The sequence below is a fragment of the Somniosus microcephalus genome, chromosome 29, assembly GCF_052327205.1.
Source record: "Somniosus microcephalus isolate GS21.2 chromosome 29, FLI_Smic_1.0, whole genome shotgun sequence".
NCBI lineage: Eukaryota > Metazoa > Chordata > Chondrichthyes > Squaliformes > Somniosidae > Somniosus > Somniosus microcephalus.
Window position 1 is genome coordinate 37594551 of NC_141015.1, and position 144179 is coordinate 37738729.

Here is a 144179-nt window from a genome sequence, read left to right on the forward strand (position 1 = left end):
CAAACTTGTCGCACGGTAATTACACTCTCATGGTGGAGGTGTAACGGTACCACCAGTGGGGGAGGATTAACTTTTAAGAATTTTGAAAATTTCCAGCACAGGTCTGGGATTAATAAGAGAACTAACTAATGAGGGAGATACATCCTGTAAACTTGAGGTCATCCAAAACTCTGCTGCCCGTGTCCTAACTCGCACCAAGTCCCCTTCACCCATCACCCCTGTGCTCGCTGACCTACATTGGCTCCCGGTTAAGCTACGCCTCGATTTTAAAACTCTCATCTTTGTTTTCAAATCCCTCCATGGCATCACCCCTCCCCATCACTGCAACCCTCCCCCACCCTCACCCACCACCCCCCCACCCCCCACCACCCCCCGAGATCTCTGCGCTCCTCTAATTCTGGCCTCTTGAGCATCCCCGATTTTAATCGCTCTACCATTGGTGGCCATGCCTTCAGCTGCCTGGGCCCTAAGCTCTGGAATTCCCTCCTTAAACCTCTCCACCTCTCTTTCCTCTTTTAAGACGCTCCTTAAAACCTACCTCTTTGGCCAAGCTTTTGGTCACCTCTCCTAATGTCTCCTTATGTGGCTCGGTGTCAAGTTTTGTTTGATAACACTCCTGTGAAGCGCCTTGGGACGCTTTACTACGTTAAAAGCGCCATATAAATGCAAGTTGTTGTTATCGTCGTCTAATGTGCGTGAAAAACAATTGAAACATGTCGAATAAAATTACAATGATTGCTTAGGATAAAACAAAGCTCCTTTAAGAAGGAAGTTTGGGATTTCAAAGCAAAACCTCAATGTTGTTGAGAAATCATTTTGCTCTGACAACACTTAGTCCAACAGTAATAAAAAAACAAGCCCAGTAAACAAACATCAAGTGTATAAATTATTTTGTTCTCATTATATTTCCACAGGGTGCAATGCTTGGATATCAGCCAGCTAGCTAAGTTCCTGGAAAGATTTCATGGCGTCTGGGACCAATCGCTAAAGAGCAGCTAACTGGGCAAACTGATTCAAAACAGGTACAAGTACATAGAAACATAGAAGATAGGAGCAGGAGTAGGCCAATCGGCCCCTCGAGCCTGCTCCGCCATTCAATGAGATCATGGCTGATCATCCAAATTCAGTACCCTGTCCCTGCTTTCTCCCCATACCCCTTGATCCCTTTAGCCTTAAGAAATATATCCAACTCTTTCTTGAATATATTTAATGAATTGGCCTCTACTGCCTTCTGTGGTAGAGAATTCCACAGGTTCACCACTCTCTGGGTGAAGAAATTCCTCCTCATCTCTGTCCTAAATGGCTTACCCCTTATCCTTAGACTGTGACCCCTGGTTCTGGACTCCCCGACCATTAGGAACATCCTTCCTGCATCTAGTCTGTCCAGTCCTGTCAGAATTTTATAAGTTTCAATGAGATCCCCTCTCATTCTTCTAAACTCCAACGAGTATAAGCCCAATCGACCCAATCTCTCCTCATACGTCATTCCTGCCATCCCAGGTATCAGCCTGGTGAATCTTCGCTGCACTCCCTCCATGGCAAGAACATCCTTCCTCAGATAAGGCGACCAAAACTGCACATAATACTCAAGATGTGGTCTCACCAAGGCCCTGTACAACTGCAGCAAGACATCCTTGTTCCTGTACAGCAAGGGGCATCAATATTTCACACTGGAGGATGCGGTGGAAGGAGGAGACTACATGAGGTAAGAACTTTCAGGTAGTCAGGTTTTACAGTGAGACGTTAAACCCAGGCCCTGTCTGCCTGGTCGGGTCATTAATAAAGTTGTTAGAAAGATGTTAGGGCTAGTATTCTGGAAACATGAGGAAATTTGGGCCAAAGGGTCTTCTACATTTAAACCCATCTTGTGATTTTGTGGTTAAAACCTATCTTTCCGACATAGACTTCAGGTACCTCTCCTAACCCCTCTCTCATGGCTTGACATCCGTTTCTCTTATATGTCTTGCATGTTACAGTGCTACATAAATTCAAGTTATTATTATGGCTTATGGCATACTACATCAAGCATTGACCTGGAAGTGTTCAATGGAGCAATGGAAAGGGAGATTTATAGTGCATCTGTTCCATGCTACACCTATCCTATGCCAGCAGCCCTGTGTGGAATTTCTGTTGTTCTGGTGCATGATTCTCCTTCCCTCTGGATTCCCCGTTACTGCTGGGTCGTCCTGAATCCTATGTGGTGATGGAGGAAACAATAAACTGCAGTTTTCTGCAATGATTGCATTTTTTTTTGTTTGGGGACGATGGCACTGTTTTTTGGAAGCTAGAACAGGGAGTCTGTGGAATTGGGCAATATGGGGTCTTCCCACACAGAACAGTTTGAAAACCAAGGAGATAGGGGCTAAGGGGGCACTGCACTGGACGTAATCAGACATGACTCACACATACACAGATAAATCACACTTAGACAGATATATACACACAAACACACACACAAATTAAATATAGAATCATAGAATCTTTCAGCACAGAAGGAGGCCATTCGGCCCATCGTGCCTGTGCCGGCTCTTTGAAAGAGCTGTCCAATTTACATAGAAACATAGAAGATAGGAGCAGGATTAGGCCATTCGGCCCCTTGAGCCTGCTCCGCCATTCAATGCGATCATGGCTGATCATCCAAGTTCAGTACCCGGTCCCTGCTTTCTCCCCATACCCCTTGATCCCTTTAGCCTTAAGAAATATATCCAACTCCTTCTTGAATATATTTAATTTATTGGCCTCTACTGCCTTCTGTGGTAGAGACTTCCACAGGTTCACCACTCTCTGGGTGAAGAAATTCCTCCTCATTTCTGTCCTAAAAGGCCTACTACCCCTTATCCTTAGACTGTGACCCCTGGTTCTGGACTCCCCGACCATCGGGAACATCCTCCCTGCATCTAGTCTGTCCAGTCCTGTCAGAATTTTATAAGTTTCAATGAGATAGTCCCACTCCCCAGCTTTTCCCCTATAACCCTGCACATTAGTCAGGGGACTCTATACATACAGTTGAAATTCAGCTTTGGGTGGCTGTGCAGAACGGGGAAAGAAAATTGAGCGGCGAGTAAAAGGGGCTGCCGATTCGCTATCACCCGCTTTGCGCTAGCCCAATATGTTTATATACCAGCTGTGATTAGCAGTCCAGTTGTTGGGAGGTGGGGGGGGAGAGGGGGCAGGGGGAGGGGAGGAGGAGGTACTCAAAAAAAAAAAAAACTCGGCCAGAGGATCAGACTGAAGAGATGAAGATGTGGAGGACTTTGCGGCAATGACATGGGAAAGTATTTTTTTGTTCAGATTGACGTCCAAAGCTCAGAAAATTACTTTTAAATTCGTGTCTACACATTCACGCTCTTTGCAAATGCATTCTGTAGCCTCTGGGGATTTTATATTGAAAGAGAGAAAAAAAAAGATCATAAAGAAAATTCTAGATTAAATGTGGCACACCTCTGGGCTGAACAGCCTTGAAGATGGATGCCCTCTCATTCTGCCCACCCTATTGTGTGTGACAGGATATGATTATCTAATATCCCTTAGCAAGCTCTGTAATATGAGGCAATAAATCATAAGGAACAGCTCATCGAGTATACAGAGTTCCCACAGCAGTTGAGTGAGGCTTGCGAGACCTGACCATCCGAAATTCCTGGCACGCGGAAAGAAATGACACAGGAAAGGTAGTGAGACAGGCCCGAGAACATTGGCTTGTGTGGCCGTATAAATCACGCAAGGCAGCATCTGTTTGACTAGTTGCCTCATTACTGTGACCGATTTCTATTATTTAGGAGATGCACAGCCATTTTCTAGGCCCCATGTGTGACAATTTCAATATTGCAGGAGTGTCCTCTCCCAGAATCGAGTGTGAAACACCCGGGAGAAAGTCCTGAATTTAAAATCCTCATCCCTGCCTTAGATCCCTCCATGGTCTTGCCCACCCTATCTCTGCAACTTCCTCTAGCTTTCTATCCCCTCCCGCACCCTTTCGTCCTCTGATGTTTTGTGCACTTCCCTCTTCTCACCACCCCCCCCCCCACACCCCGCCGCTCCCACCCCTTTTACACACCCTTCAGTCGCCTCGGCCTTGCTCTCTGGAACTCCTCCCTTAAACCCTCCGCCTCAGCATTTCTCTCTCTACCGTTGAAAATCTTCTCAAAACCCCTAAGCCAAACTTTCGGTCACCCCTACTAAATCTGGCAATTCAAAGTGCAATGTCAGAATGGGTGAATGTTCTGTATTCCGATCTAACACTTTACAACAGAAGAGGCAAACAAACAAACACACTGGGCTGGATTTTCATTGTGCCGTGGAGTCGGGATTGGAGGCGTGTGGGGGGTTTAAAATCCTGAAATCGGGGGTCCCGACCCCATCCCACCCCCAACCCGCCTCCATGCCAGTTTCAAAGGAGGCGGGTACCTGCCCCGCACTGGGACCCGCCTCCCCGAGGCGGGAAGGGAATTAGTGCCAATTTACTGCCTGTTAACTGGTAGTTAACAGGCAGTTTTTAGCCTAATCCCTATTTTCATTGCTGAAATGTAGGATTCCCGACGGCTCCAAACCATGCCAAGTTAGCAAGGCGGGCCGGCGGGATGAAGGGCTTGGAGGGGTCGAGATGTCCGGTGTTCAGGTGAGCGATGGGTGCATGAGTGCAGAGGTAAGTGTGTTTGGTCTGTGTAAAGTGTTTAAAGAAGTTCTACTAACCTTTACTTATCTTTACAGCCTTCCTTCCTTCAGTTCTCGGGAGTCCCTCATCTCACCGGCACAGAAAACAGAATGGCTGCCAGCTGTCAAAATCTGCAGCATTCAGCTTTCTGTTCTGGGGAGATCTCTAAATCATCCTGAGAGGAAGGAATTAACCTGGAGTACAGATTGTCAGTGTTTGACAGCTTCAAAGAGCTGTGAAACGCTGATATTTCATCTGTCAAAAGGTCTTGACAGATGAAATTTCAATCTGTGACGTCACCTGTTGCCGGGTGGCCCTTAATTGGCCTGCTGAGCCCACTGGGCAGGCTCAACAAGGTCAATCAAGTCAAAATCACGTGGGTTGGCTAGGACTCGATGGAGGCGGGACTACAACCCCAAAAGTTGTAGTCCCACCTCCTACCCGACTCCTCAATGAAAATCCAGCCCATCGGGTGTGTGCCAGTGTTTTGAATTGGCTCAGCAAATAACACAGGTGGGTGTCAGCTTGGCCCAGCAGTAGCATTTGTGCCTCTAGATCAGAAGGATGTGAGTTCAGGCCCATCTCTTGAGCACATAATCCAGGCTGACACCTCAGTGAGTACTGAGGCAGTGCTACAGTTTTGGTGCTTCTGTCTTTCAGACATTAAGTGAAGGCCTCTTGCACCATTCAGTTCAGCCTGCCTGTTGGATAAACATCATATCCAATGCGTATCTTATATGCTCTAATCGAAGCTGGTTAACCCATCCCAGACTCCTTGTTCAGGTGGAAGTAAAAGATCCCATGGCAATACGTGAAGAGCAGCGAGTTCTCCCAGTGACCTGGCCAACTTTTATCCCTCAATCAACAACTCCAAAACAGATTAACAGGTTGTCCCATTGCTGTGTGTGAGATCTTGCTGTGCACAAATAGGCTGGCACATTTGCCCACAAAAACAATAGTAACTACACTTCAAAGTAATTAAATGGCTGTGAAGCACTTTGATATGCTGAAAGGTGCTATATAAATGCAAGATCATTCATTCAACTGTCCTGTTGGCTAGGTGTAATAGCTTGGTAAATGCATTTGTCAAGAGTTTGCTATTTCTAGCAAAATCATAAAGATCTATTTCTATTTATATATTAAAAGTTTTCTTTCTGTGCGCACTTCCTGGTTTGCAAATTTTTATTTCCAGTAACGCATTTTTTGTCACGTTTTTCTGTCACAGATACACGTCCCTCTGATTGAGTCCTGCACACTTAGCCGACTAGATAGGTTCTGTAGAAGGGTTTCAACCCGAAACGTTGACTCTATTTCTCTCTCCACGGATGTTGCCTGGCCTGTTGAGTTTTTCCAGCATTTTCTGTTATTATTTTAGATAGGTGCTGTTGTTGCCCACTAAACGCTGAGACTACCCAGGTCCATCTCGAGCTTGGGTGGCACTGTCAAGAGCAGCTTCAGGCTCCGGGCAGCTTCAGGCTCCTATTTCCATTGCCGTCGCCACCGTGGCGCGTAGCCACACCACGCCTGTGGCTTCTTCCTGCTGCTTCCCACTCCTCCCCATGTTTCAACACCGCCTCAGGCCTCAACTGCTGCTCTCGGGCCTAGTCCTTGCTGCCTTCAACCTCGGGGCTCAGCCCCTGTACTTCCCGCCTCGTAGGCCTCAGCCTTTGAGTTATTAAAACGAATGAATGGAAAATCACAGACAGCGTGCCCACAAATTCTTGATATGAGTGGCTGGTGGGGGAGGCTCTTGGCCCTTAAAGCAGGCATTTGGCCCTTTTGTGTCTAATACTTAAAGTTAGTGAGGTGTGCTGACTGGATAAACATCATATCCGGTGGGTATCTTATATATTCAAAGCAAAGTTGGTTACCCCATTCCAGACTGCACTTACCTGGGGCATCCTGGGACAGGTAGGATAAAGGTGAGGCACATTAAGAACATAAGAAATAGGAGCAGGAATAGGCCACTTGGCCCCTCGAGCCTGCTCTGCCATTCAATAAGATCATGGCTGATCTTGGGCTCAAAGCCAGAGCGTTTCCAGTAAGACCATAAATATCCTGGGATGGCAGGACTGTCGTATGAGGAGAGATTGGGTCGACTAGGCCTGTGTTCACTAGAGTTTAGAAGAATGAGAGGTGAACTCATTGAAACATACAGTGAGTGTAGAGAATCCATAGCATAGATGCTTAGAAGGAGGCAAAGATGGAGTGAGGTCCCAAGGCCAAGGGCCCTCCCTGTGTGTTGTTAGTTGTTGTCATTGCATAACAGTGATAGGGAGTGTGAGGGCAGCATAGTCGGATAGTGAAGTGGTTGTGTACATAGAGAGGGATGGTTAAGGGTACAAGGGATGTAAGGGTAAAGTGGGATGTGTAGGAGTAGGTTGGCAATGCAGAGTGCTGGTGTGAGAGGAGATGGGAGCAGAATGAGGGTAAAGGTGATGGTATACTCACTTTTCCTGTGCGGACAAGGTCATTGAACCTCTTTCGGCACTGCAGCCAGGTTCTGCTGCACATTGATCTGGAGCTGACCTCCTGAGCCAGTTGCAGCCACACAGCTTTGGTTTGCTGGGGAGGTTTTTTCCTCCCAGAGGAAGGAAAGAGCACCTCCTTTTGAACTCTGGCTCCCTCCACCAGTGCATCATCGAATCGTGGTGAAGCCTTGGCCCTTGAGCTCGACATTTCAGCAGTAGCACAGGCTTCAGGCAGTTGTCACTGTGGAAGAACATTGGCACAAAATGAACCAAAGCTGCTTGCAGGCCTTAAATGCAGCTGGAGAGATGACGTCACCAGAGGCGAGTTTCAGCCCCAAAAGACTAATTGGGCCAGGGGAGCACACACGCAGGGAATCAATTGCCCAGTTAGGGCAAAATCGCAATTTTTCCCGCCCGACAGCGGAGACGGGATCGGGACCCGCTGACCACCTGACCCTCACCCAATGGCATGTTGGCCTTTATTGCAAGGGGGTTAGAGTATAAGAGTAAGGAAGTCTTGCTACAATTGTACAGGGCCTTGGTGAGACCACACCTGGAGTACTGGGCACAGTTTTGGTCTCCTTATCCAAGGAAGGATATACTTGCGATAGCAAAATACTGCGGATGCTGGAAATCCGAAGTAACAACAGAAAACGCTGGAAAAACTCAGCAGGCCCGGCAACATCCGTGGAGAGAGAAACAGAATCAACGTTTCAGGTCGAAGACCCTTCGTCAGGACTGAGAAAAAACACAGGAAATGAAACAGATTAAAAGGCTATACTTGCCTTGGAGTCAGTTCAACGAAGGTTCACTAGATTGATTCCTGGGATGAGAGGGCTGTCCTATGAGGAGAGATTGTGTAGAATGGGCCGATACTCTCTGGAGTTTAGAAGAATGAGAGGTGATCTCATTGAAACATACAAGATTCTGAAGGGGATTGACAGGGTAGATGTTGAGATGTTGTTTCTCCTGGTTGGAGAGTCTAGAACTAGGGGGCACAGTCTCAGAATAAGGGGTAGGTCATTTACGACCGAGATGAGAAGGAATTTCTTCACTCAGAGTGTTGTGAATCTTTGGAATTCTCTCCCCCAGAAGGCTGTGAATGCTGAGTCTTTGAGTATATTCAAGGCGGAGGTGGATAGATTTTTGGACTCTAGGGGAATCAAGGGATATGGAGATCGGGCGGGAAAGTGGAGTTGAGGTCGATGATCAGCCATGATCTTATTGAATGGCGGAGCAGGCTCGAGGGGCTGTATGGCCTACTCCTGCTCCTATTTCTTATGTTCATATATTCTTATATAAGACTAGCGCAGGAATGATGGTCATTTGGGCAAGGTACCAGAGGTCACCCTGAAACCATGAAAAAAATGTCATGTTTGTAAGAGGGTTACAGGGCTATTAGTTCTAGAATCATGGTAAGGAATGTGATTGGGGGTTTGTAAGTGTAGGCTAGAAGCACGAATTCTCTTCTGCTCAAAACTGTGTCTGTTACTAAGCAGATGGAAAGTCTTCTTGGAGCTACGCTTAGTCTGAGGCCTGTCCAAGGTAAAGCCTACCAGGAGCTTAAACCCCCAACAGCAAAGCTCTCAGGTTCCTTGTGATCTGCAAGCCTCTCCACCGCTCACAAGCTAGCAGCTGCACAGAGAGGATTAAGCACTGTGCAGGCCTTGACCCAGCCTCCTCCCTCTCAGCTCAAGTTAAGAGAGGTTTGTGGCTGTTTTTGTTTTAAATGCACTGGGAGTAAAAGCACGAAAGCGCATTGGGGGAGGAAATGGGGAGGAGGGAAAACCAAGCCAACAAACTGCCAGAATGAACAATTAGCCTCCTAGGTAAAAGTCGGTTTTGTGGCCACAACATAGAGGACATAACATTAACACTAGTGCTAATGTAACTTAGTAACTGTCATTTACACAAAACAAAGCCAGGGATGGTCACAACCAGAGTTGATTTTAATAAAGTATTTCATAAGAACATAAGAAATAGGAGCAGGAGTTGGCCATACGGCCCCTCGAGCCTGCTCCGCCATTCAATAAGATCTTGGCTGATCTTTGACCTCAACTCCACTTTCCCGCCCGATCCCCATATCCATGGTTGTGCCAAAACCAGCAACTCACTAAAAGCCTTCCGAGTGGATGGAGTAGTCGGCACTCGAAGTAATATGATGATTTAATTTATTAAGTTTCCTTTCTTTTGTGTGATTTGGGTTTTATTAGTTCTGCCCTTCTAAAAAGGGGGCACTTTTGTTAGATTTTTTGGGTTGATGACACTGGGGCAAGCCAGTGCCTCCTTACAGGTGGATTAAAAGAGGCAACCCACAGGAACCAAAGCAAAATGCTGCAGATGCTAGAAATCTGGGAATACTCAGCAGGTCAGGCAGCATCTGTGGAGAAACATAGAAACATAGAAGATAGGAGCAGGAGTAGGCCATTCGGCCCCTCGAGCCTGCTCCGCCATTCAATGAGATCATGGCTGATCAGAGAGAGAAACAGGGTCAACGTTTCAGGTCGGTGACCTTTCAACAGAATTGGAAGAGGTTAGAGATTTAACAGTTTATAAGCAAGTACAGAGGCAGGGAAAGTGGGGGGTGTAATGTATATACCTTTAAGGGGGGGGAACTACTTTTTACAGCTCATGTATACTGTAGTACCGGCAGTGACCACACCTGTATATAGCACTGAGTAGTAATCTGTACAGTCAGTTAAACTGTGAGCCACGTTGAGTAAACACCTGTTGTACCGTTTCTGCTGCAGTCTGTGTCTTATTATACACGGACGTAACATTGGCGACGAGGCAGGTTCGAACCTACCGGCAACTCTGCATCATCTCCCGGGGATTCGTTCCTGGAGATCAGTGGATTGGAGGTCAAGGCCAGAGACTCAGGCGTCGACCACGGGCAACCGCCCAGTCATCCAGCAGAGACTCGAGAATTGCGGGGGAGGCTGTCGAGAGCCAGGCTTGGCTTTCCAGTCGAGGTGGTCCAGCGAAACAGGCTGGCAACAGGTAGTGCGCAGACCCTTCCCGGGCAGCGGCGGGCTAGAGCCCGACCGAGCAGCACAGCAAAGGGGCCGAGCAGCGTCGACGGGGGGGGAGAGAGAGAGAGAGGGCAGAGCGCACAGGGCGCAGCCGGTGTTCAGGGGCCGAGCAGCGTCGGAGAGAGGGAGAGAGATGCGCCGAAACCCGCGAGGCGCCGCCATTGCCACGAGGACCGCCGAGAGCGGCGTTGGCAGCAGCGCAGGAGAAGCGCGTGAAACCTACAGGGCGCCGCCATTGCCACGAGAACCGCCGGGAGCAGGGGAGGAAGGAAAGCGCGGTAGACGCCATTTTAAGCCATTGGGAGACGCCATTTTAAACAACACCCAAAATGCCGAAGAGTGGCAGTATCACCGCATTTGACAATGAAGTCGAAGATTGGACTACATATGTCGAACGAATAGAGGTGTACTGCAAGGCAAATGAGGTGTCAGATGACAAGAAAGCGTCGGTATTGTTAAATTTAATGGGTGCAAAGACGTATGGTTTATTACGAAATCTAGTAACCCCAACGAAGCCAATGGAAAAGAGTTTTGAAGACATAGTAACGATACTACAGGAACATTTCAACCCCACACCGCTGCTGATAGCAGAAAGATTCAAGTTTCACAAACGGAACCAGCATAAGGATGAAAGCAATGCTGATTATTTAACAGAACTGCGCAAACTATCGAAACACTGCCAGTTTGGAGCGGGACTGGCAGATACCTTAAGGGACAAGTTTGTGTGTGGGCTTCAAAGTGAAGGAACCCAGAAACGGCTTTTATCTGAAAAGGACCTTACGCTGGAAAAGGCTTTCAGCATTGCGGTATCATATGAAGCAGCAGCACGGGGCGCTGCAGAGATACAACAGAGACCGCAAGAATATGGCACAAACGAAATGTCATATGGAACAGAGAAGTGCTATCGCTGCGGCAGAACAACACATGACCAGAATGATTGCTGGTTCAAAGACAAAGTGTGCAGACAGTGTGGAAAAGTAGGACACATAGCACGAGTTTGCAGGTCGGGAAAGAAAACCAGCAATAAGAAACCTACCAAAGGAAAGTACAAGAAGGTACATAAGATGATGGAGAATAGTTCAGATGAACAAAAGAGTGATAACGACTCCGAAAGCAGGGAACTGAGTTGTCTGAAACTACATAATGTGATCACAACGGAGGATCACTGAACCATTTGGGTCACTCTCAAGATAGCAGGAGTCCAGGTAAAGATGGAATTGGACACAGGATCAGCCCTAACAGTCATAAACCGACGGGACTACAAGCGGCTATTCTCACACATACCCTTGAGAGACACAAAAATTATTTTGAAGACGTACACGGGGCAAACAGTCTACCCCAAAGGAAAAATAAGGGTGACCGTTATATATAACGGTAAGGAAACACCAAAACTAGACCTGTATGTATTGCAAGATAGAGGACCACCATTACTGGGACGTGAATGGATCCGGAAAATACAACTGGATTGGCATTCCATACAGGCACTGACTGTGGCTGACAAAAAGGATGACGATGTCACACCTGGGCGACTGTCAAAGATCCTAACTGACGCGAAGGAAGTGTTCCAGCAAGGACTCGGAACACTAAAAGGCATGACAGTGACGATTAAAATTGAAGAAAACGCAAGCCCAAAATTTTTTAAGGCCTTATGCACTCCGCCCAGCCGTCGAAGCAGAGCTGGAGAGTCTGGAACGTTCAGGTGTACTGTCCAAGATAGACTGGAGCGAGTGGGCTACACCCATTGTCCCTGTGACGAAAAAGTCGTTGAGCAGCACGCCTGGGGAACCAAGGAAGGTTCGCATCCGTGGGGACTTTAAGGTAACAGTGAACCCGGTCCTTCACACCGTACAATATCCACTTCCGCGGATTGAAGGTATTTTCACCTCGCTATCTGGAGGGAAACGCTTCACTAAGATTGATTTGGCCCAGGCGTATCTGCAAATGGAGGTAGAAGAAGCATCAAAAAAATACCTCACAATCAACACCCATAAAGGTCTCTACCAATACAACCGGCTGGTATTCGGGGTAGCATCAGCTCCGGCTATTTGACAGAGGGCAATGGAACAAGTCCTGCAAGGGATCCCAGGGACCCAGTGTTATTTGGACGACATCCTGGTCACGGGCGAAAATGACAGTGATCACCTTGCCAACCTGGAGCAGGTGCTCACTAGATTGCTGGAATATGGGCTCCGAGCTAACTTCCCCAAATGCGAGTTTTTTAGAAAACAGATCTCGTATTGCGGCCACGTTATCGATAAAGAGGGTTTACATAAGTCCCCAGAGAAGATTGAGGCAGTAGTCAAGGCTCCAGCACTGGAAAATGTGTCACAACTAAGGTCGTTCCTCGGGCTGGTAAACTACTACCATAAGTTCTTGCCAAATTTGTCCACAATACTACACCCACTGAACACCCTACTGCAAACTGGGGTGCCATGGAAGTGGAGTGACGAATGTAGACGAGCTTTCCAGAAGAGCAAAACACTAATCACATCGAAAGAGGTATTGGCCCATTACAGCCCAGCATTACCAATTCGGTTGGCATGTGATGCGTCACCCTATGGCATTGGAGCGGTGCTGTCGCACAAATTCTCGGATGGCTCAGAGAGGCCAATAGCTTTTGCGTCACGATCACTAACCTCAGCCGAGCGTAGCTACGCCCAGATTGACAGGGAGGCCCTCAGCCTAGTGTGGGGAGTGAAAAAGTTCAACCACTATCTGCACGGGCAGAAATTCACCTTGCTGACTGATCACCAGCCTCTTGTCTCCATTTTTAATCCGAAGAAGGGCGTTCCGGTGATGACTGCGCAACGACTACAAAGATAGTCACTTTTTCTAGGGGCGCACCACTATGAGATTGAATATAAGGGCACGAAACAGCATGGAAATGCTGATGGGCTATCACGCTTGCCACTGCCTACTGCGGAGGAAGCACCAGCAGTGGATCCTGTCGAAATATTCCATTCGACTATAGTTGACTACCTACCGGTAACTAACGCTTGTATCGAAAAGGAAACCCGAAATGACCCGACACTGTCTCGGGTATATGATTTGACGGTGAAGGGATGGCCAGCACATGGCGACTCACTGTTGCCAGCATTCTCGACAAGGAGAGAACAGCTGTCAGTGTGCCGGGGGACCTTGATGTGTGGATCCCGAGTGGTAATTCCACCCAAGTTAAGGGATAGAGTGCTCAATGAGCTTCATGAGGGTCATCTGGGAGGGGTAAAAATGAAAAGCCTAGCCAGGGCTTATGTGTGGTGGCCGGGAATCGATAAACAAATCGAGGACCTGACCAAGAGCTGCTCAGGATGCCAGAAAGTCCAAAATGCACCACCACAGGCCCCTCTACACCCATGGGAATGGCTCTCATCTCCATGGCAACGGGTGCATATTGATTTTGCTGGTCCATTCATGGACTCAATGTTTTTAATAGCCATGGATGCGCACGCGAAATGGCCTGAGGTCATCAAAATGTCCTCCACCACCACGGAGAAAACTATTGCAGTCCTACGGACCATTTTTGCCAGGAATGGCTTGCCAGAACAGATTTGCTCCGACAACGGACCACAGTTTGTGTCCGAAGAGTTCCGGAGGTTCTTGAAAAAGAATGGGGTAAGGCATTACACATCCACCCCGTATCATCCAGCCACAAATGGATTGGCTGAGAGGTTCGTACAAACCTTTAAGAAGGCAATAAAGGCTATGTACAATGACAACATTCCGCTGCAGCACAAGGTGGACAATTTCCTGTTCGCCTACCGGAATGCGACACATGCAGTCACCAACCAGGCCCCAGCCATGATATTCTTTAACCGAAGGTTAAGATCTCGCCTGGATTTGCTCAGACCAAACGTATGAAGAGATGTTGAGAGTAAGCAATTCCAGCACATCCATGAGAAGCCAACAAGGAGCTTCAATGTAGGGCAACCAGTCTTGGTCCGCGACTACCGAACAGAAAAATGGCAGCCAGGAACGATATGCACACGGCAGGGCCCACTAATGTACACAGTGGATGTTGGGGAGAGCATCGTGAGACGCCATGCTGACCAGATCCTAGAGTCACAGGAACAATTCAACCCCATGCCTCGCCCATACGTACCTGGTGATGAACCCGACGTACAGGTCGCATCTACCCCAGAAACAGTAGCATCGGAAGCTGATGAACCAACCGATGACAGGGGGCCAGAATCGCCTCCGCACCAAGAGCAAGACACTCGGGAAAGGCGCTATCCAGAAAGGATCAGGAGGCCTCCCCAAAGACTGAATATATAAATAGACTATTTTCAGCTAATGTTGCATGTTAAAAGTGTTCATTGTAATTAGTTTGATATTTAATTGTTAAATGAGTGTTATGGTACTGTTAATCTAAAAGGGGAGGAATTGTAATGTATATATCTTTAAGGGGGGGAACTACTTTTTACAGCTCATGTATACTGTAGTACCGGCAGTGACCACACCTGTATATAGCACTGAGTAGTAATCTGTACAGTCAATTCAACTGTGAGCCACGTTGAGTAAACACCTGTTGTACCGTTTCTGCTGCAGTCTGTATCTTATTATACACGGACGTAACAGGGGGGTCGGTGGAAGATCGATAGGGCGGAAGGCAGGAGTGATTAAATGATAAAAGGGATGATGGTGCAAGGCAGAAGAGGTGGGATAATGGGACAAGAAAAGAATCAAAAGAGGGGTCCAGTGTAGGTGTAAAATGGTTACAGCAGAATCATTGCTGTCCGAGAAAATGGGAGCGGTGGTTATGATCTAAAACTGTTGAACTCAATGTTGAAGCCGGAAGGCAACCCACTGTTCACTCTTGTGCCTTGGGGCTACGGAAAGCAATGGAGATCCAATGCAACTGTGAACAAAAAATGTAAGATGTAGGTTTGTATGTCTGCAATTCACACTTGGTAAGTTACTGGTTGCAACAGCGGCACTCTAATCTACACTACAGCTTTAATATCATGACTTTAATTGTTTACGGTAGGGTTATTCTGTTTCTGATGATTGTTTTCTAAGTATGCTTCACACTACCTCCTTGATACACAAAGGCCACGAATTACACTGCGTGAATATCAGTGCACAAATCAGCTTCATCGCTTCATTTACAATTCCTTTTCCCACTATTTTAAATGGGTTCGAGACCCCTTTGAATTAGCGGGCGTGATATTCTTACAGTGCAATTTCAAGGCAACTACATTCTGCAACTACGCCTGTTTTTATACAAAAACCAGTGGCCTTGTCACCAGAATCACCAACTGCGACATTACTGCTGTTTTATCGACACTGAACAATACATTTAATTGCTGGGAAACTCTGCCTGCTAATGTATCCTAGACAGTCATTTCTTTGTGTGACCATTGCATTCCACTGGACCTCCTTCACGATGAGCGTTATCGATCAGAATTGGACACAGATATACACAGAGAGCTGCGTTGGAAAAACAAGGCCTTTAAAGCATCACCGATAATTTTAAAACAACACAAAGGAAAAATGCATAAATGAAACAGCTCGTGTGATTAAGTGCGGTCAGCACTCTGTATGTGACAGAACAAGCACATCAGCAGCGTATAAATCATTACTCGGATAGAGAATTAACCCTGGGCTTGGATGCACTCTCGGCAAGAGATTTATTAAAATCAGCTCATTACTTAATTAAAAACCATCTTTACTGGGAGATGTGCACTAAATCGCACCCTCCATAACATTTACAGATGCAATTTCTGTCAGATGAGTTAAGGGGAGGAAAAGAATGTTGATTTGAAAAAAGTGCAACAGCTATTCAACGCCAATTAATTCAGCCTGGTCACACTTCTGTCCGGTTCCAATAAACATAGCATGGTTCCTAAGCGCATCGCTGAGTGTACAATGTTTGATCAGTTTATCAGAGGTGCACATATAAAGGTGTTTGTGGGTAGCCAGACTGTACCAATCTTCCATCGCCTCTCTGCCCCATTTCGTTTTACACCAATGCTATTCTTCACTGAGCATCAGTTATGTGAAGCAGACAAATCCAGTGTAGCTCTAAAGGCCTAAACGAAACTACATCCCCATTGCTGCCGACAACCAGCACTGGGAGACATGAGCATCTGCCTTCTGCTGCACTTGTACAATGTAGCTGCACCTTAAAGTTATACAGTACAGGGATAATGACGTAACCTCCCACTCCCGGCAGGGAGCCGCACTCACAGGCAATGCAGATCGGAGATAGGTAGGTCTACAACATAACTATAGTTCTCCATCCCTGGCATCATCCTGGTAGCTCTAGCTCCACATTAAAACAGAGGGCGCTGCCAAGCACCATGCCACCCCCCTCCTGATCTCCACCCCTCCCAATCTCCGCTCCTTGATCTCTGCCCCTCGATCTCTGCCCCCTCCTGATTCCACCCCCTCCCAATTTCCACCCCCTCCCAATCTCCGCCCCTTGATCTCTGCCCTTCGATCTCGGCCCCTCGATTTCTGTCCCCTCCCGATTCCACCCCCCCCCGATCTCCTGCCCCCTCATGATCCCTGGCCCCCTGATCTCTGCCCACTCCCGATCTCCTGCTCCCTCATGATCCCTGGCCCCCTAATCTCTGCCCACTCCCGATCTCTGCCCCCTCCCGATTCCTCCCCCCCCGATCATCTGCCCCCTCATGATCCCTGGCCTCCTGATCTCTGCCCACTCCCGATCTCTGCCCCCTCACGATTCCTCCCCCCGATCTCCTGCCCCCTCACGATCCCTGGCCCCCTGATCTCTGCCCCCTCCCGATCTCTGCCCCCTCCCGATTCCTCCCCCCCCCGATCACCTGCCTCCTCACGATCCCTGGCCTCCTGATCTCTGCCCCCTCACGATTCCTCCCCCCGATCTCCTGCCCCCTCACGATCCCTGGCCCCCTGATCTCTGCCCCCTCCCGATCTCTGCCCCCTCCCGATTCCTCCCCCCCCGATCACCTGCCTCCTCACGATCCCTGGCCCACTGATCTCTGCCCCCTCCCGATCTCTGCCCCCTCCCGATTCCTCCCCCCCCCGATCACCTGCCTCCTCATGATCTCTGGCCTCCTGATCTCTGCCCCCTCACGATTCCTCCCCCCGATCTCCTGCCCCCTCACGATCCCTGGCCCCCTGATCTCTGCCCACTCCCGATCTCTGTCCTCTCCCAATCTCCGCCCCCTCCCAAATCCCGCCGCCTCCCGATCTCCGCCCCCTCCCTCCGGAACTGACGGTAGGTCCTGTGCCTTTGTCCCCACCGACCAATCTTTGCGTTCTTCGCGACCAATGCACTGCCTCTTGGGGTGTGACTGGCGTCCCCAGCACGCCGGTCGCGTCATGATGACGCAAGAGAACGGATTTCGCCTGGGGCTCTTGCGCATCAGTTTCGGCGTGGACGTATATGGTTGCCGCTGGGTTCTCACCCAAATTCGGGAGTTAACCAATCTCTAGGCCAAATGGTTTTATGATACCAGAGGAGGAGATGATGGCCTTTAAAAGGAATATGCTTTACTGCAAGAATGTACTGCTGCCCTTGGGACTGACATTAAATCACATGACTGTCTGGTATCAAATAGTTGGAGTGATTTGATCATAATTCACAAGAATTCTCTGAATCAGATTATTGCTAGTAATATTTTTTGTAAACTGGATTACTGAGCTATCTTTTCCGCAGAGTGAGGTACAATAATGGCACGTTAATGTGCAGTGCTGCAGGCCAAAGTATCCACTTTGGAATGTCTGACATTGATAACACGATGTTGGTCTGGACAAACCCAGCCAGCAAAATCTTTAGTCTTTCAGTGATGCTGAGCGACAGTTAGTCTGGAACAGAAAGCTTCCTGGCTAACAAGAAGTGATAACCCCAGCCTGTGTGCTTCTGTGCCTGATGCCTCTCACAGGTGGCAAACCCTTCAAAAACATAACGGGGTCATTTTCACCATCACAGCTCGGGCAGTAAACAGGCGGAGCCACCGCGCACCTATAATCGGGCGGGTTCTTTAAGGGCTGGGCAATCCGCTCCGCCAGTTACCCCCCTTTCAAGGAACAAAGTTAAAAAATGACCCCAATGTTCCAAAATTATTCGCCTTTTTTCCTCATCTTACAAGTCAGTCGCTAACACCCATTGTCCGTCCAAGCAAGTGAAATGTTAAGCCGAGGTCCATCTGCCTGTTCGGATGGAGGTTAAGGATCCCATGGTTTCTATGTGAAGAAGAACAAGCGGTCCTCCCAGTGTCCTGATCAACATTCCTCCTTCCACCAAAAAAACAAATTTACTGGGCATTTGTCTTGGCGTTGTTTGTAGAACATTTCGGGCAAAATGGTTACCGTGTTTTCCAACATGACAACAGTCACTGCACTCGAAAAGTAATTGACCATATGAGCGCAGTGAGATGTTTCAATATAATAAGGAACTACGTGTCATGAATCTTATCATGACTCATGAAGTAACACTGGGCGGTCAGCTGGTGGCGCCGTCCAAGGAGTATAAATACTCGGGCGTGGGCCCAGCTTGCTCAGGATGTTTCTGTAACCAGGAACTAGTGATGTAACTAGAATCTCATGGTTGTGAAACAGTTGATTAAAGCCTTGTTTTATACTCAAACCAAGCACTTAGTAGTATTTTTACAACACTACGTAAATGCAAGTATTATAGTATAATAATGGCAAAAATAAATTCACAGAGGGAGTTACTGTGGCACCATTGTACACATTACCTATACATAAGGAAATAAAAACTGCAATGATCTGAAGCAAGTAACCCAAGGATAAGTCTTGGAGATCAGGATAGCAATGCATGCAATAATAAAACTCACTACTCGCCCAGACTGTGCAGTCGCAACAACATTCTACTACTCAACACCATCCAGGAAAGGGCAGTCTGCTTGATTGGCACCTCTGTTACTTGTCCCAATATCCACCCCGTTCACCACCAGCGCACTGTGGCTACAGTACATTCTGCTGCAATTCACCAAGGTTGCTTCCCCTGCGAACCCTACCACCAAAGACAGGAACACCAATGTCGTGGGAACCATTACCTCCAAGTTCCCCTTCAAGTCACATCTCATTCAGACTTGGACACAAATCACCATTCCTTCATTGTTGTGAAGTCAATGGCCCAGAAATTCCGTTCGCAGGCCTCCTGCGGGCAGAGGGCTGCAATCTGGAAAAATCTGCGCCTGGACCGGAGGGCTCCCAGGAGGCGCAGAGTTCCGTTGCTGGACCTCTCCAAACTGCCGGTGCGCAGGGCCCACGTATCCCAGAGGCGCAAGCGGTTCGCAGCATCCCTGAGATCACATGGGCCATGGGGAGCCAATCAAAGAAGGGAATCTCCCTTCATACATTTGACAGGAAGACCTGTCAAATATATGAATAGAGATCACCCCCAAAACATAGTAAAACTTCAAATAAATTTTTTAAAAACATCACATTTTTAAAATGACTTTAAAAATAGTTAAAGTTTTTAACTGGGCTAAAAATAAACTTACCTTTCTTTAAAGTATTTTTAAATGAGAAATCAGTGGAATTTTTTTTTTTACTTTTCTCAACTCTTATCCTGGTAAAAGCAGGCCTTACGCTGCTTTTACCAGGCGCAAGAATTGTAAGTGTTTTCTGCGGGCGGAGGGTCTCCAAAACACGGAACTCTCCCCCCGCAGAGGCCCTTCTCCCAGGCAGGCGGAGGATCTGTCAAGAGCTTTCTTGCCTGTTTCCAGCGCATGCGCAGTGCATGCCTAAAACCTGCATTTCCGTTGGCCCTACGGGTGAGCACACAGCACGTACACACCCATAGGGAACGGAATTTCTGCCTCAATATCTTGGAATTCCCTACCTAGTACCGTTGTGAGAGCGCTATCAGAAAAAGGACCGCACAGTTCAAGGAGAAGGCTCACCAGCACCGTCTCAGGGCAAATGGTGATGGGCAATAAATGTGACCTTGCCATCGGCATCCGCGAACCTCATGAGGTACAGAATTATACGCTTATTTTATTTGACATTCTTGCATCACAAGAGTAGAAAATACAAGAAAGAAAAAAAGAAAGACTTGCATTTATATAGCGCCTTTCACGGCCACTGGACGTCCCAAAGCGCTTTACAGCCAATGAAGTACTTTTTGAAGTGTAGTCACTGTTGTAATGTGGGAAACGCGGCAGCCAATTTGCGCACAGCAAGCTCCCACAAACAGCAATGTGATAATGACCGGATTATCTGTTTTTGTTATGTTGGTTGCGGGATAAATATTGGCCCAGGACACCGGGGAGAACTCCCCCTGCTCTTCTTCGAAATAGTGTCGTGGGATCTTTTACCTCAGAGAGCAGACGGGGCCTTGGTTTAACGTCTCAGCCGAAAGACAACACCTCCGACAGTGCAGCACTCCCTCAGCACTGCACTGGAGTGCCATCCTAGATTTTTGTGTTCAAGTCTCTGGAGTGGGACGTGAATCCACAATCTTCTGACTCAGAGGCGAGGATGCTACCCACTGAGTGATGGTTGACCCTTTCTTCTTTCTTTGACGTATCAAAAGCACAGGAGTGTTCAGTCCAGTTTGAACAACACAGCCACACAACAGAGGATTGGGCTTGTGTAATTACGAGGATCAACGGCTGCGCCATAGTTGATATAAAAAGCTCCAATCAGTAGCAGGATGATGGTTCTCCAGGTTAGCTTTCGCTGCAACTGCAATCGGTGAATGCCTCAGCGTAGCATGGCGCTGAAGGACAGGGCCACAGACGTACCAATGATGAAAACAAACCTAAGTACAGATCACAAACCACTCGATGCCGCATACGCTTTTGATTGTACACATTCCAGTGCGAAAGGCCCAAGCTGATGGACAGTATGCCTGGCGTAGCCAACTGGCGGGCCTGTGCCCATTGACAAGCTCTTGAATGCCACCAACTTGTGTTCAAGGCACTGAGTACAAGTCAAGTGCTTCCCCGAGGACAGAGAGGGAAGGCAAAGTGCTACTCACCCTTGGACACGGACTAGCTATAAATCAGGATGGGAGCAACCTCCACTATCCAGGAATGGTGTGTGGCACAGGGGGACTTTAACAGAGAAAAGGAAAGGGGGGGCAATAAAATAGAGAAGAAAAACTTGCTTGACAACACAATACTGTGAGAGTACAGTGCCAGTCATGTGTCACTGGATCATAGTATTTGTTGAGAGTCTGTCTGTATAGAGCCTTAGCTAGCACCATTTCCTAAAAATGATTACCAACAACCCTACAGTATGGCACCTGGTTTTTATCTAATAGTCCATATTGACCAATTGAAGGACAGCTCCACTCGTGTGAGACAAATGGCAACTGTGAGTTCATCAGCTTGATAAAACCACCACAGCCCGTTAAATGTATTCACAAAATATTCACACTGCACTAAGAACATTTAAAAAAATCAGACTGACTAAACCAACATTTCTGGCTCAGGAAGAGATTGGCCTAGAAATTGAGTTGGCGCCGCGCCAGGGCTTTAGCGCCGGAAATTTAGCGCCGGCGCTAAGTCCCCCTGCGTGCGCCAAAAATTCAGTAGCGCCGCGCCCAGAGGGCTGCCGGCGCTACTGGAGGGTGTCAGCGCCTCGCAATGGGCGCTGACTGCCGCATTGCGGCGCTAATCCGCCGCTGCGGCACCCGATGCGGTGCGGCAGGCTGGGGAAGTGCAGGCCTCCTCCTTCCGTTAAGGAGGAGCTGCCTGCACCCGACCGCTGGCCGTTGATCTGTGGAGAAAAATGAGCCCGGCACCTCGGAGAAGTGCCGGGCTCGCGGCCCACACGCATCTGTGCCGCGGGGGGGTGTTGGAGGAGTCCGGGGAGGGAGGTGCGGGCAGGCGGCCGCCGGGAAAGCGGCCGGCCGCCGCGCGACCTTAATGCGCCGGCGCTAAGACCCGTAGCGAACTTTTGAAAAATCGTTGGTTGCGGCTGCCACGGGCGAGGCGGCCGCAACTCAATTTCGGCGTTCGGGCGCGTTGCCACAGCAACCGGGACGCTGCGCACACCGATGACGTCATCGGTGCCGGTGCAGCGCAACCGGCTAACGCCGATGGCAGCGCCCAAGTGAATTTCTCAATCGGCTGTACTTGCGGCGCTAGGCCCTCTAGCGCCTCAAAATGGGCACTAACCCCACTCAATTTCTAGGCCATTATGTTTCATTAATAATAGACTGTTTACATCAATTTCCATTATCCTCCATTGCAAACCCATGTGGAGCTAGGCACATTAGAGTGTAGCAGGAGTCAAATGGAAATGTCTGTGAATCGGGTTTTGTGCTGAATTGTTAGTTGGAGATTTGGGCCCAGAAATTCGTCTTCAGATATCAGGCGCTGCGTACAATGGGCGGCCAATCCGATACCGCCAGTTTTACCGCCCGAGACGAATTTCTAGGCCTATATGCTTAAAAAAAGGTTCATTTTGTCTGTGTCAAAAATTGTCAGCTATTTCTAACGCTTTTGATATCAATCTTATTTTACATTAGTTGTTAATAAGAATATGCATAGAGAGTGATGTTCAGGAGGTTTATTAAAGGGTTGGTTGTGTTTGGAGGGAGTATCACTCAGGAAGCTCAGTGAAGGGTTGGTTTTCTGAGAGACAGCATCATTCAGGAGGCTCAATGAAAGCTTGAAAGGCAAAGGTATTGGAAATCGGAAACAGAAACAGAAACTGCTCCAAACGCTCAGCCACTCAGTCAGCTTTGAATTATTAGTTCTGATGAAAGATTGTACCTGAAACATTAACTGGTCTGTTCACTCCACAGATGCTGACTGACCGGCTGATTGAAACAAAAACAGACTATGTTGGACACAATGAAAGGTTGGCTTGTTTCAGAAGATCATTAAACATTTGGTTTATTTAAAGAGTGTGTTATTCAGGAGGTCCACTAAAGGACAGGCTTATTCACAGGGATGGTCAGTCAGGAGGACGGGCTTATTCACAGGGAGTTCAGTCAGGAGGGCGGGCCTATTCACAGGGAGTTCAGTCAGGAGGGCGGGCCTATTCACAGGGAGTTCAGTCAGGAGGACGGGCTTATTCACAGGGATGGTCAGTCAGGAGGGTGGGCTTATTCAGAGCAATGGTCAGTCAGGAGGATGGGCTTATTCAGAGCGATGGTCAGTCAGGAGGGTGGGTTTAGTCAGAGCGATGGTCAGTCAGGAGGACGGGCTTATTCACAGGGATGGTCAGTCAGGAGGACAGGCTTATTCACAGGGATGGTCAGTCAGGAGGGCGGGCCTATTCAGAGCGATGGTCAGTCAGGAGGATGGGCTTATTCAGAGCGATGGTCAGTCAGGAGGACGGGCCTATTCAGAGGGATGGTCAGTCAGGAGGATGGGCTTATTCAGAGCGATGGTCAGTCAGGAGGATGGGCCTATTCAGAGCGATGGTCAGTCAGGAGGGTGGGCTTATTCACAGGGATGGTCAGTCAGGAGGACGGGCCTATTCAGAGGGATGGTCAGTCAGGAGGATGGGCTTATTCACAGGGATGGTCAGTCAGGAGGGCGGGCCTATTCAGAGGGATGGTCAGTCAGGAGGATGGGCTTATTCACAGGGATGGTCAGTCAGGAGGATGGGCTTATTCACAGGGATGGTCAGTCAGGAGGGCGGGCTTATTCACAGGGATGGTCAATCAGGAGGGCGGGCTTATTCAGAGGGATGGTCAGTCAGGAGGGCGGGCTTATTCACAGGGATGGTCAGTCAGGAGGATGGGCTTATTCAGAGCGATGGTCAGTCAGGAGGGTGGGTTTAGTCAGAGCGATGGTCAGTCAGGAGGACGGGCTTATTCACAGGGATGGTCAGTCAGGAGGACAGGCTTATTCACAGGGATGGTCAGTCAGGAGGGCGGGCCTATTCAGAGCGATGGTCAGTCAGGAGGATGGGCTTATTCAGAGCGATGGTCAGTCAGGAGGACGGGCCTCTTCAGAGGGATGGTCAGTCAGGAGGATGGGCTTATTCAGAGCGATGGTCAGTCAGGAGGATGGGCCTATTCAGAGCGATGGTCAGTCAGGAGGGTGGGCTTATTCACAGGGATGGTCAGTCAGGAGGACGGGCCTATTCAGAGGGATGGTCAGTCAGGAGGATGGGCTTATTCACAGGGATGGTCAGTCAGGAGGGCGGGCCTATTCAGAGGGATGGTCAGTCAGGAGGATGGGCTTATTCACAGGGATGGTCAGTCAGGAGGATGGGCTTATTCACAGGGATGGTCAGTCAGGAGGGCGGGCTTATTCACAGGGATGGTCAATCAGGAGGGCGGGCTTATTCAGAGGGATGGTCAGTCAGGAGGGCGGGCTTATTCACAGGGATGGTCAGTCAGGAGGCTATCCAAAGGAATGGTTTGTTTAAGAGAAGGAACCATTCCAGAGACTCATTAAATGTTTGGTTTATTCAGAGGGAGCGTCATTCAGGAAGCTTATTAAAGGACTAGCTTGTTCAGAAGGGGCATCGCTCAGGAAGCTCAAAGGGTTAGGCTGTTTCAGGGAAGGCGTCATTCTGAAGACTCATTCAATGTTTGGTTTGTTGAAAGGTTGGGTCACTCAGCAGGATCACTGAAGGAATGGCTTGAAGATAAGCCATCAATCCTCTGTTAAAATAGTGGACAAAGGAATTCTTTATGAGCACGTTAAAAATTCATGTGTTAATATTCAGACGGCCTAAATTTAAGACCGAAAACTTTCTTGTGGAATCTAACTCGTTCCAGCAAAAGAAACTGCAGTAACTAAAGGTTCAAGACTATAGAGAGCAAGCGTCCAAACTACATGTTTGGAATGAGTCTGTAGACTGAGGAAAAAATCTGTATCAATTGATTCTTTTGCAATAATAATACAAGTAATAGCCCTTTGTTAAATAAACACTGGCGCTGATCTTTACAACAACAGCTTAAGGCTTCGCTCATTGTTGATTGACGTAATGAGTATTCAGAGAATTCTGTTCCTAGCTGGATCAGGAATTATGTTTAATGGGAGCAGTTAAGCTTAGGAGCAGGAAATGAAGAATGATACGCTTGGACCGGTATTTTGTTTTTCTAATTGTTGTATGTTATTGGCCGAGAGGTGAATGCAGTTGTGTGTTTGTGTCAGTTGGCAGCGGTTATCTCTGGGTCAGAGGTTGTGGCTTTGACCCCCGCTCCAGGAATACGAGTACAAAAGAACCAGAGGCGACATGAGGACAAACTTTTTTACGCAGCGAGTGGTTAGGATTTGGAATGCGCTGCCTGAAACGGCGGTAGAGGCAGATTCAATAGCAGCCTTCAGGAATTGGATAAATACTTGAAGGAGAAAAAATTGCAGGGATATGGGGAAAGAGCGGGGGAGTGGGACTAACTGGATTGCCCTTCGAAAGGGCAACTAGGGATGGGCAATAAATGCTGGTCTTGCCAGCGACGCCCAGATTCCATAAACGAATTTTAAAAAAGCCGGCGCAGACTCGATGGGCCGAATGGCCTCCTTCAAAGTTCCACGCATGCGCAGTTTTTCTATTTAAAAGCCGGCTCACAGGCTGCGTGGGACCTGCGGAGCGCTGCACGGCCGCGCAACTGAAAGGGAACGCTGGCTGACGCTGCAGTGCAGTTGAGGGAGTGCTGCAGTGTCAGAACTGCCTCCTTCAGATGCGATATTAAACCAAAAAGCAGGGCGTTCTCCGGGTGTCCTGGCCAACATTTCCCCGTCAACTAGCACCACCCACAAAAAACAGATTAACCGGTTTGTCATCTCATTGCTGTTTGCAGGATCTTGCTGTGCAAAGAAACTGGCTAGTGCTCTTCACCTACACAATAACAGTCACTGCACTTCAAAGTAATTCACTGCATGTGAATCACTTGAAGACAGTGTTGAAAGATGTGATGAGGTGCTTTATAAATGCAAGTCTTTCTTTCTTGTTCTGGATTGTGTTTATCTTGAGTCAACTCTCAACAGTACCACACAGTGACGTCCACAATCCCTAGGTAAATCAACTATTGTGGAGCTGGTTAAGCTCCATCTCCACAATGTATGCCATTAATGTTAATGGTTTGTGAAGTGGATAATAATTCTCTGCAGTGACTGTCTCAATCTTTTTAAAGTGCTTTATTGACCACCAGACTGTATCATAACCACAATCGTACTGAGACAGGACCCTGATTGTCCTTCGCTCTGTTATCTAACTTTTTGACATCATACTCAGCAATAGATTAGCTACTATGATTTGTTGTTTACACTGCTCTGGTCCAGCTGAGCACCACTGCCCGTGGCTAGCTACAATGGACATAATACAGCACCGTGTGGAATACTTCATCCACACAAGTCAAGTCACTCTTCATAATTACAGTGTTCCATCCCAGTCATCTTCCTGGTGGATCTCTTGAGGTACGTTCTCTATTCCACATAATCTATGCTAACACATCAGTGCAATATTGAGTGTGCACTGCATTGTTGGAGATGAGATATTAAACCGAGGTGCAATGTTCCCTCTAATTTTTATTTGTACTGGGCAGGTGACAAACAGCAACAACGCCCTACCCAACAACAGCAAGTTCAGACCTTTCATTATTTTTGTTCATTGCGCAAATTAATTTACTAGAATTTTACCAGGGATGAGGGTCTTCAGTTATCTGGAGAGATTAAAGAAGCTGGGGTTGTTCTCCTTAGAGCAGAGAAGGTTAAGAGGAGATTTAATAGCGGTGTTCAAAATTTTGAGGGGTTTCAATAGAGTAAATAAGGAGAAACTGTTTCCACTGGCAGGAGGGTCGGTAACCAGAGGTGAGAAGAATTATTTTTTTATGCAGCGAGTTGTTGTGATCTGGAATGCGCTACCTGAAAGGGCGGTGGAAGCAGATTCAATATAACTTTCAAAAGGGAATTGGATAAATGTTTGAAAAGGAAAAATTTGAAGGGTTATGGCGAAAGAGCAGGGGAGTGGAACTAATTGGATAGCTCTACCAAAGAGCTGGTGCAGGCATAATGGGCCAAATGGCCTCCTCCTATGCTGTATGATTCAATCTGACGATATCTTTTATCAAGCCCAAAGGCAGGTTGAGGGCAGGTTCAGGTATGGCGGGGGTTCCAGGCCCAGGATGCTGGGCAGGGGGAGTTGGGGAACTTTTTAAGAATTGCATTAAGGCAAATTATTCCTTTTTATTTTCTTATGTTTTCATTTATTATTGTCTCTAAATCCCACTCAAACTTGCACAAGAAGTGAAAAGTAACACCAGACTTAGATCATACAAACTTAAATGGAATGGACATCATAAAAAGAATATTGTATCCAACATTTTTAACCATATAAATTTTGATTTAGCACTTGCTTTGTTTTTGATTTATTTTGCTTTTTTGATGTTTTTATCTTGTTTTTGACTGTTTTTATTTTGTTTTTGCTTTTTTCCCTCCATTTTCAATGGGTTTATTTTGTCTTTTGATTAATTTTAATCTTGTTTCCAACTGATTTTATTTTGCTTTTCTAAATTTTGATTGGTTTATTTTGTACAACTTTTTTGTTGGGGTGTTTGGGAGTTGGGGGAAGGTGAAGCAATGCACATTTCCACATTGATTGCACTGAAGCCCCATCGAATCACATCACCAATTCTAGACCTGGTTATAACAGTCCAATTTGATTGTTGCATCCACTCTGAACTAGGTATTTACATCCAGTGCCAATCAGACTCAAGAGAATCAAAAGGCAGATGAACCACAGCATGTTGAGATTGACTATCCGTGCGCCGCTTACCTCGCTCTCAATTTTCAGAAACTTTGGCCCGTAATTTCCGATCGGAGGCTTCCTGCGTGCGGAGGCCTCCTATCGGAAAAAAAATCTACGCTCTTACCTGAGGGCTCCCGAGGTGCGGACACTTCCGATCCTGAGCCTCTCCACAGTTGAAATGCGCAGGGCCCACGTATCCCCGGGGGCGCAGGCGGTTCGCAAGCGTCCCTGGGATCACGTGGGCCAGGCCAGCCAATGAAAGAAGGGATTCTCCCTTCATACTTTTCACAGATAGACCCGTCAAAAGTATGAATGGAGATCACCCCAAAAACACATCAAAACATTAGAGGGCTAAAAATAAGCTTACCTTTTTTAAAAGTATTTTCATAGAAACATAGAAGATAGGAGCAGGAGTAGGCCATTCGGCCCCTCGAGCCTGCTCCGTCATTTAATGAGATCATGGCTGATCATCCAAATTCAGTACCCTGTCCCTGCCTTCTCCCCATACCCCTTGATCCCTTTAGCCTTAAGAAATATATCCAACTCCTTCTTGAATATATTTAATGAATTGGCCTCAACTGCCTTCTGTGGTAGTGAATTCCACAGGTTCACCACTCTCTGGGTGAAGAAATTCCTCCTCATCTCTGTCCTAAATGGCTTACCCCTTATCCTTAGGCTGTGACCCCTGGTTCTGGACTCCCCGGCCATTGGGAACATCCTTCCTGCATCTAGTCTGTCTAATCCTGTTAGAATTTTATAAGTTTCAATGAGATCCCCTCTCATTCTTCTAAACTCCAGTGAGTATAAGCCCAATCGACCCAATCTCTCCTCATATGTCATTCCTGCCATCCCAGGTATCAATCTGGTGAATCTTCGCTGCACTCCTTCCATGGCAAGAATATCCTTCCTCAGATAAGGCGACCAAAACTGCACACAATATTATAAATGAGCTATAAATGAGTTTCAAGTTATAAATGAGTGAAAACAATTTTTTTTACTTTTTTCAACTCTTATGCTGGCAAAAGCGGGCCTTACCAGGCGTAAGATTTCTAAGGGATTTCAGCGGGCAGAGGTTCTGCAGAAAGCGCAACTCTTCCCCTGCAGAAGCCCTTCTCCAGGGCAGGCCGAGGATCTGTCAAAAGAGCATTCTGAAACTGGCATTTCGGATGTCCCTACAGGTGGGAACACACCTCCTACACACCTGTAGGGATTGGAAAATACGGGCTTTTGTTTCTTTTCTTTCCAGCGGTTTACTAAATGAAACCAATTAGATAATGCGTTTTTTTTTTAAATCACGGTTGTCAGGCTGGTGGAGAAAGGCGATAATAATTCGTGACAGGCGAACCCTTAATTGTACTGGCTTTTTTTCCCTCTCTTCTGTGAAATGCAACACACTCCAGCAGCATAACAAAGTGCTGCTTTATTTGAAAGCCGGCGCTAGCGGTACAAAGGTCTAAGGAGAGCAGCGATACTCATGAATTTTGGAGAGAGGGGGGAATGTAATTTAACTAACCTTTGCGTTTAAGCAGAGTTTAATGGTCAGCCGCTGCCGTTCTGTGTTTGGCCCAGGATTTATTCCAGTAGCGTTTTAATGCAGATTTTGTGCACATTAAACTTTGTGATAAAATTTTGTTCGGTGCAAAAAGTATTTTTTTTTTTAAAAACTGTGCTTTACTATCAATCAATCAATGCCGAAGTAAGAGGTGGGAGGGAGCGTTGCAGAGAAAGCGAATGTCCCGCAGCACTGCAAGGGAAGCACTCACTGACTGTGCAGGTTGCAGTCAGTCCCACTTGCCCTGGGGAACACCTTCCCCCTACTGCTCCGGCCCGGCCGGTCAAACAGCTTCTATCACACAATGGGACCCACAGACCGAGAGCGGGTTCAGTAGAGCAGGTGGGGCAGGTAAGTCACCCAGCACCCGCCCTCTCTCCTGCTATTGGCTAGTCCTCAAGACCCGCCCTCGCTATTGGTTAGAGTCGACGCCAGTCACAGAAGGTTGGGCGTTGATTGGTGGAGCGGGCTGTCAGTCAGGGCGGGTTTTGGCTGTGTTATTAAAGAAAGACTTGCCTTTCACGACCACCAGACGTCTCAAAGTGCTTTACAGCCAAAGAAATACTTTTGAAGTGTAGTTGTAGTGTGGGAAACGCGGCAGCCAATTTGCTCCCACAACCAGCAATGTGATAATGACCAGATAATCTGTTTTTAGTGATGTTGGTTGAGGGATAAGCATTGACCAGGACACCAGGGAGAACTCCCCTGCTCTTTTTCGAAATAGTGCCATGGGATCTTTTACGTCTACCTCAGAGAGCAGACGGGGCCTCGGTTTAACGTCTCATCCAAAAGACGGCACCTCCAACAGTGCAGCACTCCCTTGAAGGGATATTTACATCTTATCCGAAAGACGGCACCTCTGACAGTGCGGCACTCCCTCATCACTGGTCTGGAGTGTCAGCCTAGCTTTATGTGCTCAAGTCCCTGGATCGGGGCTTGAACCCACAACCTTGTGACTCAAAGGCGAGTGTGATACCCACTGAGCCACAGCTGACACCGCTGTGAGTTTGAGCAGAGTGCGCTGATGGTTTCTTTGATTGCGCAGCACAGTGAAGCTTGCTGCGTGGCCATAGCTTAGAAGAAACATAGCCGAGGTGCTGTCTGACTGATCAGGTGGATGTTGATGATCCCATGGCAGCACTTGGGCATGAGCGGGCCGATTTTCCAATTGCCTGGGCAACATTCCTCCCTCAACCAACCAACCAACACTATCAGAAAAACAGACTAATTGTTCATTCATCTTATATGCTGTTTGTGTGACTTTGCTGTACACAATTGGCTACCGTGTTTGTCCAAATAACACTTCAAACATAGTTCATTGGATATGAAATGCTTTCAGATGTCCTGAGGACGTAATCAGACCTTATGTCAGTAGAAGTTCGTTCTTTCGTTCTTGATCGTTATTTCTTCTATATTGCTGCAAAATCAGAATTACAGTTTTACCCTAGAAGGACCTTCAACCTGAAATTCCAGCTGAACAAGGTTCTCCATCTTGTTTATTTGCATCCTTCCAGAATAGTAACCCTACCGTCAACCCATCATCACATCTAGCTTCTTCTTCAATGAGCCAAGCCAACCATCTTTCCTGGCAAGATGATCCATCTGCTGATCGTCCTTTGTGTCACATCATCTATCACAGCACACACATCAACCATAGTACTGTACATTGTTGCTGACAACACATTCCATTAAAGGGCTGCTCCCACCTCACTTAGGAGTTTGCAGTTCTTGTTGAAGCCAGATACATAAATGTACAATAAAAACATTATGTAACTGGGCTGCAACCATGGACAAAGCAGTGAGAATTGTTGGTACAAATACATCGGCAGTTCTATATTCCATTATTGCTTACCAAAGCATCACAAGGTCAGCAACCGTCAATCCTGTAAGAGATGAAATAAAGGCTTTCAAAAAAGTACACACAAAGTGACAGACATGCATCTAACTCCTAGACAATTCAGACAATGCAGCACTCCCTCAGTCCTGCACCGAATTGTCAGTTAGCTCTTTTCTCAAGATTCCATAATTTTCGTTAGGGTCAAGAATATGTAAAATCTTTGTTCGGCTTTAATGCCATATCACCACCCACCCGCCGCACCACATCTCTCCCCATCTTCAAAAGCCTCCCATCTCTTCACCCATGCCTTCAGTCTTCTAACTCTTCCCCTGACTGGAAGCACCTGGCCTCCACTCATAGGACCCGATTTTCCCCCAGCCGTCAGGCGGGGTTTCAGGCGTGTGGGGGGGGGAAATCCCGAATTTAGGGGTCCCGCCACCATCCCACCCAAAACCCCGCCCCACGTAAGTTTCAGGGGCGGCGGGTACCCGCTCCGCACTGGGACCCGCCGAAACCAGGCGGGAAGGGATTAGTGCCAATTAACTGCCTGTTAACAGGTAGTTAACAGGCAGTTTTTAGCCTAATCCCTATTTTGAGGGGTTTCGTGTGGGTTTCCCGATGGCTCCAAACCACGCCAGGTTAAAGCAGGCGGGCCGTCGGGCTGAAGGAGTTGTAGGGGTCGCGATGTCGGCGCTCAGGTGAGTGATGGGTGCATGAGTGCAAAGGTAAGTGTGTTTGGTGTGTCTAAAGTGTGAAAAGAACTTTTACTTACCTGTACTTACCTTTACAGCCTTTCTTCCTGTAGGCGTCGGGAGCCCATCACTCAGCCGGCACTTAAAGCTGAACGGCTGTGATCTGTCAAAAGTGACAGCCTTCAGCTTTGAGTGCCGGTGTGAGTTCTAACTGAGTCTGTGCAGAATGACTCCGTTTAGAACTCAGACTGTCAGTGTTTGACAGCTTCAAACAGCTGTGAAACACTGATATTTCATCTGTCAAGAACTCTTGACAGATGAAATTGCAGTCTGTGACATCACCTGTTGCCGGGTGGCCCTTAATTGGCCTGCTGAGCCCGCTAGGCGTATTGGCCGGACGTCGAAGTAGGCGGGTCAAAAACCCGAAAGGGGAAGTCTCGCCTTCTTCCCGACAGGTTCGGCAAAATCTACCCCATAGTCTCCCTCCAGTGGCACTACCGAGATTAGCAACTGAGGGGGGGCAGGGTGTATTGTTTCATGAACATTCAGCTTCTGCTCTGCAACAATTACACATTTATTCCAGTGTCCATTTTGACATCAGAACATGTAACCCCGCCCATCCCTGCAAAGGAAGATTTATTAAGCTTCCTATGGAGTACTGTATGTAGTAAATGGATGTTTAGCGTACGGCCCTGCAGGATTATGCTTCCTGCAAAATTGACTTGAGATCTAAAACCTTCAGGAATATGAGAATCAATAACATCAGAGACTCAGGTTGCAGACCTCTGATGAATATTAATTCTTGAATAATTTTTGATGTATTGCTTTTATGAGAGAATTACTTTGATTCAATGGACAGGGTTTTGTACTTTCAGTGCTGTGCGTGCAATTTTCATTGTATCAGACATCAGAAAGTCTCCAGCCCTGTACTGCTGCACAGCATTCGGCTAGTATTTGGAGAGCTGAAAATTCCAGCCTTTCCCAGGCACCAAACTTGACTTGTCTTCAATATGCGATTTTTTTTGACAGTTCTTGGCTAAGGCCCAGGGTGATGTGCCCTGCTGTGACATCAGCAGGTTCCATTTGGCAAGGGAGAAACAGACTGATACCTGGGATGGCAGGAATGACGTACGAAGAGAGATTGGGTCGATTAGGCTTATATTCGCTAGAGTTTAGAAGAATGAGAGGGGATCTCATTGAAACTTATAAAATTCTAACAGGGCTAGATGCAGGAAGGCTGTTCCCGATGGCGGGGGAGTCCAGAACCAGGGGTCACAGTCTAAGGATAAGGGGTAAGTCATTTAGGGCAGAGATGAGGAGGTATTTCTTCACCCAGAGAGTGGTGAACCTGTGGAATTCTCTACCACACAAGGCAGTTGAGGCCAATTCATTAAATATATTCAAGAAGGAGTTGGATATATTTCTTAAGGCTAAAGGGATCAAGGGATATGGGGAGAAGGCAGGGACAGGGAACTGAATTTGGATGATCAGCCATGATCGCATTGAATGGCGGAGCAGGCTCGAGGGGCCGAATGGCCTACTCCTGCTCCTATCTTCTATGTTTCTATGTTTCTAATCAGTCGCGATAACTGGGCCAGCTGAATGGATCTCCTGCCAGCCTGAAACAGAGCAGCATTGCTGCAGCTGTGGAGACGGCCATCATCCACTTCATCCTCTCTCCTGTCAGGAGGATAACGTGGAGGCAGCAGCAAGAAAAGGAGAGGTGGTGAGGGAAGGGTTAAAACAAAATTAAATCAAGCTGGACACGTCAGTTAACAGATGACTCCTGTCACTGGGTGTCCATTTCTATCTCCATCTCTTTGCTTGTCTCTCCCGCTCTGATTGGATCTCTGCTTTGCCTAAACAACAGTCGCTGCACTTCATTGTGTGTGAAGTGCTTTGAGACATTGCTGAGACATGATAAGCTGCCGTGCAAATACATCTCTTGCTTTCGACATCTCTCTTCTGATCTCAGCTTTGACTCTCTGTCCCTTACTTCTTGTGTCTCTGACTTCCTCTGTTCCTAGACGCCAGCAAAAAAAATGTGGCAGTCAAAAAACATATGTAAATATATTCTCTGATATTTGGGGGCTGGGGTGGGGGGCTGTCAATGGTTGTATGAAAATCAAAGAAATAGCTAAGCCCCAATTCTGTAAGAGGCTAAACAAAACCTTTTTTACTAAAAGTCTCCGCAATCTCCCAGTCTCAAAGTTAGCAATGAGCTTAGAATTAAAAGTCAGTAACAATACTGATTACTAATTGCACTATACGCAGAGCTCCTCGACTATCTGTCTAACACAGCACTGAATATCAATAATATTTTATGCAGTCTGAATTTTTTGTACGGTAATGCAAACCAAAAGTAACATTTTTACTATACCATTCCATGGGGCATGTTCAAAGAACCAGTAGCCACCACCTCCATAGTTGGCAAAGACTATGACAGTTAGTGCCAAACTGTAAACACACACAGATGGGGAGATATGTTTAACCAGCATTTCTAATATGAACCCATTCACTCTACACATATTCCCGCAACTGAGAGTTCACCAACAATTTGCAACTTGTGTGTCAGTTGTTAATATTCTCACCTCTGAAAGAAAAAGTTGTGGGTTCAAGATCTAATCCAGGTCTTCAGCACTTAATCCAAGGTGACAATTCAGTGTACTTTTTTGATAGGTACATAAACAAATTGACTGTAAATTAATAAAACTTTAAATAAAACTTAACAAATCAAATTATAATTTTGTTGTCTGAATTGATAACGCACTCCAGTCCCCGCGGCGCCCACCGGTCGCGGAAGGACTCAAGCGTGCCGGCGGATACCGCGTGCTCCATCTCCAGGGCGACAATTCAGTGTAGGACTGATGGAGTGCTGCATTGTCTGAATTATCATCTGAGACACTGAACTGAGGCCCTGTCTGTCTGTTCAGGTGGACAGTAAAGATCCCATTCAAGGAAGAGTAGGGAGCTCTTATACTGTCCTGGCCAACATTCCATCTTCAACCAGAAACAAATTAGGTGGTCACCCATCTCACCGCTGTTTGTGGGACTGTCTTGTTCACCAAACAGTGTGACGTAAGAAAACTACTGAGCCCTTGGTTTGAGTATAAAACAAGGCTTTAATCAACTGTTTCACAGCCATGAGTTCTAGTTACATCACTAGTTCCTGGTTACAAACACGTCCTGAGCAAGCTGGGCCCACGCCCGAGTATTTATACTTTCCTTGGACGGCGCCACCAGCTGGCCGCCCAGTGTTATCTCATGAGTCATTTCTACATGAATGGTAAGATGCATGACACAATGTTCTTACACTTATATAGCTCCTTAATAGTAGCAAAACATCTCAAGGTGTGATTGAAAAGGTAGGGGTGTGATGGTAAGGACTCTGCCACTAATGGTGGAACTAGGATGGAGGACTGTTGAGCAGAATGATCTCTCAATGTCAATGATAAAATGGTGGTCTCATTGAAATAATGTAAGACATTATTGCTCATTACGTCCTTTAACAATCTTTCCCTTGGATTCCCAATTTCCTTTTGATGTCATGAAGATGAAAAACGTAGACATCTTCAAATGTGAATGAGGAAACTAAGCTGAATTTCAGCCACCTCTATACAATACATGGCCATCTGGGAGATGCTACAGATGCATTCGCACCCGTACGACCAGATTTAGGAACAGCTTCTTTCCCAGGGCTGTCATCCTACTGAACTCCACAAATAAACTAAAGCCTGCACATCTGCCAATGCACTTTATTATGGTTATGCTTATGTTAATGTATTACAAGCCAAATGTATGTTGAATGTTTAAATGTCTTAATCTAAATGTACACTCTCGGGAGCCGCAAGCCTACATTTCGTTGTACTGCACTTGTGCACTAACAATGACAATAAAAGTTGATTTAATTTGATTTGATTTGATTTGATTTGATATTGACCATCAAAATATGTGCACATAACAACAGATTCACCAGAATTATATCGGGGCTAAAAGGGTTAAATTATGAGGAAAGATTGCATAGACCTTGAGTATAGAAGATTAAGGGGTGATCTAATTGAGATGTTTAAGATGATTAAAGGATTTGATAGGGTAGATGAACTATTTCCTCTGTTGGGGGAGTCCAGAACAAGGAGGCATAACCTTAAAATTAAAAAGCAAAATACTGCGGATGCTGGAAATTGGAAATAAAAACAGAAAATGCTGGAAAAACTCAGCCGGTCAGGCAGCATCTGTGGAGAGAGAAACAGAGTTAACGTTTCAGGTCGATAACCTTTCGTCAGTTCACCGACCTGAAACGTTAACTCTGTTTCTCGCTCCACAGATGCTGCCTGACCTGCTGAGTATTTCCAGCATTTTCTGTTTTTATATACCTTAGAATTAAAGCTAGGTCATTCAGGGGTAATGTCAGGAAGCATCTCTTCGCACAAAGAGTAGGGGATATCTCTTCCCCCAAAAAAGCTGTTGAGGCTGGTGGTCAATTGAAAATTTCAAAACTGAGATTGATAGGTTTTTGTTGGGTAAGAGTATTAAGGGTTACGGAACCAATGGAGTTAAAATACAGATCAGCCATTATCTATTTGAATGGGGGAACAGGCTCGAGGGGCTGAATGGCCTCCTCCTGTTCCTATCTTCCTAACTCCAAATATTTGTCAAGCTACATGCTTCCATTGTGAAGCCGTCCACAAACAAAGTGGTGAGCACAAACTAAGGCTCCTGCACGCCTCACATAGAGAGAGTTGTCTCAGAGCACTTTACAGGACACAGAAAAAAGAGTGGACATCAAGCTGAAGGGGAAAAACAGGATCACAGATGTTGGGGGTGGCTGAAAACACAAAGAGAAGGGTTTTTTTTAGGGATCTTTATGAAATTACAGATTTCCCAAGTAATAAAATCATACATTCATTCATAAAGGACACACGGCACTCAAAAAACGTCACCCAGAACTGTGAACATTGAGTGCCACTGGCAGAAGAATTACACAAGCATTTTTTTAAATATTGCACCATCCTGTAAGATGTTAGCAGTGTTGAAACATAATTATTAAAATTCCAGCACAGCAAATTAGTAACATTTACCGATGTAACAGTAGCTACACTTCAGAAACAATCCCTTGACTGTAAAAACACTGTTGAATATCCTGAGCAGTGGTCTATCAATCAGTGCAAGTTCCTTCTTTACAATATAGCCATGATTTTGTCACTGTGACAGAATAATCACTCTCTGCCATACAAGGTTGTTGCATGCAATGATTTGATTGTTGTATCGAGGGCTCCCTAGTGTCGAGTCAGTTTTATATACAGGTGCAATTGCGTTTGGATCCGTGTAATTTGTTAGGCAACTCGCGTGATCGTTACTGTGACACAACATGGCAAGGTCGCAACCACAGACTATGGAAAGTCTGGCAACTGCAGAGTAACCTGTCTTGTTCCTCCTGCAGGACAGAGCTAGCTTTCCTGAGGTGAACCTGCAATGTTATACTATTTCAAACTGGGTCCACAGACTCCAAGCGGATTGCTGGAGATCTGTGGGGGTCATTGGGTTTAGGTCCAGTCGTGCTCTGAATGTCTCAAGAATTCTTTATTCTATATTTGTCGATGTATCATAGAATGTTACAGCGCAGAAGGAGGCCATTCGGCCCATCTTGCCTGTGCTGGCTCTTTGAAAGAGCTGTCCAATTAGTCCCACTCCCCCTTTCTTTCCCATAACTCTGCAATTTTATTCCTTCTCAAGTATTTATCCAATTCCCTTTTGAAAGTTACTATCGAATCTGCTTCTACCACCCTTCCAGGTAGAGCATTCCAGATCATAACAACTCGCTGCGTAAATGCAATTCTCTTCATCTCCCCTCTGGTTCTTTTGCCAATTATCTTAAATCTGTGTCCTCTGGTTACCGACCCTCCTGCCAGTGGAAACCGATCTACTCTATCAAAACCCTTCATAATTTTGAGCACCTCTATTAAATCTCCCCTTACCTTCTCTACTCGAAGGAGAACAATCCCAGCTTCGCTAGTCTTTTCACGTTACCGGCACTCTTTTTCTGTTTACAAATAAAAAAACATTTTCTGCAACGACAGGACCACCACAAGCAGCTGGGGAATTTAAATTCAATTAAATTAATCTGGATTTAAAAACTAGTATCAGTAATGGTGACCATGAAACTACCGGATTGTCGTAAAAACCCATCTGGTTCACTAATGTTCTTCAGGGAAGGAAATCTGCTGCCCTTACCCGGTCTGGCCGATATGTGACTCCAGACCCACAGCAATGTGGTTGACTCTTAACTGCCCTCTGAGGTTCAAGGCGGTGGCTCACCACCACCTTCTCAAGGGCACTTAGGGATGGGCAATAAATGCCGGCCTTGCCAGCGATGCCCACATCCCGTGAACGAATTTTAAAAAAGGACCGTTTTTCTTGGGGTGGCCAATGATGTCTTTCGAAAGCTGGCACAGGGGGCGCCCCAGGAGCGAATCGATATTTGCAAGGAATCCCAGGGAGTGTGTTAATATTTGCAAGGGAGTTCGCCCCTATAGAAAAGTTTATAAACCACTGTGTTGCATGAACTTTTAGCCTACTACTCCAAATTACAACTCAAAACCGTTCAGTAGATCAACTGGTTCAGATCGGTTTTTCACTGATCTTGACTGGAATTTTGAGCAGGGTCAGGGCACGTAGGGATTTGCAGTTATAAAATGCCAGGCTGTAAACTACCAGCATTGGCAAAGTCATTCGAGCCCAGTAGTAAAACTGACACAGTTTTGTTTTTGAAAAACACAAATGTTTTCTTTGCTCCTAACTAATCTGGAATGTCCGTTTCTTCAGTGAGACAGCGAGAAGACACCATGTGGAATACACTTCTCCAGAAGATCAAACACATAAGAACATAAGAAGTAGGAGCAGGAGTAGGCCATACGGCCCCTCGGGCCTGCTCTGCCATTCAATAGGATCATGGCTGATCCGAACCTAGACTCACGTCCACTTCCCTGCCCGCTCCCCATAACCCCTAATTCCCTTATCAGCTAGGAAACTGTCTATCTCCGTTTTAAATTTATTTAATGTCGCAGCTTCCACAGCTCTCTGAGGTAGCAAATTCCATAGATTTACTACCCTCTGAGTGAAGAAGTTTCTCCTCATCTCAGTTTTGAAACGGCAGCCCCTTATTCTAAGATTATGGCCCCTAGTTCTAGTCTCACCCATCAGTGGAAACATCCTCCCCGCATCCACCCGATCAAGCCCCCTCACAATCTTATATGTTTCGATAAGATCGCCTCTCATTCTTCTGAATTCCAATGAGTAGATGCCCAACCTACTCAACCTTTCCTCATAAGTCAACCCCCTCATCTCCGGAATCAACCGAGTGAACCTTCTCTGAACTGCCTCGAGAGCAAGTATATCTTTTCTTAAGTATGGAAACCAAAACTGTACGCAGTATTCTAGTTGTGGCCTCACCAGTACCCTGTATAACTGAAGCAAGACTTCCCTGCTTTTATACTCCATCCCCCTTGCAATAAAAGCCAAGATTCCATTGGCCTTCCTGATCACCTGCTGTACCTGCATACTAACCTTCTGTGTTTCATGCACCAGGACCCCCAGATCCCTTTGTACTGTAGCACTTTGCAGTTTCTTTCCATTTAGATAATAACTTGCTCTTTGATTTTTTCTGCCAAAGTGCATAACCTCACACTTTCCAACATTATATTCCATCTGCCAAATCACTCACTTAGCCTGTCTATGTCCTTTTGCAGGTTTTTTATGTCCTCCTCCCATCTTTGTATCGTCGGCAAACTTGGATACGTTGCACTTGGTCCCCACCTCCAAATCGTTAATGTAGATTGTAAAGAGTTGGGGTCCCAGCACTGACCCCTGCGGAACACCACTAGTTACTGATTGCCAACCCGAGAATGAACCATTTATCCCCACTCTCTGTTTTCTGTTAGATAGCCAATCTTCCACCCATGCCAGTATATTACCCCCAATCCCGTGATTTTTTATCTTGTGCAGTAATCTTTTGTGTGGCACCTTGTCAAATGCCTTTTGGAAGTCCAAATACACCACATCCACTGGTTCCCCTTTATCCACCCTGTTTGTTACATCCTCAAAGAATTCAAGCAAATTTGTCAAACATGACTTCCCCTTCATAAAACCATGCTGACTCTGTCCGATTAAATTATGCTTATCCAAATGTCCTGTTACTGCTTCCTTAATAATGGACTCCAACATTTTACCAACCACAGATGTTAGGCTAACTGGTCTATAGTTTCCAGCCTTTTGTCTACCTCCCTTTTTAAATAAGGGCGTTACATTAGCAGTTTTCCAATCTGCTGGGACCTTTCCTGAATCCAGGGAGTTTTGGAAAATTACCACCAATGCATCCGCAATCCCTACCGCTACTTCTCTCAAGACCCTAGGATGTAAGCCATCAGGTCCAGGGGATTTATCCACCTTAAGTCCCATTATCTTACCGAGTACCATCTCCTTAGTGATTTTAATCGTGTTTAGCTCCTCCCCCCTATAGCCCCCTGTTTGTCCAGTGTTGGGATATTTTTAGTGTCCTCTACTGTAAAGACTGATACAAAATATTTGTTCAGCGTATTTGCCATCTCCATGTTCCCCACTACTAATTTCCCGGTCTCGTCCTCTAAGGGACCAACATTCACTTTAGCCACCCTTTTTCTTTTTATAAGAACATAAGAACATAAGAAATAGGAGCAGGAGTAGGCCAATCGGCCCCTCGAGCCTGCTCCGCCATTCAATAAGATCATGGCTGATCTGATCCTAACCGCCAATCCACTATAACTGTAGAAACTCTTGCTATCTGTTTTTATATTTTTTGCTAGTTTACTTTCATAATCTATCTTCCCTTTCTTAATTAATCTTTTAGTTATTCTTTGCTGGCTTTTAAATGCTTCCCAATCTTCTATCCTCCCACTAGATTTGGCTACTTTATATGCCCTTGTTTTCGGTCGGACACTGTCCTTTATTACTTTACTAAGCCACGGATGGCTGTCTTTTCTTTTACGCCCCTTTTTCCTCAGTGGAATATAATTTTCTTGAAAGTTGTGAAATATCTCCTTGAATGTACACCACTGCTCATGTACCGTCTTACACTTTAATCTATTTTCCCAGTCCACTTTAGTCAACTCTGCTCTCATACCTTCATAGTCTCCTTTATTTAAGCTTAGTACACTGGTTTGAGATATTAAGGAATGAAAGCTGCCACAGCTAACAAAATGGCAGAGCCGGTTTGATGGGCCAAATGGATGTGTCCTGCTCCTTTGCTGCTGTGTTATAGGCAGTTCTTGTGGAGAGTTTCACTCTGGATCTGCTGCTGGTTACACCATTCATAAACCACCGGGAGGCACAAGTGTAAAATAAAAATTTCACGTGATTATTGCTCTTTTCTAAGTTCCCTCAAACGTATAAGGGTTCACCTAAAGTCAGGGTACCTGGAACTGCACACAATATGCAAACTGAAATTGTATCAATCAGTTACACAGCAGAACCTTGTGTCAACTTCAAGTCAATTGTCCTTGATGTGTAGCCCAATACATGATTAGCGTTGGTAACAGTTTCGCATTGATTGTCTACTCTCAGTGAATGGTCAGTAATCACACCCCAGACCTTCTCCTTATCAGCAGAGTGAACCGAGTCAGGGCTCCAGAATGGATATTGACATCCTGCCGGTTTTACTCAATTATATTCGGCAAGCAGGGAGAAGTTTCCCAGTTTGCGATTATTCACTTCCCCCGAGAGAGTAAACGAATAAGAGACCACGACAGTGCAAATAGTGCACTGCTTATTGGAAAGAGGCCTGCCTAATAAAAGGCTTTTCTATGTCCCATGATTTCTATTTGGGGAACAAGCGGGATATCTAAATGAAAGCACGGTGGCATAGTGGTTAGCACTGTTGCCTCACAGCACCAGAGACCCGGGTTCGAATCCGGCCTCGGGTGACTGTCTGTGTGGAGTTTGCACATTCTCCCCGTGTTTGCGTGGGTTTCCTCCGGGTGCTCCGGTTTCCTCCCACAGTCCAAAGATGTGCGGGTTAGGTTGATTGGCTATGATAAATTGACCCTTAGTGTTAGGGGGGATTAAATACGTGGAGTTACGGGGATAGGGTGGGATATGTGTTGGTGTAGGGGTTGCAGGGATCGGGTGGGATATGTGTCGGTGCAGGCTTGATGGGCCGAAATAGCCTCTATCTGCACTGTGGGGTTTCTGTGATTCTGTGAAAACAGACAAACTCAAACAGTGCAATTTAAAAAATTACCATCTGAGGTTTGGATTCAAATCCAACTTCAATTGGTAGAAAGAAAGAAAGACTTGCATTTATATAGCGCCTTTCACGACCACCGGACGTCTCAAAGCGCTCTACAGCCAATGAAGTACTTTTTGAAGTGTAGTCACTGTTGTAATGTGGGAAACGCGGCAGCCAATTTGCGCACAGCAAGCTCCCACAAACAGCAATGTGATCATGATAAACAGCAATGTGGTAGGATCAAAGCCTCCTGTCTCTGATGACCACAGGAAATTAATTTGACAGTTTTCGTTCAGTTCCTCGTAGGCGCGAGCCCGCCTCTCTTCCGCGGTCTTGTCCGTGCTTGTCGGGTGGCCCTGGAGCGGGGGCATGTGGTGTCCACTGGTACACTTGAGGCCTTCCGCAACCGGCACCGCAGGTTACAGAGGGGATAATCAATATTCACAAAGTAATTATGATTTAATTATCATGTGTGCAATGTCGCTGTGTTATGCATAGTTATTTATTGTTTATTTATCACTTACTACGTTACCTTACTACAGGCTGATACCTGGGATGGCAGGAGTGACATATGAGGAGAGATTGGGTCGATTGGGCTTGTACTCGCTGGAGTTTAGAAGAATGAGAGGGGATCTCATTGAAACTTATAAAATTCTGGCAGGACTGGACAGACGAGATGCAGGGAGGATGTTCCTGATGGTCGGGGAATCCAGAACCAGGGGTCACAGTCTAAGGATAAGGGGTAGGCCTTTTAGGACAGAAATGAGGAGGAATTTCTTCATCCAGAGAGTGGTGAACCTGTGGAATTCTCTACCACAGAAGGCAGTAGAGGCCAATTCATTAAATATATTCAAGAAGGAGTTGGATATATTTCTTAAGGCTAAAGGGATCAAGGGGTATGGGGAGAAAGCAAGGACCGGGTACTGAATTTGGATGATCAGCCATGATCGCATTGAATGGCGGAGCAGGCTCGAGGGGCCGAATGGCCTACTCCTGCTCCTATCTTCTATGTTTCTTTGTTACTTCATACAGGTACAGCTAAGTCCTCTCCTGCTCTGCCAGCATCCTGAAAAACAGGATAGCTCCATACCGCTCTCCTGATAACAATGACATTTAAGGAGTGTTTACTATTGCACAGTCAGCGGGTTCTAAAATCTCCTTTCACTCAGTGTCAGGAGCCAGTCTCTGTAGGTATGCTGAGCGCTGCCGTTAACAATGAGACTTAGAGAGCAAACATAGACCCACATTCACTTTAAACCAAGGGCTGGCCTTAACCCAACAGCGGTTTCACATGTCCTTGGATCTACAGTTCCATTGTTTATTAGATTTTTGGACTCTAGCGGAATCAAAGGCTATGGGGACAGGGCGGAAAGGTGGAGTTGAGGTCGAACATCAGCCATGATCTTATTGAATGGTGGAGCAGGCTCGAGGGGCCGTATAGCCTACTCCTGCTCCTAATTCTTATTTTCTTATGTTACTGGTACATTGGGTTGTTTGTACTCGGAAGCACAGCTGGTGGGGAGAAAAGAAAGGCTTGCATTTATATAGCGCCTTTCACAACCTCAGGATGTTCCAAAATGCTTTACAGCCAATGAAGTACTTTTGAAGTGCAGTCGCTGTTGTAATGTAGGAAACGCGGCAGCCAATTTCCGCACAGCAAGCTCCCACAAACAACAATATGATAACGGCCAGAAAATCTGTTTTAGTGATGTTGATTGAGGGATAAATACCGGGGATAACTCCCCTGCTTTTCTTCTAAATAGTGCTGTGAGATCTTTTACATCATCCGAAAGACGACACCTCAGACAGTGCAGCACTCCCTCAGTACTACACTGGGGTGTCAGCCAAGATTTTGTGCTCAAGTCCCTGGAGTGGACGGACAGGATCTGCAGCTGTCTGCACTCATGTAGTGCAAAACACAGTGAAAATCTGTGGGGGGTTCCACTGGTCTCCTGCCGTATCTCTGGCGAGAAACTGGCAGAACCCACCAGAAACTGGCAGGCACCAGGCTGTGCCCCTGCAGCTCGGATCATAGGACAGCAATGCCCATGCACCAGCTCCCTGGGTTCATGCTGCTAAAAGCGACTCTCCTCTCCCCAGGGCGGAATCACAGAGCCAAGCGAATGTGGGCCTCGGATCCGGTTGTCAGGATAAGAGAGCTGGTTTTGACAACGTAAGCAAAGGGAGCAGGCTCACGGACTGGCGCCAACATTGCTAAAACTGGCTTCCTCGTCTCAACAGCAAAACCGCAGGCTCCCGGTTTCAGATCACAAGGAACTGACGCAAGGATGTCGTTCTTCCACAACCGAAACTAGACAAGTCACCATAAAAGCACCTTTTCATATTCAAGAAAGTAACCTCAGTAGATTAATAAAAGCAATACTTATGGTTAATGTATTATTTTCAATGGACAACCCATTTCCTATTTATTACAATATTGATCATTCATATTAGTCACCCAGCAGAAACTCCTATCTGCTCAGCAATATTAATTTCCATGTATATGCTGATTTTTAAAAATTCAGCATTATCCATAATACATTAGACTCGATGTTATGACAAATGTTCTTCTCTGTTTTACAATGTGCAGTCACTCTCACTCACCTAAGTGGGTACACTCTGCTCCACTTACCTGTTAAGTGTGCACAGCGGTTTTAAGTGTATGGATTTTTGAAAGTTAAAATGTTTTCTATTCCATTTTATTGAAGTTTGCACTGTGAAAGCTGCAGTCCCAGGACAGTTGCTTGAACATTCGAGCAGGTCATCTCTCTAACCGTCTTGTTGTACGGCGAAAAGATACATTTGGTGGGGCACTGCCACTTTAAGTAAATGACATACGGTCTACTGGCGTTTAGAGAACTCGAGTTAGAATCCTTTTTGTTGATAAGAACCAATGTTTGTGGGAGCTTGCTGTGCACGAATTGGCTGCCGCGTTTCCCACATTACAACAGTGACTGCACTCCAAAAGTACTTCATTGGCTGTAAAGCGCTTTGGGACATCCGGTGGTCGTGAAAGGCGCTATATAAATGTAAGTCTTTCTTTTTTTCTTTAATTGAGACACAGGACTGTAAACTGCAGGGTTAGATCCTGGGGAGAAACCAGCATTACTGCAATACACACTGGGTAAACAGGAATCGCGAGGGCTGCACCTTTATGGTAACAATCAATCAAACTCCCTTTTTATTACATTGGATTCCAGGATTTAACCAGTGTTTTGAGGACCATATTACATTAACTTCTTCAATATAAAACACAATCATTCACTAATGTCTATTATTGAAAGGCTTCCCCAATGACTTAGTATGTAAAGAAAGAATGAAAGACTTGCATTTATATAGCACCTTTCACGATCTCAGGACGTCCCCAAGCGCTTTACAGCCAATGAAGTACTTTTTGAAGTGTAGTCACTGTTGTAATGTAGAAAACGCGGCAGCCAGTTTGCGCACAGCAAGCTCCCACAAACAGCAATGTGATAATGACCAGAGAATCTGTTTTTGTAGGTATTGGTTGAGGGATAAAGATTGGCCAGTGTTATATCCATGTATCTTAATGTTGTGTCCTTCAATAATCAGACAACAGACTGCAGGGAACGATCAACAGGTGTTTACTGAATGAGGGTTCAAACTGCAACTGACTGTACAGATCACTACTCAGGGTTTATATACAGGTGTGGTCACTGCTGGTACTACAGGATACAAGAGCTGTAAAAAGTAGTTCTCCCCCTTAAAGGTACATACATTACAATTCCTCCCCTTTTAGATTAACAGTACCATAACACTCATTTAACAATTAAATATCAAACTAATTACAATTAACACTTTTAACATGCAACATTAACTGAAAATAGTCTATTTATAAATTCAGTCTTTGGGGAGGCTTCCTGATTCTTTCTGGATAACACCTTTCCCGAGTGTCTTGCTCTTGGTGCGGAGGCGATTCTAACACCCTGTCGTCAGTTGATTCATCAGCTTCCAATGCTATTGTTTCTGAGGTAGATGCGACCTGTACGTCGGGTTCCTCACCAGGTACGTATGGCCGAGACATGGGGTTGACTCGTTCCTGTGACTCTAGGATCTGGTCAGCATGGCATCTCACAATGTTCTCCCCAACATCCACTGTGTACATTAGTGGCCCCTGCTGTGTGCATATCATTCCTGGTTGCCATTTCTCTGTTCGGTAGTCGCGGGCCAAGACTGGTTGCCCTACATTGAAGCTCCTTGTCAGCTTCGCATTGATATGCTGGAATTGCTTACTCTCAACATCTCTTCGTACATTTGGTCTGAGCAAATCCAGACGAGATCTCAACCTTCGGTTAAAGAACATCATGGCCGAGGCCTGGTTGGTGACTGCATGTGTCGCATTTCTGTAGGCTAACAGGAAATTGTCCACCTTATGCTGCAGTGGAATGTCGTCATCGCACATGGCCTTTACTGCTTTTTTTAAGGTTTGTACGAACCTCTCAGCCAATCCATTTGTGGCTGGATGATACAGGGCGGATGTGTAATGCCTTACCCCATTCCTTTTCATAAATTTTCGAAACTCTTCGGACACAAATTGTGGTCCGTTATCAGAGCAAATCTACTCTGGCAAGCCGTTCCTGGCAAAAATGGTCCGTAGGACTGCAATAGTTTTCTCCGTGGTGGTGGAGGACATTTTGATCACCTCAAGCCATTTCAAGTGCGCATCCACGGCTATTAAAAACATTGAGTCCATGAATGGACCAGCAAAATCAATATGCACCCGTTGCCATGGAGATGAGGGCCACTCCCATGGGTGTAGAGGGGCATGTGGTGGTGCATTTTGGACCTTCTGGCATCCTGAGCAGCTCTTTGTCAGGTCCTCGATTTGCTGATCGATCCCTGGCCACCACACATAAGCCCTAGCAAGGCTTTTCATTTTCACCCCTCCCAGATGGCCTTCGTGAAGCTCATTGAGCACGCTCTCCCTTAACTTGGGTGGAATTACCACTCGGGATCCACACATCAAGGTCCCCTGGCATACTGACAGCTGTTCTCTTCTGGATGAGAATGCTGGCAACAGTGAGTCGCCATGTGCTGGCCATCCCTTCACCGTCAAATCATATACCCGAGACAGTGTCGGGTCATTTCGGGTCTCCTTCTCTATACCAGTGTTAGTTACTGGCAAGCATTCAATTATAGTCGAATGAAATATTTTGACAGGATCCACTGCTGGTGCTTCCTCCACAGTAGGCAGTGGCAGGCGTGATAGCCCCATTAGCGTTTCCATGCTGTTTTGTGCCCTTATACTCGATTTCATATTGGTGCGCCCCTAGAAAAAGGGACCATCTTTGTAGCCGTTGCGCAGTCATCACCGGAACGCCCTTTTTTGGATTAAAGATGGAGACAAGTGGTTGGTGGTCAGTCAGCAAGGTGAACTTCTGCCCGTACAGATAGTGATTGAACTTTTTCACTCCCCACACTAGGCTGTGGACCTCCCTGTCAATCTGGGCGTAGTTACGCTCAGCTGAGGTTAGTGACCGAGATTCAAAGGCTACTGGCCTTTCCGAGCCGTCTGGGAATTTGTGCGACAGCACCGCTCCAATGCCATAGGGTGATGCATCACACGCCAACCGAATTGGTAGTGCTGGGTTGAAATGAGCCAACACCTCTTTTGATGTGATCAATGCTTTGCTCTTCTGGAAAGCTCGTTTACATTCGTCACTCCACTTCCATGGTACCCCTGTTTGCAGTAGGGTGTTCAGTGGGTGTAGTACGGTAGACAAATTCGGCAAGAACTTATGGTAGTAGTTCACCAGCCCGAGGAACGACCTCAGTTGTGACACATTTTCCGGTGCTGGACCCTTGACTACTGCCTCAATCTTTTCAGGGGACTTATGTAACCCCTCTTTATCAATAACGTGGCCACAATACGAGATCTGCTTCTGGAAAAACTCGCATTTGTGGCGATTAGCTCGGAGCCCATATTCCTTCAATCTAGTGAGCACCTGCTCCAGGTTGGCGAGGTGATCACTGTCATTTTCACCCGTGACCAGGATGTCGTCCAAATAACACTGGGTCCCTGGAATCCCTTGCAGGACTTGTTCCATTGCCCTTTGCCAAATAGCCGGAGCTGATGCTACCCCGAACACCAGCCGGGTGTATTGGTAGAGACCTTTATGAGTGTTGATCGTGAGGTACTGTTTCGAGGCTTCTTCTACCTCCATTTGCAGGTACGCCTGGGCCAGATCAATCTTAGTGAAGCGTTTACCTCCAGATAGCGAGGCGAAAATATCTTCAATCCGTGGAAGCGGATATTGTACAGTGTGAAGGACTGGGTTCACTGTCACCTTAAAGTCCCCACAGATGCGAACCTTCTTTGGTTCCCCAGGCGTATTACTCAACGACCTCTTCATTACAGGAACGATGGGTGTAGCCCGCTCGCTCCAGTCCACTTTTGACAGTACTCCTGAACGTTCCAAACCTTCCAGCTCTGCTTCGACAGCTGGGCGGATCGCATAAGGTACTGGTCTGGCCTTAAAAAACTTTGGGCTTGCATTTTCCTCTATTTTGATCGTCGCTGTTATGCCTTTTAGTGTTCCGAGTCCCTGCTGGAACACTTCTTGTGCGTCAGTTAGCATTTTTGACAGTCGTCCAGGTGTGACGTCATCATCCTTTTTGGCATCTACAGTCAGTGCTTGTATGGAATGCCAATCTAGCTGTATCTTCTGGATCCATTCACGTCCTAGTAGTGGTGGTCCTCCATCTGGCAATACATATAGGTCAACTTTTGGTGTTTCCTTGCCGTTATATATAACGTTCACCCTTATTTTTCCTTTGGGGTAGACTTTTTGCCCCGTGTACGTCTTGAAGACAATCTTTGTATCTCTCAAGGGTATATGTGAGAATAGCCGCTTGTAGTCCCTTCGGTTTATGACTGTTAAGGCTGATCCTGTGTCCAATTCCATTTTCACTTGGACTCCTGCTATCTTGAGCGTGACCCAGATAGTTTGGTGATCCTCCATTTTGATCACATTATGTAGTTTCAGACAACCCAGCTCCTTGCTTCCGGAGTCTGTATCACTCTTCTGTTCGTCTGAACTGCGCTCCGTCACCTTATGTACCTTCTTGTACTTCTCCTGTGGAGATTTCTTGCTGCTGGTTTTCTTTCCCGACCTGCAGACTCTTGCTATGTGTCCTACTTTTCCACACTGTCTGCACACTTTGTCCTTGAACCAGCAATCCTTATGGTCATGTGTTGTTCTGCCACAGCGATAGCACTTCACTGTTCCGTATGACATTTCATTTGTGCCATATTCTTGCAGTCTCCGTTGTATCTCTGCAGCGCCCCGTGCTGCTGCTTCGTGTGATACTGCAATGCTGAAAGCCTTGTCCAGCGTAAGATCCTTTTCTGATAGAAGCCGTTTCTGGGTTCCTTCACTTTGAAGCCCACACACAAACTTGTCCCTTAAAGTATCTGCTAGTCCCGTTCCAAACTGGCAGTGTTTCGATAGTTTGCGCAGTTCCGTTAAATACTCAGCATTACTTTCATCTTTATGCTGGTTCCTTTTGTGAAACTTAAATCTTTCTGCTATCAGCAGCAGTGTGGGGTTTAAGTGGTCCTGTAGGATTGACACTATGTTTTCAAAATCCTTTTCTACTAGCTTCTCTGGGGTTACTAGCTTTCGTAGTAAGCCATATGTTTTTGCACCCATTGAATTCAACAGTACCAGCACTTTCTTGTCATCTGGCACTTCATTCGCCTTGCAGTATACTTCTATGCGTTCGACATATGTCGTCCAATCTTCGACTTCATTGTCGAACGCTGTGATACTGCCACTCTTCGGCATTTTTGGGTGTGGTTAGACTGGCTTAAAATGGTGTCTCCCGCGCTTTCCTTTCTTCCCCGCTGCGGCTTAAAATGGCGTCTCCCGCGCTGCTGCCAACGCCGCTCTCGGCGGTCCTCGTGGCAAATGGCGACGCCCTGTGGGTTTTGTGCGCTGCTCCTGCGCTGCTGCCAATGCCGCTCTCTGCGGTCCTTGTGGCAATGGCAGCGCCTCGCGTTTTCCTGCGCGCCTCTCTCCCCCGTTGACGCTGCTCGGCCCTTGAACACCGGCTGCGCTCTGCTCTCTCTCGTCTCTCTCCCCGTTGACGCCGCTCGGTCCTGAACACCGGCTGCGCCCTGTGCGCTCTGCCCTCTCTCTCTCCCCCGTCGACGCTGCTCGGCCTTTTTCTGTGCCGCTCGGTCGGCTCTAGCCGCCGCTGTCCGGGAAGGGTCTGCACAGTACCTGTTGCCAGCCCGTTTCGCTGGACCACCGTGACTGGAAAGCCAAGCCTGGCTCTCGACAGCCTCCCCTGCGATGCTCAAATCTCCGCTGGATGACTGGGCAGTTGCCCGTGGTCGACGCCCGTGCTTTTGGACTCGACCTCCTTCCACTGTTCTCCAGGAGCGAATCCCTGGGAGGTGATGCAGAGTTGCAGGTAGGTTCGAATCTGCGTCGTCGCCAATGTTATATCCGTGTATCTTAATGTTGTGTCCTTCAATAATCAGACAACAGACTGCAGGGAACGATCAACAGGTGTTTACTGAATGAGGGTTCAAACTGCAACTGACTGTACAGATCACTACTCAGGGTTTATATACAGGTGTGGTCACTGCTGGTACTACAGGATACAGGAGCTGTAAAAAGTAGTTCTCCCCCTTAAAGGTACATACATTACAGCCAGGACACCGGGGAGAACTCCCCAGCTCCTCTTCGAAATAGTGCCGTGGGATTTTTTACGCCCACCTGAGAGAGCAGACGAGGCCTTGGTTTAACATCTCATCTGAAAGACAGCACCTCCAACAGTGCAGCACTCCCTCAGCACCGCACTGGAGTAAACACACCATTCGTGTAGTTCTGAGCCATACAGACCAGGGCCCCCCAGATTCTGCCTCCTGTCTGTACTAAGGTAGCTGAGCTCTGCTGGGATGGCGATAGGAGTACTTCAGGTGTCCTCAAGCTTGAATGTGGGTGTGGGGAATCAGCCAGAGTTCCTGTACCTCATCATTGTACATCCTGCTGCAAAATGTGTTGTGCAGACAAACGTTGAGGACAGGATCAGACTCCGCTGTCCCCACAGTGTGAGCATCCTGCCAGCATTCATTGTCTAAGGTCACCCGTGAAGATTTGTTAATTGGGTTTAGACTATCCACAGCCTTGGAACTATATTGCAGCTTGAGGAGAAACTGAGGGCAATATGCATGTATGTAGTAACAACAGAAAATGCTGGAAACACTCAGCAGGCCAGGCAGCATCCGTGGAGAGAGAAACAGAGTTAACGTTTCAGGTCGGAGACCCTTCTTCAGCACTGGTAAAAATTGGAGATGGAACAGATTTTAAGCAGGTGCAGAGGCGGAGAAGGGCGGGGAGAGGGGAGAAAGGAACTGAAGGGACGGTCTGTGCTAGAATGCAAGGCAGGAGTGGTTAACTGTTGGAAGCGGGGATGGCAGAATCATCAACAGCTGCCGCCTGAAAAAATGGGGGCAGGGATTATGATCTGAAATTGTTGAACTCAATGTTGAGTCCAGAAGGCTGTAAAGTGCCTAATCGAAAGATGAGGTCCTGTTCCTCGAGCTTACGCTGAGCTTCGTTGGAACAGTGTAAGAGGCCAAGGACGGAGAGGTCAGAGTGGGAGTGGAGCGGAGAATTAAAGTGATAGGCGACCGGAAGCTTGGGGTCACCCTTACCGACTGAACGGATGTAGTTCTGAATGGTTCATACAATTCACCATGTTAACACCGATACATGTAAAATGCACTGGATAAAATGGAAGAATTTATTTGTCTGACACAATGGGATTTGAACTTTCACTGACGGTAGTGAATCGGCCGCCCGTTATACATCTCGCTCGATTTTCCTTTCCATTTTAGTGCAGCAATTCACAACGGCGAGTTTCCCAACCAGCGGTGACAGTTAATATCTACCCCGATAGAGATTATACATGTCTCAGTGTTAAATATTGTATATGTACAGTACACATCGGGTAACGGTAACTATTTCCTGATATCTGGTACATCAAGTGGTCTAGACTGGTTTCGATCGCCTGAGGGGGTCTGAGAGGAATTTTCCAGAGTATATTTTTCTTTATTGGCCCTGGGCTTTTCTCAATTTTTTTTTTTGCTTCTCCCAGGAGATTACATGGCTGCGAGGCAATGTCCCCTTTAAGACCCACCGCCACCTTCTCGGGGATGAGCAATGTGGCTTTGTCAGCATTGTCCACATCCCGCGAATGAATTGAAAAAATTCCAAACTTATTCCCTCTCCGAAGGCCCCAAGTAAGAAGAGTTTGGGAAGTTAGAAGTGAAAAACCCTTGCACATGATCACAAGATTCATACTATGGTAGTTGTCATGAATCTTACCATTCATGTAGAAATGACTCATGAGATAACACTGGGCAGCCAGCTGGTGGCGCTGTCCAAGGAAAGTATAAATACTCGGGCGTGGGCCCAGCTTGCTCAGGACGTTTTTGTAACCAGGAACTAGTGATGTAACTGGAGCTCATGGTTGTGAAACAGTTGATTAAAGCCTTGTTTTATACTCAAATCAAGTGCTTAGTAGTTTTCTTACGTCAGTAGTTCATACTGAGAAAGAACCTATAATTCCCCCATTACCCCCATTATAAAAACCAATGGTTTCTTCAATGATTTCAGGATGTTTGTCTCTAATACCCTACCTAAAAAAAATCCCTTCCATGCGTTGCAGAAGAGCTTTCTGACATCAATTGCTAATTTGCTTTCGATGAAAGGTCATCGACCTGAAGCGTTGACTCTGTTTCTCTCTCTCCACAGATGCTGCCTGACCTGCTGAGTATTTCCAGCATTTTCTGTTTTTATTTCTTAATTTGCTTTTTACCGGTTATAGCCTACGTTCCCTTGTCCTACTGTCATGGTTTAATTAGCTTTACACTGATTACTATCACTGATTGCTACAGTTGTACAGGGCCTTGGTGAAACCACATCTTGAGTATTGCGTGCAGTTTTGGTCGCCTTATCTGAGGAAGGATGTTCTTGCCATGGAGGGAGTGCAGCGAAGATTCACCAGACTGATACCTGGGATGGCAGGAATGACGTATGAGGAGAGATTGGGTCGATTGGGCTTATACTCGCTGGAGTTTAGAAGAATGAGAGGGGATCTCATTGAAACTTATAAAATTCTAACAGGACTAGACAGACTAGATGCAGGAAGGATGTTCCCGATGGCAGGGGAGTCCAGAACCAGGGGTCACAGTCTAAAGATAAGGGGTAAGCCATTTAGGACTGAGATGAAGAGGAATTACTTCACCCAGAGAGTGGCGAACCTGTGGAATTCTCTACCACAGAAGGCAGTGGAGGCCAATTCATTAAATATATTCAAGAAGGAGTTAGATATATTTCTTAAGGCTAAAGGGATCAAGGGATATGGGGAGAAGGCAGGGACAGGGTACTGAATTTGGATGATCAGCCATGATCGCATTGAATGGCGGAGCAGGCTTGAGGGGCCGAATGGCCTACTCCTGCTCCTATCTTCTATGTTTCTATCTTATAAAGTGCGATATAATTCAGCTCCTTTGAAGGTTGAAATGCCCAAGTTTCTCCAGTCCTTCCTCATAGCTCAATCCACCGACACTCGTGTCAGTGCTTCGTGCTTCTTCTCTGAACCTCCTCCAGGGCTGCAATGTGACTCTTGTGCCTCAGTGATCAGAACGGACACAGTATTCAGGGTGCGCTGCCGCCGGCATCAATTACACTCTTACACTAACCAATCAGCAATTTTAAAAACTCAGGCCAAATATGTTTTTATTTTAAACTCAGTCTGTGCTGGTTAATAAATGTATTCTACCTCTTCAAGATATTATGGATTCCACCTCTTTAATATGTTATTTCAATATGTTAAAGCATTTCCTATTCATTACTATATAGGTCATTACTAATAACTACAAAAAATAACTTTTATTAACTCATTATACTGCTTCCTTTCTACAAGCTGAACCAGTAAATTCAGCGTCATATCTATAATGCATTAAGTTTACGGCATGTCAGAATTTATCTTACAATTTACTAACGTTACTGGGGAATTTAAAGGGGCAGAGAGACTTCAGTAAAGTTTTGCGGCTTATGGATAAATGGCTGGAGTGCCGAGAGGAGACAATCAATAGTGTTATAGGTCCCAGGACATAACAAAAGAAAGACTTGCATTTATATAGCAGATTAGATTAACACAGGTAGATACAGACTCTACCAAATGCATCAACAACATGGCTTCACTTCAGTCTTGGAATGAAAGAAGGAAAGACTTGCATTTCTATAGCGCCTTTCACAACCTCAGGATGTCCCAAAACGCTTTACAGCCAATGAAGTACTTTTTGAAGTGTAGTCACTGTTGTAATATTGTAGTATCTCCAAATTTGCAGACGACACAAAGCTGGGTGGGAGGGTATGCTGTGAGGAGGATGTTGTGAAACTCCAGTACGATTTGGACAGGTTGGGTGTGTATTGATTTCTATGTGGGTTCAATGACGACACATTGATGAAAGAGAATGTCTTTTAATCTAAAGTTTGTTCAACTATGTTAACAGCATCACAGGAGACACCATCTTAGAGATCCATCTAAAACCGAAACTAAAACTAAACTGTCTCTCTCACATGCCCTTTGCTGGTAAGGCATAAATAATCAAACAGGCAAATATGCTGGTAAGGCATAATAATCAAACAGGCAAATACCATCACTATTTGCTGATATCATTACATCTCCCTTTCTTAAAACAAAAGTATTTTACTTTTATCTAACAACATGTTTTCTTTGTATTACTCTGCATTTTAACTATAACACTTAATGAACTTACATTATCATTATCAAGGTTTTTTAACCTTGTTTTGTGTGTTCACATGAAATATGTAAATACACTAGAACTTGAAGAGAGAATAAGATAACATTACTTCCTTCTATAACAAGAGTCCTTAAATTTGCTCAATGAGTCTCTCAGGAGGCTTCACGTGTCTTGAGGATTTTCTGATTTATTGTCCTTGAATCTGAGTTGTTGCCTCAGATGATGTGTTCTCAGCTGTGTGATCAGGTTGTTCAACAGTATCAGTCTTTTGACCTGCTGTGTGATCAGGTTGTTCAACAGTATCAGTCTTTTGACCTGCTGTGGCTGGTCCCATGAGAAGATCCCGACGATTTCTTCTCAGAACAGCACCCTCATCTGTCTGAATGGTGTATGATCTTGGTTGGACTTCACTCAGGACAGTTCCCTTCTGAGTCCATATGTTTGTTTTGTCTTTGAACCTTACTTGGTCACCAGTGTGGAGTTCAGGTAGGTTTTGTGTTCCTCTGTCATAGTAGTACTTTTGCTTTTCTTTCTGTTGTTCTTTGAACTTCCTCCCTTTCTCCCCCTCTTTGGTTTTCAGGAGGTTCTCCGGGATGGGTAGGTTTGACCTTAGCAGACGTCCCATCAGGAGTTGGGCTGGTGACATACCACACTCGAGCGGCGTTGTGCGGTATACAAGCATGCTCTGGTAGAAGTCAGTTCCACTGCCTTTTGCCTTGTACATCAGTCTTTTCACTGTCTGGACCGATTTTTCCACTAGTCCATTGGACTGTGGAAAGTGAGGACTTGACGTTGTGTGGACAAAGTCCCACTCTTTGGCAAAGTGTCGGAAAGTTGCATTGTAAAACTGGGGTCCGTTGTCTGTGAAGACCTCGCTTGCCACGCCATGTCTGGAGAATATGGCTTTCATACATGTTATCACAGCATCTGCAGTGGTGGTGTACAGTCTACAAACCTCTGGATACAGGGAGTAATAGTCTGTGACTACAAGATAGTCCTTCCCTTGACATATGAATAGGTCAGCGCCTACCTTCTGGTAAGGTCTGCCTGGCGCTGGGTGTGGCTTTAGTGGTTCTACCGGATTGCTTGCTCAATATTTCAGGCATATTGTGCAGTTTGACACCTCATTTGTCACATCTTGGTTGATTCGTGGCCAGTACATCACCTCTCGTGCTCTTTTCTTACACTTTTTGATTCCCAGATGTCCTCCATGGATCCTTTTTAGCATCTCTTTTCTCAGACTCTTTGGGATAACTATTTTACTTCCTTTGTAGATGATGTCTTCGACCAGTGATAGTTCCGCCCTGCAGTTCCAGTACTCTGCCATGTCAGGTGAGCAGTTTTGCTTCATGTTGGGCCATCCATCCAAGATGCTTTTCCTCAGTCGTCTCATTGTTTCATCTTTGTTTGTCTCAGTCTTTATGAGCTCCATTTTTGCATCTGCTATGGGCAGTGCACTTGTGATCATGTCCACATAGGCGTTCACTTTTTCATCCATTTTGGTGTTTGCGGGCTCCCTTGGGTCAACAGCTCTGGACAACGTGTCTGCTGTATACATCAGCTTACCCGGGGTGTACGCAACATTCAGTGTATAGCGTTGCAGCCTGATCATCATTCTTTGTATTCTAAGCGGACAGCTATTTAGTGGCTTTTGGAACAATGCAATCAAGGACTTATGGTCAGTCTCTACACTGATTGCTTGTCCTGCCACAAACTGGTGAAATATTTCACAGGCGTATGTGATGCTGAGCAGCTCCTTTTCTATTTGAGCATATCGCATCTCCGCGTCTGTCATTGAGCGCGATGCATATGCAATAGGTTGCCAGTAGTCATATTTTTGCAGAAGAACGGCACCGAGCCCACTCTGTGATGCATCTGATGATATCTTGATGGGTCTCGCTGGGTCATAAAACCTCAGAACTGGTTCCTCTGTGAGCAGTTTCTTTAGATCGCTCCATGACTTCTCATGCTCATGATTCCATTCCCATTCTATGTTCTTTTCAGTTAGTCGTCTCAGTGGCGCCATCTTTTCTGAGAGGTTGGATATGAATTTACCCATGTAGTTGATCATTCCATTAAACCTCTGCACGTCCTTTTTGCATTGTGGCTTTGGCATATTCTCAATGGCGGACACCTTTCTGGGATCTGGTCTGATACCCTCACTGCTAAGGATATCACCCACGAATGTCAGTTCTGTCACCCCGAGCTGGCATTTCTCTCTATTCAGCTTCAGGTTTGTTTTCCTTGTTGCTTCCAGCACTTTTTTCAGTCTCTCGTCATGCTCAGTTCTCGTGGTTCCCCATACTATGATGTCATCCATTGAGGTATCAACTCCCTCCAGGTGCTCATAGATCATATGGATAGTTTTGTGATACACTTCAGGAGCTGAGGCAATGCCAAATGGTAACCTTAGGAATCTGTATCTGCCAAATGGACTGTTGAACGTGCACAGTCTTGAACTTGCCTCGTCCAGTTTCATCTGCCAAAATCCTGATGATGCATCTAACTTGCTGAAATACTTTGCATTTGCAAACTGTGACATGATTTCCTCACGTGTAGGAAGCTTGAAGTGCTCTCTCTTTATTGCTCTGTTTAGATCTCTTGGATCCAGGCAAATTCTGAGCTTTCCATTCTTTTTGTCCACAACGACGAGGGAACTCACCCACTCAGTTGGCTCATCTATCTTCTGAATCACGTTCAGGCTTTCCATCCTGTCCAACTCTGCCTTCAGTTGCTTTTGAAGAGCAAACGGAACTTTTCTGCATGGATGTGTGACCGTTGGCATACTTTTATCTACTCTGATCGTGTGTTCTCCTGGAAGGCAGCCTAGACCCTTAAATAGGTCATTGTACTCTTTCATGAGTTCATCATAGACTGTCTCTCCCTCGCTTTCCACAACGAGGACTCTCTTTACCAGGTTCAGTCTCTCACAGGCTATTAAACCTAGTATGGCTTGCACATCCTCTGGCACCACGATTAATGCTAGCGTGTGCTCTCTGTCCTTGTGTGTCACTTTGACAATGCATCTTCCTTTCACTGGTATATCAGTACCTGAGTATCCTGTCACTTTCACTTTTATTCCATGTACCTTGGGTCTGGGTCTAATTTTCTTAAAATCAGTCTCTGATATCACATTAACTTGTGCTCCAGTATCCAATTTAAATGGAATGTGTATGTCATTCACTTTTAGTGTCAACATCCAGTCTCTTTTTTCTTTTTTGTTTTCAGACACAACATCTACATAGAACTCCTCTATCTCGCTTTCATCTACTGCATGGACCTTGCTTTGTTGTGCTTGGTTCTTGCAGCAACGGGCATAATGGTTGTTTTTGTTGCAACTGTTGCATGTTTTACCATATGCTGGACACTTTTTTGGTGTATGCTGTGTACCGCATCGACTACATGACTTTCGATTGCCCCTTTCATTTTTGTTCGCTGGCCACGCCTCTTTTTTCACATTGGCGCTCTTTTTGTTAAACGGTTTGTGTCCGTTCTTTCTCACTGCATCCACGTTGCAGCTACTGTCACTGAACAGCTCCTTTGCCTGCGACTTCACAGTCTCTGTAGCCCTACACAGTGCTATGGCTTTTCCCAGGTCTAGATTTTGCTCTCTTAGCAGTCTTTCCCTTAGACCATTATCTGGAATACCACACACCAGTCTGTCTTTTATCAGCGAGTCTGTCAGTCCCCCAAATTCACACGTTTTGCTTCTGTTTCTCAGTTCAGTCACATACTGATCAATAGTCTCTCCCATTTTCTGTACACATGTGAAAAATCTGTGCCTCTCAAACATCACATTACGTTTAGGTATGCAGTAGGCCTCAAACTGTTCCATTATTTTATCCAGCTTCATTTTGTCTCCATCAGCAGCGAATGTGAAGTTATTATACACCTCCAGCGCTTCACCACCCACGACATGTAAGAACACTGACGCTTTCATTTTATCACTTTTCTCGTCAGCTCCGAGTGCTGCTAAATACAACTCCAAACGTTGTTTGAATCTCCTCCAATTTTCAGCCACATTACCGGTCAACTGAAGCTTCGCCGGTGGGTGTAATCCTACCATTTTTCACTTCGTTAGCTATTCTCCAAAGGTAAGTAACGATGTTCTCTTTTGGCTTGCTAATATGCGGAGAGCTGATTTAACTTCAGATTTTTCTTCTTCATCTCTTTCATCCCACTTCTGACACCATGTATTGATTTCTATGTGGGTTCAATGACGACACATTGATGAAAGAGAATGTCTTTTAATCTAAAGTTTGTTCAACTATGTTAACAGCATTACAGGAGACACCATCTTAGAGATCCATCTAAAACCGAAACTAAAACTAAACTGTCTCTCTCACATGCCCTCTGCTGGTAAGGCATAAATAATCAAACAGGCAAATATGCTGGTAAGGCATAATAATCAAACAGGCAAATACCATCACTATTTGCTGATATCATTACAGGGTGATTGGGCAGATGAATGGCAGATGCAGTATAATGTGGATAAATGCGAGGTTATCCACTTTGGTGGCAAAAACAGGAAGGCAGATTATTATTTGAATGACAATAGATTGGGAGAAGGGGAAGTGCAAAGAGACCTGGGTGTTCTTGTGCACCAGTCGCTGAAGGTAAGCATGCAGGTGCAGCAGGCGGTTAAGAAGGCAAATGGTATGTTGGCCTTCGTAGCGAGAGGGTTCAAGTACAGGAACAAGGATGTCTTGCTGCAGTTGTACAGGGCCTTGGTGAGACCGCACCTTGAGTATTGTGTGCAGTTTTAGTCGTCTTATCTGAGGAAGGATGTTCTTGCCATGGAGGGATTGCAGCGAAGATTCACCAGGCTGATACCTGGGATGGCAGGAATGACGTATGAGGAAAGATTGGGTCGATTGGGCTTACACTCACTGGAGTTTAGAAGATTGAGAGGGGATTTCAGCGAAACCTATAAAATTCTGACAGGATTGGACAGACTAGATGCAGGAAGGATGTTCCCAATGGCAGGGGAGTCCAGAACCAGGGGTCACAGTCTAAGGATAAGGGGTAAGCCATTTAGGACAGAGATGAGGAGGAATTTCTTCACCCAGAGAGTGGTGAACCTGTGGAATTCTCTACCACAGAAGGCAGTTGAGGCCAATTCATTAAATATATTCAAGAAAGAGTTGGATACATTTCTTAAGGCTAAAGGGATCAAGGGATATGGGGAGAAAGCAGGGATCGGGTACTGAATTTGGATGATCAGCCATGATCTCATTAAATGGCGGAGCAGGCTCGAAGGGCCGAATGGCCTACTCCTGCTCCTATCTTCTATGTTTCTATGTTTCTATGTAATGTAGGACACACGGCAGCCAATTTGCGCACAGCAAGCTCCCACACACAGTAATGTGATAACGACCAGATAATCTGTATTACGTGTTGGTTGAGGGATTAAATATTGGCCAGGACACCAGGGAGAATTCCCCCTGCTCTTCTTCCAAATAGTGCCATGGGACCTTTTAAGCCCACCTGAGAGGGCAGAAGGGATCCTTGGTTTAACGTCTCATCCGAAAGACGGCACCTCTGACAGTGCAGCACTCCCTCAGCACTGCACTGGCTGTGTCGGCCTGGATTATGTGCTCACGTCTCTGGACTGGGACTATGAACCCATGACCTTCTGACTCAGAAGCGAGAGCGCTACCAACTGAGCTAATTATAGACATGGTGTGGAACATTTTCTCGCGTGCTGAGGGAGCACCTTGGAAATTCGGGTGTGCGCTCAATTATCCATCCATTAAATGAAATGGTGCAAATCTCTACAACAGTAGGCAGAGACTAGGAAGAGACCATCAGAAAGATATAGAGCCTTTCAGGGCCTCCGAACGGAATTCGTTTAAATGGCTGATAACCCACCCGGATGCTACTGTCTCTTGTATCCCTCAATCATTTCTTTCGCCAAAATACCCTCCAACTCCTTCCTGAATTTACATTTCAGTAGTCACACCTGGAGGCAGCGGGGGGAGTGGGTGATGGTTTTAGCAGCAGCGGGGTGGAGGGGGGTGGTGGTCCAATGCTGCAGACGTGAAATTTGGCAGCTTCGTGGTAGCGAGGATGTGGAGTCTGAAGCTCAGCTCAGGGTCACACTGAAGATGGAGGTACAATTTTCAGCAATTTGGAATCATAAATAGCAAAGAGTTGCAGTAGGGCCCCAGTGATTTCTGCAAACTAGGCCGGGAATAATCCTGGCTGTAATGCTCACAAGCGCTGCAGGATGATTAGATGGTGCCACTGAACCTTTCCGATGGGGAAAAGGCAAGGAAATGGGATTGGAGTAGACGGCTCCAGGTGAAGAGCTGGTACCAGCACAGGCTCCTTCTGTGCTGCAATTTCTAAGATTGTGCGGGGGCAATTTTAACCATAGCCGTCCATCGGGAAGCTGGTGGAATGGGGTGAAACGCTGGTTTCACACCCCGGCTGATTTTACTCTCCAGTGAAGGCAGTGGAGAGCAATATTGGGCGAGGTGTAAAACTGGCGTTGCACCCAATCCCGTGGGTTTCCTGCCTGGTGAATTAAATTAAGATTACACCCTATGGGCTCGATTTTGCTGGCGCTCAGGGGTCGGGTTTGGAGGTGGGACTGCTGGCAAAATCAAAAAGATTGGCAGCGGGTCCCAAACCCGCTTCCAACCCACCTCCAATAAATCTTCCCGGGAGTCGGATCCCCGATTCGCGTAGGGACCCGACTCCTGGTGGCGGGAAGAGGATTATAGCCACTTAACTGCTTGTTAACAAGCAGCTAAGAGGCTTTTTCCAATTTTGCCAGGTCGACTGCGGGCTTCCCAGCATCCAGACTCCACGCCAGGTAAGTGTGGCGTGTTGTGAGTGTACTGTAATGTTTCTTCATTGATGACAGCTGCAGATGTGGTGTGAAGGATCCAATGGTGCACTGGTGAGTTTCAGAGGTAAGGAAATGCTGGGAAAATCATTTTTAATGTATTTAGACTTTTCTGTAGGTAATAATGTTTGAAGTGTTTGTGTAGTCCCAGCTCATTGGGAGAACCTCTCTCACCAGAGACAGATCGCTTCTGTAACCTCACCTGCAGCTGCCATCTGTTTTATCCTAAGGAGAGTGTCTCTGGAGAGCCTGGGTGCAAGGGCTCACCTTTGTACAGTGATTGGCAGTGTTTGCAGCACCTCAATGCTGTCAAACACTGAAAAATCATCTGTCACACAAAAATGAGCGTGTCCCCTTTAAGAAAACCGGCAGATGACGTGTCATTTACTTACGTCATCTGACACCGGCTTTCTCTTAATTGGCCGGCAAGCCCGCAGGGCGGGGCTTAACAAGGTTAATTGACACAAAATAGCGTCTGTGCATCGGGGGCGGGATCGGAACCCACAAGTCAGCTGACCGCTCCCACCTCGCCGCTTCAGGTAAGATCGCAGCCAATGAATCAGAAGCAGCACTGTGTGTGTAACACCACCAGTTACCATTGGGTATTCTACTTATAGAAAACTTGATTATATTTTTAGATAATTTCTGGGCAAATCTCTGTGGATTTAATGGGAAATTCTGTCGCAACATCTTTAAAGCTGCAGCAGCCTAACATCCAAGTCGCACAGGAAAGGATTGCCCTGTTAGCCTTGGTTTTGTGGCTCCGGTTTAGTTCTGTGCTACGGATTCAAACTCACTGGGAACTGGGTTGGGATATTCAACACTGAGAGGGGAATTTTACTCCTTCTGACTGGGCTGCATCCAAAACAAAACCCCAGGAGGATTACATAGGATATACGGCACAGAAACAGACCATTCGGCCCAACCAGTCCATGCCGGTGTTTATGCTCCACTCGAGCCTCCTCCCCTCTTTCCTCATCTAACTCTATCAGCGTAACCCTCTATTCCTTTCTCCCTCATATGCTTGTCCAGCCGCCCCTTAAATGCATCTATACTATTCGCCTCAGCCACTCCCTGTGGTAGCGAGTTCCACATTCTCACCACTATCTGGGTAAAGAAGTTTCTTCTGAATTCCCTATTGCATTTCTTGGTGACTGTCTCATATTGATGGCCTCTAGTTTTGCTCAAGTGGAAATATTCTCTCTCTATTCACTCTATCAAAACCTTTCATAATTTTAAAGACCTCTATTAGGTCACCCCTCAGCCTTCTCTTTTCAAGAGAGAGGAGGTAATAAGATCATTTGGCTGAAGTTCATCTTGAGCGGTAGGGGTAGCGCTAAATGACCGATAACCAACTGACAGCTTGTTTTACACTCTGCCCAATTTTCCTTTCCAACGGATGGAAAAGAAACCCAAGTGGAGTGTTAAACAGGCTGCCGATTCACTATTGCTTTTTTGCACCACCGCCCAAGTTGAATTTTAGCCTCATTTTTATACCCCTTATAAAGGTCCTTGGAATCATGCAATGTTTAAAGTACGGTGAAGCCATTGCTACTCAGCGGCAGAGAGCAGGATACTTGGGGTTTGTTGCAGCTATCAGACACATCTGGAATCAGCCACATACATGGCAAATATAACTGAGCCCATCAGACTATTAAGAGAAGTAAGAGAGGAAATAGCAGAGGCTCTGACAATCATTTTCCAATCCTCACTGGCTACCGGTGTGGTGCCAGAGGATTGGGAACGTGATACCGTTGTTTAAAAAGGGAGAAAGGGATAGACTGAGTAATTACAGGCCAGTCAGCCTAACCTCGGTGGTGGGAAAATTATTGGAAAAAATTCTGAGGGACAGGATAAATCTTCATTTAGAAAGGCACGGATTAATCAGGGACAGTCAGCACAGATTTGTTAAGGGAAGGTCGTGTCTGACTAACTTGATTGAATTTTTTGAGGTGGTAACAAGGAGGCTTTTGATAAGGTCCCGCAAGGCAGACTGGTCACAAAAGTAAAAGCCCATGGGATTCAAGGCAAAGTGGCAAGTTGGATCCAAAATTGGCTCAGAGGCAGGAAACAAAGGGTAATGGTCGAAGGGTGTTTTTGTGACTGGAAGGCTGTTTCCAGTGGGGTTCCGCAGGGCTCAGTACTGGGTCCTTTGCTTTTTGTGGTATATATCAATGATTTGGACTTGAATGTAGGAAGTATGATTAAGAAGTTTGCAGATGATACAAAAATTGGCTGTGTGGTTGATAATGAAGAAGAAAGCTGCAGACTGCAGGAAGATATCAATGGACTAGTCAGGTGGGCAGAACAGTGGCAAATGGAGTTCAATCTGGAGAAGTGTGAGGTAATGCATTTGGGGTGGGCTAATTAGGCAAGGAAATACACTATAAATGGTAGAACACTGAGAAGTGCAGAAGATCAGAGGGATCTTGGGGTGCATGTCCACAGATCCCTGAAGGTAGCAGGACAGGTAGATAAGGTGGTTAAGAAGGCATACAGGATACTTGCCTTTATTAGCCGAGGCACAGAATATAAGAGCAGGGAGGTTATGCTTGAACTGTATAAAACACTAGTTAGGCCACAGCTAGAATACTGCATGCAGTTCTAGTCACCACATTACAGGAAGGATGTGATTGCAGTAGAAGAGGTGCAGAGGAGATTTCCGAGGATGTTGCCTGGGCTGGGGAATTTTAGCTATGAGGAAAGATTGGATAGGCTGGGGTTGTTGTCTTTGGAACAGAGGAGGCTGAGGGGAAACCTAATTGAGGTGTATAAAATTATGAGGGGCCTAGATAGAGTGAATAGGAAGGACCTATTTCCCTATGCAGAAGGGTCATAGATTTAAAGTAATTGGTGGAAGGTTTAGAGGGGATTTGAGGAGAATTTTTTTCACCCAGAGGGTGGTAGGGGTCTGTAACTCACTGCCTGAAAGGGTGGTAGAGGCAGAGACCCTCATCACATTTAAAAAGTACTTGGATGTACACTTGAAGTGCCATAACCTATAACGCTACGGACCAAGAGCTGGAAAGTGGGATTAGGCTGGAGAGCTCTTTGTCGGCCGGCACGGACACGATGGGCCGAATGGCCTCCTTCTGTGCTGTAAATTTCTATGATTCTATGATTCAATCACATGAGCTCAATTTCAAAGTAAGTTCAGCACTGAACTGGGGTCCCAATTTTGTCTTGAGTTTGAGCTTTTTGAATAGTAGCACATTGACAGTTAACACAATTGTACGAAATTGCTTTATTATTTTAATGGAGGTGCTAACCTGCCTAAAATAAACTTGTTAAAACCCAGGTTAAACAACAGGGAAAGGAATTTAATTGGACTCCAATATTGTGAAAGAGCCTAATTGCAAACCAATTGTTCTAAATACTGGGTTTTTTTTGTTGATAGTGGTAGCGATCGCTGTGTTCATCTTTTAGCGTGAACAGCATTACTTGGGCAGGATAGCTCACTTACAGTTAAATATCTTCTGGCACTATTCAGAGAAGAGCAACAAGTTCTACTATTGCAAGGTGTGATTCTTCCATTGCTGGCCAACATTCCACCCTCAGCCACCACTATCAGCATAGGTTAACTGGCTCTTCGTCTTATTGTCGTTTATGGGAGCTTGCTGTGTGCAAAACTGTGGCCACATGTGCCTACATCACAACCAATTACTTTGAAGTGCAGTGACTGTTATCAGTGAAGCGCTTGGAGACAAGTGTCAAGATGTGTGTGTCTTTGGAGAAGGCCCAAAATCCATTACTCCTAGACACATTGGAACACTGTAATATGAGATGAGGAGAGGGGGGCTTTGCTGGACCAGATTACCGACAGATATTACTTTGTATTTAACAGCAGAGGAGGTATTGCAGGGTGTGCAGTGGTGTTAGAATCACATGACACTGAACTCATCAGAGAAACTGAAAGAAAGCAACATCACGGGTGAATAGGGTGTTAGTGGCAATCCTCAGTGGAGTGGTAGTATCGAGGAAAACCACTCCAAATTCAGGCCTGGCCCGGCCCAGTAACAATGCAATAGGTTCTTCCACCTCAACGATAAATGAAAACTTAGCATCCTGCCTAAAAATTAGAGTATTTCTCTCCATCCCTAGGGGAAGGAACTCAAATCTCTTCGGTCCAGAAAAAAGGAACCCTTTTACCTTTGCTCTTCCTGACTGTATTTTGGGGAGAGGTGGGTGGGTCAGATTTCTGCTCCAACAAATTAGTTTTGTCAGAAGCTTTGGTCCGTGTTGTAAAGGAGATCTTTCCTGCGAAAACATCTCCAAAGTCTGACATCGCTGCAGTGGGCCCATAAACTGTTTGGAAAGACATCTTGAAGAACACTCATCTTTGAAGGGCTCTGATCTTTGAACGCAACAAACGTTAAAGGGGCTTATTGGGCGGTAGGAAGTTAAAAATTGTGACAAAATAACAAGCAGGAGCGTATATATAGACTGGCAAACAAGTCCAAGGCTCATAAGGAACAAGGGCCCCACCTCCTGCCATTTTATATGGGGTACCGCAGGGATCGGTCCTTGGACCCCAGCTATTCACAATATATATTAATGATCTAGACAAGGGAACTAGATGTAATAAGGGCGTTGGTGAGACCGCACCTTGAGTATTGTGTGCAGTTTGGTCGCCTTACCTGAGGAAGGACGTTCTTGCCATGGAGGGAGTTCAGCAAAGATTCACCAGGCTGATACCTGGGATGGCAGGAATGACGTATGAGGAGAGATTGTGTCGATTGGGCTTATACTCACTGGAGTTTAGAAGATTGAGAGGGGATCTCATCGAAACCTATAAAATTCTGTCAGGCCTGGACAGACTAGATGCAGGAAGGATGTTTATGATGGCCGGGGAGTCCAGAACCAGGGGTCATAGTCTAAGGATAAGGGGTAAGCCATTTAGGACTGAAATGAGGAGGAATTTTTTCACCCAGAGAGTGGTGAACCTGTGGAATTCTCTGCCACAGAGGGCAGTGGAGGCCAGTTCATTAAATATATTCAAAAAGGAGTTGGATATATTTCTTAAGGCTAAAGGGATCAAGGGATATGGGGAGAAGGCAGGGACAGGGTACTGAATTTGGATGATCAGCCATGATCTCATTGAATGGCGGAGCAGGCTCGAGGGGCCGAATGGCCTACTCCTGCTCCTATCTTCTATGTTTCTATATGTTTCTATGTTTCTAAGTTTGCAGACGACACAAAGCTGGGTGGGCGTGTGTGCTGTGAGGAGGATGCCGAGAAACTCCAGGATGATTTGGACAGGTTGGGTGATTGGGCAGAAGCTGGGCAGAAGCATGGCAGATGCAATATAATGTGGATAAATGTGAGGTTATCCACTTTGGTGGCAAAAACAGGAAGGCAGATTTTTATCTGAATGGCAATAGATTGGGAGAAGGGGAAGTGCAACGAGACCTGGGTGTCCTTGTGCACCAGTTGCTGAAGGTAAGCATGCAGGTGCAGCAGGCGGTTAAGAAGGCAAATGGTATGTTGGCCTTCATAGCGAGAGGGTTTGAGTACAGGAACAAGGATGTCTTGCTACAGTTGTACAGGGCCTTGGTGAGACCACATCTTGAGTATTGTGTGCAGTTTTGGTCGCCTTATCTGAGGAAGGATGTTCTTGCCATGGAAGGAGTTCAGCGAAGATTCACCAGGCTGATACCTGGGATGGCAGGAATGAAGTATGAGGAGAGATTGGGTCGATTGGGCTTATACTCGCTGGAGTTTAGAAGAATGAGAGGGGATCTCATTGAAACTTATAAAATTCTGACAGGACTGGACAGACTAGATGCAGGAAGGATGTTCCCGATGGCGGGGGAGTCCAGAACCAGGGGTCACAGTCTAAGGATAAGGGGTAAGCCATTTAGGACAGAAATGAGGAGGAATTTCTTCACCCAGAGAGTGGTGAACCTGTGGAATTCTCTACCACAGAAGGCAGTAGAGGCCAATTCATTAAATATATTCAAGAAGGAGTTGGATATATTTCTTAAGGCTAAAGGAATCAAGGGGTATGGGGAGAAAGCAGGGACAGGGAACTGAATTTGGATGATCAGCCATGATCGCACTGAATGGCGGAGCAGGCTCGAGGGGCCGAATGGCCTACTCCTGCTCCTATCTTCTATGTTTCTATTCTCCAATATGTAAGTGTTTGAGCTTTGATAGCCATTGTGTTATCTCTTCCTGTTCCTTTCTCGCCCAGCTCCCTGTTCATCTCCTGTATCTGCGCACTACTGTACCGAGGAGCAGTCCACAATTCTGCAAGGTCATCTGCCTGCCCGGGCCCGGGGTGAAAATCCCAGATGGGTAATTCAATCCTGACTGCTTGCTGTGGGCGAGAGACCCTCCTCTGTCGATGCAGCCCAAGCAGGAGCTTTTTAATTAAAAAGATTGGCAATAAGTTGGCATATTGCTATAATCTGTGCTGCTCATCTACTGGAAAATGACTTAACCTTTGTCTTGGTTGCTGTGGCAACTAATGGACCTGATTGCACCAGTGTGCACTGGCTGCACTGCTGTGATTTTAATGGCTTGAGTACGATAGCAAGGGGAGATTAAAGTCTTATCTAGGCAGTTAAACAGCGACTCTTCATTTCTGGTGCTGTTGTGGAGAGAGGATACTCTTCCTTTCTGCCCCCAAAGCGAGCGGATTAATTACAGCCATCCATCCTGTGAGGCTAGGGCTGGACCTGCCAAGCTTTCTGCTCGTCTATTGATTTCAAATGGAACGTCGTGCTTCCTGCTTTATACCATTAAGCAGGATAGTATTCATAATGGTTTTTAATCCCAACACCTGTTCTTCACCCCCTCCCCTCCCCCATACCTTTCAAGATAAGACATGGCTGAATTTTGGGATCCTTTTCATCACAGCTACACACACAGGCAATTGTCCAAACATCTCGCTGGGAATAATTAACCTTTACTTCTGTGTCAACTAATATTTTTCAGTTGAGAGATAAAGTGAGCATTATCGGAGATACAGATCGGGTGACAGGAAATTTATTTCCTTTAATATTAACTCCTGTCCACATTGCCAGACAGGAGCTGTTTGCTTGTCACATCGAGGGCCCCGGCAAGAGTGGAGAGCAGTCAGACCTCTCCTCATCTGTGTGGCCACTGTCCCTGTGTAGTTTCCTATCGTGACTGTGCAGCAATGTGCACCATCTGGTGGACTGATCAAGCATGATCCCCAAGAGTAGCAATTGGCTTTTGAGTTAAAGGAAGCCCGTGTGACCTGAGCTATTCTAACTCCCGGGCCTCATTTAAATGCCGCTAGACCACTTCCCACCTGGAATTTTTTTTAAATATATTTGTTCCTGGGATGTGGGCGTCGCTGGTGAGGCCAGCATTTATTGCCCATCCCTAATTGCCCTGGAGAAGGTGGTGATGAGCCGCCTTCTTGAACCGGTGCAGTCCGTGTGGTGAGGGTGCTCCCACAGTGCTGTTAGGGAGGATTTTGACCCAGCGACGATGAAGGAACGGTGATATACTTCCAAGTCAGGATGGTGTGTGACTTGGAGGGGAACTTGGAGGTGATGGTGTTCCCATGCGCCTGCTGCCCTTGTCCTTCTAGGTGGTAGTGGTTGCGAATGGGCAATGAAGAAGATGCAGAGTGGCTGCCAGCAGCTAATTAGCAGAGAGGGGGTTTTGGAAGGAAAGGGAGGGGGGAGGTGTCCGGGACAGGGGAGGCAATGTTACTTGTTACTCCTGATCCTCCTGGACCCACAAAAGAAAAGAACTTGCATTTATATAGCGCCTTTCACGACCTCAGGACGTCCCAAAGCGCTTTACAGCCAATGAAGTGCTTTTGAAGTTGTAATGTAGGAAAGTTTTAGACTTACCAGAAGGGCCTCTTCTGTCTTCAGTCCATCTCCACTGAGAAAACCACGGTGGCTTCCCTGCTCGGGCCCCAGTCAAAATTGCTCCAGGATCCTATTGATGTAGTAGGACCCGGATTTGCATAAATTGACAAAATTGCTTTAGGCGGACCCCTCATCCGTCTGCAGAAACCCTGCAGGTTAACAGCGCAAACGGTCGGAAGTGGTTGGGGTCTAATCAGGTAAATAACCTGCTCATCTTTAACTGCCTCACCTTAACCAGCAAAAGCTAGATTAACTGGTCAGTCCTCTCGTTGCTGTGCACAAAATAGCTGCCACTTTTTGCAGCCGTAACACTTCAAAGTAATTCAGTGTGTGTAAAGTGGTTTGAGATTCTCTGGTCATTATCACGTCGCTGTTTGTGGGAGCTTGCTGTGCGCAGATTGCCTGCCGCATTGCCTACATTACAACAGTGACTACACTTCAAAAGTACTTTGGTGGTTCTAAAACACTTTGGGACGTCCTGGGATTGTGAAAGGCTCTATAGAAATACAAGTCTTTCTTGCTCTCCCTCCCTTCCTCTCCTTCGTCCTCACTTTTTCCCTTCCTCCTTCCAGCCCCACCCCCTCAGAGGAGGCAGTCTTAACCTGCATGGACTGGACACTGGATAGAGTATAACTTCAATCCACTGTCAAATTGTCTAAAGCGCTTTGGGATGTCCTGAGGTCATGAAAGACGCTGTATATATATACTGTATACACACACAAGTCTTTATCTCTTTAGGTGTTCTGAGGAGCTTCATAAATCCATCTATAGTTTTTTTGCATCTACTATTTGACACCTCCAGATTTGCCAACATTGAATTTTTTTGTTACTGCGCCACTCTGTGACAGCAGGTTCCAAAAGCTGTCTCTCCCTCCAATTTTTATTTTATGCAGCTGTCAATGCATTTTCCTATTTTTGGAGACAGATTTGATTGTATTAGAAGGGACTCCAAAGGGAAAAGTGTGACCACTGGCACATCTGGAGGAGCTGAAAGGGCTCGATTGGTATGTGTCTGTTAAGTGGATAAAATAATGACCACTGCTGTCTGAACAGTCGAGATTTAACACCTCCTCCTGAACAGCAGGGTTAATCTTACACCCTTCCTGATGGATTAGTCTGACCTGACGTGACCCGTTGTTTAATATTGCAGTGCACACTGGTGTCATCTACTCCTTTGCAATGCAAAGTGTAATGGGTTAGTTAACTAATTAACTTAATTGGTCCATTCAAACCAGTAAAATTTTCTCTAGGCGCAGTGAGTTTTTAGCCCCATGAATCAATCATGTGAAAGTCCAGCTTGGTTAAGTTACCTCACTCTGTGCAGCAGCCAGCCTCCAACCGCATGAGAACAATCATCTACTACCTGTGAGCGGCTGATGCCGAGGGTACTCCCTCAACAGCCCGACTATTTCACCAATAATCCTCCTCCTGTGAATTCATTCAATTAAACAATCAGGCTGCTCAGCCGACAGACACTGTTTGCTGCAGCTGTGAACTCAAACGTGTTTGAAACTCAAGTCACACAAGATGTCTTAATGAATCCTCCTTGATTAACATATATTTGTAAGATGTGTACCAAATCCATCCATGTGGAATGATATCACGATTGGAATTTAAGGGTATTAATTAAAGCAGTATATTTTAGCATTGTATCATAGTGTATCATATTGTATCATAGTATCATCAGTATAAAACAGGTATTTTACTTGTACTTCTTGCAATTTAGTATACTGTATTCGCTGCTCACGATGGGGTCTCCTCTACATTGGGGAGATCAAACGCAGATTGGGTGACCGCTTTGCGGAACACCTCCGTTCAGTCCGCAAGGGTGACCCCGAGCTTCTGGTTGCCTGTCACTTTAATTCTCCACTCCACTCCCACTCTGACCTCTCTGTCCTCGGCCTCTTACACTGTTCCAACGTAAGCTCGAGGAACAGCACTTCATCTTTCGATTAGGCACTTTACAGCCTTCTGGACTCAACATCGAGTTCAACAATTTCAGATCATAACCTCTGCCCCTATCTTTTTTTTCCATTTTTTTCTCTCTCTCTCACATGGCAACTGTCGATCATTCAGCCATCGCCATTTACACTTCACCTAGAGCCATCTTTTGTTTCTTAACTTGTCCCGTTACCATCTCCTTTTGCCTCGCACCGTCATCCCTTTTATCTCTTAATCTCTCCTGCCTTCCAGCCTATCACAGGCCTTCCCTTTTGTTCTTTCCTCCCCTCCCCCCTTTCCCAGCCCCTGCACTTGCTTAAAAACCTGTTCTATCTCCAGCTTTTTTCCAGTTCTGACGAAGGGTCATCGACCTGAAACGTTAACTCTGTTTCTCTCTCCACAGATGCTGCCTGACCTGCTGAGAAGTTCCAGCATTTTCTGTTTTTATTTTAGTTTAAAACAGGTGTTTATAGCAGCATATATACCGTTATAAAACATGTTTGTTATAGAAGTGTGGCAATGTAAATCAGCTATCACTATTAAAGCAGTGCAATATAGATATATCATAGCAGCATATTACAGAATTGTAATGCAGGTGTATTATAGCATTAGGATATGCTTTACAGGTAGGTGCAATGGACCTGGGGAATAAGCAGACAATGGTACTAGCGAATGAAGAGTGGGAGTTCCTTCAGTTAGCTGGTAACAGTGAGTTAGTAATTTATTCCTGTTAAGTCTGTGTGTTCTAGTTATTGTTAATAAGAATCACTGCACACAGACTACAAGAATAAATTCAACAGGTCTTTACTAGTCGAAGGTCAGGCTGAACTGCCCAATAAATCATTACACAGCACTTATATACCGGTGTGGTCACCACCGGTATTACAGTATACAGCAGCCAAGATAAAGTAGTGCATCTCTTAAAATAGTTCTCTTAAAGGTGGAACGGTTACATACACCACAATCCTCCCTTTTTAGCTTAACAGTATATATTCCCCATTTAACATAACATAATAACAGATATACACAACTTCATGTAAAAACAGTTCACAGATTCAGTCTCTGAGGAGGCCTCCTGATCCGAGACGGATAACGCCTTTCAGGGGTCTCTGGTTCTCGTTGCTGGGGTGACTCATCTAGTTGATCCCCTATGGATAGGACATCATCATCAGGTATATTCACTTCTGAGGTAGATGCTTCAGGTTCACTAACTTCCTCCACGGTTGTCTCTGTCGTAACCATGGGCTCGACCCTTGTTCTCGATCCCACCAGTTGGTCAGCATGACGTCGCATTACGTTTTCACCAACATCTACCGTGTACATCAGGGGTCCTTGTCTGGCCCGAATTGTTCCAGATTGCCATTTCTCGTTTTTATAGTCCCTGGCTAACACCGGTTGTCCTATTTCAAAACTCCGAGTGGGCTTGTTATTGATATGCTGGAACTGTTTGTTTTCGACTTCCCTCCGCACATTTGGTTTTAACAAGTCCAACCTGGACCGCAACCTCCTGTTATAGAACATCATGGCAGGACTTTGGTTTGTTGTTGCATGGGTGGCGTTTCGATATGCCAGTAGGAAATTGTCCACCTTGTGTTGCAGTGGAATCTGATCTTCGCTCATGGCCTTTATTGCCTTTTTGAACGTCTGTACAAACCTCTCGGCCAGCCCATTCGTAGCTGGATGATATGGGGCAGAGGTATAATGTTTCACCCCATTCTTCTTCAGGAATTTCTGGAATTCCTCTGACACGAACTGTGGTCCGTTGTCTGAACATATTTGCTCTGGCAATCCATTTCTTGCAAATATCGTTCTTAGCACCGCGATCGTCTTCTCCGAGGTAGTGGTAGTCATTTTAATCACTTCTGGCCATTTAGAATGTGCGTCCACCGCAATTAAAAACATGGAGTCCATGAATGGACCAGCAAAGTCAATATGTACACGTTGCCATGGGGTTGAAGGCCATTCCCATGGATGCAGCGGTGCAATTGGAGGTGCATTTTGGACTTTTTGGCACCCTGAGCAGCTTTTCGTCAGATCCTCTATCTGTTGGTCGATACCCGGCCACCACACATAAGCCCTAGCAAGGCTTTTCATCTTGACTCCCCCCAGATGACCTTCATGTAGTTCTTTTAGAACTCTCTCTCTTAACTTAGGAGGGATAATCACCCTTGTTCCATACATCAATGTTCCCTGACAGATGGACAGCTGTTCTTGTCTTGCTGAGAATGCCGGTAACAGTGGATCACCATGGGCTGGCCATCCCTTTACTGTCAATTCGTAGACCCGGGACAGTGTCGGGTCATTCCTAGTCTCCCTTTCAATATTTGCATTGGTGACAGGTAAACATTCGATGATGGTCGAGTGAAATAACTCCACCGGGTCAACCGTCGGTGCCTCCTCCTCAGTAGGTAGTGGCAGGCGCGACAGCCCATCAGCATTACCATGCTGCTTTGTACCTTTGAATTCTATCTGATATTGATGTGCCCCTAGGAAAAGGGACCATCTCTGGAGCCTCTGTGCTGTCATCACCGAAACACCCTTCTTAGGGTTAAAAATGGATACCAACGGCTGGTGGTCTGTCAGCAGTGTAAACTTCTGGCCCTGCAGGTAATGATTAAACTTCTTTACTCCCCACACAAGGCTGAGAGCCTCCCTATCTATCTGAGCATAGTTGCGCTCAGCGGAGGTCAATGATCTGGATGCAAATGCGACTGGCCTTTCCAAGCCATTTGGCAACTTGTGTGAGAGTACTGCTCCAATACCATAAGGAGAAGCATCACAAGCTAAACGAATAGGTAGTGTGATAAAAATAATAACTTCCAGGAAGTTATGTCATCACTTCCTGTGAACTGTGAACTATGAACTATGAACTGTGTACATACCTCACTTCCTGTCATGTGTCACTTCCTGTTGGACTGGTATAAATACTGGTCTGTTCAGTATTGTAAGAGGCTTCTACCAGAGGCATGGTAAAGACCTCTCTTGTATATAGTGTGTTTATAAGTTACTTAAAGCTTACTTTAAAGTTACTTGATGGTAAGCCTCCTTTTTCTTACATCAATTTAAGTAACTTAGTATTTACACTCACGAATACTAGACCTTCGGACAAACTCGGAATTAAGGATCCAGGGAACCACCCATCATGGAGAAAATCCTTAGACCTATTCGTCTGGACTTGGACCCGAATGCACCAGCAGCTGGCAGGGTATGGAAGCATTGGTACCGTACTTTTGAGAATTTTCTGGATGAATGTGAAGCGGATGCTCCTGCTAGATTGAAGATACTTATCAATTATGTGACCCCAAAAGTGTTCGAATATGTTGATGAATGGGATAATTACGATGAGGTGATTCGGGCACTTAAGAAACTGTATGCCAAGACCCCAAATGAGGTCTATGCTAGACATCTACTGGCCACAGCCCGACAAGGGCCAGGGGAATCAATTGACAAATTCCTGCAAGAACTTCGCAGGCTCAGCGTAGATTGTAACTTTCAGGCAGCCTCAGCTGAGCTGTACCGCCAAGAAATGATTCGTGATGCTTTCATCTGCGGGATTGCCTCTCCATTTATACGCCAGCGTCTACTAGAAAGTAAAACACTTGAGCTACAAAAAGCTTTTGACCTAGCTTGTTCACTGGATTTGGCAAAGAGAAATGCAGACCTCTATCAGCTGCCCAGATCTCGATCTGCTGCTGTAGCTGCAACCAGACAATTCAAGCGGTCTCAGGTGAACCCTATCATGGGGGAATCTAATTCTGATAATTCTGATGAAGAAGAGGAGGACGACCCCACTTTAGCAGCCTCTTGGCAATCTAGGAAGGAATGCTTCTTTTGTGGAGATGCTTTTCACCCTAGGAAAACCTGCCCTGCTCGCAATGCAATCTGCAGTTATTGCGGGAAAAAAGGACACTTTGCTAAAGTTTGCCTATCAAGGGCCTCTACGAGGGCCAATCCAGCTAAGGCCTACCGAACTGCCCCAATTAGGGCCTATCAAGATGCTCCAGCTAGGACCTATCAAGCTTCCTCTCGAGCTCTCTCCCGAAGAAGCACACCGAGAGTTTTAGCCACTCTCTGTGCAACGACACCAATTACAGCTGCTTGCCCACAGAACCTGTCTCATGCTGCCACAAAAATTTCAATTAAAGGGCATACCTTAGATGCCTTAATTGACTCAGGAAGTACTGATAGTTTCATTAAGGAACAGATTGTTGCGAAATTGAAACTACGGCCTAGAAATTCAGTGCCCTTAGCGCCGATTTTGCGGCGCTAGAGGGCCTAGCGCTGCAATTGGCGCCGGTGCCGAAATTGCCTGGGGCCCTTCCGCCGCGGTAGACCGGTAGCGCTGCGCCGGCACCGATGACGTCATCGGTGTGCGCAGCGTCCCGGTTGCCATGGTAACGGGCCCCAGCGCCGAAATTGACTTGCGGCCGCCTCGCCCGTGGCAGCCGCAAGCAACGTTCTGTCGGAGGTGCCTTGCACAAGTTTGCGCCGGCGCATTAAAGGCCCCGCGGCGGCCGGCCGCTTTCCCGCCGCCCGCCTGGCCGCAGCTCACTCCCCGGACTTCCCCCCCCCCCCCCCACGGAACAGAAGCAAGCCCGGCACTTGTCCGAGGTGCCGGGCTCATTTTTAAAACGATTTTCGCGGGCCGCGGCCGGGTGCAGGCAGGTCCTCCTTAAGGGAAGGAGGAGGCCTGCACTTCCCGAACCTGCCGCACCGCAGCGGGCGCCGCAGCGCCGGAATAGCGCCGAAATTCAGCGCGTAGCGCCAGTTTTCAGGCGCAAACAGCTCTCAGCAGCGCCGGCAGCCGTTTGGGCGCAGAACTATTGAATTTTGGGCCCGACCAGCGCGACTTAGCTCCGGCACTAACTTCCGGCGCTAAAGCCCTGGCTGCGCCAAAACTCAATTTCTAGGCCTACATGTCTTCCCATCGGACCAGGCAATTGCGATGGCCCAGTCATCACTTAATACCAGAATCTCCGGCTTTTGTGTTGTTGATATGACACTTCATGGTCGTGTGTATCCCTCCACCCGACTTTCGGTGCTCAAGGACTTATGTAGTGATCTCCTCTTAGGACTGGACTTCCAAAAACAGCATAAGAAACTCACCATTGAGTTTGGTGGATCCAAACCCGGACTTACTATTTCTAATATACCGTCTAAATTACCATTTTGTGCATTATCAGCAGCTTCACTTGATGAACCCTCATTATTTGCCAGTATTCCGCCTCAATGCCAACCGATAATAACGAAATCGCGGCGCTTTAATCAGGAAGACCAATCTTTTATTGCGGCTGAAATCTCTCGACTTCTAGCAGAGGATATCATTGAACCATGTTCGTCGCCCTGGCGGGCTCAAGTCGTCATTGTCAAGAACCCTCTAAAACCTCACAAACAGCGACTATGCATCGATTATTCGCAAACCATCAATCAATATACCGACTTGGACGCCTACCCATTGCCACGCATTGATGATATGGTTAATAAACTGGCCGAATACAAAGTGTTCTCAACTTACGATTTAAAAAGTGCCTATCATCAGTTACCCTTGAAGGTCTCAGATAAGCAGTACACGGCCTTTGAGGCTAATGGACGGCTGTACCAATTTCGTCGCCTCCCATTCGGGGTTACTAATGGAGTGGCTGTCTTTCACCGGGCAATGGATGGCCTGGTTAAGCAGGAAAACCTAAGGGATACTTTTCCCTATCTTGATAACATTACCATTGCAGGTCACGATCAACAGGAACACGACTCCAACCTCCAAAAATTTCGGGATGCCCTCCATCGCCGTAATTTGACCCTGAATGAATCCAAATCTGTTGAGTCGCAACCGACCATCAACATCCTTGGCTACTGCGTAGGCAATGGTATCATTAAGCCAGACCCAGAAAGACTTCGCCCGCTCCAAGAGCTCCCGTCACCTAAGAATCCGGCTTCTTTACGTCGGGCTCTCGGTCTGTTTGCATACTACGCTAAATGGATTCCTCATTTTTCGGACAAAATCCAACCCTTGCTGCATGCTAGATCATTTCCACTGGGAACAGCGGCTGTTGCAGCCTTTAACCTTCTCAAAAAACAGTTGGAGAAAGCGGCTCTTCACTCCATTGATGAGAATCTCCCTTTCGTGGTTGAATGTGATGCCTCGGAGGTGGCGATCTCGGCTACTCTGAATCAGGAAGGTCGTCCTGTAGCATTTATGTCCAGGACCTTACAAGGTGCCGAGCTACATTATCCTCCGGTTGAGAAAGAAGCCACAGCCATCATAGAGGCAGTACGGAAGTGGAACCATTTTCTAGCTCGCCAGCACTTTACATTGATCACGGACCAACGATCAGTCGCCTTCATGCTCGATAATCGAAAACGAACCAAAATTAAGAATAATAAAATACAACTTTGGAGGATGGAACTGGCCTCTTTTGGTTATACCATTCTCTATCGGCCTGGCAAGGAGAATGTGGCCCCGGACACCCTCACACGGGCATTCTGCTCCACTATGTCATCCTCCACCCTCATGGATGTCCACAATGGTTTGTGCCATCCTGGCGTTACGCGCATGCTACATTTCGTACGATCACGGAATCTCCCTTTTTCCACTGGAGATGTAAAGAAAATATGCTCAGAATGCCGGCTTTGTGCGGAATTAAAACCTCAGTTCTTCCGCCCCTCAGATGGTATACTCATACATGCAACCCAACCGATGCAACGACTTAGCATCGATTTTAAGGGCCCAGTGCCCTCTTCAACTCGGAACACATATTTGCTCACCATGATCGACGAATATTCACGTTTTCCGTTTGCCTTCCCCTGCTCCAATATGCTGGCGTCCACAGTAATCTGCTGCCTTGAGCAGGTATTTTCTCTCTGTGGCATGCCGGCTTATATTCACTCAGATCGGGGTCCATCCTTTATGTCGAGGGAACTCAAGGACTACCTCTCAGAACGGGGAATTGCTACAAGCAAAACAACACCATACCATCCCATCGGAAATGGGCAGGTAGAGAGGTATAACGGTATCATCTGGAATTCCGTACGTCTCGCTTTAAGATCTCGGGGCCTACCAGACCAGCAATGGGAAACAGTGCTTCCGGATGCATTGCACTCTATACGGTCCCTGCTTTCTACAGCCACAAATACTACACCTCATGAGCGGTTCTTTGGATTCCAGCGTCGCTCATCCCATGGGACATCACTCCCGTCATGGCTAACTACTCCTGGACCTGTATTACTCCGAAGATACGTTCGGACGTCTAAAAATGACCCTCTCGTAGACGAGGTCGAAATAACCGATGCCAACCCCACCTATGCAAACATACGATATTCCGACGGCCGAGAATCTACCGTATCATTACGGGATCTGGCTCCCTGCCCACCAGGACCTAGTGGGACATCGGGTGATGGCATTTCACCAGGAAACTCTTGGGACCTATCGGGTACCCCTCTCCAGGATCCTGATCGGGCACCAACTAGCTTGGTGCCGGTAGAACCCCGTACTCAAAGTTGCGACCCTCCCAGTACCGCGCATGAAAGTACTGATCCGCCACAGACCAGCTCTGCACCTCCCTCTGAACAGAGGCAGTCTGACTTTGAACCTATTGGGGCTCGTACATGGAGCCATGATCTCCCCAACCCTTCACAGGGTAATCCAGCCCACACAGACTCTGACCAATGGCCAACTGCATGTAAGCGGACCAGCGACCCTCTACGACGGGAACCCAAACGGGTGCGACTCTTCCTCGTTCGGCGGCTGCGGAACAAAAGGTAGACCACAGCCTCCTAATCCTGCAGGAGGGAAGAATGTGATAATAATAATAACTTCCGGGAAGTTATGTCATCACTTCCTGTGAACTGTGAACTATGAACTATGAACTGTGTACATACCTCACTTCCTGGCATATGTCACTTCCTGTTGGACTGGTATAAATACTGGACTGTTCAGTATTGTAAGAGGCTTCTACCAGAGGCATGGTAAAGACCTCTCTTGTATATAGTGTGTTTGTAAGTTGCTTAAAGCTTACCTTAAAGTTACTTGATGTGTAAGACTCCTTTTCTTACATCAGTCTGTGTGTTCTAGTTATTGTTAATAAGAATCACTGCACACAGACCACAAGAATAAATTCAACAGGTCTTTACTAGTCGAAGGTCAGGCTGAACTGCCCAATAAATCATTACACAGCACTTATATACCGGTGTGGTCACCACCGGTATTACAGTATACAGCAGCCAAGATAAAGTAGTGCATCTTTTAAAATAGTTCTCTTAAAGGTGGAACGGTTACATACACCACAATTCCAATTTCTGTGTTTGTCACAGAACTAAATATTTCCATTTGGCCTGTGAAGGACTCAGGATAATACAGATGGGGTGGAAACAATCTTGTGAATTTAAGGCCGAGTTTATACTGGATGTAGCAGATTCAGTTCAGTAACTACAGAGTCAGTTCCAGCTTGGTCAGACCTTGTTTATATCCCAAAATATTTAAGAAGACTCTGTACAAGTTTACAAAATGCCCAGAAAGCCCACAGAAACTTTTTAATCCCAATTTGACAGTGGATTGAAGTTATACTCTATCCAGTGTCCGGTCCATGCAGGTTAAGACTGCCTCCTCTCTGAGGGGGTGGGGCTGGAGGGAGGGAGGAAGTGAGGACGAAGGAGAGGGAGGGAGAGGAAGGGAGGGAGAGAAAGAAAGACTTGTATTTCTATAGCGCCTTTCACAATCCCAGGACGTCCCAAAGTGCTTTAGAGCCACCGAAGTACTTTTGAAGTGGAGTCACTGTTGTAATGTAGGAAACGCGGCAGGCGATTTGCGCACAGCAAGCTCCCACAAACAGCAACGTGATAATGACCAGATAATCTGTGTTAGTGATGTTGGTTGAGGGATAAATATTGGCCCCAAGACTCCGGGGAGAACTCCCCTGCTCTTCTTCGAAATAGTGGCCGTGTGATCTTTTATGTCCACCCGAGAGGGCAGACGGGGCCTGGGTCTAACGTCAGCTATGGCCCCCAACTGTGGAGTTATATTGTTACCTTTGCTACAAAGCAGCCTGAGTTTGCACCCTCACTGAAAGGATTTTCAAGAAGGCAACTATCAGGTGATATTAACTCAAATGGATTGGCCATTGTAACATAAACATAATAAAGCCACGTAGCCTCATAGCAACCCAGGTCTCAACATGCCTCAGGGAGCAGGTAATTCCTTTAACTGAACCTGGCTATAATCCCAGAGGTATCTTATTGAAAAGAAACAAACCCGCATCATAATATATCACTGACATCGTGCTTCATTTCTGTCGCAGGTAGTCCTGTCACAATTCAAATCATAAAGTTAATATATTTTTAACTGCTCTGTATGAGATGTCACTGATTGCTATAAGCTTGTATTACTGTAGATTTAGGGGGCTAAATTCGGTTGGTTTGCACCTCCCGTTAGCGCCCTGAGAGGGAGCTAATGGGGCGCAAATCAACTAGCGCCTGGGCACAGCGCTGCTAACACCTCCCGCGAAATTCAGCGGGAGGTTAGCGACGGTGCTAACCATTAGCGCAGCGTGGCGCTGTGCCGCCGGCGATGACGTCAGCGCCGCGCGCAACACACCGTCTCTAATATTGGGTGGCACTCCCCGACTTACCGCCGGATGCTACGTCCACCGGGGTCAGGGGGGGCCTACCTGCGGCTGGGGCAGCGCTAGTTAAAGGGGAGGTGGCGGGCGGCCATGTTTGTTGCTGGCCGCCTGCCAGCACCCGCCCCCGGTGCTGTCCCCGGCCCCCGTGAAGCCCCCCCCCGCGGGGTGCCGGCTGCTCTCCGTGAGCCCGGCAATCCTTTTGAGTGCCGGGCTCATTTGCCGGCACTCCCGATCCCTGGTGGCCCAGCTGGGCGCCGGGATGTGTTGCACCAGGCACCTCCCCGCAGCACCATGGAGCGCCGCGATATTGGCTCGCAGCGCTCCAAGAGGGACGCAAGGTGCTTCCAGTAGTGCCCCTCCTCCCTCTCGGGGCGCTACCTGGGAAAATCGGCCGCGGGGGCGCTAACTTTTTCGGGATTAGCGCCCCAACGAAGGCTACCCAATTTTTCCCCCTTAGTGTCTTGGGTACAGTAGAATCTACATTCTGTGGTCAGAAATTACATTGAGAAAAATTAGACCCATTAATGGGCAACTGCCATGACACTTAATACTTTTTAAATCCAAAGCCATTAGTGTTGATCTCATCAACACACTTCCTTATAGCAATCTGCAGAGTTACCAGTTCCTTGGAATCCAATCGATTGTGAGTTTGCCATCTTGGTTGACTAGAGCCATGTTTCTGAGGGGGGTGGAGATCCTGATGTTTCAGGGGCAGCTCAACAGCTGGAAGCGACTGCTTCTGAAGGGTAAATGGGACAGCTTCCCCCAATTTAGGAGTTCGTCTGAGTCCATCAAATTGGAGGCTGGAGACTCTTCATTGGTGGACAAAGCCTCAGGTATACATTAGAGACACTGGCCCAAGTTTAATATTACTGAGAGAGTGTGGCGAATTTATTATTGTTGTATCTCTGACGAGGTGCTAGTTAAAGGCTCTGTATCCGAGTGAAATCTGCTGTATTGACTTTCTGCCACTATTCAACCTTCAGTAAACTTAATTTCTATTTTAAAGTAAAAGTCACATGGTCTGAAAGTGCGTTTACTCTTCTGCTTCCTGAAGACTGCAGGAACATGTGAGGGTCGGTGTAAATTTCAGAGTTATTACAGTAACGTAACGATGGACAAAATTACATTACGAGATATTGTGCGCACGGACTGACACTCTAGTTCATAGGGAACAAAAGCTTACTTCCAGGAGTGACCTTTGGCACTGAGCATGAGGGAATATCTAGTGAAATCCTAAAAAAAATACAGCTTTCATTAAAAACAAACAGAAATCGCTACAACTTCCAATCTGTTTTACCCAGATTCTTGTACATTTGATTTTTTGAGGATTCAGTTGATACCATTGACGTAAGAAAACTACTAGGCACTTGGTCTAAGCGTTAAACAAAGCTTTAATCAACTGTTTTACAACATGGAGGTCTAGTTGTGTCCTTCACTAGTTCCTGTTAAGAATGTCCTGCGCAAGCTGGGCCCGTGCCAGTGTATTTATACTCTCCCTGGACAGCGCCACCCGCAGGCCGCTCAGTATTATTTCATAAGTCTTTCTTTCATGAATGACTGATTCATGTCAACCATATTGACTGTTTGTAACGGAAGTCTATTTCAGATATCTACTATTTACAAATGTTCCTTCTCCAGCCCAGAAATCTTGTACATTAGAGGTTTTTTTTCAACATTCTCTATTAATGCTAGGATATACTCAAGCAGCTAAAATGCCAATGTCATATCATAATCTAAACTAGCACTCCAGTGTAGTACTGAGGTAGTGCTGTATCGTCAGAGGTGTCGTCCTTTGGATTAGATGTTAGACCAAAACTCCGTCTGCCTGTCAGTGGTTTAGGTGGATGTTAAAGATCCCATGGCATTATTCAAAAATAGAGTAGGAAGTTTTTCCAGTTTTCTGGCCAACATTATTTTCTCAATGCTCTTTGTAGACTCCTCCTGTGCACAAATAACAATCTTCTTCTTCTTAGGCAGTTCCTCGGAACCGAGGCTGACTTGCTTCCAGATTAAAAATGAGTTCTCAGGTGACTGATGAGTCCAATGCGAGACCTACAGCCTCTGTCACAGGTGGGGCAGACGGTGGTTGAAGGGGTGGGTGGGTGGGGTGCTTGGGTTGATGTGCGCTTCTTCCGCTGTCTGCGCTTGGCTTCCTGCTTGCGAAGAGACTCGAGGTGTTCGGCGCCTTCCCGGGTGCTTCTCCTCCACTTTGTGCGGTCTTGGGCCAGGGATTCCCAGGTGTCGGTGGGGATGTTGCACTTTTTCAAGGAGGCTTTGAGGGTGTTCTTGAAGCGTTTCCTCTGCCCACCTGGGGCTCTCTTGCCGTGCCGGAGCTCCGAGTAGAGCGCTTGTTTTGGGAGTCTCTTCAAACTAACTAATTGTATATGAAGCACTTCTGAAAGGTGCTATATAAATGCAAGTCTTTCTTTTTCCTACATTGCAACAGCGACTACACTTCAAAAAGTACTTCATTGGCTGTAAAGTGCTTATGGCCGTCTGGTGGTCGTGAAAGGCTTTTTTATGTAAATTAAAAAATAGAATGATTTCTTTTCGTATTCAGTGTGTCTGAAGTGTATTTATATAATTTTTCTCATTAATTATATTCAAATGTAACATACATATAAAAAGTCAACAAAAAAAAAATTAGCCCAGACAAAATGGAATTTCCCTCCCAAAAACTTTGCAGCTCACAGCTCACATTCACAGACATTTCTGCTAATAGAATGTGTCACTCACTTCCACACATCACTGCAACTTCTGGCAGCTTATCCCTTTAACACAGTAGATCCACATTTCAGCTGTCTCTTCCCACTGACAGTTACTTTGCACTGTGGCTTCCAACTGACTTACACCCCAGTTACCACCAGACACTGAAGTGCCTCTTCCTATCCCTTTCACCAATGTTTCCCAGTCACCTTTGCCACCAAGCAGTCTGTTCCCACCACAGGAGATTAACCATTTCACTTCCAGTTCCAACTAATCATTACCTAGGCCGTCAGTTCCCAGCAAGTGGAATTAACTGCTTCATCCTCACTTTAGAGTTAATCCAGTCTCCAGAGACCTGATTCAATTATTTGTTTCAAAATCATTCCAATAAGGGAAGATACAATTTGACCAATAAATGGACTTGTAAACGGGTGGGGGGCTCTAAGCAGCAACTTTCCAAATTCACTCAGACAGGTAAACTTAAGTGTGCAAAAAATTGAGTTTTTTGGTGCAGAAAGAACGAAATACTTGCATTTATATAACGTCCTTCTCGACTGTACTCAGTGTCAGGAGCCAGTCTCTCTTCTTCTTAGGCAGTCCCTGGGAACCGAGGATGACTTGCTTCCACATTAAAAATGAGTTCGCAGGTGACTGATGAGTCCAATGCGGGACCTACAGTCTCTGTCACAGGTGGGGCAGACGGTGGTTGAAGGGGCGGGTGGGTGAGGTGCTTGGGTTGATGTGCGCTCCTTGTGCTGCCTGCGCTTGGCTTCCGCTTGCTCCCGGCGAAGAGACTCGAGGTGTTCGGCACCTTCCCGGCTGCTTCTCCTCCACTTTGTGTGGTCTTGGGCCAGGGATTCCCAGGTGTCGGTGGGGATGTTGCACTCTGTAGGCATGCTGAACGCCGCCATATAACAATGAGACTTAGAGAGCAAACATAGACCCACATTCACTTTAATCCAAGGGGTGGCCTTAACCCAACAGCAATTTCACATTTCCATGGATCTACAGTTCCATTGTTTCCTGCAACATTGGGTTGTTTATACTTAGGAGCACAGCTGGTGGGACGAAAAGAAAGACTTGCATTTAAAAAGCGTCTTTCACAACCTCAGGATGTCCCAAAGCGCTTTACAGCCAATTAAGTACAATTTTTTTAAAGTGTTGTCATTGTTGTAATGTACAAAATGTGACCAATTTGCACACAACAAAATCCCACAAACAGCAACGAAAGAAATGACCAGACCATCTGTTTTTTAGGTCCTGGTTGAGGGAAAAATGTTGGCCAGGGCATTGGGAGAACTCCCTGCTCTTCTTCAAATAGTGCCGTGGGATCTTTAACATTAACCAGAGAGGGCAGACAGAGCCTCGGTTTAACGCCTCCTCCGACAGTGCCACGCTCCCACGGTACTGTACAACTGAGGAAAAAAATGTATAGGGAGACAACAACAAGCAGTGCGTTCTGCAGAATGGCCTAAAAATTCCACGGAAGCTCGGTGAAGCACTCAAACAGTGATCAGCCCGATTCTTCAGTTCCCTACATTGAGAGGAAGATAAAAGGTGTTAACTTCTGTTTATAAAGAACAGATTTATGATTGTGTTACACATAGCCTGTGCAGGAAATCTACCCCCATTGTTTTCAACAACACCATTTGACTATATTTTGTTTCGATGGACTAATAATTGACCTTCCCAAATTATTTATCAGCAGACTGCGAGAACAGAGTGCTGTTTTTGAAGCAGGAATTTTTCAACCTGCAAAGGCAAACCAGTCCCCCTGCTCCTGATGGAGTGCCACTCAGCAGCTGCAGGATTAGTCCTTCCTCAGGGGAAACCACTTATTGATGGCTAAAATGATTCATGACAGTCCAGTAGGATGAAAGCTTAATCCACATAACGCGACCAAAGCTTTTAATGGACCCTTCCAGAAGTGGCTTTCTGTGCAAAAGCAGCAATTGTTTGTAATAATGAACAGAAGAAGTTTTCATTCCTTCTCGTTTCACCCTTTGATCGCAAGTCACCATCCGTCCTCCACCACCACCCCGCCCCGCCCCCTCCACCCTCTCTTTCGCCCCTCTCCATCACAAGAGATGTTGAACCAAAAGCCGGTTCAGATTGACATTAAAGATTCCTTGGAGCTATTTGAAGAGGAACGTTGAGTTATTCCGGTGGCGTCACCAACACTCCTCCCACAACCAACACCACCAAAAACATGCAATAACTGATATCCACCTCACTGCTGTTTGTGGCAGTTTGTTGTGTGAGAAATGGCGGCTGCACTTGTCTACATAGCAACAGAGAACACACTCCAAAAGTAATTCATTGCATGGAAAGCACTTTGAGACACTTCTGAGCTATGATAAAGTACAAAATGCATGTCTTTCTTTAGAGGTAGGGCTTGTCTGGGCTACCGGTGTATTAATGTTGCATATTGATAGCAGGTCTCGGCCCCGCGGCTGGCTCCATTCCGGCCTCCGAAATTAGTTTCCGAAGATTGGTATTGTTAAGCCTGCTCAGCGAGTTTTCCGGCCAATTGAAGGAAGCAGGTCTGATGGCGTCATTGATGTGCCACCAGCCGGTTTCCTTAAAGGGACCATGCCCAAGTTTAGTTTGACATTTGTGCTGTCAGTGTTCTACAGCATTGAGGTGCTGCAAACACTGACAAGCACTGCACAGAGGTGCACGACTGCACCCAGATTCTCCCATGACTCACTCCATATGATTATGGAGGGAATTACAGCACGCAGGGATTTCCTCTTCCCTTACCATGGGTGGAAGAGACCACCCCAGTACACCAAACACAGCCTGGTTGCACATTGCAGAGGAGGGCACAAGCAGGGATTTCGTTAGGAGGTTCAGGATGCAGTGGCACCAACCTTTCAATGATCTCAGTAGATCACGAAACGTTACTGCAAAGCCACACTCAACCTCATCCTGCTGTGGCACTCATCACATCCCCATCACTCTGCTTTCCCTACCCTACTCCTGCACATCCTTACTCACTCCAACTTACCTTGCACCTCCACCCATCCCTCTCTATCTACATTATTGCATCCCCTTCTCACTACCCACCCCTCACACTCACCCTCATCCTAGTGCAATCATACCAACAATCAACACACTTGGGTGTTTTAGCCAATGTTCATGCAAAGTTTCTGTTAATGTGCTGTCAAACATTGAAATCTTTATTTTCAACACTTTGTGTTCTTAGACAGATTTGTGTGAACCTTTGGAAGTGGCTTACTGAGTTGCAGTGAATGGTGAGACATAATGGTACCCTCTGTAATGCCGATGAGTGTGAAAGGAATGGCTTGGGCATTGTAGGGATGCTTTATGTTGTTGGTGTGGGGTGGTGCCAACCTGGCACATCATGTGGCAGCCAGGGTGAACAGCGTCAAGTGAAGTAAATGTGGCCATGGTGAGGCCATCCCTAGTGTCCTGGGCAGCAACGTGGTCGGGTGCTGATGTCCTGTGCAGCATCAGTTGATTGCGGAGAAGGTTGGTGTGGATGTTGGTGCTGCTGGTGTACCTGGTGATGCTGGTGTTGGGGCTGATCATGGTGGGATTCTGAGGATCAAGGCGAGAGTGTTTCAGGGGCACCCATTGCTGATGGAACAGATGGCAGGTGAAGTAGAGATGACAGAAGCAATCTGTCAATGGTGAGAGAGGTAATGAGGTCAGACTGGATGGAGACTTGTGTAAAGACTTACAGCATCTTGAATCTGTAGTGGAAATGCTGTTTAGAGAGGCTAGTGGTTAAGGGAACATATCTCAATCAGCTGGGAGCTATGACTTGACATTTGAAGCTGTCAACTCATCAGCTGATTCAATGGCCACTGACCTCCCGCCTCAGCCACAGATGAGGTCTCGGCACAGCAGGAAACCGGTGTGCGACCTGTCAAATCCAACAAGCTGGGGAAGAAAACATTGATAAGTGGCTGTAAACAAGCCACTAATGATTTTAATTGCCTTCCCCCGCCATTGCGTGTCGGGTCTGCTCAGTGCTGACAAACCCGACATCGGGAAAGTCCAGTGTGCATGTTTTGACAGCGGGTTCCCGACCCGCTGGCAATCATTTAAAATTTAACAGCTGACCCACCACCCATCCCGTCCACTGAGCGTCGGCAACATTCTGGCCAAAGTTTTCTCCTGCTGAATCCATAGTATAAACCAGGTAAAACCAGAATGTTGACGAACCTGTGACAGTGTAGAAGAAAGCAATAGCTTGTGTGTGTCTCAATGTCAAATCTAACACATGTATAGCACTCAACTAGGGTAATTGTTTACCACTCACTTGTGGCAGGGAGAGTGCAAGGGAGGGGCAAGGGACTGAAGAGGGAGTTTTTTTAATGACAATTTGCAAAAGTCTATGTAAGTAGATGCTTGGGAAAGTCAAAAACACGGCATTAAGCTCGAGCTGCTTGAGAGCATTGATTATTCATTACTGTAAAAGAATCAGGGCTGTGGAAAAATTTGTCATCGGCTGATTTGTATATATGCGTAATTAAATGAATGTTGGACTAAAATTTGGAGCCGTACTTTGCTACGCCTGATTATTCAATATGAACTCACCAACACTTTGTTTTCCAACACAATCTTTAGCTTTAGCCAATTCAATGCTGAAGATCAGATTTTGAGGACATTTAATAGAATTATGGTTTGTATTACAGTATTATATTCTTGAAGAAACAAAGCACATTCCCTTTTCCCTCGAGATGCTGTATTGCTGTACACAACTCTCATATTTCACAATATCTAATTACAAGCTATTTACGATGAAACCTGCATCTCACAGGCAACTGCAGGGGCTATATATGTGGAGTTGCTGATAAAAAGCAATAATAAGGAATGATTTTTCTCTCCCTATCTGCTGCATATCATTGCCTCGCTGAGCAAAGAAAGAAAGATTTGCATTTATATTGCGCCTTTCATGATCTCAGGACACCCCAAAGTGCTTTACAGCCAATTAAATACTTTTGAAGTGGAGTCACTGTTGTAACGTACGAAACGCAGCAGCCAATTTGCGCACAGCAAGCTCCCACAAGCAGAAATTAGATACATGACCAGATAACCTGCTTTCGGGATATTGGTTGAGCGATAAATATTAATATGCCACTAAGATACACTAAGACCACTGCCGGGTGCCCATCCAAGGCCACTGTCGGGAGCCCACTGGTTTTGGACTGTGGAGAGGGGAAGATGCCCATCTTGGGCGGGGGGGGGGCGGGGAGAGGCGAGAATGGGCCAGCGAGGGCCACTGTAGTTTTGTGGGGCCCAGAGGATCAATTCTGCTCCCACAATAATTCACCCGCCAAAACTTTCCCAGGCCGTTCCGAGCGGCCTCCAGCGGTCCCTGTGTGCCCGGTACAACTGTGCCTAACGCGCCCGGTGCACGCTCTGCCAATTCGTAGATGAAAATGGCAATCGGGGCCTACAACTGGCGTAGGACCCCAATTTGCATATTTAAACAGCCTGCTTTGGGCAGGAGTGTTGGGTGCCCATTTAAAAGCCTGCCTGAAATTTGAATCAGGCAGGCCTTGGGCATCAATGGGGTGTCCAAGGTGCCCCACAAGACCTTCCTATGTGGTTGCCCATTTCTCAGGTGAGAAACAGGCAAGCGGCAATTGAAAATCTCCCTCATTGTGTTTTCGACTCCAAAGGTAGGTGTCATAAATCGCAACTTCTACAAGAAGTAACTCAGGAAGTACTACTGAACGGCCAGCTGAGGGCGCCGCCCAAGGAGTATAAATACTAGGGCGTGGGCCCAGCTGGCCGTTCAGTAGTACTTCCTGAGTTACTTCTTGTAGAAGTTGCGATTTATGACAGTAGGCCTCAAGTTCCCTGGGATATTCGGGAACCTTTCTGAGTTAATGAGAATTTGTACAGAAAGGATGGCTTGTGTGTAACCAGAGTTTGACGGTTGGCTAAGAAGTTGGCTCAGAACCTAAAAGAACTAACTGGCATTCAGTTAAACCGGATCTGACAAGAGAAGCAGCTAAAACATTAGTGAACATAGATAAGCAACTGGACATTACTAACTAAGAGGAAGAACGAAGTAATAATATTCAGGGTGAATAGAAGTATAAATACAATAAAAGGTTTAAATAAGGATACAAAAGGGCTGAATGATAAGCTAAAATGCTTTTATACTAATGGAAGAAGCATTACGAATAAACTATTGGAATTAGTCAGCAACAATATCGACATTATTGGCATTACAGAAACTTGGCTGGGAGCAGATGGCAGTCAGCAGATGGGACTAATGGAGCAGGGAATGATTTGTAAAGATGAACCAAGGTGGAGAAATGGCATTCTTTGTACGAGGTTTCACAACAGCTATCGAAATAACTGGAAAATGAGAGATGGGAGCAGTTTGTGTAGAAACTAGCAAGAAAGAAGGACTTGCATTTATGTAGCTCCCCGCTACAACTGAAGTGCTGCTGTGATGTCGGCAAACACAAGAGCCATTTTGTGCACATCAAGATCCCACAAGTGGCAAATGAGATACATACGAACTAGGAGCAGGAGTCGGCCACTCGGCCCCTCGAGCCTGCTCCGCCATTCAATAAGATCATGGTTGATCTGATTACTTCACATTCCCGCCTACCCCTGATAACCTTTCACCCCCTTGCTTATCAAGAATCTATCTACCTCTGCCTTAAAAATATTCAAAGACTCTGCTTCCACCGCCCTCTGAGGAAGAGAGTTCCAAAGACTCACGACCCTCTGTGAGAGAAAATTTCTCCTCACCTCTGTCTTAAATGGGTGACCCCTTATTTTTAAACAGTGACCCCCTAGTTCTAGATTCTCCCACAAGAGGAAACATCCTCTCCCCATCCACCCTGTCCAGACCCCTCAAGATCTTGTATGTTTCAATCAAGTCACCTCTTACTCTTCTAAACACCAGCGGATACAAGCCTAGCCTGTCCAACCTTTCCTCATAAGACAACCCGCCCATTCCCGCCAATGAATGATAAGTTAATCTATTTTTGCTGCTACTAGTTGGAAGGGGAAAGATGGCCATGACACCAGAAGAACTTACTGCTCTTTATTGAATAGTATCATCGGTTCTATGGGGCTGGATTTTCTCAGCCCCGAGGAGGCAGGTGTGGAGGCGGGACTACCGGTAAAGTTGCAGAAAGTGGGGGTGGATGGCAAACCTGCCACCATCCCGCCACCGTGCCCTTTTGCCAGGAGGCGGGAAGATGTCCTGCTTTGGGTCCCGTCTTCTCGAGGCGGGAAAGGGATTAAATCCTTTTAACTGCCTGTTAACAGATAGTTAACAAGCAGAAAAAAGGATTACTGCCATTTTACCTTTTCAGGTGAAGGCTTCCTGACCTCGGAGAACCCCACCGGGTTGGAGGAGTCGAGTAGGAGGTCTACGGGGGTTGGAGGGCCCTGAAAGTAAGATGTAGAGGTGAGTGATGGTGCAAGTGTGGAGTGGTAAGTATGTAAGATGAGTGTTAAGTGTTAAAAAATGTTCACTTACCTTGGTTTCTGCCTACAGCCTTCATCCACTGTGGATCGGGAGTCCCGACATCTTCCTTGTAGATTTCACAGACTGGCTGTTGGATCCTCCGAACCAACAGTCATCTGAAATCTACAAAGTAGAAAGGTTTGATGAGTCCTGAACACAAAGGCTCATCAAACTACACAGAATGTCAGTGTTTGACAGCTTCACAGAGCTGTCAAACGCTGACATTTCTTCTTTCAAGAAGTCTTGACAGATGGCATGTCAGATGTTGACGTGCTCTGTCAGTGACTTCCCCCTAATTAGCCTGCTGAGCCTGCAGGGCGGGCTTAACAAGGTCAATCAGGGGAAAATCCTGCTGGTTGGCCAGAACATGATGGAGGCGGGACTTAGACCTGACAAGCAGCAGTCCCGCCTCCAGCACGTCCCCATTCACAAAATCCAGCCCCTGATGTCCAACTGAAAAAGTCGACAGGACCTGGCTTTCCCAGCTCAGCCAAAAGACGGCACCTCCAGCAATGCAGCACTCCTTCAGTACTGCATTGGTGTGTCAGCCTGGAATGAACTTGAATCTACAACCTAACTCCAATGCAAGTTGAGACCTGGTGGCACAATAAGGGCAAGGGAGAAATTGGCAACTGCTATTGATCAGCAGCTCAAGGTGAACAGTGGACATCAAATCATTCAGGGAAAATAAGAAAAGCTGTAGGAATTACCAGAATAGATTTTATTCTTGGAGCATCAAGGGAATAAATTGGCAGCTCTTTCAGGGAGCCGGCACGATGGGCCAAATGGCTTCCTTCTGTGCTGTATTATTCTACGGTTTCCCCACTAATACATTCAGGGATTGAAAGAAGGGACTTAAACCTGTTGTGGGAGACAACAAAACAGTCAATGACAAGAGAAAATGAATCAACGATCCTTGTCAGAATGAGGCCGTTACACAGCAGAAGCAGGATAGGTTACCTGGACTACCCAGTTTCCTTACAGGGCAGAGTTCTGATTGAGTATTCCCCAGTGAGATGATGGCAATTCCTATTTGTAAGTGAAGGTTACCCTGATGGGGAATAATTTATTATTTTCTCCCATTCCGGTCTCCCAACACAAGCCACTGTCCTACTCAGAGGAAGCTGGAGACTTTCTCTCAAACATAGACTTTGGAATCAAAAACACAATTTCTAAATTTGCGGTTTATACCAAATTGGGGGGGCATAGTCAATACTGAGGAGGACTGCAACAAGTTACAGGAGGACATTAATAAACTTGCAGAATAGGCAAATAATTGGCAAATGAAGTTCAACACAGACAAATGTGGCATAGGTGGCATAGTGGTTAGCACTGTTGCCTCACAGCGCCAGGGACCCGGGTTCGAATCCGGCCTCGGGTGACTGTGTGGAGTTTGCACATTCTCCCCGTGTTTGCGTGGGTTTCCTCCGGGTGCTCCGGTTTCCTCCCACAGTCCAAAGATGTGCAGGTTAGGTTGATTGGCTATGATAAAAATTGACCCTTAGTGCTAGGGGGATTAAATACGTGGGGTTACAGGGTGGGATATGTGTTGGTGCAGGGATTACGGGGATTGGGTGGGATATGTGTCGGTGCAGGCTCGATGGGCCGAAATGGCCTCTATCTGCACTGTGGGGTTTCTGTGAATTCTGTGAAATGTGAGGTATTACATTTTGGTAGGAAGAATAGGGAGGTCACTTATCACTTGGAGGGTGTGAGTCTAGGTGGGGTGCAAGAACAAAAGGATCTCGGAGTACAAATACACAAATCAGTAAAAGTTGCGCCACAGGTTAGCAATGCAATTAAAAATGCAAATCAGGCACTACGGTTTATTTCTCGAGGGATAGAATTGAAAAGTAGAGAAGTTATGCTAAACCTGTATCGCACCTTGGTTAGACCACAGAGTACTGTGTGCAGTTCTGGTCACCATATTATAAAAAGGATATAGAGGCACTGGAGAGGGTGCAGAGAAGATTTACAGGGATGATACCAGATATGCGAGGGTATATATATCAGGAAAGGATGAACAGGCTGGGTCTCTTTCCTCTTGAAAAAAGAAGGCTGAGAGGTGACCTAATAGAGGTCTATAAAATTATGAAAGGTCTTGATAGAGTGGACACAGAGAGAATGTTTCCACTTGTGGGGAAGAGCAAAACTAGAGGCCATCAATATAAGATAGTCACCAAGAAATCCAATAGGGAATTCAGAAGAAACTTCTTTACCCAGAGAGTGGTGAGAATGTGGAACTCACTACCACAGGGAGTGGTTGAAGCGAATAGTATAGATGCATTTAAGGGGAGGCTGGACAAACATATGAGGGAGAAAGGAATAGAGGGTTACAATGATAGATTTAGATGAGGAAAGACAGGAGGAGGCTCGAATGGAGCATAAACGCCGGCATGGACTGGTCGGGCCAAATGGCCTGTTTCTGTGCCGTTTATCCTATGTAATCCTGCAGCCAGTCACTACAAGATAGACAAGAGATACCTGAAATGAAGATGCCTGTATCGCCCAATTCTTACAGGAAAGCACCTGTCACCTTCTTCCCTTCCTACAGGTACCGCACTGTGCACTGTCCACAGAATTGTTCTGGACACACAACGCTCCTGTTAATTGTATATTAGTTTTTATCTGTCAAGTTTCTACTTATTGTACCTTTTGGCAACCTGCCCCAAAGACAGAGTTTAAATCTTTGAGATTAAACTGGAAACTTACAACACTTGCAATCAAACTAGGATACAAAAAGTTAACATGGTTCAACTGAAATTCCTTTACCTGCTATTTTAAACAAAGCTATAACGTCTTTGTTGTAAATAAGTTAATGCCTCTAAGATAGTGGGCGAAGGAATTTCAGACAAACACGCCAAGCCATCATATGTGATTATCCCACAGTGCAATTTCGAGACCTATGTTATTTGTATTCGGGATAATATGACAGTTATTGGCGCCTTTAAACAATGTGCTCCTTTGAGCAGCGAGTCTCTGACATAGTTTTAATGAATAATGAAAATGCTGGAAGTGCACTGTAGGTCCATCAGCACCTGTAAAGAGGAAAGGACAGATTAATGTTTGGGATGTAGGCCCGCCATTAGAACGGGAAACCGGAAGAGTTCTGACCAAGGGCTTCCTGAAACATTAACCTGTCTTTTCCCTTTTCAGATGCCAACAGATCTGCTGAGCGTACTTCCAGCATTTCTCCCACTATTCTCACATGTGTAGTGTTTCTCTTTCTCTTTATATTTGTACTGTTTTAATCGACACCTTACAGATTTACATTTGCATAGGCCCAATCAGGAGCGGTTAAACTCTCGAGTATGGACTGCGAGACTGCAAACAATCACCATTCATTTAATTCACCTAATCAGAGCTGGCTACCATGGCAACAAACAGGTCAAACACTTTGCCTTTTAAAAAAAAACCTACACTTAAAAATAGTGGATAGAAATCATGATGTCATGTTCTTCCGATCAGCGTGCTCAATCAGGCTCCTTGTGATTTATTTGAGAGGTGTCAGTCACAGGATATTCACAAGGAAGTCCAGCAGCAATTAAGAAAAATCAATGTGAGAAATTTCTGCTGCCCGCCACCGGTGACAGTCCCTATACTAACATTCTAAATAATATCCAATCAGATAAATGGCTATGGGGGAAAAATTCAGTATCGCCCCGTTTGGGGCGCCATTATCGGCCGTGCGCAAAGTTTAGCGCCTGGCGCTAATTATCGCCTCCGACGGCAAACTTGGCTTTTATCGCCCCTGGAGGTGATTGGAGCACTAAATTAGGCGCTTCACACCTGTCTTAAGGCGCAAATGCCGAGGAGTGAGGCGCTACTTCAGAGCGCTGGCGAAGCAAGGAAGAGCAAATCAAAATGAACCTGCAAAGTGCTGCTCAGTACTCAAAACTCCTTCACACAGCGTTGAATCTCTCCAGAAGTCTCTCTCTCTCTCTCTCAGAATGCGTGGTGCAAAAATGTCACCGACAAAAAAGGGCAGGAAGCGGTCGCCTTTAAATAGCGCTCCCCCAGTCCCTTTCTGACTGCAAAACGCTCCCCTCAACCTGTCGTTACTAGCGGCAGGCGGTAAGGCAGGGGGCGCCACTCAATATCCGGTCCGGGGCGCTACTGGGGCGTTGCGCACTCGACTGACGTCACGATCTGCCGGCGCAGGAGATCGTGGCGGTAGTATTTAGCGCCACTGCAAAATGTCTAGTTAATTTCGCAAGCGGCGTAAACATCGCCGCACCTGGACGCTAGTTGCTTTGCACCCCATTAGCACCCTCTCAAGGCGCTAATGGGAGGCGCAAACAACTGAATTTTTCCCCCTGTGTATTTAATTCCAGAATAAAACAAACCGAGAATCCAAATGGAAGTATTTTTCATGAGAGTGGCTCAGTAATCTAAAGGACTGCCCAGTATAGCACAAAATCATACAGAACAGAAAGTCTGGGGTTTGGAGGAACTTTTCAACTTGATGTTTCAACCTCAAAAGAAGGGATCTGCGAGTTCATCCATCTCATGGAAGTATACACAACAACAACTTGTATTTATATAGTGCCTTTAACGTAGTAAAACATCCCAAGGCGCTGCAGAGGAGTATTATAAGACAAGAAATGACACCGATCCACATAAGGATAAATTAGGGCAGGTTGTGGCGGAGCCACTAAAGGACCCAGAGCGGTTGTACATAATTCCTTTAACAGCAATGTAGTTACTGTCTGTGCCTGTACCTTTAATTACACTGTTTGACTGTACAATGTCTAGTTACCTTTACAGCGCAGTTTCAACGTGATGATGTCATGCCGTTAGTCACGTGATGCCCCAATGGCGGGAAGAACGTGATGACGTCATGACGTCAGTCTTCTGACCAGAGGATCAGTCCTCGTGGAGCCCTCGAGGAGAGTCGACCTGTTATTGATGTGTTCCAGCAGTTTCCACTTTAAACTCGTTTCATTTCATTAAAGTTCATTAATTTAATTGCCTGAGTCGAACTCAGTCTTTTTGATAGGAACCTCCGTTCCTACAAGGTGACCAAAGGCTTGGTCAAAAAGGTAGGCTTTAAGGAGCGTCTTAAAGGAGGAAAGAGAGGTAGCGAGGCAGAAAGGTTTAGGGAAGGAATTCCAGAGCTTAGGGCCTAGGCAGCTGAAGGCACGGCCGCCAATGGTGGAGTGATTTAAAATCAGGGATGCTCAAGAGGGCAGAATTAGAGGAGCGCAGATATCTCGGAGGGTTGTAGGGCTGAAGGAGATTACAGAGATAGGGAGGGGCGAGGCCGTGGAGGGACTGGAAAACAAGGATGAGAATTTTGAAATCGAGGCGCTGCTTAAATGGGAGTCAATGTAGATCAGCGAGCACAGGGGTGATGGGCGAACGGAACTTGGTGCGAGTTAGGACACGGGCAGCCAAGTTTTGGATTGCCTCAAGTTTACATAGGGTAGATGTGGGAGGCCAGCCAGGTGTGCGTTGGAATAGTCAAGTCTAGAGGTAACAAAGGCATGGGTGAGGGTTTCAGCAGCGGATGAGGTGAGGTAAGGGTGGAGACGGGCCAATGTTACGGAGGTGGAAATAGGCGGTCTTTGTTATGCAGCGGATATGTGGTCAGAAGTTAAATTCAGGGTCAAATATGACACCAAGGTTGCAAACAGTGTGGTTCAGCCTGAGACAGATGTTAGGGAGAGGGATGGAGTCAGTGGCTCGGGAACGGAGTTTGTGGCGGGGACCGAAAACAATGGCTTCAGTCTTCCCAATATTTAATTGGAGAAAATTTAGGCTCATCCAGAACTGGATGTCCGACAAGCAGTCTGACAATTTAGAGACCATGGAGGGGTCGAGAGAAGAGGTGGTGAGGTCGACCTGGGTGTCGTCAGTGTACATGTGGAAACTGATGCTGTGTTTTCGGATGATGTCACCAATGGGCAACATGTAGATGAGAAATAGGAGGGGGCCAAGGATAGATCCTTGGGGGACACCAGAGGTAACAATGCGGGAGCAGGAAGAGAAGCTGTTGCAGGTGATTCTCTGGCTACGATGAGATAGATAAGAATGGAACCAGGCGAGTGCAGTCCCACCCAGCTGGACGACGGTGGAGAGGCGTTGGAGAAGGATGGAGTGGTCAACCATGCCAAAGGCTGCAGACAAGTCAAGAAGGACGAGGGGGGATAGTTTACCTTTGTCACAGTCACAAAGGATGTCATTTGTGACTTTGATGAGAGCCGTTTCGGTACTGTGGCAAGGGCGGAAACCTACACGATAGTGAATGTATGGAAAAGATAAATCTGGAAAAAAACTGTAATTTAAATTGTGAGAGAAGTGCAGAAAGAAAGAAAACTTGCATTTCTATAGCGCCGTTCACAGCCTCAGGACGTCCCAAAGCGCTTTATAGCCAATGGAAGTACTTTTGAAGTGTAGTCACTGTCGTAACGATGGAAAACGCAGCAGCTGAGGTATGGAAGTGAAAATCCACTGGGTCTCATTAGAGACACAAAATAAATCGGAGCTGGTCGGGTCTGCGGGGTGGGGGAGCTGGGTTATCCACGGAAGGGGGGTAGGGGCAGTGGGCCTGAACTCACGGGCAGCACCTGGTGCCACCAGACAGCGTGTGTGCGGTGCAAGCTCCGCCCATTTGTATCTGAATTTTGCATTCAGACTCCTACAACTGGTATAGGACCCTAATTTGCATATTTAAGGAGCCTAACGCATGTGCCCTGGATGACTAAAGGTCACCCAAGCTAATATGTCCAGCACTCTTCCGGTCCAGATCGCACGCAACAGATCGCGTCGGCGGGAATCCTGAGCGTCAGAGCGGGGTATAAAAGTCCCCAGAGACCAGGTAAGGCCTCACAGCGTCGGCGGGAAACCTGAGCGGCAGAGCAGGGTATAAAAGTCCCCAGAGACCAGGTAAGGCCTCACAGCGTCGGCGGGAAACCTGAGCGGCAGAGCGGGGTATAAAAGTCCCCAGAGACCAGGTAAGGCCTCACAGCGTCGGCGGGAAACCTGAGCGGCAGAGCGGGGTATAAAAGTCCCCAGAGACCAGGTAAGGCCTCACAGCGTCGGTGGGAAACCTGAGCGGCAGAGCAGGGTATAAAAGTCCCCAGAGACCAGGTAAGGCCTCACAGCGTCGGTGGGAAACCTGAGTGGCAGAGCAGGGTATAAAAGTCCCCAGAGACCAGGTAAGGCCTCACAGCGTCGGCGGGAAACCTGAGCGGCAGAGCGGGGTATAAAAGTCCCCAGAGACCAGGTAAGGCCTCACAGCGTCGGTGGGAAACCTGAGCGGCAGAGCAGGGTATAAAAGTCCCCAGAGACCAGGTGAGGCCTCACAGCGTCGGCGGGAAACCTGAGCGGCAGAGCAGGGTATAAAAGTCCCAGAGACCAGGTAAGGTCTCACAGCGTCGGCGGGAAACCTGAGCGGCAGAGCGGGGTATAAAAGTCCCCAGAGACCAGGTAAGGTCTCACAGTGTCGGCGGGAATCCTGAGCGGCAGAGCGGGGTATAAAAGTCCCAGAGACCAGGTAAGGCCTCACAGCGTCGGCGGGAAACCTGAGCGGCAGAGCAGGGTATAAAAGTCCCCAGAGACCAGGTAAGGCGTACCAATCTCCAGTCTCCAGTCTGGAAGGAGAGAGGTAAAAAGTAATCCAAGTGTGACATCACCAGAAAGCGGGTAAGTGATTGGTTGGTAAGTATTTCTCCCTTTTAAGCTTAAATCTCTTTGGTTTATAGTTTCTAAGGTGTGATATTCACCATCTAGAATCGGGGCAGAGGATATTTAAGAATAATATTAATAAATTTAATTAATTACATAAAATTGGGAGATCAGGCGATGTGTTGTTGCTGCAATATGTGGGAGCTGGTGAACACCATTGATGCTCACGGTGATCACATTTGCAGTAAGTGTTGGCTGCTCGAGGAATTCCGGCTCCGTGTTGAAGAGCTGGAGTCCGAGCTTCAAATACTGAGACACATCAGGGAGGGGGAGAGTTACCTGGACTCTGTGTATCACGAGGTAGTCACACCAATTAGATTAATTAATGCAGATGTAGTCCGTGGCCAGGGTCAGGATGGTGTGACTAGAAGTGAGGCAGGTACGGGGATCCAGGAGGTAGTGTTGGAGGAGCCGCAGCCCTTGCACTTGTCCAACAGGTTCGAGGCTCTTACTCCCTGTGGGGACAGGAGCAGGGACTGCAGGGAGGATGAGCAACCTGGCCACAGCACCATGGAGCAGGGGGCCATTCAAGTGGGGGGAGTTAAAAGAAATGTTGTAGTGGTAGGGGATAGTATCGTTAGGGGGATAGATAGAGTTCTTTGCAGCCGAGAGCGAGAGTCCCGAAGGCTGTGTTGCCTACCCGGTGCCAGGATTAAGGACATCTCCTCTGGGCTGGAGAGAAACTTGGAGTGGGAGGGGGAGGATCCAGTTGTTGTGGTCCATGTTGGTACCAACGACATAGATAGGACAAGGAAGGAGGTTCTGCTGAGGGAGTTTGAGCAGCTAGGGGCCAAATTAAAAAGCAGAACCACAAGGGTAATAATCTCTGGATTATTACCTGAGCCACGAGCGAATTTGGCTAGGACAAATAAAATTAGAGAGTTAAATGCGTGGCTCAAAGACTGGTGTGGGAGAAATGGGTTTTGCTTCCTGGGACACTGGCACCAGTACTGGGGCAGGAGGGAGCTGTTCCGTCAGGACGGGCTTCACTTGGCCAGTGCTGGGACTAGAGTCCTGGCGGATCATATAACTAGGGCTGTAGAGAGGGCTTTAAACTAACTAGTGGGGGGGAGGTTCCTAGAGAGCAAATAATAAAAATGACAACAGAGAAGGTCATAGACTTAGGTAGCAGTGGGGAAATTAAAAACCAGAGCGTCTCAGGAAGGGGCAGAAGGTATGGAGTAAAAGGTAAAGTAATAAAAAGGGCAAAAGCAGGAACTAAGTGTCACAAAACATCTTTGAAAGTTCTCTATCTGAATGCACGTAGCATTCGTAACAAAATAGACGAGTTAATGGCACAAATAACTACATATGGGTATGATCTTGTGGCCATTACAGAAACATGGCTGCAGGGTGACAATGCCTGGGAATTAAACATACCAGGTTATTTAACGATCAGGAAGGACAGGCAGGAAGGAAGGGGAGGTGGGGTGGCTATGTTAATAAAGGAAGGAATCACTGTAATACAGAGAAATGATATTGGGTCAAAAGATCTGGATAATGAAACAGTTTGGGTGGAGGTAAGGAATAATAAGGGGAAAAAAACACTAGTGGGCGTAGTCTATAGGCCGCCGAACAGTGGCAACTCTGTTGGACGGAGTATCAATCAGGAAATAGTTGAGGCTTGTAATAAGGGAACATCTATAATTATGGGGGATTTTAACTATCATATTAATTGGACAAATCAAATTGGGCAGGGCTGCCTTGAGGATGAGTCCATTGAGTGTATTAGGGATGGGTTTCTTGAGCAGTATGTAACTGAACCGACCAGGGGGCAAGCAACCTTAGATCTGGTCCTGTGTAACGAGACGGGATTAATTAAAAATGTCCTAGTAAAGGATCCCCTTGGAATGAGTGACCATAACATGGTTGAATTCCATATTCAATTAGAGGGTGAGAAGGTTGGATCTCAAACAAGCGTGCTAAGCTTGAATAAAGGAGACTATGAAGGTATGAGAGCGGAATTGAGTAGAGTGGATTGGGAAAATAGATTAAAGGGTAAGACGATACATGATCAGTGGTGTACATTTAAGGAGTTATTTTACAACTTCCAAAAAATATATATTCCACTGAGAAGAAAAGGGTGTAAAAGAAAAGACAGCCATCCATGGCTAAGTAAAGAAATTAAGGATAGTATTCGACTAAAAACAAGGGCATATAAGGTAGCCAAATCTAGTGGGAGGATAGAGGATTGGGAAAACTTTAAAAGACAGCAAAAAATAACAAAAAGATTGATTAAGAAAGGGAAGATAGATTATGAAAGTAAATTAGCAAAAAATATAAAAACAGATAGTAAGAGTTTTTATAGTTATATAAAAAGAAAAAGGGTGGCTAAAGTAAATGTTGGTCCCTTAGAGGATGAGACCGGGAAATTAATGGTGGGAAATATGGAGATGGCAAAAACACTGAATGAATATTTTACATCAGTCTTTACAGTAGAAGACACTAAGAATATCCCAACACTGGACAAACAGGGGGCTAAAGGGGGGGAGGAGCTAAACACGATCAAAATCACTAAGGAAGTGGTACTCGGTAAAATAATGGGACTCAAGGCGGTTAAATCACCTGGACCTGATGGCTTACATCCTAGGGTCTTGAGGGAAGTGGCGGTAGGGATTGTGGATGCATTGGTAATAATTTTCCAAAACTCCCTGGACTCGGCAAAGGTCCCGGCAGACTGGAAAACTGCAAATGTAACACCCTTATTTAAAAAGGGCAGTAGACAGAAGGCTGGAAACTATAGACCGGTTAGCCTAACATCTGTGGTAGGTAAAATTTTGGAGTCCATTATTAAGGAGACAGTAACAGGACATTTGGATAATCATAATTTAATAGGACAAAGTCAGCATGGTTTTATGAAGGGGGAGTCATGTTTGACAAATTTGCTGGAGTTCTTTGAGGAAGTAATGTATAGGGTGGATAAAGGGGAACCAGTGGACGTAGTGTATTTAGACTTCCAAAAGGCATTTGACAAGGTGCCACACAAAACATTATTGCTTAAGATAAAAAATCACAGGATTGGGGGTAATATTCTGGCATGGATAGAGGATTGGCTATCTAACAGAAGGCAGAGAGTTGGGATAAATGGTTCATTCTCAGACTGGCAATCAGTAACTAGTGGTGTTCCGCAGGGGTCAGTGCTGGGTCCCCAACTCTTTACAATCTATATTAACGATTTGGAGGAGGGGACCGAGTGTAACATATCAAAGTTTGCAGATGATACTAAGATGGGAGGGAAAGTAGTGAGTGAGGAGGACATAAAAAACCTGCAAGGGGACATAGACAGGCTAAGTAAGTGGGCAGAGATTTGGCAGATGGAATACAATACTGGAAAGTGTGAGGTTATGCACTTTGGCAGGAAAAATAGTAGAGCAAGTTATTATCTTAATGGCAAGAAACTGGAAAGTACTGAAGTACAAAGGGATCTGGGGTCCTGGTGCACAAAACTCAAAAGGTTAGTATGCAGGTGCAGCAAGTGATTAAGAAGGCCAATGGAATGTTGGCTTTCATTGCGAGGGGGATAGAATATAAAAATAGGGAGGTATTGCTTCAGTTGTACAAGGTATTGGTGAGACCGCACCTGGAATACTGCGTACAGTTTTGGTGTCCATACTTAAGAAAGGACATACTTGCTCTCGAGTCAGTACAAAGAAGGTTCACTCGGTTAATCCCGGGGATGAGGGGATGGACATATGAGGAGAGGTTGAGTAGATTGGGACTCTACTCATTGGAGTTCAGAAGAATGAGAGGCGATCTTATTGAAACATATAAGATTGTGAAGGGGTTGGATCGGGTGGATGCGGGGAAGATGTTCCCGATGATGGGTGAAACTAGAACTAGGGGGCATAGTCTTAGAATAAGGGGCTGCTCTTTCAAAACTGAGATGAGGAGGAACTACTTCACTCAGAGGGTGGTAGGTCCATGGAATATGCTGCCCCAAAAAGCTGTAGAAGCTACATCATTACATAAATTTAAAACAGAAATAGACAGTTTCCTAGAAGTAAAGGGAATTAAAGGTTACGGGGAGCGGGCAGGAAATTGGACATGAGTCTAGGTTCGGATCGCTCATGGCCCTGTGGGTAGCGGGGCGGGCCCAGGGGCCGTGTAGCCTGATCCTGCTCCTATTTCGTGTGTCTAATTCTGTTAGATTCAGGAGATGGTTTTGGGATAGTGGATTGGCGGTTAGGATCAGATCAGCCATGATCTTATTGAATGGCGGAGCAGGCTCGAGGGGCCGATTGGCCTACTCCTGCTCCTATTTCTTATGTTCTTATGAAATTCGGAGGTCTAAGGCCCATTTTATAGGCACAAAACGGGCATCTGTAAGTTGAACTTCTCCCTCATTGTTTATGCAATGGACCCCTTGACATGAATCAGTCATTCATGAAAGAAAGACTTATGAAATAATACTGAGCAGCCTGCGGGTGGCGCTGTCCAGGGAGAGTATAAATACTCGGACATGGGCCCAGCTTGCTCAGGACATTCTTTAACAGGAACTAGTGAAGAACACAACTAGATCTCCATGTTGAAAAACAGTTGATTAAAGCTTTGTTTAACGCTTAAACCAAGTGCCTAGTAGTTTTCTTACATCACCCCTTATCCCTCCTGCACTTCTCTCCCCACTACCAAAGCTCATCATCTATCAGCTTCCTGGGCCACCATGTAGCTCCCAATTATTACACCTGTTCACCTCTTTCTGCTTCTAATTTTTATTTTTTGTGGTTCTCGGGATGTTGGCGGCGCTGGCATGGCCATATTTATCAGCCATCCTTGTTTGACCAGATGGGCATTGTGTAGCGATCCTTTTTACAGCTTAATGGATCATTAGACCACTTCAGCCGGCATTAAGTAGTCAACCATATAGTATGGGATAAGGGAGATGGTTCCAACAATGTAAACAGGGGAAGCCAACACACAGACATTGCTTTCCTGTGATCCAAACTAAGAAAGTGACAATATAAAAGGGCCTACAATGCTGACTCCCGCTATCAGGGAAAGGGAGCCAGTTTCAATAATGTAAACACGCGGAGCTAGAGCTGCACTTTGCTCCTCAATGTATTGAAAGTGCTCCTGAGCTTCCAAGTGCAAAGGTGGAAGAGCAATGCACAGAGGTCACTCTCCCAAAACAGCACCTTTATTCTCATTTGCAGTTAGTACAGTACCCAAAAAAACACCGTACATTCACAAAAAACCTTCCCATTGTTTCCACTGGATTTGTCACGCCCTATATACTTCCTCCATCAATTCCCTGCCAGTACACTGCGATTTCTCTTCCCTTTGTGGCACTCTTGGGAATTACTGCCTCTTAATTGAAACAGACCCTCATAAAAAAATCACCAGCTGGTTTTGTTGCCAAATCCTCATAAATAACACGAGCATAAAAAAACAGACAAGCCAATTAACACAAAGCACAGCTTGATGGAGCAAGGCAACACTTTGAGAGCAGCAGGGCAACCTGACACTATCATAGAATCAGAGAATGATACAGCACAGATAAGGCAACAAAAGTCACCACAGGCTTTGGTCTTTAAGATGCAAAGACAACTTATAGTCTACGGGCTGTATTTATACCATGGCCATCAGTCCGAGACCATTAGGTGCAGCCCGGCAGCACCTGGTGTACACTGCCTGGCTCCGATTTGAATTCTCTCGGCCAGGAGAGAGTTCTGCGCAGGTGTGCTTATACGCAGAGCTTCCTTCCCAGCCAGTAAATATTCAAATGTTTTGATAGCGGGGGTGGGAGGGCCCATATTCCCAATGCAATTAAATAAACTCCGGGCAAGTTATTCAATGTGCCGAGGAGGCCCAAGGAATCCCCAAGCACGCTTTAACACTGGTTTGGTATCGCACTGCGTATTTGCATCATTATGCAATTACATGCAATGAGCAGGCCAGGGATTTGGATGCTGAATGAGCTCTGTGCATCACTGTGCTCTCATCATGGTACAACTGGGAGTCATCCTACTCTGAAATCATCTGGTCAGTGCACTCATTAGTGCTTTGGATGAGATGTTAAACCAAGCTGCTTGTTCAAGTGGATGTTAAAGATCCCATGGCAATATTCAGAGAAAGCTGGGGTCAACCTAGCAAACACTCAACACTCAACCAACACTATTAAAAAAACAGATAGACTAATCCTGCATCTCATTAGGATTTTGATGTGCGCAAATTGGCTGCGGTGTTGGTTGAAGCAAGGGAGCTCATTACTCTTCTTGGCATAGGTGGCACTGACCTAAACCATCAAAAAAGCCCCAATTGAACATGTTACCTGAAGGACAGCACAACGTAGCGCTCCATCATTATGGCACTGCAGTGTCAGCCTGGATTAGGTGCTCAAATCCTGGAGTGGGAATTGAACTTGTGTCTCAGAGCACAGTACTACCAATTGTGCCGAACAAAGACTTCAAAGTTTTACTAAGGCTAGTTTTATAGTTTCTTTGTCAGTTAAGAACCCACAAACATCAAACAACGAGGCCGTAGTACATCCAAGTGCAATAGAGGAGGTACAGTATGCGGATTCAACTGTCCTAGAAAGTATTCTGAATAGTCAGCCAAAGTAATATTATCAAGAACTGTGGCTTATGATGGCTGTGTTCAAAAAGAACCAATACAAGGGAAAGATATAACAATCTAAACATTTACTTGTCCTATAGTATTATATTTGTGCTTTGGAGAAATCCAATACTTCACTTCAACATGCACCAAGTCCTGTTCACCCTTCACTGGCCTCGCTGATCTACACTGGCAACCGGTTAAGCAATGCCTTGATTTTAAAATTCTCATCCTTGTTTTCAAATCCCACCATGGCCTCACCCCGCCCCATCTCTGTAATCTTCTCCAGCCCCACAACCCTCCGAGATATCTGCGCTCCTATAATTCTGGCCTGTTGAGCATCCCCGATTTTAATTGCTCCACCATTGGCGGCCGTGCCTTCAGCTGCCTGGGGCCCTAAGCTCTGGAATTCCCTCCCTAAACCTCTCCACCTCTCTTTTCTCCTTAAAACCTACCTCGTATCTGCCCTACTATCTCCTTGTGTAGCTTGGTGTAAAAAAATTTTTTATAACCCTTCTTTGAAGTGCCTTGGGACATTTTACTACATTAAAGGCGCTGTATAAATGCAGGTTGTTGCTGTTGTTTCCAGTCAAGAAGGTTTTATGCAAACAGGATTTACACGTTTGGTTGCAGACTGGATCAGCAGCTGTAGAATCGACTATTGCAAAAAATTTCCTTTCTGTTTTGCTACATTCTCTCTCGTAACCTCCTGCTCAGAAAAGAACAGGTGCAAATTAAACACAAAGAGGAAATTAAATTTTCTTCACAAGGAAATGGGAGGCAGGGGGTAAAGACTGGCAGGACCAGATAGAACTGAGTACAGATATCAACACCTGCTGGAAACAGTCAACACTTGCAAATCATCTGCTGAGAGGCTTCAAATTCATCTATCTTCTCCCCCGACAATAAGCTTTATATCAGCTTCCCAGGTGATTGTCGTAAGTTAAAAGACTTGCATTTATACAGCGCGTTATCACGATTCTCGGAAACATCTCAAAGTACTTCAAAAACATCCTGGAGTTCTTCCCATGCAGTGAATTACCTTGAAGTCAGTGATTGTTATTAGGCAGGTCAACTTGGCAGCAACTTTGTGCCTGTAACATCACACAGAATGCAATGAGATGAGTGATCAGTTATTCTGTTTTTTAGTTCTACTGGTTGAAGGGTGAGTGTTGGCCCCCAGGAGACCTCCCTGGCAACATGTACAGAGACTTTGATTAAGCATTTTTTTCAGGTTACATTTTTGTGACCATCAAGCTGAGGGATAAGTGTTCTGGCAAAGGGAAAACATTGTCACTCTTGGTGCTCAGAGTCTGTAATGGAATTGAACCAATTGCACTCTATGGCAGTGAGGTATGGGGACCGCTAACACAACAAGAATTTGCAAAATGGGACAAACACCCAATTGAGATCCTACATGCAGAATTCTGTAAAAGTATCCTCCGGACTCAAAGGAAAACAGTAAACAATGCATGCAGGGCGGAACTAGGCCAATATCCATTAATAATCACTATCCAAAAAAGAGCCACCAAATTTTGGAATCACCTACAAATGAGCAACCCCCAATGCTATCACTACGACGCCCTGAAATGCCAAGAGCTGACCATAAAGAAGAATACCCTCAGTCAACTAGTCCTGGGACTCAGTGAAGTAACTACTAACAATACTAACAATAACCAGCCCCAGGACAGTGACAGGGTAACACAAAGAATTCGACCCAACACAATCGTCGCTAAGCAAAAGGAAAAATATCTGACATATTGGGCAGAAACAACAAAAACCCAAAGCAAACTCAATTGCTACTTGGCCCTAAACAGACAATACAACATAGCTGATTACCTGACCATGGTAAAGGACAGCAAACTGAGAAAAATCCTGACAATGTACAGACTTAGTGAACATAGCCTGGCGATCGAAAAAGGTAGACACAGGCAGACCCGGCTACCAAGAGAGGACAGGATATGCTCTCACTGCAGTCAGGAAATGGTGGAGACAGAGATGCACTTCCTCACAGCTTGTAGAAAATATCAGGGCATAAGGGAGAATTTCTACCCAAAATTTACAAAAATATGCCCGGAATTCAGAAAATTGAATGACGATCAAAAACTCCCATACCTACTAGGGGAAGAGAGAAGTTGCATAACACTAGCGGCACACTATGTTACAGCTTGCCATAAACAGAGGGACAACCACTAAAGATAAGATAAGAGTATATATAAATTATATGAAAGTATATTTATACACTCAGGGATATATCTGTTTATACACTGTATGGACAGATCTGTATTTTTGTGAACAAACATGAATGTTTTCCGATGCTTTGGCAACATAAGATGTAACTTGTCATGCCAATAAAGCGATTTGAATTGAATTGAATTGAATTGAGTGCTCCAGGTCAGGTATATCATAGCTCATATGCACAGCAAAGCTCCATTTGCTCTGCCCCAGAAATGTGCTTTAACCCAATCAGAAGATCATTTCCTACTGCTCCTCTATTACATTTGCATTTCAACAACAACATTTATATAAGAACATAAGAATTAGGAGCAGGAGTAGGCCATACGGCCCCTCGAGCCTGCTCCGACATTCAATAAGATCATGGCTGATCTTCGACCTCAACTCTACTTTCCCGCCCAGTCCCCATATCCCTCGATTCCCCTAGAGTCCAAAAATCTATCGATCTCAGCCTTGAATAAACTCAACGATTCAGCATCCACAGTCGTTTGGGGTAGAGAATTCCGAAGATTACCCTTTGAGTGAAGAAATTCCTCCTCATCTCGGTCTTAAATGGCCGACCCCTTATCCTGAGACTGTGCCCCCTAGTTCTAGACACTCCAGCCAGGGGAAACAACCTCTCAGCATCTACCCTGTCAATCCCCCTCAGAATCTTTTATGTTTCCATGAGATCACCTCTCATTCTTCTAAACTCCAGAGAGTATAGCGCCTTTAACATAGTAAAACATCCCAGGGCGCTTCACAGGAGCGTTATCAGACAAAATATAAACCATTGTAGGCTCGCTGGGTAAGATTATTATGTTAGTGTCAGTAGTTCTGAACTGCACTGTGGGCTGATCAGTCGACATTACCAGGCTAACCAAAGATGCCACAAGACCTTCCTATTGCACTCGTCTCTGTGCCAATTTCTTAACCTATCTGACATTGTCACTCTTCCTTTTAGATCCTCCCATACACAGTCCCACCAAGTAAAGTAAATTTAGAACTACCTCAGTTCAGTTACAAGTTGTTTTACTTTGATACACTGGCACTGAATTAGCGATGAGATCTGTTCCTCCCAAGGCACTTTCTGTCTAAAAACTGCAGCCAATGGCAAAGTTATAGCTCTCCTGGTATTTTTCCATGGGCTTTACAAATTGCTGCTGGATGGGGTGGCTCTTCCTCTGTCTGCTGCTTGAAGGAGAATAACGGCAGGTAGAAATGTAAGCAGGGAGAATGTTTCCAGGAGGCTGGTAATAGGACCACTCTTCCACAATCAGTGCAATGGTGTGGAAACACCATACATGAAGCCTCTCTGCTAAAATTGTGCATTCATGAAATCCTCCTAGTGCCCATCACAGCTAATAGCACCCATGCATTAGCTCTGAGATCAATTAGTGAGACTGGAAAGGTTTATTTGAGAACTTACCTTTCATTAAATCTTGCTGCAACCTCTCGAAGTCCTTAACATACAACGGCCTAGAAATTCGGTTTTGGCGCAGCGAGGGCTTTAGCGCCGGAAGTTAGTGCCGGCGCTAAGTCCCCCTGCGCGCGCCAAAAATTTAGTAGCGCCGCGCCCAAACGGCTGCCGGCGCTACTGAGGGGTCTCAGCGCCTCAAAACTGGCGCCACGCGCCGCATTGCGGCGCTATTCCGGCGCTGCAGCGCCCGCTGCGGTGCGGCAGGCTCGGGAAGTGCAGGCCTCCTCCTTCCGTTAAGGAGGAGCTGCCTGCACCCGGCCGCGGCCCGCGATAATCTTTTTAAAAATGAGCCCGGCACCTCGGACAAGTGCCGGGCTTGCTTCTGTTCCGGGGGGGGGGGGGGGGGGAAGTCCGGGGAGGGAGCTGCGGCCAGGCGGCCGGCGGGAAAGCGGCCGGCCGCCGCGGGGCCTTTAATGCGCCGGCGCAAAGTTCTGTAAGGCACCTCTGCCAGAACGTTGCTTGCGGCTGCCACGGGCGAGGCGGCCGCAACTCAATTTCCGAGTTCGGGTGGGTTACCATGGCAACCGGGACGCTGCGCACACCGATGACGTCATCGGTGCCGGCGCAGCGCTACCGGCCTAACGCCGATTTAGGGCCCCTGTCAATTTCTAAACTGGCCATAACTTCGGCGCTAGGCCCTCTAGCGCCTCAAAAGCGGCGCTAAGGCCAGTGAATTTCTAGGCCAATGTGTTCTTTCAAAGTACAGTACAACAACCATTGATATGCAAGCAAATGTGGCAGCTGACTTGTACATCAAAATCCACCGGGAAGCCCTGAATGAGGCGGGAGCCTTATTACCGAATGCAAATCGGCGTCCGATGATGTTTTAATGTTATATCCTTGGTTTACTGTATGAATGAACCAGCAATGAAAGTTAAATTGCTTGGAATCTGCTCACGGCACTTTAGCTACACAGAATTGTCATTAGTTTACACTGTATACATACCGATTAATAGATACCCATTAGGAGTGACAGGGCACTGGAACATTAATACACACAAACAATAGATATATATTTTTTATTCAAAAAATCTATTCTTAGACACAAGTCTTAAGGACAATATTGGCCTCAGATTCACTACTAAACTTACACCAGTGCAGTGCAGACTGTAAAAGTGAAGTAGGAGAGACATGGGGTCGATTTTCATTCAGCAGTCGGGAAGGAGGCGGGACTACAACTTTCGGGTTTTAGTCCCGCCTACATCGACGTCCAGCCAATCCACGCGATTTTCCCTTGATTGACCTTGTTGAGCCCGCCCAGCGGGCTCAGCAGGCCAATTAAGGGCCACCCAGCAACAGGGGATGTCACAAACTGAAATTTCATCTGTCAAGACGTCTTGACAGATGAAATATCAGTGTTTCACAGCTGTTTGAAGCTGTCAAACACTGACAGTCTGACTTTTAACCTGAGTCCTTCTACGCAGACTCAGTTAGAACTCTCACCGGCAATGAAAGCTGAAGGCTGTCACTTTTGACAGCTCGCAGCCATTTTGCTTTCAGTGCCGGCTGAATGATGGACTCCCGAAGCCTAGAGGAAGAAAGGCTGTAAAGGTAAGTACAGGTAATTTAAACTTCTTTACACACTTTAGACACACCAAACACACTTACCTTTGCACTCATGCACCCATCACTCACCTGAACATCGACATCGCGACCCCGCCAAGTCCTTCAACCCGATGGCCCGCCTGCTCTAACCTGGCGTGGTTTGGAGCCGTCGGGAATCCCACACGACACCCCTCAAAATAGGGATTTGGCTAAAAACTGCCTGTTAACTACCTGTTAACAGGCAGTTAATTGGCACTAATCCCTTCCCGCCTCGGGTCGGCGGGTCCCAGTGCGAGGCGGGTACCCGCCTCCTGTGAAACTTACGTGGAGGCGGGTTTTGGGCGGGATGGTGTCAGGACCCCCGAATTTGGGATTTTAGCCCCCCGCACGCCTGAAAGCCCGCCTCACAGCACACTGAAAATCAAGGCCATGATGTTGCACTTTGCCTTTGTCATGCCTGACTTGTGAAAGCCAGTTGCTGCCATTGGGTGGAAAGGCAAGGCATTCGGCAGTAGCGTCCTTTATCAAACTGATGGGAAGAATATGTAAAAAGGGTAGAAAGCCAGCCAGAAATAGCATCGACAAAGCTGCTGTCAGTCGGGACTCAGAGTGCACTGAACAGCAAGGGGCTGGTGTCTTAGGACGGCTAAAAGAAAATCACCCACAGCTATCTCAGGTCCCATAATTTGGCCTGACAGACCATGGGCCTCTCCAAGTTAACCTTTCATTAACCCTGTCCAGAGGCAGCTCGATTCACTCTAGCGTGACTAATCATTTCAGCACTCTCACCTCCTCAGGTCAAGTACACAAGGCTTCCAATGGCCTGGAAGGTCAGTATAGCCACTATCGTGCCAATTATGCCAAAATCCATCTAAATGCAAACACTTCTGTAGTTAAATGCTAGCTCTTCAGCTCCAGGTTATAGGCATTAAAAAAAAAATCCCAAACAGGAAAATCAAGACTAAAGACAATGTTGATTTCCTGGTCTGCAGTGATTAACCAGTTCGATGCCCTGAATATTTTCAGGATACCAGACTGCTGGCTATCGCACCTGATTCCCAACCCTTTTAGTGGTTCTGAAGTGTAGATGGTGACTGCTCTCAGATAGGATCACCATCCCCACAGTGGCGAACTAACCAGCCCAGAAATGTCTAAACTGCTAGCTGATCTCCTGTGGCATTGCTCACATGTATTCTGGAATCTGAGGAGCTTTTGATGGATCTCTATTTAACCCGAGTTGCCCATTTAAATCCACTGCTCACCTGCAGGGGTGCGGTCTAAATAGGTATGTGATGACGTCCGTTAGAGGCTGAGGTCGCTTTCTCTCATTTGGCTCCTACTTTCAAATTCCCAATTCTTCATGGGAGAGCAAAGGAGACTAGCAGATAATGTCTGGATTTCTTTTCCTTCTTTTAAACATTGTTCAGTTGTAACTTATGGCTGTTTTATGAATATTTGCGTCAATTCGGTGGAAGTGTGACATATACTTTGCACGTGTTACAAAGCAATGTGACACTTTGAGGTGCGACAGACACGCCCTAGATGCATGATGGATAAACAGATAGTCGGACAGACAGAAACAGACAGGAGAATTCCACATTATAAAGTAGAAGTCTTACTTTCCAGCTTACTTATGTGCAGTCTCCGGTCTTGGTGCCACTTTGACTCGAGGTTATCATCTTGGAGATAATGAAGCTTCTGGTCTCCCAACATCCTTGGGCGGAGCAGCTTCTGATTGGCTACTGCTGATTCGAAAGTTGCGGACTTTGTCACATTTTATGTAAATACCGGCAGGCTCAAGAGTGTCATTAAAAGAGAGGCTGTGGCCAGCGATTCAATGAAAGACCAATTTTGGACTTGTCCACCGAGCACCGAGTGATATTTCTCCAGCCTCCAGTAGGGTAGCCACAGTTCTCTTCTCACTAAGTGCATAATTACACACTGGCAGCAACTAACGGATCTCCAGTGTGTCCACTTCATTGATAAAGGAGAATTCTGACACTAGACCCTAAATTGACCTGATCCTTTTCTCTTTGCTATAAACTGTTATTTTTTCCCCTTCCCTTCTTAAGATATCCAAACCCATAACATACCCTTTCATACAGTGTTTCGTGGGGCCTGTAAGGACTCACTACTAAAATGCTCCTGGCCAATCAGGTGAATCGGTTAACCAGTATCCGATTAAAAATCTTCATGAAATATCAGTTGCTCAGGGTTTTTAAAAAAAACAATAGCAGGCAGCAGGGCTCCCTCCAGTGGCTCAACAAGCAGATGTGGGGTGTTAATGAGATCTGTAAACTGGGACCGTCAATCCCACTGATCAATATGGATACAAAACCCGATGAGCTTTCTTTGTAAGATCTTGGCTACCTCCTCTGAATTCACATTAGAATCATAGGCCTAGAAATTCAGTAGCGCCCCGTTTGGGGCGCCAGCCTCACTAGGGCGCCAAAAGTAGTGCCCCGGAAGTAGTCGCGGCCACCCGCCGGAAATTCACTTTGCGCGCCCCAGAGTGAAGCGCGGTGCTACTGGAGGCGCCCCGCATCCCTCTTGGGGTGCTGCAGCTGAAGATCGCTGCGCAACGTGCCGCAGCGTCACACGTTGTGGCACGGCGCGCTGCCGTACTGCAGGCCTTCCTCCCCTTCTTAAAGGGGAGGGGCCTTGTGCAGTGCGATCGAGGATCGCGAGTGCCGGCAAAAGAGCCCGGCACCGAGGAGAAGTGCCGGGCTCTTGGAACGCAGTCGGCACTCCGCGGGGGGTGGGGGAGCTCAGGAGACCGGGGACGGCAGCGCGGAGAGGTGCTGGCAGGCGGCCAGCAAAAAAAATGGCCGGCCCGCACCTCTCCTTTAATTAGCGCCTCTACCACCGCAGGTAGGCCCCCTGAACCGTTCGCAAATAGCGTCCGGCATTAAAGCAGGGGGCGCAACTAAATATTGTGATCGGGGCAGTGGCGGGGCACTGCGCACACCGATGACGTCATCGTTAGCGGCGCAGCGCTAACGGCTAGCGCCACCATTAGCATCGGGAGGCATGGCCAGTGGCTTCCGACCCACTTAGCGCCCTCTTAAGGCGCTAACGGGTGGCGCAGCCCACTGAATTTCTAGGCCATAGAATCTTACAGTGCAGAAGAAGGCCATTCGGCCCATTGTGCCTGTGCTAGCACTTTGGAAGGGCTGTCCAATTTAGTCCCACCTTGCATTGAGAGTTTGATTCCAGGGCTCCAGCAGGAAGAAAAGGGGCAACCCACTCAGTACCTCCTCCATTGCTATTTAGCTCTGTTTATGACTACCCTGTGCTTCCTCTTCTTCAGCCAGTTACCAAGCCATGTTTTGACTTCGAGTTCCACTATCGTTAGCTTGCAAAGCAGTCTCTCGGGTGGTGTTTTAGCTTTCAGAAGTTAATATAGACCGTGTCAGATGGCTTTCCCCCTCAGTTTGTGATGCCACCTTCTCAGTAAAGTCTACAAGATTGGTCAGGCAAGGTAAATCAGCGATTCGTGTGATGCTAAGCTTGTTTCTTTAAAAAACTGAAAATCGTAGGAGGGAGGAAAAACTAGGAAGATAAGGAGTTCCACAGTTGGGAGGTCCTGGGAGAGAACAACATAGAGTAGGAGATTGTGTTTTGAGTCTGAATTTCACAGTAGGGCGAGGGCGTGGGTAAGCGAACTGAAACCTGGCCTTACACCCTCCACATAACTGATGCACCTGGTTTCCAGTTGAGTGCAGTAAATGGGCACTTAAAATCCAGATTACTTTTGGAACACTGAGCACAGAGTTAAAAAACAATTCTAGTAAAGTTCCAATTTAATCAGAACATAAGAACATAAGAAATAGGAGCAGGAGTAGGCCAATTGGCCCCTTGAGCCTGCTCCGCCATTCAATAAGATCATGGCTGATCTGATCCTAACCGCCAATCTACTATCACAGAACCATCTCCTGAATCTAACAGAATTAGACACACGAAATAGGAGCAGGATCAGGCTACACGGCCCCTGGGCCCGCTCCGCTACCCACAGGGCCATGACCGATCCGAACCTAGACTCATGTCCAAATTCCTGCCCGCCCCCCATAACCCTTTATTGCCTTTACTTCTAGGAAACTGTCTATTTCTGTTTTAAATTTATGTAATGATGTAGCTTCTACAGCTTTTTGGGGCAGCATATTCCATGGGCCTACCACCCTCTGAGTGAAGTAGTTCCTCCTCATCTCAGTTTTGAAAGAGCAGCCCCTTATTCTAAGACTATGCCCCCTAGTTCTAGTTTCACCCATCATCGGGAACATCCTCCCCGCTTCCACTCGATCCAACCCCTTCACAATCTTATATGTTTCAATAAGATCGCCTCTCATTCTTCTGAACTCCAATGAGTAGAGTCCCAATCTACTCAACCTCTCCTCATATGTCCATCCCCTCATCCCCGGGATTAACCGAGTGAACCTTCTTTGTACTGACTCGAGAGCAAGTATGTCTTTTCTTAAGTATGGACACCAAAACTGTATGCAGTATTCCAGGTGCGGTCTCACCAATACCTTGTACAACTGAAGCAATACCTCCCTATTTTTATATTCTATCCCCCTAGCAATGAAAGCCAACATTCCGTTGGCCTTCTTAATCACTTGCTGCACCTGCATACTAACCTTTTGAGTTTCGTGCACCAGGACCCCCAGATCCCTTTGTACTTCAGTACTTTCCAGTTTCTTGCCATTAAGATAATAACTTGCTCTACGATTTTTCTTGCCAAAGTGCATAACCTCACACTTTCCAGTATTGTATTCCATCTGCCAAATCTCTGCCCACTTACTTAGCCTGTCTATGTCCCCTTGCAGATTTTTTATGTCCTCCTCACTCACTACTTTCCCTCCCATCTTAGTATCATCTGCAAACTTTGATATGTTACACTCGGTCCCCTCCTCCAAATCGTTAATATAGATTGTAAAGAGTTGGGGACCCAGCACTGACCCCCGTGGAACACCACTAGTTACTGATTGCCAGTCTGAGAATGAACCATTTATCCCAACTCTCTGCCTTCTGTTAGATAGCCAATCCTCTATCCATGCCAGAATATTACCCCCAATCCCGTGATTTTTTATCTTAAGTAATAATCTTTTGTGTGGCACCTTGTCAAATGCCTTTTGGAAGTCTAAATACACTACGTCCACTGGTTCCCCTTTATCCACCCTATATGTTACTTCCTCAAAGAACTCCAGCAAATTTGTCAAACATGACTTCCCCTTCATAAAACCATGCTGACTTTGTCCTATTAAATTATGATTATCCAAATGTCCTGTTACTGTCTCCTTAACAATGGACTCCAATATTTTACCTACCACAGATGTTAGGCTAACCGGTCTATAGTTTCCAGCCTTCTGTCCACTGCCCTTTTTAAATAATTTTTAAAGAAGATACTAACTGGATGCAACGTTGTGAGGGGAGCTGGGGGCTCTGTGTCCATTCATTGCACAGGCAGTAGCATCAGATTTGTTAATGTACGTTCTATATATTTCCCATCTATTACCTTTGATCAGAGCAATAAGCTTGGAAAATATACCATTTGTTACACTTGGTCACCACTTATTGAGGCCTTGACTGGAAATGGATTTTTCCGCCTCTGATCTCCCACCCAAGTCATTAACTTAATATGCTAGCCATTCCTTTCCATCAATCCCCCTGCAAGGATCTATGAATACATGAAAGAGAGAGCCAGCTGTGTTGATTACAGAAAGATAATGCTCCCTTTGGGAAGCCAGTCTGCAATAGCACCGATTAAATTTACAAGCCACCATTGCTTTTTAGCATCACAATTAACACTTGCTATTCACTCATTATTTGGTGCATTCATTCTCATTAAAGTACAAGATAACAGCGTTAGGGAAAAGGAACATTCCCTTTCCATTTTGTGAGCAAGTGACAGAGTATCAAGCACTCCTAGCTCTGTATGGGACAGGTCAGATGAAGGTCAAAGCTCATCTGAGATTAGCCTAGCATTTAGGCGATTTACAGGAGGCCCATCAGATGCTTATGAATCTGACATCAAAATGGCCAAAGTCTCTGTTAAGTATGATAGCAAAATACTGCAGATGCTGGAAATCCGAAATAACAACAGAAAATGCTGGAAAAACTCAGCAGGCCAAGCAACATCCGTGGAGAGAAATTAGAGTCAACGTTTCGGGTCTAACCCTTTATCAAACTGGCAATTTGAAAGAGGGTTAGACCCGAAACGTCACTCTAATTTCTCTCCACGGATGTTGCCTGGCCTGCTGAGTTTTTCCAGCATTTTCTGTTGTTATCTCTGTTAAGTATGTTGCATGATCAAACCGATTTAAAAAGCTACATGGGACCCATAGGCTGAGTAATGAACTAGTTCTGCAAGTTGAGTGTGTTGATGGCTGACAACCTCTCCTGTGAGGGCACGCTGCTGTCAGTTTCCTTGATTATCACACAGAGAATTCTACAAACGTTAGCCAGGCCAGGCCACCATCACATGGTAATATCCTGGGGTAGAGATTCTGCTTTGGGCGCAAACGGCAATCTGAGCGCAAATTGCGCTCAAAAATTTGCGCCAGTTTTCCAAATTGAATTTGTCGCTCAAGTTGCCGCTCAAATTAATTTGCATGTTGCCCAACGTAAAATCTTCCATGAACCAGCGCAATTGGGCACCGTTTTAGAACGTAATTTAAAAAAAAAATTGCATTGAAATATATTCCTTGATATATTTAACCGTGGTAACCTGGTGCAGTTTGATTAACACCGCTGAAAATGGGTTTATCACAAAAACATAAGCATTTTTAATCAGAGTGTCTAGTCCACCACCTGTGGGTAAGCCAATTTTAAACAACTGAAAATGACTTTAAAACCTATACAGAGCCATTTACTAGTTTCATTGGTGTACAGTAGTCAGTTTCTTAGTGAATTAAATGTTTTTTAATGTTTAAAAGCTTTTAAAAAGTGCCTATTGGTGTCCTTAAAGAAAGAAAGACTTGCATTTATATAGCGCCTTTCACAACCACCGGACGTCTCAAAGCGCTTTACAGCCAATGAAGCACTTTTGAAGTGGAGTCACTGTTGCCCCTAAAAAAAAAACCAGCTTAATTGCAAGAGCCTCCTCGAAGGCCCGCAAACGGGCGCCATTAGTGGAAACTCGCCATGGTGATTAATTCGATCTGGGGCCGTGGCCAGTTCCTACCGCGATGTTTTTTAAATGAGCGCAAAAGATCGCGGAAACTCAAAATGCGCTGGACATCATTTGCGCTTGAAATTCCTCAATCTTTTGCTCTGGTTTGGCCGATTTTGGCTGAATTGCGCTGGAAACGCAACCTAGCGGAAACTCCAGGCTCCTTATCTTTAAGTGAACATTTTTGGAGTTATTGCCCTGGTCTGTGCTCCCAGCGGGTAGGCTCGCCTACTGGGGGTGCGTATCAGAAATTCGGGCATGCATCTGGTCACAATTTTGCAACCATTAGGACAAACAGTCGGAAAATCACGGGTAGATCATACCCAAATTTCTGACATGCACTCGCAGCGGGTGAGCAATGGTTGCTTGAATTATCCCATTTATGTAGACCAACTGGTGAAATATTACGTTTCAACACTTCGAACTATGCAAACTTGTGAAAAGAAGTAGCCAGTCTACCTGCTTGAGACTTTCAATACATTGGCGTTAGACACAAATGCCTAGCAACATCTTACAAATAGTCTGAGAAAAACTGCTTCAACCCTAAAGAGCACCTCCTATTGCACCAAAGTGACTTCCTTCAATTAGTGGTGAATTATCAGCATTGCTGTGCTCTAGACTTGTGTCCCTGGGAACTAGATTAAGCACAAGCTCATTTTTCCTCAAACCATAAAAGTCATTGTCCAACGATAAAGGCTTAATATCTGGCCCTTTGCTGTTGATTTATTGTGATTATCACATTCATCATAGAGTATAATTGTCATGATAGGAAAAAAGAGGAGAATAAACACTGTATAATTGTAAGTGGCTACACATTTAGTGGATGCAGAATGGAGAGCATTGGGATACAGAGAAAGGCAACGGGAAACTGTGAAATGCTACAGATAGTTCAGGGGTGAGGATGGCCTCACAACTCAATGGAAACACAGCAACAAGTTTGAAAATGGTTGAAAATTAGAGAATGGGGATGTAAGAAGCTTATTTAACCTAAACTATATGTTGAATTCACCATCCAATAAAACCAGCAGGGAACCAGGCTCAAAGGGAATGTGGATCAAAGAACGTGCGGCACATTGTGATAGCCCCATCTCCGACTTACGCTTTCTCCCAGCGTGGCTCTCCACTAGGAGTGGCGGATTAGTCCATTTACCCGAATTAATGCAAAATTGAGGGATGCGAGTGCAAACAAAGCTGAAGACACTTTAATAAAATATTCTTGCCCACCTCCCAACTGCAGCGAAGTGTGCACGTAGAAAAGACGACAGCGAAATTAGTTAAATGAGGAAAAGTTCAAAGCATTCCACTCCCTTTTAATAGAAAAATCTAGTATGCACGCTAGTAATTGTTTTGATGTTTGAAAAAGTTTGAATAAAGACCCAGAAGTACAGGCTCCCTCCTGGGTGGTTAACATAGAGGGGGGAATTTTGCCAGCGCTCAGGGGACGGGTTTGGAGGCGGGACTGCTGGCAAAATTGCAAAGATTGACAGCGGGTCCCGAACTCGCTGTCAACCCGCCTCCATACAATCTTCCCAAGTAGGTAGTTAACAGGCAGTTAAGAGGCTTTTTTCAATTTTGCCAGGTCGACTGTGGGCTTCACAACCTCCGGACTCCACGCCAGGGTAACTGTGGCGTGCTGTGGGTCTACTGTAAGGTTTGTGCATTGATGACAGCTGCAGAAGTGGTGTGAAGAATCCAATGGTACATTAATGAGTTTCAGAGGTAAGAAAATGTTGGGAAAATCATTTTTAATGTATTTTGAATGACTTTTCTGTAGGTAACAAGGCTTGAAGTGTTTGTGTAGTCCCACCTCATTGAGAGAAGCTCTCTCACCAGTGACAGATTACTTCTGTAACCTCACCTGCAGCTGCCATTTGTTTTATCCTAAGGAGAGAGTCTCTGCAAAGCCTGGGTGCAAGGGCTCACCTTTGTATAATGATTGGCAGTGTTTGCAGCACCTCAATGCTGTCAAACACTGAAAAAATCATGTAAAAAAAAAATGAGCGTGTCCCCTTTAAGAAAACCGGCAGATGACGCATCATCAACTGATGTCATCTGACACCGGCTTTCTCTTAATTGGCTGGCAAGCCCGCAGGGCGGGCTTAATAAGGCTAATTGACGTAAAATTACGTCTGTCTATCGGGCGTCGTTGGGGGCGGGATCGGAACCCGCAAGTCAGCTGACCCGCTCCCAACTCTCACCGAAAGATAAGAGCGTGCCCTCTGGAGTGTTCCCATGGAGCCAGGCCGCTCCATAAGAAACAATGGGAACTGCCCAAGACCTGCTCTGGAATGGTGGGGGTCTCAGGAACACAATGGGAGTCTCCAAACCACCAAGAAAAATGACACTTTGAAAAGCAAAGAATCAAAGAAATCTCTGGTATGTATATTAGTTTCTTTTATAAAAGGGGAGTACTTTGAACTAAAACCCTAGTCTTTCCTTTCCCCTTAATTCTAGGTTGTCCAATTCCTTGAATAACAATAAGCTCGAAGAACGGGACTAAAGGTCATACATTTGGAAATAAAAGATCACATTTTCTGTTGGAACAATATGGCTGCAGTCCTTCTGGGGCCAAGAAAATGCCCTTTGTGGAATGGAAGTAGTCAGGGATGGACTTTAGGGGTGGAGGAGAAAGTTTGAGTTTTCACTCTTTATAACTTCTTTCTGTGCTTAGTCACCTTGCTCATAAACTGGTGCTTTGAGCACCTCAAAGCACTGGAGAGGTACCACCAACACTGCCTCTGCAAGATCCTGCAAATCCATTGGCAGGATAGGCGCACCAACGTCAGTGTTCTTGCTCAGGCCAACATCGCCAGCATCGAAGCTCTGGCCACGCTCGATCAGCTCCGATGGACGGGTCACATTGTCCGCATGCCCGATACAAGACTCCCAAAACAAGCGCTCTACTCGGAGCTCCGGCACGACAAGAGAGCCCCAGGTGGGCAGAGGAAACACTTCAAGGACACTCTCAAAGCCTCCTTGAAAAAGTGTAACATCCCCACCGACACCTGGGAATCCCTGGCCCAAGACCGCACAAAGTGGAGGAGAAGCATCCGGGAAGGCGCCGAACACCTCGAGTCTCTTCGCCAGGAGCAAGCAGAAGCCAAGCGCAGGCAGCGCAAGGAGCGCACGTCAACCCAAGCACCCCACCCACCCGCCCCTTCAACCACCGTCTGCCCCACCTGTGACAGAGACTGTAGGTCCCGCATTGGACTCATCAGTCACCTGCGAACTCATTTTTAATGTGGAAGCAAGTCATCCTCGGTTCCGAGGGACTGCCTAAGAAGAGAAGACATAAACTGGGGAGAGTCCACGAGGAGTGTAAACTGCACATATGGTGGAAGAATTCGGCTCAATCAGGTGCATGCCCCTTCTTCTTTGATACTATTCTTAATCCTCACCAGTGAAATGCATGCACATACATGAAGGTGGAAGGGTATTACAAGGCACTACAGGATTCAGATGAACTCCTAAACCACTGTTGCGATTTAAATGACATTTTCTGAAAGGTGTTTTCATGGCATTGAATTGTATCCATGCTGATTTAATAACAATCACTTGTATTTTACTAATTAAAAATAGATCCAAGTGTCACAGGATCTCATAGGATATTCAACAATGATGTATAAAACTCAGGAAATATAGTCCTATGCTGTAGCACCTCAGAACACCATGCTAGATTTGGATGCTGAATTGCAGAAAAATGCAACATCCTCTGTATAAGATAATTCATTATACTTCACTCACTCATTTATATTTATATACTCGGCAATGTGAAAAAAATAGGTGAAAACTGATGACCAACACTGTTCACAATAACTACCGTCACTCAAGGTGACCATAAACCTCTTGTGACTTTGTCACTGATGAGTTATTCACTCAACCTCAAATATATTTTCCCAAAGCTTAAGCTTCATAATAGATCCATGACTTATTGCTGAATCAGGTTCTATCTGAGGCTCGGGCTATCTCATCTATTATAGTTACTGGGGTGGGGGGGAGGGGCGGAGAGGAGAGAGAATAGGCCAGAGATCTGTAGCTGAACTGTAAAATGATAAATTCTCTCAGTCTCTGCAACTGAATAATTATATCACCCATTGATGTGGAAATAAGAAAAATGTACCCATATTCTCAGGCCAGTTTTCTGTGTAAATTTATTTTTTCATGAACATCTGTATGATAAAGACTAACATTTATATAAGCACATTTCTCATGAACGTTGCAGAACACTTTACAGTGACTGTTATTTAGGCAAAGTCAGCAGCCATTTTGTACACAGAAAGATCCACAACAAGGAGATGAATGACCGGGTTATCTGTCTTTGCCAGCATTGGTTGAACAAGGACACCTAGAGAATTCCCTGCTCTTCTTCAAATAGTGCTACAAGATCTTTAACATCCACCTGAACTCCCAGAACAGAGAAGCAGGATCACAGTTTAATATCTCATCTGAAGAATACCACCTCTGACAATGCAAGCACATCCTCAGCACTGCATTGGAGTGTCAGCGTGCACTTTGCATTGGTTCTGGAGTAGAGCTTTAACCCATAACCTTCTGACTCAGAGGTGAGAGTGCTACCAACTGAGCCAAGCTGAATATTGTTATAAAGCATCAAATGAGAGTGATTGCAGTGGGGAAAGAGTTAAACTGACATCGCTGGCAGTTTCCCTGAATGGTGTAATAAAGACCATCTTTTTCTAAGTTGCTGAATTGGCAGTGGAGATAACATAGCCGGACATGGAACCATAAGAGGCCTAAGAGGATGTAAGTTCTGTTCTGGCAGGTAAGTAAAACAATGAGTTGGAAGTTAAAGAGGCCGAGAGAGGCAGGAAAGGAGGACAATGAACCAGAAGTACAATGTTGATGAGACCCATTTGGCATAAACAGAGGTCATAGGTGCAACAACAGCTTGACATATACTTTTCAGATAATAAAGGCGGTACTTTAATGTAACGCGGCATAGGCAACCAATCAGTGAAGATGCATGCGGGCCAAGGTCCAATCAGGTGGCAGGAATGAATTTTGACATGTGTATTGTAATGTATAAAAATGTAGTGTTTGCTGTAACAATTTGGAGAAGTCTGGCTAAGACAGAGCAGACTGCTTCCCCACCGGTGCAATAAAGACAACTTGACTATCGATCTAAAACCTTGTGTCGAGTGTTGGTTTAAAATACTCCACAACAGTGATAAACATAACTAATTCCACAAGCAAGGAAAGCATCAGAACCCAAGACTGTGAAGAGTGTGCAGCCCACCAGCTTCCAGGGAATTGGTGGAGGTTGGGGGGGGGGGGGGAAGGAGGAGTCCGGGGAAGGAGAGGACGTGGCTTTGGGGCCCAGAGGAGCACTCCTGCTCCTCCTGGCCCCAAAAATTAAAGTTCTAGACTTACCAGAAGGACCTCTTCTGTCTTCAGACCAGCTGCAGACCTGCTTCTGCCGAGTGGGAAAAGCGCAGTGGCTTCCCCGTTTGGCCCCTGTCAAAGTTGCACCAGGATCCTATTGACGTGATAGGCTCCCAATTTCTATACATTTATGAGGCTCCTGCCTGCTTTAGGTGGGCTCCTCATCCGCCTGTAAAACCCTGCAGGTTAACATCGCAAACGGTCGGAATAGGTCGGGATCTGAGTGGGTTAAGGAGCCTGCTCGTATCTAACTACCCACCTGCCCAGTTTCCGCCAGATTGGATAGAGTTAAAATTGAACCCTTGGTGTTCTGATTTGAGATTTATCCATCGAGGAGGCAAAAGCACCAAGAACATCCCTTTCCAAACCTCCAGGCCCATGAAATTCAAACACGAAAAACCAGCAAGTAAGAAATATGAGCACAAATAGAACGGAATTGCCTTGGATTCCTGGCCCAGATTGTCAGGGCTGGCAGACCACATGTAGCCCACAGGCCATAGTTTGGACACTCCTACATTGGCAGCATGATGGATATGCAATAAACGTTACACCAATATCCCACTGTTAAAATCAACCTCAAGCTATTTATTTTGGAGTGCTTTTCATAAGATCCTTGTCTTTATGAAAATGATTAATAGATGCAGCGTGTAAGAGAGTCTAGTGAAGGAAAAATGGCATTTCAGCCAATGAAGCTTCTCTTTCCAATGGATGCTGTGCAACCCAAGGGGCCATGGACTCTCTCCAATTTTATTTAATCTCCTGACGGAGGGAAGTAACCGTAGGAAAACTGCAAGGTGGTTAACTTCTGAAGCTTTACCCTGGCTCGTGAAGTTAACTGAGTGACGCTCCAGGCTATCAATCTAAAATTGCAATCGACATTATTCACTCTTGACAGTATGCATTATAATCATTACGCTGTCACGCCTTTGTCTAAAATGAATCTAATCCAACAATGAGTGTGCTTGGATTGGTTACTCTAATCAAACAGGAGTCGGAGAGGGGTCACTGTAAGGAGCGTGTGCTGCACGCAATTAGGGGTGGAATTTCCTGTGGGGGCTTAATCGGGTAGTTACACCCAAAATGACTCCCATTCTTGCGCTCATTTTGCCAATGTCAATTTATGCCTAAATTTGTTGTCAATCTCATTAGCATATGCCGGAACTCAAAAATTGGCATAAACAGTGTAAACAATCGGGGCGGGGGGGGGGGGGGCAAGGAATTTGCGGAGACAAAAAAAAATGCAAATGCTGAAAATCTAAAATAAAATCAGAAAATGCACAGCTGGTCCTCGGAAAAGGAAAAAAAAAGATGGACTAATGCTTCAAGCGTAAACTGTGTGGGGGTTTCTGATGAAGTGTCTACACCTGAAACATTAGCGTAGCGTTTTTCTTTCCAGATGTCGATGGACCTGCACAGCTTTCCCAACATTTTCTGCTTTTATTTCACATCACCAATTCTATGTTCTGTTTGTACAAATAAGATGTCCCAGTTTTCTGCAAGATGTATCATAGAAGTAGGGGTGAGGGGAGAAATTGGTCAGTAAAGACTGGCAATATAGAAAAATAGGAGCAGGAGTAGGCCACTCGGCCCTTCGAGCCTGCTCTGCCATTCAATGAGGTCATGGCTGATCTATCTCAATACCATATTCCCACTCTCTCCCCATACCCCTTGATGCCTTTTGTGTCTAGAAATCTATCTATATCCTTCTTAAATATATTCAGTGACTTGGCCTCACTTTTTCATAAATAGTGGAGAGTTTACAAATGATCCATTAAATTTAAGAAGTAAAATATCTATTTAACCTATTTTAATTTAGATCCATTTTTATTTCAAGTTAAAATATTAGGGTTTCTTTATGTGTCTATATTATCCTGTAATATCATTTATTATTTGGCTTTTGAGTGGCAGTTGGGTCCCACTTATTTACATAGTGTCAGGAACAAAAAGCTTTAATCAATTAACCGGAAACATTGATTAAATGAAGAAAACAGTGGACAAAACAACTCACAGATTGAACCACATGTCACTGCGGCTCGTGTTTCCTTGTTGCTTTGTGCCAGAGCCAACAGTGTGCTAGGAACTCACATTTGCGCTGGATCAGAATACATCAACGAACGATGGTAATGCAAAAATACAAGGCGGCAGACTGTGAAACGGCGAAAAATATTGATGTGCATAAACAGGTTATGCAAATATATGCAATGCAGTTTTTTTTAAATTCCATTAGTAAATGGAACTGAATGGGTTTCAGGCAGTCACCTGCCAGTAACTGGACTCTACAATAAGTAAATGGACGCTACAATAAACCGTTCTACTGATACATGACACCTTCTCTCTTACTCGGAATAATTTTGAAACATATATTGTTATTTTACCACCGTTTATTTAATTTTAGATTTCAAGCAAGCCTAATTGAGTGCCTGGCTTGTACACATGGTTTCTCTAGTCCTCTTTTGTCTCAGTTTCTTTTCAGTCTGCATTTGAAATTTGGTTTTGATCTTGTGTAAAAGCAAAAGAAACAAAAGAATAGTAATGCGACATATATTTGTACAGTAGTTAAGCTTGGCTAGCTCTTCATGTATTAGAAAATGATAAATAGCTCATAATTGCTGCGCTAAATTATGATAAAAGCATTATTCTTAAATAGCAGTTTTTTCCCCCCATCTATGGAAGCTAACTGGCCTGACTGTATCTCACTAAAGGCTCCAGAAAGACTCCAATTTGAAAAAAGACAGGCCAATAAATACCTTAAAGAAAAAGTGACCAGGTTCAAGAAAATATAAGTAAACATGTGAAAACCTTCCAAACAAAATCATATTTAAACAAATACCAAAAGGTGTTTGTATTTGAATTGAATGTCTTGGCGCAGACCATCTCAGAACTTGAGCAGACCATCTCGGACAAGCCAATTCATCGTTATGTAGGAACGGAGGTTCCTAACAAAAAGACTGAGTTCGATTCAGGCAATTAAAACAACGAACTTTAATGGAACAAAACAGGTTTAAACGGGAAACTGCTGGAATACATCAAATACGGGTCTGTTCTCTCTGAAGGCTCCACGAGGACTGCTGGGCTGGTCCGATGGCTGACGTCATGACGTCATCACATTCCTCCCGCCATTGGGGGATCACGTGACGAATGGCATGACGTCATCACGTTAAAGCCGCGCTGTAAAGGTAACTAGACATAGTACAGTTAAACAGTGTAATTGAAGGTACAGACACAGGCTATAACTACATTGCTGTTAAAGGAATTATGTACAACCGCTCTGAATCCTTTGGTGGCTCCGCCACATGCGCCCCCCCAGAATTGTCTTTAACAGAAAAAGTGAGCCGAGGCGGAGGTCTGACCAGTCTGTCCGATGGTGGCTGAGCGATGACGACTGGGCTATCCAAGTCCAAATGAGCCAGCTTCAAGCGGTCCACCGAAATGTGATCCGGCTCCCTCCGACGTCGACCGCAAAGAACTTGTCTCCTGGTTCGATGACTCGGAAGGGACCAGTGTAAGGAGGCTTGAGCGGGTCCCGGTGAGCATCATGCCGGATGAAGACGTACTCGGCGCTCTTCAGCTCAACCGGTACGTGAGAGTTCTGCAGGCTGTGGTTGGATGTAGGCACCGGGACGAAACACTTGGCCGCTTCCTGGTGGCTGACGAGCTGCTGGGAGGCAGACCATGGCTCCGTGGGAGAAGGGAGAAAATCACCAGGAACACAGAGTGGCTGGCCGTAAACAAACTCTGCTGAAGAAGATTGCAGGTCGTCCTTGGGCGCCGTGTGAAGACCCAACAGGACCCAAGGGAGCCTGTCCACCCAGCCCGCACCTTAAAGGCTGGCCTGTAAAGCGGCTTTAAGCGACCTGTGGAATCGCTCGCACAGGCCGTTTGCCTGTGGATGATAGGCGGTGGTGCGATGCAGTTTGGCGCCGAGCCCCTGAGCTACAGCGTTCCAAAGCTCCGAGGTAAATTGCGGCCCCCGATCGGAGGAGACGTTGGCCAGCACTCCGAAACGAGCCACCCAACAGGAGATGAAGGCCCTAGCGACGTCCGCCGAGGTGGTGGAAACCAAAGGAATTGCCTCTGGCCACCTGGTGTTGCGGTCCACCACGGTGAGGAGATGAGTAAAACCACGGGAAGGAGGTAGTGGTCCCACAAGGTCCACATGTACGTGGTCGAAACGACGCTCCGGAACGACGAACGGCACTACTGGTGCTTTGACATGCCGCTGGACCATGGCCTTCTGGCAGACCATGCAGGTGTTGGCCCAGTCCCGGACATCCAGGTGCATACCCTTCCAGACGAACTTCGTCGACATTAGACGTTGTGAAGTCCGCATACCGGGGTGCAACAATCCGTGAACTGCGTCGAAAACCTTCCGGCGCCATGCAGCTGGCACAATAGGTCGGGGAATGCCCATGGAGACGAAGCTGACGTCGGCCGGTTGGAAACTCGACGGGACGGCTCTGTATGCTTGAACCTCTGGGTCCGAAATCTGATCCTCAGCCATGCGAGCGTAATCAATTCCCAGATGAACCGCTTGGACCGTTGCGCGGGAGAGGCAATCTGCCACCAGGTTGTCTTTACCAGACACATGTCGAATGTCCGTAGTGAACTCCGAAATGAACGTCGGGTGACGTTGCTGACGAGCCGACCACGGTTCTGTGGACTTTGACATGGCGAAGGTAAGCGGCTTGTGGTCGACAAAAGCCGTGAAGGGACGCCCTTCTAACAAAAACCTGAAATGGCGGACGGCCAGAAACAGGGTCAACAGCTCCCGATCAAAGGTGCTGTATTTTCTTTCATTTTTTTTAAGCTGACGGCTGAAAAACGCCAGCGGTTGCCACGTGCCATTGACCCATTGCTCTTGAACCGCACCTATGGCGTAGTCGGACGCGTCCGTAGTGAGGGCGATGGTGGCGCCTGGAAGAGGGTGCGCCAACATGGTTGCATCAGCCAAGGCGGTCTTGGTGTTCCCGAATGCCTGGTCCATCTCGGCCGTCCAGCCAATTGGGTCTTTGCCAGATTTGCCCTTGAGGGCCTCGTAGAGCCGCCTTGGGGACGAAGCGGTGGTAGAAATTTACCATCCCCAGGAACTCTTGGAGGGCCCTGACGGTCCGCGGGCGCGGGAAAGACGTGACGGCTTCCACCTTTGTTGCTAGGGGGATGGCGCCATCCGAGGTGATGCGGTGTCCCAGAAAATCGATGATTTGCAGGCCAAACTGGCACTTGGCCGGGTTGATGATTAACCCATGCTGACTAAGGCATGTGAAAAGAGTACGCAGATGCCCGATGTGCTCTTCCTCGCTAGCACTGGCGATGAGGATGTCATCGAGATAGACGAAAATGAATGGCAGATCACGGAGCACCGAGTCCATTAGTCGCTGAAAAGCCTGTGCTGCGTTCTTTAAACCGAACGGCATTCGCAGGAACTCGAAAAGCCCGAACGGTGTGATCACAGCGGTTTTTGAAACATCCTGCGGATGAACGGGAACCTGGTGATACCCGCGGACGAGGTCGACCTTAGAGAAGATGAACTTTCCCGCCAAATGAGCTGAAAAATCTTGTATATGTGGGATCGGGTACCGGTCGGGAGTAGTAGCTTCGTTCAGGCGTCGGTAGTCGCCACATGGCCGCCAGCCGCCACCAGGTTTCGGAACGATGTGGAGAGGCGAAGACCAGGGACTACTTGACCGTCGAATAATTCCCAGCCTCTCCATTGTGTCAAACTCTGCCTTCGCAGCCGCGAGCTTGCCGGGTTCCAGCCTTTGAGCCCATGCATAAACCGGGGAGCCCGTCATGGTGATATGGTGCTCCACACCATGCTTCGTGACCGAGGAAGAGAAGGTGGGCCTGGTCAGCTCCAGGAACTCCCCGAGGAGACGAGTGAATCCATCCGACAATGGGTACGCGCAGGCAACAGATCACGACACGGCGGTGCTGCGGTGGCAGGGGATCGAATGGAAAGTGGCCGCGTTGATCAAGCGGCAGTGCTGGACATCAACGAGGAACGCGTTCGCACACAGAAAATCCGCCCCTAGGATGGCCTGCGAGACCTTGGCCGTGACAAACTCCCAGCAGAAGCGCTGACCGCCGAAGCACAGTTGGACCCGCCGCTTCCCGAAGGTATGAATGGCTGCGCCATTAGCTGCCTCGAGGGGAAGGCCGTGGCCCCCAGTTTGGAGATCAAGCCTCGACGCAGGCAAGATACTACACTGCCAACCGGTGTCACAAAGAAAACGGCGACCCGATAGGGAGTCTGTGATGTAAAGAAGCTTCCCTGAAGATCCGATGGACATCGCAGCCATGGCGTGCCCTTTAGACCCGGTCCTCCTTCGCGAAAAACGCTGCGGGAGCTGTGTTGTTTTTTTTTGGGGCGAAAAACTGCAGGGAGGACGGCAGCGTCTGGCTTTTGCGCCAAAACGGGCGTGGTAGCAGCACCAGCCCGCGGCCTGAGGAGCTGGAGATGCGTCTGTGGGGGTTGAGCGCCTCGTGGCCACGCAGCACTGTTGGGTTACCGTGAATATCTTATCCGCCTCCGCCGCGAGTTCAGCACAGTCTGTAATCGCAGAGCTGGCTAAGGCAGTTTGCACTGGTTCTGGGAGCTGGCAGAGGAACAATTCCCTAAAAAGGAAACATTCCGGTTCGGCACCCAAGAGCGTGAGCATTTGGCTCATGAGCTCAAATGGTTTGGAGTCCCCAAGGCCGGGCATAGCGAGAAGTCTGCGAGCGCGCTCCGATTTCGAGAGGCCGAAGACCTGGAGCAACCGCGCCTTTAAAGTATCGTACTTGCCGTCATCCGGTGGGCTACCGAGGAGGCCGATGATCCGCGAGGCTGTGGCGCTGTCGAGGGCGGAGACCACGTAATAGTAACAGGTTGAATCCGCGACGATGTTCCGGATGGCAAATTGAGCTTCAGCCTGGATAAACCACGCGGCTGGTTGTTGCTCCCAGAATTGTGGCAGTTTCAGGGTCATGGCGTTCGTATCCATGATAAATATCTTCCACGAAAACTGATCGTAGAAGTCGGGGTCACCAATGTAGGAACGGAGGTTCCTAACGAAAAGACTGAGTTCGACTCAGGCAATTAAAACAACGAACTTTAATGGAACAAAGCAGGTTTAAACGGGAAACTGCTGGAATACATCGAATACAGGTCTGTTCTCTCTCAAGGCTCCACGAGGACTGCTGGGCTGGTCCGATGGCTGACGTCATGACGTCATCATGTTCCTCCCGCCATTGGGGGATCACGTGACGAACGGCATGTTAAAACTGCGCTGTAAAGGTAACTAGACATAGTACAGTTAAACAGTGTAATTGAAGGTACAGACACAAGCTATAACTACCACCATCTTCTCAAGGACAATTAAGGATGGGCACTAAATGCAGGCCTAGCCAGCGACGCCCACATCCCATCAATGAATAAACAAAAACATTGCTGTTAAAGGAATTATGTACAACCGCTCTGAGTCCTTTGGTGGCTCCGCCACAGTTGCAACAATGTATAAAGTTAAGCTGGTCCATCATTTTTAAGATTGGAGCTGGTTTTTCACCCTTTGTGCATAAAAAATTAAAGACGCCGATACTAAGCTAAATTTTAGACAAAAAAAACCCTCATTTTGTCACATAGGGGGTGAATTTGCCAATGGGGAGCTTTTGGAGGCGGGACTCCCACTTATCAGTCCCGCCTCCAACAACTTCTGGCCAACCCACGCTATTTTCCCTTGATTGACTTTGTTAAGCCCGCCCAGTGGGTTTAGCAGGCCAATTAAGGGAAAGCCAGTTGCAGTAAACGTCAACGTATGACGTTTCATCAGTCAAAAATTTGTGACAGATGAATTGTCATCGTTTGACAGCTCTGTGAAGCTGTCAAACACTGACATTCTCTGTTGTTTGATGAGGGCTTGAATTCAAGACCCCATCAAACATCTTTCTTTTGCAGAAATGAGATGTTTGTTGCATCTGAGAATGACACGGCCATCTGTCATCTCCAAAGCGGAGGTGCGAGACTCTCCGCATACACACCAACTGAAGCCTGCAGGAAGAAACAAAGGTAAGTACACTTTTAATAACACTTTGCACTTACCTCAGATACTCACCTCTACACTCTTGCACCCATCACTTACCTTCACAGCACACTTTTGCACCCCTCCCACCCCCGACCCCCGCAGACCCACTAGTTGCCTCGCTGAGCTGGCAGGTTTCGGAGCCTTCGGGAAGCCCGCACTTGTGAGGGCAAAAATGGGATAATCCTAAGTTAATAGGCTTTAATCCTTTCCCGCCTCCAAGGAGACGGGACCCGGCGCGGGACGGCTACCCGCCTCCTGGGAAGATGGCATGGAGGCGGGTTGGGCACCCGCCCCCAAATTCTGCCATTTTCCCGGCAGTCCTGCCTCCATACCCGCCTCCCCAGGGCTGGCAAGATTGCGCCCACAGAGTAACTAACTAACACAGCGGACCAGCAAAGCAGCATATACTAGCATCACTGCCACTCGCTGGAAACGGTCTTCAAGGTCATCCACAACCCCCTCTCCCACTGATTTAAAAAATAATAATTGTTCTGTATTTATAGCAAACTGCTCATGAGAGATCACCATTTTAATTTGGCCTGGCCTTTATATTTTTTTCCACATTTATTACTAGTTTTCATTTACTGAACACAGGTCTGGGGATTAATGAGGTGTTGAGAGTTTCGCTGTTTGCTTCAGTGGATTTGACTCTTCCATCAATCACCAGAACCGATTGCTTTGTAATCAGGAGTTGTAAACTTTAAGATTTCATTAAAGGACCCAGCTTAACATTTAAACGTGAAATTAATATTTTTGTTATTAATATATCCCAGATGTAAGAATAGAAAGTGCTGAAATTTACTTTTGTATTGTGATTAGTTTTTAATTTCCATGCACCAGAGACTGGTTCCTGAGTTTGGTTAACATGCACTGCCCTTTCACTCCTGGAGCTATGCTTGAGCCCAGACCAGACTCTCGAGATGAAAGTTGCTCTCTCCCTCTGAAAGCTGCAACTGTTTAAGTAGCCCCAACCTGCTGGACATGAATCAGCAGCACAGAGCTGTGCATTATATTCAGGGGTAATCCAGGCCACTGGTCCATGATGACAGAACCAGTCAGATTCTATTTTTATTATGTGGAATTCTGGGACTGTTGCCTCGGTCTTGGGAATCACATCCATTTTTTCCCCATGGAAACAGAAAACCAGTGGCCTTGGCTACAATACTCAAAGGGCAGGATTTTCATTGAGCCGTGGAGGCGGGATTGGAGGCGTGTGGGGGGTTAAAATCCCGAAATCGGGGGGCACGAACCCATCCCGCCCCCAACCCGCCTCCGTGCCAGTTTCAAAGGAGGCGGATACCCGACCTGTGCTGGGTCCCACCTCCCCGAGGCGGGAAGGGGATTAGTGCCAATTAACTGCCTGTTAACAGGTAGTTAACAGGCAGTTTTTAGCCTAATCCCTATTTTCATTGTTGAAATGTGGGATTCCCGACGGCTCCAAACCACACCAAGTTAGCGAGGCGGGCCGTCGGGATGAAGGGCTTGGAGGGGTCGAGATGTCTAGTGTTCAGGTGAGTGATGGGTGCATGAGTGCAGAGTTAAGTGTGTTTGGTGTGTTTAAAGTGTTTAAAGAAGTTTTACTTACATTTACATACCTTTACAGCCTTCCTTCCCTCAGATCTCGGGAGTCCCTCATCTCACCGGCGCAGAAAGCAGAATGGCCGCGATCTGTCAAAAGTTACAGCATTCAGCTTTCTGTTCCGGAGAGATCTCTAAATCATCCTGACAGGAAGGAATTAACTTAGAGTACAGATTGTCAGTGTTTGGCAGCTTCAAAGAGCTGTGAAACGCTGATATTTCATCTGTCAAAAGCTCTTGACAGATGAAATATCAAGCTGTGACATCACCTGTTGCCGGGTGGCCCTTAATTGGCCTGCTGAGCCTGCTGGGCGGGCTCAACAAGGTCAATCAAGTCAAAATCCCGTGGGTTGGCCAGAACCCGATGGAGGTGGGACTACCACCCTGAAAGTTGTAGTCCCGCCTCCTACCCAACTCCTCAGTGAAAATCCAGCCCAAAGGGTCTACTAGTTCCTGAAATTAGGGGCACCGAATAAAGTCAAATTCCATGGGATTACAGGATTTTTATCGTAATTTTGGGGATTGCAGAAGAATGAAAAACCATAACCAAGAGCAAGTTTCACTCAGAGAGCCTCTAAATATGTGGACACTGGTACAATCTCAGGATACCGTGGAATGTCACGTTAGTTCAAAAGGTTTTGTCTTCCAGTGCCAACTGTGGCTCAGTGGGTAGCACGCTCATCCTCTGAGTCAGAAGGTCATGGGTTCAAGTCCCACTCCAGAGACTTGAGCACAAAAATCTAGGTTGACACTCCAGTGCTAATACTGAGGGAGTGCCGCACTGTCCGAGACAGGAAAAATAGGAGCAGGAGTAGGCGATTCGGCCCTTCGAGCCTGCTCCGCCATTCAATATGATCATGGCTGATCCTCTATCTCAATACCATATTCCCGCTCTCTCCCCATAACCCTTGATGCCTTTTTTGTCAAGAATGCAGTCTTTCGGATGAGACGTTAAACCAAGGCCCCATCTGCTCTCTCAGGTGGACGTAAAAGATCCAATGGTACTATTTCGAAGAAGAGCAGGCGAGTTCTCCCCAGTGTCCTGGCCAATATTTATCCCTCAACCAACATCACTAAAAAATAACAGATTATCTGGTCATTATGTCATTGCTGTTTATGGGAGCTTGTTGCCGTGTTTCCTACATTACAACAGTAACTGTACTTCATTGGCTGTAAAGCATCCTGAGGTCGTGAAAGGCGCTATATAAATGCAAGTCTTTCTTTCGTTCATCCTAAGACTGAAGTTAAGACATGTTGTTGGTGCATTTGGTAGAGTCTGCATCTACTAACCTAATCTGGGAGTACTTAATTCGCACATTGGGTAGAGAAAGTAAAGTCCTACTTCCTCCTTGAAGAGCACAAAACATATGAACATATAAAAAGGATGCGAGAAGACCATTAGGCCCATCAATGCTCATGATATCCACCAGACACTGTGACCTCGCAAAATGCCCTCCCAACCACTAGTAAAATAAAAAAGAGGAACAAAGACAAAAAACTTGGAGCAATTTCAGGAAAAAATACAGGTATTTTCTCCCGAATCCACAAGGCAAGCTCCAGAAGACCGTGGTTATCCATGGCACATTGTGGAGAAAACTTCACATACACCACCAGAGTAGCACAATGACTGAACAACTTAGAATAAGGGGCTGCTCTTTCAAAACTGAGATGAGGAGGAACTACTTCACTCAGAGGGTGGTAGGTCCATGGAATATGCTGCCCCAAAAAGCTGTAGAAGCTACATCATTACATAAATTTAAAACAGAAATAGACAGTTTCCTAGAAGTAAAGGGAATTAAGGGTTACGGGGAGCAGGCAGGAATTTGGACATGAGTCTAGGTTCGGATCGGTCATGGCCCTGTGGGTAGCGGAGCGAGCCCAGGGGCCGTGTAGCCTGATCCTGCTCCTATTTCGTGTGTCTAATTCTGTTAGATTCAGGAGATGGTTCTGTGATAGTAGATTGACGGTTAGGATCAGATCAGCCATGATCTTATTGAATGGTGGAGCAGGCTCGAGGGGCCGATTGGCCTACTCCTGCTCCTATTTCTTATGTTCTTCTTATGTTCTTAACTTCTCAAGTCCCATCTTAAAAGGGCTGTAGCATGCCCACAGTCACCACATCCTCCAGTAACCTGTGCAAAGGGTGATATCCCTTAGAGAAATCCTTCCTGGAATCCAACCTGACTCATTGACTACCTTTTCATAGACAAGTCCTCTGGCCCTACTGCCATTATCCATTACAGAATATAGAATCATAGAATGGTTACAGCATGGAAGAAAGCTATTTGGCCCATCGAGCCCGTGCCGGCTCTCTGCAAGAGCACCTCAGCTAGTCCCACTCCCCCGCCCTTTCCCCGTAGCCCTGCACATTTTTTTCCTTCAGATACTTATCCAACTCTCTTTTGAAAGCCGTGATTGAGTCTGCCTCCACCGCCCTTTCAGCCAGTGCATTCCAGATCCTAACCACTCACTACGTAAAAAAGTTTTTTCTTATGTTGCCTTTGGTTCTTTTGCCAATCACCTTAAATCTGTGTCCTCTGGTTCTTGACCCCTCTGCCAATGGGAACAGTTTCCCTCTATCTACACTGTCCAGACCCCTCATGATTTTCAACACCTCTATCAAATCTCCTCTCAATCTTCTCTGCTCCAAGGAGAACAACCCCAGCTTCTCCAGTCTATCCACATAACTGAAGTCCCTCATCCCTGGAATAATTCTCGTAAATCTTTTTTGCACCCTCTCTAAGGCCTTCACATCCTTCCTAAAGTGCAGTGCCCAGAATTGGACACAATACTCCAGTTGAGGCCAAACCAGTGTTTTATACAGGTTCATCATAATTTCTACGCTTTTGTACTCTACACCTCTATTCATGAAGCCCAGGATCCCGTAAGCTTTTTTAACTGCTTTCTCAACCTACCCTGCCACCTTCAACCATTTGTGCACATATACCCCCAGGTCTCTCTGTTCATGCACCCACTTTAGGATTGTGCCCATTAGTTTATATTTCCTCTCTTCATTCTTTCTACTGAAATGTATCACTTTGCATTTTTCTGCTTTAAATTTCATCTGCCACGTGTCCACCCATTCCGTCAGCCTGTCTATGTCCTCTTGAAGTCGATCACTATCTTCCTCATTGTTCACTATACTTCCAAGTTTTGTGTCATCTGCAAATTTTGAAATTGTGCCCTGTACTCCCACATCCAAGTCATTAACATATATATAGTTTGCACATTCTCCCTGTGTTTGCGTGGGTTTCCTCTGGGTGCTCCGGTTTCCTCCCACAGTCCAAAGATGTGCGGGTTAGGATGATTGGCTATGATAAATTGACCCTTAGTGTTAGGGGGATTAAATACGTGGGGTTACGGGGATAGGGTGGGATATGTGTTGGTGTAGGGGTTACGGGGATCGGGTGGGATATGTGTCGGTGCAGGCTCGATGGGCCGAAATGGCCTCTATCTGCACTGTGGGGTTTCTGTGATATATCAAGAAAAGCAGTGGTCCTAGAACCAACCCCTGGGGAACACCACTGTACACCTTCCTCCAGTCTGAAAAACAACCGTTCACCACTACTCTCTGTTTCCTGTCACTGAGCCAATTCCGTATCCATGCTGCCACTGTCCCTTTTATTCCATGGGCTTCAACTTTGCTGGCAAGCTTATTATGTGGCACTTTGTCAAACACCTTTTGGAAATCCATACACACCATGTCAACCGCATTGCCCTCATCAACCCTCTCTGCTACCTCATCAAAAAACTCGATCAAGTTGGTTAAACATGATTTAACAAATCCGTGCTGGCTTTCCTTAATTAATTCACACTTGTCCAAGTGACTGTTAATTTTGTTCCTGATTATTGTTTCTAAAAGCTTCCCCATTACCGAGGTTAAACTGACTGGCCTGTAGTTGCTGGGTTTATCTTTACACCCCTTTTTGAACAATGGTGTATCATTTGCAATTCTCCAGTCCTCTGGCACCACCCCCGCATCTAAGGAGGCGTGGAAGATTATGGTCAGTACCTCCGCGATTTCGTCCTTCACTTCCCTCAGTGTCCTAGGATGGATCCCATCTGGTCGTGGTGATTTATCTACTTTAAGTACAGCCAGCCTTTCTAGTACCTCGTCTTTATCAATTTTTATCCCATCCAGTATCTCCACTACCTCCTCCTTCACTATGTCTATGGCAGCATCTTCTTCCTTGGTAAAGACAGATGCAAAGTTCTCATTTAGTCCCTCAGCGATACCCTCTGCCTCTAAGCGTAGGTCTCCTTTTTGGTCCCTAATCACCCCCACCCCTCCTCTTACTATCCATTTATTATTTATATGCCTATAGAAGAATTTTGGATTACCTTTAATGTTAGCTACCATTCTATTCTCATACCCTCTTTTTGCCCCTTTTATTTTCTTTTTCACTTCTCCTCTGAACTTTCTATATTTAGCCTGATTCTCAGATGTATTCTCGACCTGACATCTGTCATGCGCGCTCTTTTTCTGCTTCATCTTACTCTCTATCTCTTTCAGCATCCAGGGAGCTCTGACTTTAGTTGCCCTGCCTTTTCACTTAGTGGGAATGTACCTCAACTGTACCCGAACTATTTCCTCTTAAAAGGCAGCCCATTGTTCCACTACAGTTTTGTCTACCAATCTGTGATTCCAATTTACCTGGGCCAGATAGGTTCTCATCCCACTGAAATTGTCCTTCCTCTAATTAAGTATTTTTACTCTAGATTACTCCCTGTCCTTTTTCATAGCTAATCTAAACCTTATGATACTATGATCACTGTTCCCTAAATGTTCACCTACTGACACTTGCTCCACTTGACCTACCTCATTCCCCACATTGCACAGGAGGACATAAGCAGGGATTTCGTTAGAAGGGCCAGGATGCAGTGGCGCAAACCTTTCAATGATCTTAGTAGATCACGAAACGTTACTGCAAAGCCACACTCAACCTCATCCTGCTGTGCCACTCATCACATCCCCATCACTCTGCCTTCCCTACCCTACTCATGCATATCCTTACTCACACCAACTTACCTTGCACCTCCACCCATCCCTCTCTATCTATATTATCACTTCCCCATCTCACTAGCCACCCCTCACACTCACCTTCATTCTATCATACAATCATACCAACTAACAGCACACAAGGGTAGGCACTTGTGTGTTTTAGCCAATGTTCATGTGAACTGTTAATGTGCTGTCAAACATTGAAACTTTTATTTTGAACACTTTGCGTTCTTGGACAAATCTGTGTGCACTTTAGGAAGTGGCTCAGTGAGTTGCAGTGAATGGTGAGACATAACGGTACCCCCGCCCCCCCACCCCCACCTCCCCAATGGCGATGAGTGTGAAAGGAATGGCTTGTGCCAACCTGGCGCATCATGTGGCAGCCAGGGTATACAGCATCAAGTGAAGTAAATGTGGCCATGGTGAGGCCATCTCTGGCGTCCCGGGCAGCAATGTGGTCGGGTGCTGATGCTCTCTGTCCTGTGCAGCATCAGTTGATTGCGGAGAAGGTTGGTGTTGTTGTTGATGCTGCTGGTGTGCCTGGTGCTGCTGGTGGTGGGGCTGGTCGTGGTGCGATTCTGAGGACCAAGGTGAGATAGTTTCAAGGGCACCGATGCTGATGGAATAGATGGCAGGTGAACTTGAGATGACAGAAGTGATCTGTCAGTAGTGAGAGAGGTTGTTCCAATGAGGTGACACTGGATAGAGAGGTTACTCCAAACACTTGCAACCTGCAAAAAGCTCAATCTGTCTTCCAAATGCAGTAAGCAACAGCTTCTGAGCTTGGAAAGTGAACAGATGTGAGATGGGAGCTTTTATAGCACATTTGCAGCTGTCAGGTAATGAGATGATTCCATGATCATACAACTCCCAACCTGCTTACCTGACGTGATCCCCGAGCAGCGTGGACCCCGTGGGCGACCTGGTAAACTCTGAAGGTGAGCTCAAAATACTTCTTAATGGGCTGTTAACAAGGTCATAATGACCTGACTTGCCTCCCCCGCTGCTGTGTGTCGGGTCTGTTCAGCGCTGACAGACTTGACATCTGGGAAAGGCGCATGGCGGCGGGTTGACAGTCGGGTCCCAACCCGCTGTCAAAAATACAAATTTTCCCACCCAACTGACCCCCCGGAAAATTACCCCCTATATTCCCGGAGCCTCCATTTTTTCAAAGTAAACAACCCTAAGGGCTCGATTTTCCAAGCCCCGAGGAGGCGGGTTTGGAGGCAGGAGTGATGGGAAAATTGCAGAATCAGGGGGCAGGAATCCATCTTGCCCCCAACCCGCCTCCATGCCAATGTCCCAGGAGGCGGGGACCCGACCTGTGCTGGGAGCCGCCTCCCCAAGGCGGGATGGGGATTAGTGCCAATTAACTACATGTTAACAAGCAGTTTTTTGCCTAATCCCTATTTTTAGCCCTGAAGTGGGGGCTGTCCGACGGCTCTGAACCACGCCAAGTTAGCGAGGTGGACCGTGGGTCTGCAGGGGTTGGAGGGGTCGAGATGTCCATTGTGCAGGTGAGTGATGGGTGCATATGCGCAGAGGTAAGTGTGTGAGGTGAGTGTAAAGTGTTTTAATAAGTTTTACTTATCTTTACTTTCTCCTGCTGGATTCCTTCCTTCAGTTCTCGGGAGTCCCTCAGCTCACCGGCACAGAAAGCAAAATGGCCGCTGAACTGTCAAAAGCTGCAGCCTCTGCTTTCTGGTCTGGAGACCTCTCTAACTGAGTCTGAGTAGAAGGACTCAAGTTAGAAGACAGATTGTCAGTGTTTGACAGCTTCACAGAGCTGTCAAACGCTGATTTTTCATCTGTCAAAAGCTCATGACATGAAATTTCAATCGCTGACATCACCAGTAACCAGGTGTCCCTTAATTGGCCTGCTGAGCCTGCTGGGCGGGCTTAACAAGGTCAATCAAGGGTAAATAGCGTGGGTTGGCCACAAGTCGATGGAGGCGGGACTACAATCCAAAAAGTGGAAGTCCCACCTCCAAAAGCTCCCCATTGGCAAAATCCAGCCCTAACTCTCTAAACCTCTTCTCGTAACAAAATTGTTTAAGTTGAGATACTGAGCTGAATTTGAAAAACAGAAATATAAAAAATAATTTACGTGTAAAAATAAACAAAAACTTACTCCAATTTACTACATTGTTGTAAATTTGTGTTTTTTAAACTGCAAAACTGAATTTCACATACTATGTTACGAGTTACCATGCAAAATGCTGAACTTTATATATTTTAAACATATTTGTTGCTGTGGCTGTATTCATTGCTCAGCCCCACTGGCCGTTGCTAGGACGTTAATTTTGTTACAATAAATTTCTAGGACAGTCATGGTAAAAATAGCAGGACTTGTGAAAATCATAGTTAAAAGTCACGAACTGTCACAGACTGATTTTACTTAAATAGCCTCACACAAACACAAACAGAAGTGACCGTGTGGTGCAGAGTACTTTGTACCCAAAGATTAATCGGTATTTTTGGGCTTGTGTCAGCTTGGTTGAGTTGATAGAGAGCCCAGCTACACTTGAGCACATAATCTAGGCTGACTCTTCAACGCAGTACTGAGGGAGTGTTGAATTGTTGAACACGCTATCTTTCTGATGAGACGTTAAACTGATGCCCTGTCTTCCTGTTCAGGTGGGTGTAAAAGATCCCATGGCACTATTCAAAGAACGAAGAGTTCCTCAAGTGTCCTGGCCAACATTCTTCCCTCAACCAAAACATCATCCAGTCAGTCAGTCATTCAATTGCTGTTTATGGGAGCTTGTTATTCACAATTTGGCTGCTGTGTTTGCCTGGATAAAACAACGATTCCACTTCAAAAGTAATCCATGCTTTGGGATGTCTGATAATGTGATAAGGCTCTTCATTTGGGCAACAAAAGAATGCATCAAATACTTAGGCCGGGATTTTACTAACCTTGGCGGGTCCGTGGCAGGTCGCGGCCCTGCTGCTGGCTCCAGCCTGTTGTGTAAAATCAATTTCCCCTGATGGGGCTTGTTAAGCCTACCCAGCGCATTTCCCGGCCAATTAGAGGAAGCAGGTCTGGTGACATCATTTGATGACGCGTCATCAACCAGTTTCCTTAAATGGCCAACTTTAATTTGACATTTGTGCTCTCAGTGCTCTACAGCATTGAGGTGCTGCAAACACTGGCAATGATTGCACAAAGGCACAGGGCTGCACCCATGCTCTCCCATGACTCATAGAATCATAGAATAGATACAGCATGGAAGAAGGCCATTCGGCCTGTCGAGCCCGTGCCAGTGCCGGCTCTCTGCAAGAGCACCTCAGCTACTCCCAGTCCCCCGCCCTTTCCCCGTAGCCCTGCAAACCTTTTTCCTTCAGATACTTATCCAACTCCCTTTTGAAAGATAAGATATGCTTATGGAGGGAGTCAGAGCATGCAGGGAGGTCCTCTTCCCTTCCCATGGGCAGAAGAGACCTCTCCAGGAGATCAACACAGCCAGGTTGCACATTGCAGAGGAGGGCACAAGCAGGGGTGTCGTCAGGAGGACCTGGGTTCAGTGCCGCAAATGTTTCAATGATCTCAGTAGATCACAAAATATTAGTACAAAGCCACACTTAAGTTCATCCTGCTGTGTCTCTCATCACATCCCCATCACTCTGCCTTCCCTACCCTATTCCTGCACATCCTTACTCACACCAACTTACCTTGGACCTCCACCCATCCCTCTCTATCTACATTATCACATCATGAAGATGGATGCCGTTCTGAATGCAAGCTGCCGATTTATCACAGGTTGCTTAAAACCAACAAACACCAACAGCCTATATATCCTGGCGGGTATCGCTCCCCCTGATATAAGAAGAACGGTAGCCAGCAAGAAAGAGCGACTCCGTCAAACATCAGATGAGAGGCACCCTCTGCATTGTCATACACCTACACCCAGCCGCCTAAAGTCAAGGAAGAGCTTCATGAACAGTGTTGTTCCATTACAATCAACCTCATCTGAAGCCCGCATCGCCTTGTGGAAAGACCGGCTCGCCAGTCTTGAACAACCCCCAGCGATGGAAATTTTACTTGATGAAAGCCTTCCCCCAGGAGCTAATTGCAACTGGGCAATCTGGAAGTGCCTTAACAGACTTAGGACCGGTGTAGGTTGCTCAAAGGTGTCACTAAGCAAATGGGGATATTCAACCAGCCCGACAACTTGTGAATGTGGAACTAAGGCACAGACTATGCAACACCTCCTGCAATGCCCATCGTTAGAGGAACCCTGCACTGTTGCAGATCTTGCCGAATTCAACAACAAGGTGCAAAAATGTGTCCAGTTCTGGCTGGGCTATGTATAGACTGTCCGTGGACACGATAACAAGAAGATTACATCCCCATCTCACTAGCCACACCTCACACACACCCTCATTCTAGTGCAATCATACCAACTAACAACACACAAGGGTAGGCACTTGTGTGTTTTATGCAATGTTCATGTAAAGTTTCTGTTAATATGTTGTCAAACATTGAAACCTTTATTTTGAACACTTTGCGTTCATGGACAGATTTGTGTGCACCTTTGGAAGTGGCTTAGTGAGTTGCAGTGAATAGTGAGACATAACGGTACCGCAATGGTGATGAGTGTGAAAGGAATGACTTGGGCATTGTAGGGATGCTTTATGGTGTTGGTGTGGGATAGAGCATCATGTGGCAGCCAGGGTGTACAGCATCAAGTTGAAGTAAATCTGGCCATGGTGAGGCCATCCCTGGACTCCCGGGCAGCAATGTGGTCGGGTGCTGATGCCCTCTGTCCTGTGCAGCATCAGGTGATTGCGGAGAAGGTTGGTGGTGTTGTTGTTGGTGCTTCTGGTGTGCCTGATGATGCTGGTGTTGGGGCTGATTGTAGTGGGATTCTGAGGACCAAGGTGAGTAAGTATAAAGGGCACCAATGCTGATGGAATAGATGGCAGGTCAAGTAGAGATGACAGAAGCGATCTGTCAATAGTGAGTGAGGTAATGAGGTCAGAGTGGATGAGACTTGTGTAAAGACTTGCTGCATGGTGAATCTGTTGTGGAAATGCAGTGAGGAAGAGCTTGTGGCTGAGGGAAGATATCTCTGTAAGGTGGGAGATTTTACTGTACATTTGAAGCTGTCAACTCAACAATTGATTCAACGGCCACTGACCTCCCGCCTCAGCTTCACAGATGTGGTCTAGCAACAGTGTGAAACCCGTGAGTGAGCTGTCAAATTCAAAAGGTATGCTTAAAACCATTGTTTAGTGGCTGTAAAGAAGCCACTAATCATTTAAATTGGCTCCCCCGCCATTGCCTGTTGGGTCTGCTCAGCGCTGGCAGACCCTACATCAGGAAAGGCAAGTGTGCGCGATTTGACAGCAGGTTTCCAACCCGTTGTCAAAAATATCCAATTTCCCACCCGACCCGCCATGAATCCCGCCCGCTGACCCCCCGGAAAATTCCGGTCTTAATCTCCAACAGCTCCTTCCTTTCATCCACATGTTCCGTTAAAACATTTTAAATAGCAACCGCCGGGAATGACCTTGGAACTGCTCCCGCTCTGCCACGATAACTTTGCAGAAAGTGCAGTAGAAAACCCACTTACACCCTTAAACGGGATTTCTGTCACGCTTCCAGCAAAGTTCCGATGGCGAAGCAGAAGCAGCTCCGGGGAAATTGTTGGCCAAAGTGTGTCCTTAGTAACCACACTGTCAACAATGAAGAGGACGTCTAAACTAACCAATTCAAATGCTTCTTAAAGTGATGACAGTGACAGTGTGTCATGGCAGAGGGGAAGTGAGTGATATGAGAAGTTTTGACTATAGGAAACAGAGAATTTCAAAATGCACAAATGCTGAAATTATATCTCGAAAAAGAAGGAACAACTAACATTCCCAGCAAGACTCCTTTGTTTCCAATAGTTTACATACTGATGAATCAGTACTGGGAAATGATATTAAATAGCCCATTAGCAGATATGCATGCAAATCAGAAATCCTTCAGTCCATAGGAGGTAAGATCGACAATTAGTGCCCTGCTGTGGGTGATACTGTGACATCTGAGTTCTGAAGGCCGTCTCACTTCTGACCCCATCTACTGCATGATAAAAGATGTTGGGAGAAGAGTCTATGAGGAAGAAAATTATCAAAATTG